A 118,099-nucleotide genomic window follows, 5' to 3' on the forward strand; every position below is an offset into this window, starting at 1 on the left:
TTCATCTCCTTTCCTCTTCTCTCCTCTCTTCTGTTTTCCTTGTCAATCTTCCACAGTGAGTGGTCCATGTTGACTTCCAGCCTTACCATTCGGAACAGGCCGCTCCACCAAGGGACCTGGAATACAGGACTTCACACAGAAGAATTTATTCACATAGACGCAGTCTCGCGGGACCCAAGCTTTAGCACCCTGGCGAGGATCGGGGGATGGCGCAAAATTACTGCCAGTAATTACCGCTCCTGGCAGCCTGGAAAATTTGATGGCCCATGAAGAGTGAGGCTGGCATGCTTAAATTTCTGGGGAAGACAGCAGAAGAAAGAATTAAAAGACACAGGAACGTGAACATGGTGGAATAAGTATATGAGGTCAAGGCCAACAGACTCACCAGAAGATTAGGCATCCATCGGATGGCTCAGAAGGATCCCATTCATCGAGGCTGTGGGGAACACAGTGGTGAGAAGGACAGCAATGTCACTGGGAATTCAGGGATGCCTTCCCTGCAGGACATAACGGACCTTAGGAGGCTCGCTGACAGCCAGGGGAGGGATAGGATCCTGATGCTTTAGTCAAGAGGCAATGGCGCTTAACCGCAGAAGCCAGGCATTTGCAACATCCAAGCCACCGTGGCAGCCTTCTGTGACTGACCAGAAGAGAGCCTTTCAGAAATCGGGAGTAGAACCGAGTTCACCTAGGAGGAAAGCAGATGGGTGGCTGACCAAGCACTGCTTCACAGGTATAATCTGAAGAGAATAAGATTTAGTAAGCAGGGGAGTAAGGAAGGTGGTCTCCCCAGTTAAAGGTCACAGTTCCTTGCCTGGTTTCCATTCCTGAATCAGTGTTCAGTTGCAAAACCCAGAGGCTGAGAGGTGGCCAGGTTCCCAGGGAGAAGGGCCTATGGCACTATGCGAGAATGAACTGTTATACTTCCTCCTCTCCTTCCCTGCAGAGATCTCGCAATATAACATTTGCTTGGGCGACAGAACACTGGGACACTTTGATGACTTTGGGGCACAAGGTCAGAGGTCAGCTAATACTCTGAGACCTGAAGCCGCTTCATGAACTCCCCCTCCAGCTGTTAGAGTGGGAGCAACTGGAACCCCAAGGTCCAGCCTCCACTGCATCCCCTTGGTCCATCAACTCACTGCCTGTCATCCTCCTAATCTGCAAACATGCAGGTGGGATTTGGGAGCTGGGCTGGCCCTCACGTGGCCCTCAAGGGTCCCTGGGACCCTTCCCTGCTGTGGTCGCTCTCATTTGCTCAAGAGGAGCCATCACAGCAGGAGAGGCGCCCGGAAGCATTTTAAACTGCGCCGGCCTCCTCCCCTCCAGACCAATAGGAAGGGGGACCTCCCAAACCCCGGAATTTATGTATTAAAAATTGTGTATTTGCCCTGCCTGGTGTGGCTCAGTGGGTTGAGCACTGGCCTGCGAACCCAAGGGTCACTGGTTTGATACCTAGTCATGGTAAGTGCCTGGGTTGCGGGCCAGGTGCCCAGTTAGGAGCGTGTGAGAGGCAACCACACACTGATGTCTTTCTCCCTCTCTTTCTTCCTCTCTAAAAATGAATAAATAATATCTTTTAAAAAACTAAGTAAATAAAATACTGCATATTTATTCTTACACGTTTAAACTTCAGTCGTCTTCAAAGTCCTCTCCATTTGATGCAATGCACCTGTCGAGACGTTTTCCCCACTGCTCAGCACAATCTTTGAACTCATCCATTTTGATGGCTTTCAGTGTTTCCGCCGCTTTTTGTCTCACCTCTTCCACATTGGCAAAATATTTCCCCTTGAGGACTTTTTTTTCACCTGGGGAAACAGCCAAAAAACTCACTTAGGGCAAGATTGAGTGAACAGGGAGGGTAGGGCATGGCAGTCATGCCGTTTTGGGTCAAAAACTGCTGACCCCTCTCAGCACGGTGTGGGCAGGTGTGCTCGTAAATCATCCATGAAATGGGCAAATGCATCGAGTCTTCCAGAAAAATTCGCTGAAGCCAAATGCAGCCTCTCACAACACCACCAGCTGGTACACTGATACAGATGGGTTCTTAGAATATTCACCTAGCAGGGGAAGCCTGTACTACAAGGAGCCTGTCCTCCAGAAGATAATTGTGGTGTGTTGTTTTTTTTTTTTGGATTGCCTTTCACCACAAAATATCATTACATCCCGGGTGAGGGGCTGTTAGCGCCACTCTGAACTATCAAAAAGATAGTGGTCCCTACGTTATGTCCCTTTAACTTGCCAGTGCTGACCCGGCAGCAGTTGGGTGGATGCGAGAACGATGGCAGCCTATTGCAAGGGAGTGGAACCCCTTTACACCAGCTGCCTCTGACAGAGTGGCTCAGCTCAAGTGGAGTTACGCCGTCTCAGGTTCATGACTGTTCGTGGGAAACTCGGTTCTTCTTTCTGATGCCGTAAAGAATGAAAAATCAGCAAGTGCTTTGGCATGCCAGCAGAATTTATTAGGGATACGTTCCCAGGGACAAGAATGGGCCTTGCTGAGGTGAATGAAAGGTGGGAGGCAAGGCAGGGCAAAGCAGCAGGTCCTTTATCCTGAGAACTTATATAGTTAGCGGGATGGAGTGAGGGAGTCATGTGTTCATTTGGGGGCAGGGGTTGGGAACGCTTTCCCACGGGAAAATGTGATCGCCTAAACGTAGGTATGTGTGGAGGTCTATCAACCCAGGTCCTTATCCTGTTCTAGACCACCTCTTGTCATCGGTTGTAGAAAAGATACGTGACTAGAGCCAGTTAATCAAAGTTAAGGCAGGTACCCAAAGTTATCTATGGGCTTTTTCTTGAAGCAACGTGGGCCCCCTTCCACCCCTCCTTCTTCTACATACGTAATTTCTGGCTCACAATTGCAGCCATCCATTTGGCCAATGCCTTCCTTTCTATCCCAGTCAGGGAAGAGGACCAGAAATAGTTCATATTCGCACAGCAAGGATACCAACCAGCACCTGCAAATTCGCCACAGTTTCGGGTTCCCTCTTCAGTCCTCTGTCCCCATACAGTCCAAAGACAACCATAGCCTCACTTCGATCCGTTCCAACAACCATGTCCTGCTGCTCAGGCCAGAGAAGAAGGTGGAGCACACACTAGCTAAGCTTGAAATGATGCAAGCGCTCCAGACAGTGGGAGGCAAATCCTGTAGTTTTTGTGACCAGCCGCTTCACTAAAGGGTATCAGCGGCCTGCTGGTGAGCAGCATCCTGGTACATGTCCTCCGAAAGTAAAAGACAAATCGCTGCATCTCGGATCCCTTGCCAGAAACAAGGAAGGGCAGAGCCTGTCAGGAATCTCTGGGTTCCTGAGGAAACACACTCTACACCCGAGAATCCTACTGCTGCCCACGGACCAGGTGACACAGGAGGTGGCCAGCTTTGGGTGGTGCACAGAGGGGGAAGGAGCTCTGCAGCAGGTCCAGCCTGCTATTCAAACAGTCCTTCCGCTCGGACTATACAGCCTGGCAGAGCCTAGCGGGTTGGAGGTGTCAGCGATGGGAGACGATGTAGTGTGACAATCACGGCAAGTCCCAGCGGGAGAATCACAACGCCATCCGCAGTTATGCCAAGTGTGGTGAAGAATTACACGCCTTTGGAAAAACAGTGCCTACCTTGAGGCTGGGCACTGGTACAGATCAGAATTCACCCTGGGTTCAGAACTGGCTATCCTGAGCTGGGTCCTAGCAGACACAGAAAGTCGTAAGCCAGGCAGCCCAGCATCAGAGCCAACATAAGAGGACACTGGTACATCTGGGGCTGACAGCTCCCAGGACTCACCAGCTGACTAGGTAGCCCAGATTCCCATGTCACTCATTACAGTTGCATTGGCACCCCTCCCCCGGCTTACATCCTAAGGCCACAAGAGGCATCCCACAGAAACAGCTAAGCAAGGGAAAGAAAACCAAGCTCAGGGTACTGGTGGGTCTTCTCACTGTGTGGATTCAAGGTAAAGATGGATGGTGACTTGTGTGCGGATTCTGGTGAGGTATTGGGGTGTCAACTGGTGACGGAATGAACAGGATAGGAGCAGCAACGTTAGTCTGACAAGGCGCTTAGACCACTTAGAAATGAGGATTTGGGCTACACACCCAAGGAAGCGACTGAGAACGCTTGAGGTGGTAGCTGAGGGGGAGGGGAAATAGGATGCACAGTGGTGCACAGGAGGAATATCAGGAGGCCCAGTCGTGACCTGGCAACCAATTGCCTTGACAGGGGCTGTAGTGAGTTGCATGAACTTCCTTTTGCCCAGTTTCCTTTCAGGAAGAGCAGCCCGCCAGACCCCTGAAGACATTTTCTGAATACAAATGGAGAAAGAGACACTGGTGGCGCAACGTGTCACTTGTACCCGCAGTCAGCTAGCAAGTGTTGCTCAACTCAGGGAGTGTGTAGGTGATAGCTTCCAGCTTAAGCTCCTTCAGGATCCGCCCCAGTGTTTGGACTAAAGTCACGTACTTCTCCCTGACACCCCCCCCCCCCAAGAGGAAACAAGGCAGTGGCCCAAGGCTAGGCGCCTGTCCCAGCTGGCAGACTTCAGAGGTATGCGCAGCAGTCTGAGGGCCCCCACGGACCAATTAGTTTCTTCCCTTAACTTTTTCTGGTGTGATGGTGTGACACCACAGGAAACCTCTGTAACTCTTAACTCCATAGCTCTGTCTGCTTCCTGGAGAACCCAATCCGTAATGGCACAAATTTCAAAATTTCCCCCAATAGCTGCCTTTTCCCTTCTCACAATCCCTTAAATGGTTTTTCATGGCTTCAAATCGTAGGGGATTTTGTGTCTCTATTCCCAACCTCTCTAGTCAAACTGTACTTTACCTTCTCAAATGTCTTATATACCAATCACAGCATTTAACCTGCGAATAAGCAAAATTCAACCAAGTAAAATTGAAAGTCTAATTGGCTTTATTAAGCAACTCATAAATCTGGCAAGATCCCATCTAGCAAAGAAAAGGGCCTCCAAGGGGTATATAAAATGGCAGGTTTTTATAGGCAGAAGGGTGAATTATTAGCAAAAGAAATGACTATTTTTAGGCAAGGACATCATCTTTTGGGGGAGGAAGAAAAGGGTAGGGTTTTTATCACACAGATTGCCTCTTCTTCCTGGGGGGTGAGGGAGAGATGAAGAGGGCCCCCATAACAAACCTTGGCTGGGTATCTCAGTTGTTTAGAGCACTAACCCAAAGCACCAAGGTTGTGAGTTCGATCCTCGGTCAAGGCACATACAAAAATCAACCAATGAACGCATGAGAAGTGGAACAACAAAGCGATGTTTCTCTCTCTCAATAAGTAAGTAATCAATAAGTAATTTTAAAAAAACAGATTTTACCTTACAGATTTTTTAACCAAATTCTAGAGTGGTCAATTAAGATTATATTTCTGGGCCCTGGCCGGCATAGCTCAGTGGATTGAGCGCGGGCTGCAAACTAAAGGGTCACAGGTTCGATTCCTAGTCAGGGCACATGCCTGGGTTGTGGACTGGGTCCCCAGTGGGGGGGCCACATGAGAGGCAACCACACATTGATGTTTCTCTCCCACTCTTTCTCCCTCCCTTCCCCTCTCTAAAAATAAATAAATAAAAATCTTTAAAAAAAGATTATCTTTCTGGGAGAGGGTTAAAGTGCAGTTAAATCAGGTATTAAATCTAGATTTGGTTTCATAGGTTTTAGCACAAGTGATGCTATTTGGGATCTGATTCCCTTACAATTAAATGTTTTTTCATGTTTTCCAAAACACAAGCTCTTTGAGGGCAGGGACTATGTCTTAAACTTCTGCATGTTCAGAGTGACTGACTAATGTAAGGACTTATTTATTTATTTTTTCTTTTAAAAATTTATTTATCTTTAGAGGGGAAGGGAAGGAGAGAAGGAGAGAAGCATCAGTGTATGGTTGCCTCTTATGAGTCCCCTGCTGGGAACTGGCCTGGAACCCAGGCATGTGCCCTGACTGGGAATCGAACCGTGATCGGCTGGCTCACAGGCCCATGCTCAATCCACTGAGCTACTCCAGCCAGGAGGACTTATTTATTTTTATTATTTTTTATCCTCACCCAAGGATGTGTTTATTGATTTTAGACACAGGGGAAGAGACGGGAGAGGAAGGAAGCCTCTCACATACCCCTAACTGGGGACAGAATCACAGCCTAGGCATGTGCCTTGACTGGGAATCGAAACTTTGACCTTTTGCTTTACAGGATGACATTCCAACCCAGTGAGCCACCCTGGCTCCGGCAAGATGCTATGCTGAATTTAATGGATTTGATCATGAAAGCCCTTTCTTGGGAGCCTATCAGACCACAGCTAAGGCCAAGCGGATCAAAGGCAACTATAGAATAGCTGGAGGGAACATGTCAGACAATCTTGTGTGGGCCTCCAGTTTGGTTGGTTTTCATACCAAAGTATTCTATTCCCGGGAGACAAAGTTCATCCGCCCCGAATGACTGACCTGGGGAGAATTCACAATCAGCATTCTGCAGAATTTCTCATTTGACAACTGAGTTCTACCAATGGAAAAAAAAAAGTTTATTTCCTTGGATCACGTGATCCAATGACCCATTTATTTCACTTGGAGTGTTGGGGAGGAAACTTTCTCCTCTTCCAACCTGGGTCCAGCGCTTGCGGGCCTGCAAGTTAACTGACAAATAGGTGAACAGGAGAAAAGACAAGATTTATTTATACCTGGGTAAGGGTGGGGAGCCCCCAGTAATAAAAACTGGAATAGCCAGAAGAGTGTCTCTCTCAATTTAACGAAGCGGGGTTTTTAGGGCCCCAATGGGACACTATGGAAGGCGCTACTGGGCTTTTTGATGCCAATGATAACGGGCAGTGTGTCTCCTCCACCAGGCAACTGAAGCAGCGGTGAACTCCCTAGGAAGCCAGTCCAAGGCAGCCGTATTTTCAGGGGCTCTGCTTTAGATCTTCAGATCGAGAGAATTTCAGACAACAATTCTTTTGTATCTTTTGTACCGCAAATGTTTTCACTTAATCTGTATACCAACTCCGGGGGACCCGGTTGGGTTCCCACAGGAAAAGAGGTCTTGTGCAGAGATCTAAAGAGAAAAACCTACCAGGAATCTCGGGATCTGTCTAAACATGCTCCTTTGTGGCGACTTGCTTGATTCAGGGCTGCCTGGGGCACCGCGGTCAGCAATTGCAGGCATGCGGGCCAGCAAAGGTCAGGAAGAGGTTCTTTCAAAATCTCGAGAGAAGGCAAAAGAGAGGGAGAGGAATAACCGTTTTGTGTGTGTGTGTGTGTGTGTGTGTGTGTGTGTTTTAAGGGCGTGGTGGTGCGGGAGAAAGGGCACACGGGTCCCGGCTAGGCGGCCCACGGTCTGGCGGTGCCTGTAATTACGCCGGATTTGGGGAACCTCGGGGAGCATCCGGGATCCAGGCCGGTGGCTGTGCGTGCTTGCTCAAGTTACTTCCTCCAACATGGAGTGAAGTTAATGATATTCAACTTAAGGCGGCTCCCAAACTCGCGTCATTCGTCACCCCGGCCGCCTTATAAAAACTGCTCCAGTGCCCCGAGATCATTTTTAGTTTCTCTTCTTTCCGAAGAAACCTCGCTCTGCCCAGCTGGGGACCTCACTCCCGCGCAGCCTAGAACCCGCAGGGAGCCGTACGCAGGGCGGCGGCGGCCGTCGCGGTCGTCCGCCGATCCGCCCGCGGGGTTCGCCTTTTTTTTCCTTTCGGTTCCCGTCGCGCTAGACTTCAGACCTGACACTAGATCAGGTCGGTGGTATCTGCCCTCTCGACCCGCGGCCGAGCGAAAAACCGAAACTGCTGGGCTCCGCTGCCCGCGGCGGGGAGCGCGCGCTCGCGAACCCCGGGCGCGCCCAGCCGGAGCGCCGCCTGCGCCCGCGCCCGCCTCCGCCCCCGGGGCTCCCGTAAGTTTCGATTCTTCCCGGAGCCGAGACGCGCGTCGCGGCCAGACCAGCGCAGCGCCATGGCGGACCCGTCGGTGTGCTCCTTCATCTCCAAAATTCTGTGCGCCCACGGGGGCCGCATGGCCCTGGCCGCGCTGCTCGACGAGATTAAGCTCTCCGAGGCGCAGCTCTGCGAGGTGCTGGAGGCGGCCGGGCCCAACCACTTCTTGGTGTTAGAGACCGGCGACAGGGTCGGGGTCACCCGGTCGGTGGTGGCCACTACCTTAGCCCGCGTCTGCCGTCGCAAGTACTGCAAAGGCTGCGAAAACCTGCACCTCTGCAAACTCAATCTGCTGGGCCGGTGCCACTATTCGCAGTCGGAGCGGTAAGTGCGCTGCGAGGGAGGGGCGGCTTCGCGCGTCCGGGGCTGGGAAGACTATCGGGGCTGCGGTGCGCGAGGGGCGCACCCTCGGGGGGGAGGGGGCCCCTTGCACCCCACAGCCTCTTCCTCCAGCCCCTCACTTGTCTGCGGAGAGCCCTTCCTCCAGCGCCTCTAGACTTTCTCTCAAATACAGTTCATGTGATGCTGCCTCGTGGAAGACTACCCTTACCTCCCCGCCCTCTTAATAAGGTACTTTGGGGTCCGCCAGGGCCTGGAGAATTTGGAGGCAGGTTTGGGAACGAAGGAGAATGCCTTCACTCTCTGGGATCTTGAGTATTTACCTCTTGGCTACCTCCGTTCCTAGGCGCGTTCCCACACCCCCACCGTGCTGCGCACCTAGATCCGTCTCCATTTCCCTCATTGTCCCTTTTCTGATACCCGATGCTGGTCCGCACCATCCGTTCAGGGTTATTACCAATGATGTGTTTTTCTCCCAGCGTTCTTTCCTGGTGGCCTCCCCGCGGTGGCCCAAGTCCCCAACCGCCCGTTCTTGGGACCGCTTTGAAATAGTGTGGCTTACCTCTCAGGCAGCTATTTCTGGGTTTCCACTTGTTCTTTATTGCCTCCTCAATATAAGATGTGCCTCAAGGTTGGGGTTACACTTTTTAGCCTGTCTACCAAGTCTCTCCCTAAGAGTTCACATCTTGGGGTGAAGGGGTTACATCTACAGAGATGCCTGCCTTGTGTACTTCCGTTGCCCAGGCCTTTGGCTGAATCTGGGTTTTCGGTCTTCCGGTGTCTGAGGAGCATTTATACCTGATTGTAAGTCAAACTCATCATTTTGCCTCCGGGGCAGGGTCTCTGACATCCCCCACCAACCCCTTCGGCATCATTAAGGTGATAATACCTTAATCACCAAGCCCTTTTACTGAAGTCCCCCATCCTCTTCCTGCGTGGGTCCTGCTGCCTATCTCCCTTCTGAAGGAATGCCTTGTCGAGTTAGGGTACGATTGTCTCTGACTGTAGTCTTTCTCCCATCTTTTCTCTCCCTGAGGAGTTCTGCTCCATTATTTTTCTTAATATAGGACTTGTCACATTTTGCCCTCAAAAACTTTAAGTGGCATCCTAATGTCCAAAACGGTGGTCCTCAAACTTCTGATCGTGCACTCGTTGGCGGAAAATTTTAGATTTACTCACCCCCACTAATGTGTAATAAAACATGTAGAAGTTATGTTTTAAATAGGTAAGGTATTATTTTAAAAAACATTTGTTTAGGGCAAACCAAAAAAAATTAAAGTGCTTGAATATGTTTCGTTATTGAAAAATATTTCTTGAATATGTTGTGAGGCACCAATTTGGAAGTATGTCTGGCTTTTGGGAAGTTAGGGATACAGAGGGAGACAGCTAAGTCACAGCAGCGGATGACATCAGGAAGGAAGACCAGGGGGAAGAGAGAAAGAAAAGGAACATTCTAGCACTATACCGAGTAAGGGTTGGAACGCTTTGGTACCTCTTTTTCTTCTGTTCTGTTGTGAAATCGTTTTCACCAACTAGCTTTGGCTTTTAACCTAATTAAGTGTTAAATACACATATTGCTTTTATTTATTTACTTATTTTTACTGTGGCTATTTTAAAATTACATTAAAGTAGCAAAAAGAGAATGGTGGACCCCATATACACACCACTTTGCTTCAGCAGTTTTCAGAATATGGGTAGTTTTGTTTCATTTATTCCCGCCTCTCCATCTCTGTCCCCATCTCCAACGTTTCTTTGCTTCATAAATACTTTAGTATCTCTAAAGCATAAGGACTCTGTTTTATTAACGTAATCGTGGTACAGCGATCACATTTTTTTACAATTACTATTTCAGTTTCATTGAATTTCCAGTTACTTTGAAATTTCCTGATTTATAATCTGATTTGCCTTTTCAGGAAAAAAACCTATACAGACGTAATCCTTAATTGTTTCAATATATTACATATCCGATATATTTAGAAACTTTGTTTCAATTTCTTATACACAAACTTCTAGAAACTTTAGCTTTTTGTCTTATGAATTTTAGAAACATTAGTTTTTTGTTTTGTGAACTTTTTTGGGGGGGTCTCGTTTGTAACATCAAAACCATTTTAGGCTTATAATTTAGGTTGCTAACCTCCACTTTTCTGTATTTTAAGAGAATGTATGTAGTTTAGGGATAATTTGGTCAGTGAAAGTTTGTATGGATTTTTTTGGGAATCCATTTAAGTCTATACTTTTATTTTATAAGTGAAATGATAAATTTTTATTCTGTACATTTATTGGTTGCTATATTTTTTACAAACTTCTAAAATTTACTTTGCACCCCTTTTGAATTTCAGAATTACGAATTTTTAATCCACTAATGTACATTGCGTCCTCAAAATAATGAAGAATTTTTTTTTTGGCTCAAAGCCTGGAAAATAATGTGTTTTTTTCCCCCCAAGTACGTTTTAAAAATGTTCTCCCCTTCTTAAGAACTTGTAAAAGCTTATCTTCTAAAACGTGAAGTGTGGGAGTCTAAGAACTTTCTTTGTGGATTACAGGTTAATGGTGGGATCAGTTGACCAATTGGTACCCACCTGGAGATTACCATTCAGTTTGGTAAACTGTTCTATTTGAGGACCGTTTGCACTTTGCTGGATTTATAAAATTGCCTTTGTAGTGCTGTTATGCACAAATGGGATCTTTCAGATTCTGTAGTTCCCATCTTGTCTCTTTCATTGCTTTTAGCCACACCTTTTAGTCAACACCAGGGCTTGCTTTGTTGTTGGATAATTACTTGTTTTGATGCCTCAGTTTGGTTGTTCCTGACCCCTTGCTGAAATAGAGGCCCAGGAGTGGGGTTCTTACCTCACTTCGGATACACACAGTACCCATTCACTGAACCAGTCCCTGTGCACCACGCACTCTGACAAAGCGCTTAGGAGAAGGGATCCGAGTTAGTCTTGACCACGATCTTTGAGGTGCAGGGGTTGTAAGCCCCATCCTAACGTAAGGAAACGCAGGCGCAGAGCTGTTGTGAAATTTACTGAAGGCCACATGGCAGATAACTGGCAGAGCTGGTGTGGAACCTAGATCTTCGTAACTTCTTAATGAGCTACTTATGTGGTCAGATGGCTGTGTGAAGTGTCAGCTTGCATGAATGCAAGTTATGCTTTTTGCAAGCGTGATCTCTGCTTAGAGCAGGTTGTCTGTGTGTCTTCCACCAGCTTTGTGGTTTCTGCTAACATGGCTGTTTCCTCTGGTCTCTTTCCTGTTTGCTGTTTGCGTGCCTATGCCCTGTGGTTCACTGAAGCTTTGGGTGAGGGTAGGTAGATGGGGAGAGGATTACTTAGGACTGTTTCATAAATTGACCCCCCCAAGCCCTCCCCCTCCCCCGCCAAGTGCAAAGAACAATATAACAAGCACTGGAGTATATTTATTCTGAGTATATAATGCAACAAGTTATATTAATGTAATAAGCTCATAACTTACCTTCCAGAAATAAGCAGTGTTTACATTTTTCATTTCTGCTTCTTCTAAAATAAAGAGGATCGTGGTTCGATTCCCAGTCAGGGCACATACCTGGGTTGCAGGCCAATTCCCGGCAGGGGACACACGATACATTGTGTCTCCTCAGCAGAGGCAACCATACATTGATATTTCTCTCCCTCTCTCCTTCCCTTCCCCTCTAAAGATAAATAAATAAAATATTTAAATAAAATAAAATAAAATAAAGTGGAAAGCTGTAATGGGCCTAAAGTTATTATTTTTTTTCTCTTCCTTAGTCCTACTCCCCTTTCTTCCCAGAAGCAGCCTCAGTCATGATTTGGGTGTGTGTCCTGCCTTTCTGTAATTTCATAATTGCCTCACTTACATGTTCATTATGCCCATATACGAAATGCAGTATTGTTTTACGTGTTTTAGAATTTTCACTCAATGTTAGGTTTTGGACATCTAATTCATGTTGTCACCAGAGCCTAATTACTAACTTTTAACAGCTGTGTAGTATTTCATCATCTGATTTTTGCCACGATCCGTAGCTGTTCCTCTAATAAATAAGCATTTGGGATATTTCCAAGTTTTTGCTCCAACCGGCCATGCTGCCAAGAGCACACCCATTCCTTGGTGCTCCTGGCAAGAACGGCCCGGCGCCGTTAGCAAATGAAATCGCTGGGTCAAATGGTCGTGCAGCTTCAACTTTTCCAGATGAGAGCAAATTGCTGCTAAAGGCGGTCGTGCCAATTTCTCCTTTCATGTTCGAGAGTCCCAGGGTCCCCCATTTTATGGCCAACAAGCACTTGGTATTATCAGACTTTTTGGATTTATGCCAATCTGAAGGGTATAAAACAGTATCTTTTTTGTTTTTAAAGACTTTATTTATTTATTTTTAGAGAGAGGAGGAGGGAGGGAGGAGACAGGGAGAGAAACATCAGTGTCCCAGAGAAACATCCATTGTTTGCCTCTCGCATGCCCCCAGCTGGGGACCTGGCCTGCAACCCAGGAATGTGCTCTGACCAGGAATTGAACCGGTGACTTTTCCGGTCGGCACACAATCCACTGAGCCACACCAGCCAGGGCAATATCTTCTGTTTCAACTTTAGAAGAATTTTCTCATTAAAATTTTTATTAGTGAAATTTAAGTCTTATGAAGCTATATAAAACATACAGTAAATGGCTGTGTACCCACAAATCAGCTTCAGAAATAAAATATTACACAGTGAAACCCCCCATGATAGAGGTATTCAGTAGAGATAAACGCTGTTTTTTTTTTTCTTCAGTTTTATTGAGAGTGAGATTGACTACTAAACATGTATGTATTTATGGTATACAATGTGATATTTTGATACATACCTATGCATTGTGAAATTATTCCCTCAACCACGCTAATTAAACTATCCATCACCTCATCTATTTACACCTCCCCCCTTTTCAAAAAGATTTTATTTATTTTTAGAGAGAGGAGGAAGGGAGAAAGAGAGAGAAACATGGATGTGTGCTTGCCTCTTGCATGCATGTACCCAACTGGGTATCTGGCTTGCAACCAAGGCATGCGCCCTGACTGGGCATCGAACCAGCGACCCTTTGGTTCCTAGGCCAACGCTCAATCCACTGAGCCACACCAGCCAGGGCCCTCCCCCCTTTTTCATGGTGAGAACATTTAACATCCATTTTCTCATCCAGTTTCCAGTATACATCATTATTAACTGTAGTCACCATCATCCTGCACCTTAGATCTTCAAAACTCATCCACTTATAACTCATCCACTTATAACTCATCCCTCCTCCCACCAACATCCCTCCTCCCACCCCTGGCAATTCTCCTCTCTTCTTCTGTGAATTTGGCTTTTTGTTAGACTCTGTGTTTAAGGGAGATGATGTAGTATTTGTCTTTCTGTAACTGGCTTATTTCACTTAGCATAATGTCTTTAGGTTCATACCTGTGGTCACAGAGGGTGGCATTTTCTTCTTTTTGTGGTTGCATAATGTTCCATTGTACACGTATATACCACATTCTCTTTATCCTGTCTGCTGTTGACGGGCACTTCGGCAGTTTCCACGTGCTGGTTACTGTGGATACTGCAGCGGTGAGCCCGGGACTGCAGACACCTCTTGGAGGTAACGATTTCGTCCCATAGGTATATACCCAGGAGTGGGATTGCGGATCATAGGGTGTTTCATGTTTTAATTTTTTTTATCCTCACCTGAAGATGTGCTTACTGATTTTAGAGAAAGGGGAAGGCAGTGAGAGAGAGAAGGAGGGAACCATCGATGTGAGAGAGGCACGTTGATCAGTTGCCTCTTGTACTTGCCCTGGCCAGGGATTGTAACATAAGCGTGTGCCCTGACCTGGAATTGAGCCCGTGACCTGGGAATTCTCCAAGCTACTTGTGGAGCCTCTGTGGACTTCTTCGCCAGGTCTTAGTACACGTGGGAGGAATTTGGCTGGTGTGTCCATTGCCTCTGTACGGTGACGTGAGCAGCCCGTCACTGAGCCTGGGCTGGGAAGAGAAGTGGAGGGCGGGCTGGAGCTGGGGGCCTGTGTGGAACCTTCTTTGTGCTGCGGTGTCCCACCATAGAACTCTGAGGAGTCTGGGAATTCTAAATTCCAACCTGGCCTTCCAAGTCCTTACAAAAGTCTGTCTGTGAAAATAGGAGGAGAGACCTCTGAGTGGTGTGGCTCAGTTGGGTGGGCGTCGTCCAGCAAAGCCGAAGGTTGCCAGTTCTATCCCTGGCCAGGGCGTGTATGAGAGGCAACCAATGGATGTTTCTCTTTCCCGTTAATATTTCTCCCCTTCTCTTTCTCCCTCCCTTCCCCTCTCTCTGAAAATAAGTGAAATATTTTAATAAAAAAAAAGATCGGAAGAGAGAATTTATGTTACTGAGCCATTTCTTAACTTGATTAATTAAAGTATTTAGATGCTGGGTGCATGGATCTCTATTTTATCTTGCCCCAGCCCCACAGTTTTTGGGAGAGGCACTGCTGTGGTTCATTCTCATGTGTGGCTTTCCTTTGTATAAATACACATAGTTTACATATCAATTTTCACATGATTAAAATTTAGATCATTTTCAGGTGTTTTACTGTAACCATGGTGCGCCAAACATTTAAGTCATAATGCTTGTTTTTAAAGTTTGTCTTGCTTGGTGTCTAATTTTCAGTCATTGCTTATTCGCATTTGGCTTTTTTTTTTTTTTGCCATCTTGGTGCTCTGTTTGTCTTTGTCTATAGTAGCTTTTATTTGTCTTTATTTCTTACCTTTGTAAAGTGTGTACATTCAGTGGCACGAAGTACATTCACGGTATTGTGCAACCCTCACCATTGCCTCGTTGCAGAACGTTTCCCTCTCCCCCAAAAAGAAGGCCCTCCCCATCAGCAGTCCCCCCACATTCCCCCTCCCCAGCCCGTGGTAACCTCTGATTACCATCTCCCTGTGATTGGACTATTCTGGATGTTTCCTATAAATGGAATCATACAAGGTATATTGCATTGTGTCTGGCTCCTTTCACTTAGCGTAGAGTGTTCAGGGTTTGCCTTTTACTTCTGCATGTTACGCATCATTTACGTGGGTGTATTTACCCAGAAGGTGTGTGTCTCCCGGGGAGTTCCTTCTGTTACTAATTGTGCTCTGCCCGTGGGGTGGTGTTGTCAGGCCCATGGCCTTGGAGACAGGCTCTTTTCTGCGACATCAAAGCACAAGGAGGTGTGTACCCCTTAAGAACCATTTGGAACTTTTTTGGTTCTCTTTTTAGATTTGCTTCCGCTTTTATTTTGACTTGATCCAATTTCACTCACTTTCTGTAGCTTTCTGCAGACATTAATCCTCAGAAACCACGACATTAGAAGTGATCCTGGGAATCATGATAAAAATCTTCGTGACCAATAAGCATCTGATGACAAAATATTTCCTTCTTTTTGACATAATGTAGGGACGGCAAGATGAAATATTTAAAATGAGGGTAGATTTGTTTTCCTTCCATCAAAGCGTTCCAATTTGCTTACTGCTTCTGACCACATTTCTGTTCAGACAGGTACCTGTGACCTTCCCCTATGGGCTGCTTTGAAATGGCACGGCCCAGGGATGAGGCTGGAAAAGGAGTAAAAGAATCCAGAAGGATCCAGGATTTCGGGCCCAGGGAGAAATCAGTTTAACCAAGTTGAAGCAGGGGAGCGGAGCTCTGGGAGGAGAGAGACCCATTTTAGGATCTTTTAACCCTTACCCACGGAGGAGAGATTTCAGTACATTTTAGACCAACTGGGAGGTCTTCTAGGGAAGGGGTTTCCAAACATTTTGATTCCTTCCTTGTCAGTGGAGGAAATTTTTTTAAAAAGATTTTATTTTTGTTTATTTTTAGAGAGAGGGGAAGGGAGGGCAGAAGAGAGAGAAACAGTGACCGGTTGCCTCTTGTACACACCGCCACCAGGGATCAAACCCACAACCCAGGCATGTGCCCTGACCCGGAATCGAACTGGTGACCTTTCGGTGTATGGGATGGTGCCCAACCCACTGAGCTCTACTGGTCAGGACTAATAGAGGAAATTTTGATCACGTACTCTGATTATGTGAGCACTTATTTAATAATATATATAACTTTTAATTTGTATATTAAATATTTGATAATGTTTTTACCTTTAAAAATAACTTTAAAATCAACCCTACTGAGGTATGATTTATGCACAATAAATGTGCCCACGGGCACTTGAAGAGTCTTGACAAATGGTGGATACACTACGTAAGGACCACCGTCGAGACAAAGAAAATTTCTATCCATCCTACAGGTTCTCTTGGGCCCCTTCTAAATCAACCAGTTAATTCCCTCCACCGCTGTCAATCCAGGCAATGACTTTTTTAGTCGTTTAGATAGAAAATAAGTAGAAAGAGTTGCAACATTTCCTCCCACACGCTGGTGGAGCAGTCTTGGGTGGCCCCCAGCGCTGAAGCAGTACTTCCTGGAACGTGGCTACTTATCAGTGTCACCTGGGGGAAACTTAGGAAAATGCGGATTCCAAAGTCACAGGTCAGACCTTCTGGCGCGGCTGGAGTCGGGCGGGGCCGGAATCTGCGTTTTAACCGTCCACCTGAGGATTCCTTCTCAGGGGTTCAGGAACCACACTTTCAGAAACAGTAGGTGAGGAGCAGCAACGCTGGGCAGAGGGCAGAGGCAAGGTTTTCTGTGGCTTCGTGGCTTGGAGGAATAAGAGAGAAATGGATTCTTTAGTGCAGAGTGAACAGAGATGAAGAAAGAACTGTTTTCCCCAAGGTTAGGGTGGCCTATTCGTTACTTACATGTAATAGAATCACAAGATATATAGAAAACTGTGGACGTACCAGTCACCCCATCAAGAAATGCTTCTTGAGGGCCCTGGATCCCAGCCTGCTCATGAGCCCCGGCTCTAGAGGGTCTTCCTGCACCCAGGAGCAGACCCCCGTGGCCATGGAGGCTTGTTGGGGACGTGATTCTGCGTTTCGAAAAAAGGGGCTTCGAGCTGGAGGGGATGAAGGTGCTTCAGGCCTGGGAAGGCCCCTAATGTGGTCTGCACCTCAAGAGCCCTGGAGGACACTGTGACTCAGCTGCGACTGCCCCCGGCCACATTTGAGGAGACTTCGGTTTCCACATCAGCAGGAATGTACATCCCCTCCGGGGCCCAGAGGGAGGTCCAGGTGTGCTGGCAGAGCCGTGAGCTGTGTGGACTGGGCAGATTCGGGCCACCGCAGTGGCCTCTACCCAGCCTGAGCCTCAAGCTGCCCTTGTCTGCCCCAGCATCCACCTGGGACCAACTACCTCTGTCCACAAGAACTTGAGCCCACCCTGTGGCTGCCTACCTTTCCCAGACCACCTCCCTGCTCACCTTCCGCCCCAGCCCAGAGCAGCTGAGCCAACTATGTGCCTTTTGGTGTCCTAAGCCAGAGAGACATTGGACCAAATCTTCCATACAGAAATGCCAGGCCACTTTTGGGGTGTCCCCAGAAGTGGGTAATTTTACCTCCCCTAGTCCTACACCAAAGGGGAGACATTAAAATTTGTTGTGCTGTGCCAAAAAAGAGAGAGATTTCTTGAATACAAACAGTAAGCTATTATTCTAGAAGTGTTTGCCCCTTCCTTTCTGACTAAAGGAATCCTCAAACATCGTTATTTTAATGTTCTTAACTTCCAAGGGGATTTATGTTGGGAGGTTTGGCAGGGGCCGAAGGGCATGTGTGAGGAGGGAGCCCTGTCTGTGCTACTTGATCCAGTCATCAGGGTTTTGGCAGTGGCGTCCCTGTCCCCTGCTCTTCACTCTTCTCACTTCCTACATTTTTTTCTCCATCCCCATAGCTCCGAAACTTTTGCTGCTCCTGGGAGTCACTTGTAAAATCTTTAGAAAACGCTCGTGTCCCACTCCCCCTCCCTAGACATTCTGATTGGATGGGTAAGAGGTATGACATGGGCCTTGGGATTTCCCTTAAGTCCCTAGGTGGTTCCAGTGAGCCGCAAAGTTAGGGAACCAGTAGTTCAGGGGACTGGGGAACCAGTGAAGACTGAGGAGATTGGCCACCGTGACAAGATGGTTGTTGGGTGGCATCCCCGCCGCCACCTTTGGTACCACGTGAGAGTGTGTAGTTCCTGGAGAAGGCACCTACCTCTCCCATCCTCAGCGGACCTGCCCCCCTCCCTCACCCCTCCCCCTCCCCTCTGCTGCCCAGAGCCTTGCAGCCTCCCAGCTGCATTCCTGTCGCCAGGTGGCCTCCAGCTGGCAGCAGCTCCAGCAGGTCTGCACCCTGCACTCTCTGTGTTGTCACAGTCTGCTGTGTTCTCTGCACCTGGTGCGTCCCTGGTGCTACAGTTGTGGTTACGGCAGGCCCAGTCCTTCAGCTCCACCCTTTGTCCCCCGACCCCGTTGTTCTTTCCCTGCTCCTGGGCTCTCTACCAGCCCGCTCTGGTCTCTGGTCTTACTATGGGTTCCGCATTCACTGAACCAACCCTGCCTCTAGTAACGTGGCAATTTAGTCTTGAACATCCGAAGTACAAACGCGGAGGACAGGAACATCATGGCTTTACAACAAATACTTCATTAGGATTTTTCACTGATGACATTTGATTCTTTAGACCAGCGGTCTCTCCATGATCATTTTTCGCACATCCTGGTTCCTTTTTCACCTGACTTACGTCATGGTGAGCTATTTCCTGTTTTCTGTACAAATTAGCTGCCTCTTTGTTTTTATCAAACCACCGCCCCCCCCCCTCCCCAGCCCCAGCGTGGTCCTGGGAAGTAGAATGGGGAGAGTGAGAAGGGGAGGGGTATGTTGACACAAATTACTGTCAAAAAACAAGGCTTTCCCTTGGGTTATTGTCGTTTTCCTGTTTCCTGTCGGTCTGGTTGGGCATGATGTTGACTGCTGTGTCGACCGCCCGGTGAAGTGCAACAGCTCACAGGTGACGTCTGGTCCAGGCACCCAGCCTAGAGTCTAACCTGACAAGTGGGCCAACGATGCTCCGCCCCGACTGCACAGCAGTCACCTGGGTCCCGCAGGTGGAGCTCAGCCGGTCTCTGCGGGGGCGGCCCAGGCTGAGGTAGTTCCAAGTACCCCTGTGGGTAGAAGAAACGTTCAAACCTGTGGGAAGTTTTTGAATTTATTTGAGCCAAACTGAGGACGGTTGCCGGGAAGCAAAGTCTCCAGAGACTGAGAAAAATGCTCCAGAGAATGGAAGGTTTGCGACGAATTTCATACAGTACAATCAAAAGGGGAGGCGTGAGGGGTTACATGAAACCCACTGGTGATGGATGAGGGAGGGGAGTGAAAGAAAAGCGGGGAACTCTCTGGGATTGGACGAAAAGCCAAACGGACACATTTTTACAGAGGTGGGTGCAGTAGAATTAACACTGAACAGTCACCACGATAATAACGACAGAGGAGGATTTGCGTCTCAGCTCTGGTGTGGTCAGGTGGTACTTTGAGGGACCCGGAAAAAGGAAATTTACTTTGCTATTGCAAAGGTATGTTACCAGGCATTGTAGTGCAAAAAAAAAAAAAAAGAAAGCAAGACCGCAGACAGGCTCAGTTAAGGTCCAGATTGACCTTCATTAGGGAAAAAAAAAACACACCAGCCAAGGACATGACCACCCACCATGACTCATCTTTTGTTAGGAAGTTTTAACTTCAGTCTGTGAGGCTGCCACACAGGCCTCCGGGAGCGCATCAGTGTCAGCACACGGCCTGGTTTTGGTCCACGCTCCCCCGTTAATTACTAGATGTAGCCAGGGATGACAGCTGCCCCCAGCCTAGGCCCCATCCCAGGTGGGGGAGGATGTAATGCCCGAGTTAAAATAACATTTTGTTCTGTGACTGGAAGAGCCAAGGGAAAAGGTCACTCGTATGTAAGCTTCTGGCCTGACATTCCTGAGAGAGAGACAAGCCTGCCTCTTCCAAGGCCATCTCTGCCGTTTTGAAGAGCTATCTTTTATCCCAACTCCGGCTGTTTGGACTGGAGTTTGTCTGCTCCAAGCACAGGCAGCATTCTGCAATCACTTCTTTTTCCCTGGGCAGTTAGTTCCTAGCGGCTCGTAGGTGAGCTCTTGAGTTTTGCAGAAGGTGGGGAGTCCCGTGGCCACAAATCAACCTTCTGCGGTGCTGTTGTCCTTGGTTGGAGAAGGGAACCTTGAACTTAGTACTTACTTAATGGACCAGCAGCCTCAGCATCCCCCGGGAGCTGGTTAGAAATGCAAACTCCCAGCCCCTCTCCCCGCACTGACTGATCAGAGACTGGAAAGGGGCCCCAGTAACTGTGTTCTGACAAACCCTCTAGAGGATTCTGATGTGGATGAAAATTTGAGACGCACCTGCCAGGTCTGGGGTGGGGCCTGGGAATTTGCATTTCCCACAGCCTCCCAGGTGATGTCCGCCCAGGGACCTCACTTTGAGAGCCAGTGGCACAGAGAAGCCCAAGTAGCCCTGGGAGGTCACCGCATTTCTTGGCTCAAGCCTCCTTCCTAGCCAGTATTAGGAAGTGGAGCTGGAGCCAAAGCTGAGACAAAGCAATCAGAAGAAAGTGGAAAGGAAGCTTCTGCCACCTTAAACCCAAACACAGAGGCGTCGGTCCCTGACCGTGCCCCGTGCTGCTGAGCTTGTCTCCTCCACGCCGGTCACAAGAAAGAGTTTCCATCACGTACGGTGTCCCTGCGACACTGTTTACATGGTTTGCACGCATTCTCTCTCCTTGGACTCTGCTCTCAGTTTTCCCTTTAGTCCAGGGGAACAATGTTTAAATAATCCAGATGGCCTTTTTTTTTTCTTTCTGATTTGGAGAAGTTTCAGATGTCTGTTTTTGTTTTTCCAGATTCGGTTTTTGTTTGCATTTTTTGAGACCTGGGTTCAGTGGTCAGATCTTCCTCTTATTTGAGTCACCTTTGAATTCTCATTTTCTCCAGCCTCGGTTTCCCAAAGTAAAAAGTGAACCGTTACCCCACAGGATGAGTGCGACGACTAAATTAAATGGCAGGCACAAAGTTCCTATCCCTTAGTAAATACGTGGTAAATGTTAGTTTCCGTACTTCTGGTCTTCTCCCAAATAGGTGAGCACACACTCTGTGCCCCTCCCCCCGGCTGATCAATATGCTGAAATTGGGGCAGAGATAAAGCTGCTGAGAAGTTGGGAGAAGTCTAAGGAATGTGGGGAGACGGAGCGGGGCTGCCGGTCAGAAACCCCAGGGAGACACAGATGTTGCAGACTGAGGCAGGGTTTAAGGTGTGAGTGTGGCAGAATCTAGAGGAGCCAGCAGCTTGGAGAGGGGAAATGAGAAGTGAAACTGGGCCCTCAGCTGGGCACCATGTTCCTGGGGGGGTGGGGGTGGGGGACGGGGAGCCGCCTCCTTCTCGTTCAGGCAGTGGGACCCTCGTTAGGCTGCCTGGCTGCCTTTGGTTATTTGGAGGGAATGTTGACTTCAGTTAGGACAGGACAGACACCGGTGTGACTAGAGCAGAATCTCTCTGGGACCTGGAGAGAAGGGCTGGGTCCTCTTCTGTGACCCTGATTTGGCCACAGGCGAGGTGCCATGGCCTTGGGTCTGTGTTCAGGATGTCGGGATGGGAGCTAAAGGAAAAGCAAAGACTCTTAATTTCCTCTGATTAGCACGTGACTAGTTATCTCGGAGCTGGAGGGCAGATCCTGTCTAGCCAGTGGTGGGGCGTTTGGTCCAGGTCGTTTTCAGCCCCGGATCCAGGGGATCATTCATGACCGTGGCCAGTGACTGAGATGCCTTACGAGGTAATGAGGCTCACACACGCACCTGATGAGGCTGCTGTGGAGGGGCTGTCTGTTTGGGGCTGGAGGCTGGGCTCTCCCAGCTGTAGGTTCTCTTCAGGTCCCCACTCCCATGGGGCTTGGGAGAGCGATAAGGTGGAGTCTTAGCCCAGCTGCTGAGGGCCCTGGGGGGTGGGGGCTGCTGGGGGGAGCAGTTATCTGGAAGCGCAGAACCCGAAAGCCAGCAGAGACGGAGGTCAGCCTTATCAGGGGGTGCCAGGAACACGAAAAGCTGGGGCCACGGGAGAAAAGGGCTGGGATAGAGCTGTCGCCAGAGCCTGACCAGCTGCCCTTGACCCTGTGAGAAGGAAGATGTGTGGGAGGGCTGGTCGGGTTTCAAGGTGGCCTCACAGCTGGATCTGAAGGCAGTTCCGGGGGCGCGGCTTCAGAAATGCCTTCCACACAGCCAGCAGCATGTGAATAAATGACTTTCAAAAGGTTAATATTTAGATGTTAACATTTAAAAACAAATGATCAATTTCAATGAGATGTTTTCTCAAAGTCAGTTGCATTTCCGTTTACTAGAAACAATGGACTAAAATATAGTACTGGCAACACATAAAGGTTTGATCTTTAGGAAATGGAAGAACTATGAAAAGAAAGATTTTAATTCTCAGAGAACTTCCGCCAAGATGGAGGCATAGGTGGAAACACTGTGCCTTCTCCCACAACCAAGTTTGAATACAACAAAGGTTTGGAGAACAAAGACACAGACAACAGAAAATTTAATTATACGGAAGTCTGACAACCACTAACCGTTCAACCGGGACGGTAAGAAGGGCAGAGCCAGCAGTGGAGCTGGGTCGGCAGGAAAGATCCCCAGACCTAGGCTCGCAGGTGGCCCGGACCCAGTCAGGGTGCGGGGCAGACTGACCGCGGTCACATTCGTGCACAGTGAGACGGACCACGCAGGCCCCAGGGGGCGAACCCAGTGGTGGGGGGCTGACGGCGGTGGCACACTCACGTGCAGTGGGATGAAACGTGCGGGCACTGGCGACGGTGGCAGCTGCGGCACTTGTGGGGGCCGCGGCGGCAGGAGGCAGACAGGACGCCATTGCTCCTTGTTGACCCTGCCCCCACATACAGCATCACAACCCAGCAACTGAGTGGCCCCACCCTGGTGAACACCTAGGGCTCCGCTCCTCATACCTAACAGGCATGAACAGTCCAAAATATGGCTCAAGAACTCAAAGCCCCAGAGCCCATACCTTTAAGCGGAAAAAGAAATAGCGAACCTCTCAGATGCACAGTTCAAAATCAGTTCAAAATACTGGTGATCAGGATGCTCACAGAACTGTTTGATTTTAGCCACAAATTAGAGGAACATATGAAGGCTAAGCTAATGGAAATGAAGGGAGATGCACAGGAAACCAATAGTGATGGAAAGGAAACTGGGGCTCAAATCAATGGAGTGGACCAGAAGGAAGAACGAAACATCCAACCAGAAAAGAATAAAGAAACAAGATTTCAAAAAAATGAGGAGAGGCTTAGGAACCTCTAGGACATCTATAAACGTTCCAACATCCAGATTATAGGGGTACCAGAAGGGAAAAAGAAACAGCCACGAGTGGAACACTTACTTGAACAAACAATAAAGGAGAACTTCCCCAGTCTGGCAAAGGAAATAGACTTCCAGGAAATCCAGGAAGCTCAGAGTCCCAAAGAAGTTGGACCCAAGAAGGAACACACCACTAAAACAAAAGCAAACCAAGAGGACAGCTAGATCAGGAGTGGAACCATAGAAATGAAGAACACATGGAGGGTTAGCAACAGGGGAGTAGGAGGAGGAGAAGTGGGGAGAAGGTACAGAAAATAGCATAGAGGGTAGGTAGAAAATAGATAGGGGGGAGGGCAAGAATAGTAGGGAAAATATAGAATCTAAAGAAGTTGAGACACGTGGTTATAAACTAAGGGGGGGGAGAATGGTGGGGGAGGGAGTGTGAGGGTGGAGGGGAATGAAGGGGGGTGGAATAGAACAACTGTAATGGTATAATCAATAAAATATATTTAAAAAAAGATTTTAATTCTCAATAATGAAAATAGAACAGGATAAAGGGAGAGATTTACTTATTAAGTGCAAATTAAAAATACACATATTTTCTACTTACTGAAGAAGCAAAAAAAAAAAAATAAAACAACATTAATGTGCTTGTAGGGAGGTAATCACACTCTCATGTGGGTATCTTTTCTGGAGAAACACAGGCTGCCGAGAAAATAATTGTGTCCTTTGGGGAGTACTCCCAGGAAAAGAATAGGCAGAGAGAAAGGTGGTTTGTACAAAGGTTGTAGCCACACTGTTTCTGTAGTGAAAATCTGGCCATCACCTGACCACCTGACAATTTGATAGTGGCTGTGCAAAGTAGGAAATATGAATATTCCATCATATGAATAACTTAAAATCATAAACCTGAGGACTTAGGCGATACTTTAGATGGCGTATGTCTGTTAAAACATGGAATGTGGAGTGAGTGTGTTTGTGGACACTGAGAACTATCAACCTCTGTCTCATGAAGACATCAGTGCTCTCTGGACTTCTCAGTGATCTAAATCAGTGCCTCTTGGTCCTGGCTGGTATGGCTCAGTGAATGGAGTGCTGGCCTGTGAACCAAAGAGCCGCCTGTTCGATTCCCAGTCAGGGCACATGCCTGGGTTGCAGGCCAGGTGTCCCCGGTAGGGGGCGTGCGAGACACAACCATACATTGATGTTTCTCTCCCTCTCTCCTTTCTTTCCCCTCTCTCTAGAAATAAATAAATAAAATATTTTTAAAAATAAGTAAAATATTTTAAATCAGTGCCTCTTAGATTTTAATGTGATTACATCATTTGGGGGTTTTGTTAAAAGGTAGGTTTTGATTTAGCAGGAGTGGGGTAGGGTCGGAGTTTCTAAATTTATTTTCTTTTTTTAAGATTTTGTTTATTTATTTTGAGACTGAAGAGAAGGGAGGGAGATAGAGAGGGACGGAAACACTGACATGTGGCCCTCCCTATGCTAGGGACCTGGCCTGCAAGCCAGGCATGTGCCCTGACTGGGCATCGAACCAGTGATCTCTTGGTTCTCAGGCTGGGCGCTCAGTCCACTGAGCCACACCAGCCAGGGCAGGAGAGTCTAAATTTCTGACAAGCTCTCAGGTAATGATGGTACTGCTGATTCTCCCACCACCCTTTGGAGAGCCAAGATCTAACATTCTGTGTGGTAGCCACAAGGTATGGGGCTTTGCAAATTCAAATCAATTAAAGGAAAAGAGAAAATTCAGTTCCCAAGCCTTACTAGCTGTATTTCAAGTGCTCCGTAGCCATTTGGACTTCTGTGTTGGAAAGTTCTTTTGAGAGAGCAATTCCACCCTCATAGAAAGTTCTGCTGGGCATAGTGTTGACCTAAGTTATCAAAGCTTTAATGCAAAAGGGGTTTTATCTCTTTCTACAGAGCTGTTTGAAGTAGACAACCAAGAGCTTGTTCTGTTCCTTTGCAGTCACAAGTCACACAGGTGTACCTTGGTGTGTGAGACACAGATGAGATAAAGCAAGGAACAATTTCCGGCAATTAAAATCTTTGCTAAGTGGATTTCGGGTTTCTCACTGACTTGCTTGTCAGTCTGTAGCTGTGGTGTTGTCCTGATTATTCTTTGGCTATCAGTGGGCAGTGATTCTAATAAATTGGTTTGAGCTTTTTTGCTAATTTTCCCTCTTCTCACAGTATTAATGTGTACCAGAGGAGATACTGTTTAAAGAAGTATTGCACTAATGTAAAGTACAGATGTGAAAAAACACAGCCCTCCCTCCCCCATCTAGGTGTTTCATCAGTGTAGATTTTTAAATATTTTATTTATTTATTTTTAGAGAAGGGGGAAGGGAAGGAGAGAGAGTGGGAGAGAAATATCAATGTGTGGTTGCCTCTCATGTGTCCCCTACTGGGGACCTGGCCTGCAACCCAGGCATGTGCCCTGACTGGGACTCGAACCAGTGACCCTTTGCTTCACAGGCCTGTGCCCAATCCACTGAGCCACACCAGCCAGGGCGATATATTTTTAAAGTGTACCTTTTAAGCAGGATCAATGTGTATTGATCATCAAAGGGTGTGGTCTTGATCTTTGATGACTGAAAGGTTGCTGAATAATTTCTTTTTTCTTTTCCTTTCTCTCTTTTTCTTTCTTTCATTTCTTCCTTTCAGTTGGAAGTACTGACTATTCCCATTTTCTTTCAGGAATTTATGCAAATATTCTCACGATGTCCTCTCAGAAGAGAACTTTAAAGTTCTGGAGCAACATCAGATCTCTGGACTGAACCAAGAAGAATTAGCAGTGCTTCTCATCCAGAATGACCCTTTCTTTATGCCCGAGGTAAGTTAGGGCTCCCCGGTTTACGAAGTGGGGAGAATACACAGTCGGCAGTGTTGTGTCGCGGATATGCTGGAGGAGGGACAGGGAAAAACTCGAAGTTAGCACCAGGGCTCTGCACCAACAAGTGGGTGTTGTTGAGTGACCTAAAAGATTCCAGCAATTTCCTTCCCTTTTGAAGTTTTATAAGAATTTGAGTCTGGAGTACCTCCTCTCCTAGGCTGCTAGGGAGCTCTGTCTGAGCAAGTGTGGTCTGAAGATACAGTAGGACTAACTGATACTTTCCATCATGGTGGCCTCCTGGAAGAGGTGAGCTTTGAAGGAAGGCTTTGGAAAAATGACGGTGTATTGGTTGAGGTTACAGGCTAAGCTGTTGTAACAAGGGGACCCCAAAATGTAGTGATTCAAATAAAATATAATTTTATTTCACTGTCACTTGATGGTCTAAATCGGGAGTCATCAAATGTCAGCCCGTGAGCCAACTTGGCCTGCCATCTGTTTTTATAAATAAAGTTTTATTGAAATACAGTCACACTCCATTTACATACCGCGTATGGTTGCTTTCTTGGTACAAGTGTGAGTTAAGTGGATGCTACAGAGACTGAATGGTCTGTAAAGCCTGAAATATTTAGTGGCTATCTGGTCCATTACAGAAAACGTTGGCCAGCTTTTGCTCTTGCCTAGGTGTAGGCAGGCAGGTAGCCCAGTGATCAGTAAGCGGAAGTGAATGGAAGGGAGGCAATTTCCTTTTTAAAAGATTCAACCTGTACCTTGTATTCAGCATATCGGCTTCCATCTCTCCGGTCAGAGCTTATCACGTGGTCACACTTAGCTGGAAGGGAGGCTGGGAAATGTAGTTTCTGTTTGGGGCACCATGTGTCCACGAAACTTGGGAGCTGCTATTACTGGAAGAAAGATAGGGACAATGGCAGATCATTAACATTCTCATCCATAGGAAATATTAACTTGAAAATCAGAGAGTGCTGTTTGAAGAATGGTCTCTGACCTGAGAAAAATCTCTGAGTAGGGAACGCGGCCTCACGCAGAGAGGCACAAAAACATAAACGACCGAGGGGCGGAGCTAAGATAAAAAAGGTTGAAATCCAGATGTGCCATTGTATTTGACAGGATACCTATGAGGGACCTCTGGCGGGTTAAATACTTTTTGACTCTTAAGCCCTGTGTGCTTCCATGAGGATTTTAAAAACTTACGACATGAGGGGTGTTTTTGAGCTGACCACTGAGCTCAGGAGAGAGAGAGAGACATGCACTCTATAAAAACGTATTTGGGGAGGAAGAAGAGGGAAGGAAAATGCATCCCCTTTCCTCTCCCCACCCTGTGCATTCTTTCATCCAGGCATTGGGATTCGCCTCCGATCCCAGGAGCCCAAGATTTAGAGGTTTTGTTCTGGGATGTCTGTGGCCCTTGGCCTGTGTGCAGCCCCGTCCTCTATGGCCGCCAGCATGGGGGAGGTGCCTTACACACCAATTTCGTTCAAGGTCCCGTTGCCAAACAGGCATGCTTTCCCTTTCACGTGAAGGAACGAGGCGAGGAAGACGGGTTGTGACACTTGAGAAGAACGCGGACTTGTGGTCCACCCTTAGTCTGGTGTTAGACTCGGAGGTTTGGAAAGGCCCCTCGTCAAGGCTGACCTCTGCTTCAGTTCTCTGGAATCACCAAGGACTTTTTATTTCTCTGTGGTCCCTATAGGGAAGTTTCCCTTAAGTCCCTATAGAAGAAGGGGAATAGTCGCTCTTCCTTCTCTGGGGAAGAGGTCAGCAATTAAGAACCTACCAAAAGGTTCTGTTGAGGGGTCCCAGAAAGGCCCACGGACAAAAGACCCTCTCCAGGGGTGCTCTTGTCATCCTTCCATCCCAGAGAGTACACAAAGGAGGCAGTGCCATCTGACCCTCTCTTTCCCTTTTAAGAATGTAGAACTCCCAGCCCTGGCTGGTGTAGCTCAGTGGATTGCGCACGGGCCTGCGAACCACACTATCACAGTTCGATTCCCAGTCAGGGCACATTCCTGGGTTGCAGGCTAGTTCCCAGCAGGGGACTCACGAGAGGCAACCATACACTGATATTTCTCTCCTTCTCTCCTTCCCTTCCCCTCTAAAGATAAATAAATAAAATCTTTTAAAAAAAAAAGAAAAACTTTATTAAAAAAAAAAAGAATGTAGAACTCCTGATTAGTGGGTGGGGTGAGGAGGTTCATGCCTGAAGTTTGTTTTTAGCTAGTAACTGAATTGCCATTTACTACTGGTCAGGGTTAAGGTCACAGACTGGAGACTGCGGCCAGTCTAGAAGTCTGAGGAGCCGGTTCCATTAGTGTTCAGTTGACCGGAGCGTTGTTAGCGTGCGTCTCTTCAATAATGCTGGGAGAGTAGAGCAAAAAATTTTTTGAAGATTTTAAAAATTTATTTTAGAGAGAGGGAGAAAAAAGAGGAAGAGAAACATTGACGTGAAAGAGAGACATCGAACGGTTGCCTCTTATATGTGCTCTGACCGGGGACTGAACCCATAACCCAGGCTTGTGCCCTAGACCCAGAATCAACCAGCAACCCTTCCCTCCTCGGGACAATGCCCAACTAACTGCGCCACGTTGGTCAGGACAAGCAGGATATTTTTGTGGGGTTTTAGCAGAATGGGTCAGCTAGGTTCAGCTCATTTCACGAAAACTTGGTCAAGGGTGGTCCTTCCGTGTCTCAAAGTCCTGACTCAGCCGCTAATTACCTGTGTGATCTGGGGCAAGGCATTTAATTCATCTCTGTCTCAATCCATTTGTTGTTCATTTTGAATTTGTTCAACTGCACTTAGGAGTGTCAGCAGGTGGTGGGCACCCAGACCTTGGAGGTGGCAGTGGACATGACACACTCCCTGCCCTAAAAAACTCAAAGTCTTTTTTAGAATCTTTTTAGAATCTTTTAGATTTTTTAGAATCTTTTTAAAAAAGATTTTACCCATTCGTTTTTAGAGAGAGGGGAAGAGAAGGAGAGAGAGGAAGAGAACCATCAATGTGTGGTTGCATCTCGCTCGCCCCGCACTGGGGACCTGGTCCACGACCCAGGCATGTGCCCCAACTGGGAATCGAACCAGCGACCCTTTGGTTCACAGCCCGTGCCCAATCCACTGAGCTATATCAGCCAGGGCACTTTTTTAGAATCTCAAAGTATCAGACAAGCCTGACTTCCTGGCATATAAACTTGTGAAATTGAAATGTACTCATGAAAGGAAGTAATGTTTTCCTTTGTTCTGGCCTATGTAAGGCCAGGAGCATTTGAACTTAAACATCAATGTGGTGATAGGAATGTTAAAACTATCATTTGTGGAGTTGCTAATTGTTCTTTTTTTGCTAGAGCCTTTGGGATACTAGTCCTGTAGCTTTAGTGTGAATTACCTGGAGGGTTTGTTAAAACACAGGTTGTTGGGGCCCTGGCTGGTGTGGCTCAATGGATCGAGCGCTGGCCTGCAATCCAAAGGGTTGCCGGTTCGATTCCCAGTCAGGGCACAGGCCTGGGTTGCAGGCCAGGTCCCCAGTAGGGGACGTGTGAGAGGCAACCACACATTGATTGATGTTTCTCTCCTTCCCCTAAAAATAAATAAATAAAATCTTGCAGATGTTGGGCTCCACCTCTGGTGGTTCTGACTCCAGAACCATAGGATACGGGGTTTGTATTTCTTCTCCTAAGTTTCCGATGGAGCTGGTGTTGCTGGTCGAGAGACGTCTTTGAGAACTACAGACCTAGAATCAGAGCCTGGATCATAGGCCCTGTAGCAATATCAGTTCGAATCTGGTTTTAGAGGTTGTCTGTGTGGTGGACTCGTTGTGTCTGAGTCGCTGTCCTTGCCGCCTAGATAAGTTGACCTGGTTTGCACAGAGTCGGTTGAAGCAGCTTACAAATGTTTTGATCTTTAAGATTCCTCAGGTGATGATTCAGACATTTGCATTACATTTTATATTTTGCACAAGACATTCACGTTTTATTATTGAATCTACTTAACAGTGTGGTTTAAGTACACAGAGCAGATATTTTTCTCTTTTACAGCAAAGGAAACAGAGGCTGGGAGTAAGTAATTCAAGTGAGGTGGTTCTAGGTTTGCAGACTTTGATCTTTTATTTATTTATATTTTATTTTTTTAGTCCTTACCTGAGGATATGTTTATTGATTTTAGAGAGAGAGGAAGGGGGAGAGGGGCAAGAGAGAAGAAGGGAGAGAGGGAAAAACAGAGAAACATCGATCAGTTGCCTCCTGTATGCTCCCTGACCGGGACTGAACCCGTATCCTAGGTGTGTGCCCTGACTGGGAATCGAACCCACAGCCTTCTGGTATATGGGATGATGCTCCAACCAACTGAGCTATCCGGCCAGGACTAGGTTGCAGACTTTTACACTAAATGTCTTCCAGTCCCGCATTTCTTCTGCCCTCCTTTCAGTAACAGCTACATCCCAGTAGGTAAAGGGCTACATCTTCGTAGATATGTAGATATGTATATTTACATAGACATATAAGAATTATCTTTCTTGGCTGATCTTTTGAGAAATATTGCCACATTCTGCCTATCAGAGACTGGGGTCTGGGTTTTCAACAGTAGCAGGTCAGATCAGTCTATCCTTTAATTGCTGAATGAGTTGATACCCAAAGGTGGGCTTCCTCTTTGGGGGGTCCTGATAATGCAGGGCCCACTTTGAGTCCTGTTTGATCCCGTCTGTAGCTGGCCAACCTTACTTTGATTCTCCCGAAGCATCAAATTCGCGTTTCTTTTAGAGAGTCCTCAGGCCTCCTCTGCCCCCAGCGAACGGTCAGTTGAATATAATTCATGAAAGACTGTGGAATATGCACCCATTTTTTTTTCCTTCGGTATATCGCTGCTCATTTCTGAAATGTTTGTATAGTCGAACTTTCCTTAATGAATGTGCGGCAGATAGAGAAACGTGTTTTGTCTCTGGCTGTTCTCTTTTCTGTAGATATGCAAAAGTTACAAGGGAGAAGGTCGAGGACAGATCTGTGACAAGCAGCCACCGTGTGAAAGGCTGCACATCTGCGAACACTTCACCCGGGGGAACTGCAGTTACACCAACTGCCTCCGGTCTCATAACCTGATGGACAGGAAGGTGCTGGCGGTCATGAGGGAGCACGGACTGAGTGGGGACGTGGTGCAAAACATCCAGGACATCTGCAACCACAAGCACAGCCGGAAGAAACACGGACCGCGAGGTGAACACTGTTTATGTTGTAATGACTTCGGAGGGTCGGAAGTAAAGAGACATCGCGAGGGAGGAAGAGCTACCTGCAGTCACTCTGCCTCACCACAGAAAACTCGCCTCATTTTCCCCATCCGACCTCGTCCGTGTCTTTGACATAATTTTTACATAATTACAGGGTGGGCAAAAGTAGGCTTACAGTTGTTTGTTGGGGAAGATAATACAATAATTAATAAATAATAACACAAGAATAAACTGTTTTGCATTCTCACAACTGAGAATGCAAAACTTACTTTACCCACCACTGTATAATTGTAGTATGTATGGGGTTTTGCAATTTCCCTTCTATGTTAAGCACTATTCCCCCCACCCCAACCAGGTTTTAAAAAATGTTTAGCATTTTTCTAAAAGCTACTTGCTAAAGTTTTTTTAAAAAAATATTTTATTTATTTATCTTTAGAGGGGAAGGGAAGGGAAGGAGAGAGGGAGAGAAATATCAATGTATGGTTGCCTCTGCCGAGGACACACAATGTATCGTGTGTCCCCTGCCGGGAACTGGCCTACAACCCAGGCATGTGCCCTGACTGGGAATCGAACCGTGATCCTCTGGTTCGCAGGCCCGTGCTCAGTCCACTGAGCTACACCAGCCAGGGCTAAGTTTTTTTAATGAAAAAAATTTTTTTAGTTCACCTTCTGTCACAATTATTTTATCACTTTCTCTGTGTATGTCTGTATAGATACTCATACACATACACAGCATTTTTGTGTTGAAAGCATTTGAGGTGTGGAGTCCTCAGACGCCTGGATATATCAGGATGTGCCTCCGCAAAACGAGGCCATTCTCTTACATGAATCACAATACAGGAAATACACAATACACAGTTGTGTAGTCTCTACAGGACACTTAGCGTTAACATATGCAATTTAATGTATTGTCCTCAGCACTGTTTTTTAAAGATTTTATTTATTTATCTTTAGAGGGGAAGGGAAGGAGAGAGAGAGAGAAATATCAGTGCATGGCTGCCCCTCATGCATCTCCCGCTGGGAACTGGCCCCCAACCCAGGCATGTGCCCTGACTGGGAATCGAACCACGATCCCTTAGTTCGCAGGCCCGCACTCAATCCACTGAGCTACACCAGCCAGGGCAGCACTTTTCTTTAAAAATTTGTTTGTTTTTATTTTTCAACTGGTAAAGTAGAAGAGACAGTTGATGGTTTTAACCATCCTTAAGACAGTTCAGTGGCGTTAAGTACACTTGCACTATCGTGTGAGCATCATTATCGTCTATCTCCCAGACTTCTCCATCTTCCCCAACAAATTCAAATCCTCTCTCCCCCCCTCCCCCCTCCCCCCCTCCCCTGGCAACCACTTCACTTCCTGTCTCTATGAACGAGATTACTCTGGGAACCTCATAGAAGTGGAGTCATAGGGTATTTGTCTTTTTTTGTGACTGGCTTATTTCACTTCGCGTAATGTCTTCAAGGTTCATCCAATCCTGTGATCGCTTTTCAGAATTACCAACTTTTAAAAAATTTGATGGAACAGTTTTTGTATATATTAAATTAAATAATTATTTATTGATTTTTTTTGAGAGAGAGAGACAGACAGACAGACATTGATTTGTTGTCCCACTTACTTGTTCATTCATGGGTAGCTTCTTGTGTGTGCCCAGACCGAGGAGCAAACCCACAACCCTGGTGTGTGGGGATGACGGTGCCAGCGGACTGAGCTCCCTGGCCGGGAGTAACATTTTAAAAATTTGTGTAAAAATACACTTAACCTATAATTAAGTACATTCAGGTTGTTGTGCAACCACTCTCCAAACTCTTTTCATCTTGCAAAAGCACGACCCATTACACCATTACTTTCCACTTCCTCTTCCTTCGAGTTCCTGTTAACCACCATTCTGGTTTGCTTCTATGAATTCGACTGCTCTATTTCTTAAAACGTTTTATTTATTTATTTATTTATTTATTTATTTATTTTTAGGCAGAGGGGAGGGGAGGAAGAAAGAGAGAGAGAGGAACATCAATGTGGGGCTGCCTCTTGTGTGCCCCGCACTGGGGACCTGGCCTGCAACCCAGGCACGTGCCCTGACTGGGAATCAAACCTTTGGCTCGCAGGTTGGCACCCTACCCACTGAGCCACACCAGCCAGGGCTTGACTACTCTAGGTAACTCCCATGAGCGGAATTATTTGCTTTTTTGTGACTGTCTTATTTCACTTTGCACAATGTCCTCCAACTTCATTTGCTTCGTAGCCCGTTTGAGAATTCCCTTCCTTGTTAAGGCTGAATAATATGTGACTGTGTGTATGCACAGTATTTTGTTTATCCACTCATCCACCCAGGGATACTTGGGGTGCTTCCACCTTTAGGCTATTGTGAATAATGCCATTTTGAATATGGGTGTACAGATGTCTCTGTGAGACCCTGCTTTGAATTCTTTTGGGTATATGCTCAGTGGAATTGCTGGGTCCCATGGAAATTCTATGCTTAAATTTTTTAAGAACTTCCACACCGCCCTGGCTGGTGTGGCTCAGTGGATTGAGCCGCGGGCCTGCGAATCAGAGGATCGCAGTTCGATTCCCAGTCAGGGCACATGCCTGGGGTTGCAGGCCAGTTCCCAGCAGGAGATGCACGAGAGGCAACCGTACATTGATACTTCTCTCCGTCTCCCCTTCCCTTCCCCTCCAAAGATAAATAAATAAAACCTTAAAAAAAAAGAATTTCCATACCATTTTTCATAGTGGCTGTACTATTTTACATCACACCAGCAATGCTCCAGAATTCTAGTACCTCTACCTTCTCGCCATCCCTTGTAATTTTCAGTTTTATTTTATTTTTTTAAATAACAGCCACTGTAATGGGTGTAGAGTGAAAAGTACCATTTCTTAAGCCCTTTTATATTGTTTAATGGCATGAACACTTGCAGTTTTTAATCTTTATGAGCTGGATGTTGAAGAGATGTATTTTGTGAACCCCAGAGAAGACGTAATTCTAAGATTCTGTAGGAGGTCACGAACAATTAAACCTCTGAATATTTGAGAAATGCTTTATAGTTTTCATGGCGAGGGCGTTCACCTGCCATATGTCCTCATTGCCCCTCACGGCCATATCATGAAGAAAGGCGTCACTTAGTGGATGGGAAAGCTGAGTCTTGGAGATTCTAAGTGACTTTTATTACAAGCAGCCTTAAATCATTTTTAGAAGAGTGAGGGGTCATTCTGTGAATGGACAAACACGATGTTTTCAAGGCCTCACACGGCCAGGCAGCAGCAGAGCTGTCTGTTCTCATTCCCGATCGGACGTTTTCATTGCGCCACCCTCCCCCCCCCCCCACCACTCCGGGCTTTCTCAGCAGGGGACCATCTGGAGGAATGGGTTTGGGTGGAGTTTCCCAATAAGAATTTCATTCATTTATTTTTTTAAATAGTATTTTGTAATAGTATTTTGTTTCCAGTGTACAGCATAGTAGTTAGACAATCTCATACTTTACCAAGTGACCCCCCCCCCCCGGTATTTCCGGTACCCACCTGGCACCGCCCAGAGTTATTACAATATCATGGACTTATTCCTTCCCTGTGCTGGACTGTGCATCCTCATGACTGTTTGTACTATCAGTCTGCACTTCTCCATTCCTTTGCCCTTTTCTTTTTTTCCCTCTTTTAAAAATTTAATCTTTATTGTATTTTTCCTACGACCATTTAGTTCCCCGGTACCCCCTGCACCCAGCAATCACCACACTGTTGTCCATGTCCAAGCGTCCTTTTTCCGTTTTGCTCAATCCCTCCACCCCCTCACCACCCCCCGCAAACTAGCTGTCACCTTCACCCTTTTTTGCTCAGTTCCCTAACCCTTCCGGCTCTCTGGCAGTCATCAGTCTGTTCTCTGTGTCTGTGCCAATACAAATGTATTGTGTGTGAGAGAGATCTTTATTATCACTCTCGTTAATCTGCTTAATTAACTGTTTTGTTGACAGGAGGAGGATGTTTGCTTTCACTATGTTTTTGCTGCCCTCTGGGTTTGGAAGGGATAGGACCTCCCTCTCCCGCTTTCCCCACACACATGCTGACACAACTTGTACACCCCACACGGACACACTCAGCGCACACGGCACGCACAAACTCACGTGTGTCACACAGTCCCTCCTGACTGAGGTTTCTAGAGAGAGGCCAATTCTTTTTTGCCACTACTCACTTAAGTTTCGGCGTGTGGGTGGGAGTGAGGGCTAGTTGAAGAACTTAGGGAAATTTTCTAGCCGAAGTGAAATTTGACCTTGACACTGTCATTTCATTGTTTTGGTTTTAAGTTTTGGGAATTTGTAACTTGTTCGCTCCATCAGTCTCACAATAGGGGCAAAATGTAGATGGGTTTTGGGAAATCCTGTTTCATTTGCACTGGTCTGTTTCTCCATTCCCCACAGTGGTGGCAGGCAGCCCCCCCTAAGAGTTTGGGGGCTTCAGGGGTTCATCTGAGTCCCAGGAGAGAAGCTGACAAGAGCCAGCCAGGGCCAGCGGTTTCCTGCCACCGTAATGTAATGGCAGGATTCCTACCTTCTCAGGATTTTCACACATTGTGCTCACAGGACGAGTCATTTAATAGCAAGCCTGGAAAAGCCGAGGAGGGCCGGCGGTAAGAACTCAGTCCCCGTAACATCCGTTTTCATTGCTCTTGTCTCTCTCCAGCTCCTCCCGCCCACCGTCGGGACGCGGCTCGCAGGGGCAGAGGCCACGCGGCAGCGTACCGAGGTAGAAGCAAGAGCAGAGATCGATTCTTCCAGGGCGGCCATGAACTTCTCCCACCTGTCTCAGACCCGACGGAGAGGTGTGACACGCCCAGCCCAGATCGAATCAGCTGCGGGTCCCCCCTGGACAACGGGCCTGTCGAGGATCTCACCTTCAAGTTCGAGCATTTGGGAAGTCAAGATGGCCCTCAGCCTTCCTTGGCCTCTTCGAAGGCCGCCAGCCTTGGAGGAGCCGGGCAAGTGGGAGGAAGCCAGAGGTTTGCAGAGAATGGCAATCTAGAGGGCCTCTTATATGGCAACCACGGGGGTGCTCTGCCCGCTTCTGATTTCACATCAGCTCCCAACTGGAAGGGCCCCACGTACTGGCCGAACGACCCAGACACCAGTGGTGAAACTGGCACCGCCAGTAAGAGTGCGGGCATGCATTCCTCGGGCCCTGGGACTGTGGAGGGCCGAAGTGGGAAGCAAGATGTCCAGCATTTCCAGCTTTTTAATAATAGTTTTGATGGGATGGCCACGGATACCATTTCCACGGGTTCTCTGAGTTACAGAACCCTCAGAGAGAGGGAAAAATGGTTACATTGGAATCAGGAAAGTGGAGCCGTTCACCCTCATCTCAACACCCTCATGCCAGGTGATGACGGTAAACACAGAGAGAAGGTGTTTCGGGCTGGTGAGCCAGGCCACAGCACACCGAATGGCCCGAGCAAAGTTGCCTCTGAGACGGCTGGTGCCACTGGTTTTGGCTTACCATCGGCCGCCAGGGTGGATAAAGATGTGTTGCGCTCCACAAGTCAGAGTCTGAGAACCCAGCTCCTGTCCACCCTTGGGGAGACCACCAGCCCCACAAAAGTCAGCTCTGTGCCCAAGGTTCCGCCTTTGTCACCATCCTCAAGCAATGGGGCTACCGCCTGTGAGGCCTATGGCCAGAACTCTGCTAAAATCTCCATCACCTCTGCCAGTAAGCTGGCAAGGAAGACCACAGACTGTGTTCTGAGTAAGTCCCTGAGGTGCAGAGGGGGCCCCATGTCTTGTGTGTGCAGTGGAACAGCTGTGGCTGGTGGTACTGGTGAGGAGACTGACGTAGAAGATGTCAAGGGACCAACCAGCACGGGAGTATGGAGTAAAGTGCTCCCTTTTTTGAGAACGCGAGTAGTTTGACTGTGGTTTAAGAAATCAACATAACTCTCGCGTACCCTAATATTCACGTTTGCTTTTCCGGAGGGCTTGTCGTGAGCAACCCATCAGTCAGGGATTTTTCTTGACCATGGTCCGGTTTCAGATATTCTTTCCCTCTGTGAGATCAGGTACCTTGGGTCTTGGTTTAAACATTCAGATCAGCATACATATATCTTCTTTTGTCTTACAGATACCCTGTGTGACGTCAGACGTGACTTGGATGGTCACAGCTCAGAGGAAATTTGTCTTGACCATCTGAATAAGCGCTGTCAACTTAGTGAGTAACTTACGGTCTTTCTTGACACAGAAACTATTAACAGTAATAGGGCTAACATTTACTGAGCATTTGCTATAGGTCAGGCATGATGCTAAGAACCTTACGTGCAGCTTCAAACTTTACATCAACCGGAGAAGTGGGTTCTGTCATTAACCCATTTTACAGATGTGGAAACTGGAGGCATAGAGATATTAAGACCTTACATACACAAGTAGCCAGCCAGTTGGGATATCTGACCCTAAACTGTCCAGCCTGCCTGTATTCTTCAATGCATGATATTATACTTTGTTCTTTCACAATTAAGTTTTAGCTGAACTATTATACTTAATCAGGGACCCATCTTTCATGTACTACAAGCAAGCAAACCAATAACAAATTCCAAAAACAAAGGGATCCTAGCAGACACATTTCCAAGTTCATTTCCTGTCATTTTTTAGGCGTCTCCTGGGCCACATGTACTGAAGAGACTTGTGCTCCACACAACCAGTGATCTGTTTGTCATTCGACTTGAAGAGCCACTCCTGGTCACTGTCCCCTCCCACAGGGCTCCCTGTAGAAAGGATTCCTATGGAACGGCGCTTGGGACAAATTCCTGTCTTCTCACTTTTCTGTCACTGCCTCACCTTTGTACCTCTGTCCCAGGCTTGGACATTATGTCTGATTTCAATTGCCTGGTCGCTTCCTTAGTGGTTTTAGACTCATTTGCCTTGTGTCTGAAAAGGAGGATTCTGCCCCGTGTTTTCTTTCTCTCTTTTTTCTTTTTCTATTATTTTTTTAAAGATTTTATTTATTTATCTTTAGAGAGCAAGGGAAGGAGAGAAGGAGAGAAATATCAATGTATGGTTGCCTCTCATGAGTCCCCTGCCGGGAACTGGCCTGCAACCCAGGCATGTGCCCTGACTGGGAATCGAACCGCGATCGTGTGGTTCTCAGGCCCGTGCTCCATCCACTGAGCTACACCAGCCAGGGCCGTTTCCTATTGTTTTTGCTCTTATAGTTGTCCCAGTTTTTCCCCCTTTCCCCACCTCCCCCCAGCACCCACCACTCCCTCTGGCAGTCCCTGCTCCTTTGTTCATACCCATGGGTCATGCAAATAAGTTGGTTGGCTACTCCATTTCCTAGACGTGCTCTTAACATCCCCCTGTCTGTTCTGTACCAACCAGTTTGTACTTCTTAATCCCTCCACGTTCCGCCCAGTCCGCCAGACCACCCTCCCCACCAGCCACCGTCCCGATGTTCTCCGTAACTATGATTCTGTTTCTGTTCTGCTTGTTTGCTTCGTTTTTTAGATTCAGTTGTTGATAGGTATTTATGCCATTTGAATGTCCATAGTTTTGATCTTCCTTTTCTTGAATACGTCTCTTTAACATTTCATTTAATGGCGGTTTGGTGATGAATTCCTTTAGCTTTACGTTGTTTGCGAAGCACTTTATCTGTCCTTTGATCCTAAATGATAGATTTGCTGGGTAGGGTAATCTTGGTTGGAGGTCATTGCATTTTGTCACTTTGAATACTTGTTGCCAATCCCTTCTTGTCTGTAAGGTTTCTTTTGAGAAATCAGCTGACAGTCTGGTGGGAACTCTTTTGTAGGTAACTGTCTCCTTTTCTCTTGCTGCTTTTAAGAGTCTATCTTTATCTTTAACCTGTGGCATTTTAATTATGATGTGTCTTGGTGTGGTCCTCTTTACTTCCATCTTGTTTGGGATGCTTTGAGTTCCTGACTTTGTATGTCTATTTTATTTCTTTCACCAAATTTGGGAAGTTTTCTTTTATTTTTTTTTCAAATAGGTTTCTAATTCCTTGCTCTCTCTGTTCTTGTTCTGGCACTCCTATGAGGTGAATGTCGGAACGTTTGAAGTTGTCCCAGAGGCTCCTTCCTCTATCCTTGATTTTTTTGGATTCTTTTTTTCTTCTTGCTGTACTGATTGGGTGTCTTTCTTCCTTATGTTCCAAATCATTGATTTGATCCTTGGCTTCTTCCACTCTGTTGTTGATGTCCTATATAAATTGTTCTTTATTTCAATTAGTATACCCTTCACTTCTGCCTGGGTCTTTTTTATGCTGTTAAAGTACCCACTGAGTTCCTTGAGCATCCTTGGAAACAGTGTTATGAAATCTGCATCTGATAGATTGCTTATCTCCATTTTCTGTAGCTCTTTTTCTGGAGTTTGGGTCTGTTCTTTCACTTGGGCCATGTTTCTTTGTCTTCTCGTTTTGGCAGCCTCCCTGTGTTTGTTTCTGTGTAATAGGTAGAGCTGCTTTGACTCTGTGCCTTGGTAGCGTGGCCTAATGTAGTAGGTGTCCTGTGCTCTCCAAAGGCACAGCCTCCCCTGTCTCCCAGGCTGTGTACTCAAGGAGCTCTCTACGTGTAGGCCAAGTACACCCTCCTCTTGTAGATGTGTCTTGATGGCTGTCAGCAGGTCAGTGGGCTGGATTTACCCAGGCCAGTCAGCTGGCAGGACTGGCTATGACCCCTGACCAGCAGCCACCCCCCTCCGTGGCTTGTGGAGGTGGTTGGGTGGTGCTCCGAAGTGGTCTGTTATTGTCCCCTGGGGGCACAGGCTCTGGGGTTTCCTGAGTGGTGCAGGTCAAGGTCAGCCTTCACCCGTGGTCTATCTGGGCCCCTTGGCATAAGCTGTAAAGTGAGCTGCAGGTGGCTGCTGCTGGTGCTGGGCCTGGGGCCACCCAACAAGAGGTTCGGAGCTGGGCTCCGCTGTCCTCATTTGAGCAGATTCAGGAAGGTCTGAAGCCTGTGCCCAGCCCAGCCCTTCACATGGAAAAGCCACTGTTGCCTTGGTGGGTGGGAGAGTTGCTTGGGTGGGCCTGTAAGTTGGATGGGGCGCCTTTGTCTCTCTGTCCTCCGCCCCTCCATCCCTCCTACCTGTCTGGATGAATGTAGCTTCTTTAATCCCTTAGTTGTCGGACTTCCATACAGTTTGATTTTTCTGACAGTGCTGAGTGATGGTGGTTCTGTATTTTAGTTGTAATTTTGCTGTGGTTGTGCGAGGAGGCTAGCCCCTTTAGTGTACGCCTCCACCTTCCCCCAGGTTCTTTGTAGCTAGGAAATGTCTTGATACCAGGGAGCATGGTGGCTTTTGTTTGGGTTTTGTATTTTATGAGGGGATCCTGAAGGTGGCTCAGCAGCAGCAGGCCCTGCTCAGGCCCCCACTCCACAGGGAATCGGCCGTCACCTTCCAGTCCCGTCATCAGAGCAGTACCCTGTGTTCTTGAAGTCAGAAGCCTGTAGCTTAGAATTTTGTTTTTCTTTTTGATTGTGGTAAAATACATATAACATAGCTTTCCCCCACCTTACTCGTTGTTAAGTGTACAGTTCAGTAGTGTGAATTGTGTTCATATTGTTGTGTGACCACTCCCCGGAAGCCCTCATAGTGAAAAAACTGAAACTCTGTACCCACGAAACAAGAGCTCCCCATTTCCCTATTTCCTGTGCCTGGCCGCTGTCGTTCTAGCTTCTGTTTCTCTGAATGTGACTAGTCTGTGTCCCTCATGAGTGGGATCACACAGTATGTGTCTTTTTGCGACACTGAATGATCTCACCTAGCGTAATGTTCTCCAGGGTCATCCATGTTGTAGCATGGGTCACTGTTTCTCTTTAAGGCTGAATAATATTCTAGTGTCTATAAATATCACGTTGTGTTTATCCGTCCATTGATGGATGCTTGGGGTGCTGCCACCTTTTGGCCATTGTGAATAATGCTGCTGCGAACGCAGGTGTGTGAGTATCTGTTTGAGACCTGGTTTTTTATTCTTTTGGATGTGTGCCCTGAGGTGGGAATGCTGGGTCACATGGTAACTCTATGTTTAATTTTTTTTTGGGGGGGGGAGCTACCATGCCATTTTTATAGCAGCGACAATATTTTATAGTTTTACCAGCAGTGCACGAGGGTTCTGGTTTCTCCACGTCCTCCACAACCTACCTTCCTTCCTTCCTTCCTTCCTTCCTTCCTTCCTTCCTTCTTTCATAGCAGCCATTCTGGTGTGAAATACAATGAGCGAATGGTCACATACTTTGGAATCAGCAAATCGCAGCCATTGCCACTCTGTGGGTTTCCCTTTGGTGTCGACACCTGTCTCTTCTGGTTTTAAAATAGTCACACACCTTTTGGACGTTTCAGAATGTCCAAATGTAGCATGATGTTTAAACATAACACGATGAACATCGTGAAAAATGGAACTATTTTATGTCTTCCTGTATGACGGCCCTATGACCTTAGTTCATGGGTCCGCAAGCCCTGATTGAATGCCCGTCTGCTGCCTGCCCAGCCGGGTGCGGGTCATTCAAGGGAGATCCAAGCTACGCAGTGACGTAAACAGACCTTCAGTGAGTTTGTACCTACGGTAGGACATCAGAAACATCCCCACGTGCGAAAACTGTATAAAATAAGTAAACACGCAGATAAAAATGCACAAACTGAGCGCTGAGTGCTGGCTACGGGAAGGCGAAATACAAATCAGATCAGAGGAGAGAGAGACATGGGAGGGAATCTCCACAAATTGGAGGCCAGGGTTTCACGGAAGGACTTCGCGGTGGCCTGCACGGGGGAGCGTTTTGTCCGCATATGCCCACCCTGGAGGGGCAGGAAGGGTACTTATAGATTTAATATGCCATCAGATCTTTGTGTGAGTAAAGTGATTTGGGGGGGAATGGGGAGTTCCTGTTTCCTGATGAGTCTCTGTGGGTAATAAAGGCGCCTGGAACTGGGGAGATGGGGACACACGGGCGGCAGCTGACATGAGCGAAGGTGTCAGCAGAATGTGCCCTGCATGCAGGTCTGGCCGGGCCGGGGCAGGGGGAGGAACGCAGGCCTTGAAGGGGAAGTCAGCGATGAACTTGGTTGAAGTGGTTAGGACCCTCCCCCCCCACCCCACTCAGCCCACCCTCAGACTTCCTTTTTTGTCTTTGTAGTAGACTGCAACAAAGTACACTTCCACCTGCCCTACCGGTGGCAGATGTCAATGAAAAACACCTGGGTGGACCTCCAGCCCATGGAGAATATTGAGAAGGCCTATTGTGACACCAACTTCAGCGCTGTGTAAGTTGGTGGCGGGGCTGTGGCTTGTGAGAGTCCCATCATCGTCGAAGGAAAGCATAATGCTAGGCTTCTGGGAAGCCCTAGGGCTAGGCTTCAGAATCCCGTTCAAGTTGTTGAAGTTTGAGATAAAAACGACAAACGCCTAACTGAGTTCATGGGGGGGAAAAAAAAGGCCAATTGGAAGTCAGGCAGAGCCTGGATGATACTAGAGCTGTGGAGAATATTTGCTGACGCACGCAAAGTAAACAGATACGACGATTTGTTCAGTGAATATTTGTGTTTATCTGCACGACATAATGACAGATATACAGAGGTCGGTTTATAGTCCTGTCAGCTCAGGATACAACTAGTAAAGGCACAAAATGACTACCTCCAAAGAGCCCTGGGCTTGATGCCGTAGATTTAGAACATGCTTTGGACAGTTTCATACAGTTCTATATAGAATTTTGTTGGATACTTTAGGGTTTCCTAACTCCCTTTATGTTTGCAGTTTTCTCTCTCGTAGCCATCTAGAAGCTACCTGATATTTCTGTTTCTGCCAGGGCAAAAGTGGGGGATACCTCATAAGGACCGTAGTTGTCCAATGTTTCCTAGTTTAATAAGGAGAATTACATGGGTTTCATCACCTGCAAGCTCAGAGAATTTTGGGTGGAGATTCTTTTGCTGCATTTGGCCACTAGAGGGTGCCATCAGGTATTTTCTTGTAGTGATTTTTTTTTTCTCCCCCCAGGTAAATCTGAAGCAGACTTCTTAACCGGAGCACTATGTACTTGGGGGGAGATAATTATTTGATTTTTTTGGAGGGGGTGGTTTAGCAGCACTCCTGGCCTTTACTTACTAGATGTCAGTTGCGATAACCCAAATGTGTTTAGACATTGCCAACGTCCCCCAGGGGATAAGAATCGTTCCTGGTTGAGAACCACTGATTATGGGGCAGTAATTCTCAAACTTTTTGGTCTTAGGGCCCCTCTACAGTCTGAAAATGTATTGAGGATCCCAAGAAGCTTCTGTTTATGTGGATTATTGCTATCTATTTATCATAATACAAATTAAAACCGAGAAACATGAAATAATGACTCATTTAAAAAGAATACACTCATTCCATGTTAATATAAGTAACAGTTTGTATAACTGTATTTGTATAATTATAGAGTTATATGTATATAGGTATATCTGTAGATATGTATAACTAAATAATAGCTTTCTCAAAACAAAACAAAAAATTCATTGAGAATGACATTGTTTTATATTTTATATTTAATTTGTATTCATTTATATAAATATAATTAATAATACAAGCAAATATAAATGTATTTATATATGTACTTATGTTGCATTATAAATATATATTTCTATATCTTTTATATTTTACATTTAACTCACATTTATATTTTGGAAATCTATTGTACAGTCCCACACGATGTCACTGCTTGGGAACTCAACTGTGCACCTGTAAGAGTGTGCAAGTGGAAAAGGAAAATAATGTCTTAACATCATGAAAATAACTTTCACCTTGCTGGCTCCCCGAAGAGGTCTCTTTTGATAACTATTGAAATTATTACAATAGAAAAAAACTCACCTATGGTGAGTTTCTAACTCACTTTCTAACACTGAGCTCCATTTTTTGTGGGCAGTTTTATTTGGGATCGTTTTTGAGGAAAGAATACGTTTTGTGATACCGTTAAGTATGTGGCGTAGGCAAGTGACGTGACCTCTGTGTATTTCAGTGTTTTTCTTTTTTTATCTTTTCTGTGTCAGGCTGGCAGCTGTAGCAAGAAAGTCTGAAGATCTCTTGCAGCTCCAAAATTTTAATTCCGTGCTTTCGTTAGGGAACCCCGGACTGTAGAACGCAGGGGTCAGTGAGACATTTTGGTTAACTTTCCACTTTTCCCCCTCAGCGTTACTATCGGAACTTTACAGCTGAATTTCCAGAAGATGACTTGTAACCACAATCCCATCCGACGGATCTCCACGCCATCGTCTGTCAGGATGCCGAACAACGCCTTTGCCACGAAATGGGTTTGGTATTGGAGGAGTCGCTTCAACAGATGGGTTCAGTACGGGGAGCAGGTACGTTCCGGGCCTCCTGTGTCCTTACTGAGATGTCTGGTGTCTCCCTGGAGACGTTGCCCAGGGAGAGTGGGCCTGGTCGAAGAAGTGGCACTTTTTACCTTTTACATAGTCCTATTTACATTGTTCTCGCAAGCATGTACTCTGATTGCAGCCATAAACAAAAATGTATTATTATTATTTCTAATTTTTTAAAATTGATCAGAGAGAGAGAAACGTCGATTTGTGATTCCACTTAGTTATGCATTCATTGGTTGATTCCTGTATTTGCCCAGACTGGGGATCGAACCAGCAACCTTGGCGTATTTGGGTCGATGTTCTAACCAACTGTGAACGATCTGGCCAGGGCTATTCATTATTTTTAAGGAATCGCTTGAGATGTGAGTCAGCTGCTTGTCCCTCGTTTCTCACCGTCAAGGACTGGGGTAGAACCTGGAGACAGCTTTCTGTGTGTGTGTTTGTACATAAACGTACAGAGATTACTGCCTCCACCCAGAAAAGAGGCGAGAGTGAAGAATCAGAAAGCTGATACAAATGGTGACCTGGGACATTTTGTGACAGACGTGTTTATAAGCTAAGCAGAGCTGCTGTCCAGTGGCCCTTCCTCTTTTTGACTCATAGGAATGAAAAGAGAGAAAAAGGACGCACACTTAAAGCAGCCAGTGAAAGCAGAGTGATGAGAAAGAGATTAAAGTAAAAAGCAAGAGGTTACGATAAGACAATGCTGGGACTCGGGGGCGCCCGCATAAGGTTCGACGTGGTTAGAAGTGTGAGGGCCGCGGGTCCCGCTCTGGATCGTGCTCTGTCTGAGCTGCCCGCTGCCCAAGCGAACACAGAAACACAAGTACTGTTACACGATCCTCTGTGTCCCTTTGGGAAGAACCCACCAGTTCCTCCTCGGGAGAAGCGCCACTTCTTCTGTTGATGGGGCCTAAGAAAAACATCTGCTTTTTGGGGCCACGCAGAGAGGACCATGTGTACTGTGAGGTCCCCAACAAGAGTCCCTCTGTCACTCCTGTAGCACGGCGGTTTCCCAGCTGTCCTATCGAGCCGTCTTTCCCCGTGCCTCCGGGAGGACACTGGAGTAACGCAGGTGCCCGTGGAAGCAGGATGCGGGCTCAGAGCCTGGTGTCTGGTCCGCTTCCTCTTTGCTCTCCTCTGCTGCGGTGCCCTCTGGAGCATCTAGGTGTGAACGTTCCCGTGATGTTGGCCTCTGTAAAAGTTCTTTCTTTTTTAATTTAAATCCTCCCCTGAATAGAGAGAAAGACAGAGAGGGAGAGGAACATTAAGTGTGAGAGAGAAGAAACATTATCGTTTGCCTCCTCAGTGTGCCCCGACCAGGGACTGAACCGTTAACCTTTTGGTGCCAGCCGTTTCTTTTTCAAAGATTTTATTTATTTTTAGAGAGGGGAAGGGAGGGAGTAAGAGGGAGAGAAACATCAATGTGTGCTTGTCTTTCAAGCGCCCCCTATTAGGGACCCAGGCATGGGCATCAAACCAGCGACCCTTTCATTCGCAGACCAGTGCTCAGTCCACTGAGCCACACCAGCCAGGGCTCAAAGTGCAGTTTCTTAGAAGTGATTCTCTGAGGTGCCTAAAAAAACAGAGGTTATAAAGTCAAGTTATAATAAAAATAAAATAAAATAAAATAAAATGGTTAAAATAAAAATACTCTTTGGTTAAAATAAAAATTAACTGTAAGGTCTCGATGGTTCACTTGTCTGCTATAGGAAATGTTTTTGAAGATGTGGATATATTCATACTGCCCCATATTAATTATAACCATCATTATATAAATTAAGTTGGCTCTTCTGTTATTTTTTAAAAAAAGGAGAAACAGGCCCTGGATTTGGTGTTTTCCTGTCCAAGGAAAGTAAAAACGGTGGTTCCGGCACACTTGAACGCACACATCGTGGGCAGCCTGGTTTCTCTCACAGATCGGCGTGTTACAGTCCCCGTTTGCAGCCTTTTGATGGCCTGGTCCTATCGGGTGCACGGGTTAGAAAGTGTTATCTTCAGACAGGGCTGTGCAGGTTTTATTTCTTGCAACTGAATATTTAGTAGGAGTTGGGCAGCTGAGATTTCCGGCTTAGCCGCTCCCTCGTAGGAACTAGGAGCATTGAAACTTTTGCCAAGGAAGGGTAGGTGGTACATATGCTTTGACAGTGAACTCTCTGGAGGGTAGACTTAATGTTCTTTTATGTAAGTTCAGATGCTTAACCGGGGCTTGTACCAATGAGGGTGGTAGACAGAGAGAGGGCGGTGTGATGGGAGAAGTGAGGATTGCATAGACCGGCGTTTGGGCAGCGATGGTGTGAGACGGAATGACAGGAGGACAGAGCCTGGTCGCCATGGGCTTTGCACCAGGCAGGGGGTGTGGACCCAGACCCTCTGAGGTATTTACCAGCAGGTAGCTAAGCTCAGTAGCTGTGAAAGCTGGCGTCTGGGGAGGTGGAGCAGGCGACCGTGGCGGAGAGAATTGCTCAGGGCAAGGGGAAACTGTAGCTCTAGAAAGCCAAGATCAAGGCAAGGATGTGGGCACAGGACAAGAGTCAAGACCTGGGCGCTGAAGCAGATGTGCATTTAGGTCTTCTGGGAGAATAAATCAATCATTGACGGCTCATTCATTCACTCACTCATTCATTCATTCAGAACTGGAGTACAGTGTGAAGGCCGGGCCAGAGGACGATCAAGTGAGCTGTGCTAGGCTGTCCAGATGCTCAGCCCTGACTTTCAATGTCTTTGTTCTGTCCAGTGTGACAACCACCAGTCACTAGCGGGCATTTTATTTTAAACTTAAATGAATTAAATGTAAATAAAATGAACGATTCAGTCCCATGTCACACTATTGACACTTTACGTGCTCTATTGCCAAGCTGTAGTTAGTGGCCACCACAGAGGACCATGCAGAGAACATTTCCACCATCGTAGAAAGTTCTAGCGAATAACACTGATCCGGGTTTTAGAGCCTGAATAGTCAGAGTCAGGCCCACAGACCAGCAACATCAGCATCACCTCGAAGCTGTTCAAAACGCAGAATTTAAAATCTTCCCCCTACTTCCCCTGAATCGTGATCTGCGCCGTATTAAGATCCCTGGGTGATTTAGATGTACCCAGAAGGCTGAAAGGCTCTGGCCTAAAGCTTTGTAGATGCCGCCCAGCCAGGAACAGGCAGTTGAGGGGTGGAAGACGTAAGCTGTGAGATGGGCATTTAGGGCAGAGTTGAGTCGTCCAACCAGGGTGCGTAGAGCTGACCGAGCTGCCCCTCCGAACCTGTGCTGGCAGGTGTTTGCCCACTTGGGCGGCTCCTTGGGGTCTGAGGAAGGCCTATGGTTTACCAGTGCCATCGTCCTGCTGGATAACGTCCCAGTGGCTTTTGTAATCAGTGTCTTCAGGGTGTGATGCTGTCATTTCGTTCTGCTGAGGTTAGCCTCCTTGCCACGTCCGTCCATTTGTCCGGGTTACACCAGCTGAAACATGTTCAGGTTTATTACCACTTTGCCCTCTGAACCCAGCTTTTCTGCCCCCACCATATTCCTCTCCAGGCTAAAGAGACCCAGTTCAGGCCCCTCTCCGTCCAGGGCATTTTCCTTGGGGGGCTTTCATTGCAGCGCCCCTCCCCTAACATCCTGCAAGCATTTCTTTAGGGAAGGGGATGAGGGGTGGTGTAGCCAAAAGCTGTAGACACTGAAACATCATCGAAGGGACCAGAAGCCCCTCCCCACCACAGGCTGCCAGCAGGATTTTGCTGTCCTTAGCGCCTCCATTCTAGATAATGGTGGGGAACAAGTGTCTCCTCACCATTAAATAGAGGAAGTTGCCCTGGCTGGTGTGGCTCAGTGGATAGAGTGCTGGCCTGAAAACCAAAAGGTCACAGGTTTGAATCCTAGTCAGGGCACATGCCTGGGTTGCAGGCCGGGTGCCCAGTTGGGGGTGAGTTGGCGTGCGAGAGGCAACCAACCGATGGATGTTTTTCCCACGCGTTGATGTTTCCCTCTCTTTCTCCCTCCCCCTCTCTCTAAAAATAAATAAAACAGTTTTGAAAAATAGAGGGGGTACCTGCTATAGGGGCTTCCATCCAGTCTGCCCCTGGGCTGCCCCCCCTGCTGTAGATGGGGGTGGCGGGACCATGGCCTACCCTTCCCCCATGCTGGAATCAACATACTTCCTTTCCCCTACCCATTCTGATGGATGTTCAGGCTCTTCATAAGTGTCTTGAGACCAGAGACTATGCCTTTATAGGTCATTTACACTGGGTCAGCCGTATACCGGCTGGAACCTCATCTGCCTTTGCTACAGCTCTCACTGCTTCCTCGTCGTGGGAGGGGCGTGAGAGGGGAACATCGAGTTCCCCTCTATCTATCAAGAGCCACCACGGTCTCCTTCATGCCAGAGTGTTGGATTCTGGTAGCCAGTGCAGACTCGATGTCCACCCCCTGGGCCTTGAGTTGCTCAGTAGTACGATTGGGTCACGCTTTGTGGAAGGTGTAAAAAGATCATTGCAAAGAACTGTATTTGTCAGGCATCCACCACGCGTGTGGTTTCTACAGGGTAGGCTGTTCTCTCCTAGTCCCACGATGGAGACAACTACAAAGGGAAACCTTCACAATCTGGTTTGGGAGGCAAGACGCATTCTTCTGTAAATCCCTTGGCTGAAAGAAAATTACGTGAGGTGCAGTGGTAGAGCCCTGGCTGGTGTGGCTCAGCGCACTGAGGGGCAGCCTGCAAACCATAGGGTTGCCGGTTCGATTCCCAGTCCAGAACACATTCTTGGGTTGCAGGCCAGGTCCCCAGTAGGAGGTGCACAAGAGGCAACCACACATTGATGTTTCTCTTTCTCTCTTTCTCCCTCTCTAAAAATAAAATATTTTTTAAAAAGATAAAATGGCAGAGATTTCTTAAAAGCCTACCACGAAGCCTTTACTTTTTTTTTTTTTAATTAGGGAAGCAGTCAGCAAATTTCGAGCATCGACTCTTCATACCTGGAATCTTTATTCCTGTGTTCTCCGAGGAGCATTGTGCCATTCCAGGCAGGCTCACAGAACTACGAGCTGAGTTTCCAAGGTAAGACTTTGCATGGGGCAGGGGTGCCGGTCACCGGTGTCCGGCCCGAGGTGGCCTGGCAGGGTGGGACATGCGTGCTTATCCCCGAATCAGGGTTCTTGTGAGCGAAACCAGCAGTGTGGGGCGTGGGAGCTGGTGGCTGTCAGAAGCCTGTGCTCTAGGGCCGTGGCTCTGACCCTCAGTAATCATGTCATGCTGGGAGCAGCACCTGGCCTCCCTTTCCTGGTCTGTAAAATGGGGGCATTGGGTTGAGTGGTCTCTGCCTCACCATTCTAAGGTCCAGTTTCTGAGTGTGCTGCTTCCCAGGCTGAGGCAGAATTTTCCGGTGCTAATGAGGACAGTGGAGACCCCGGGTCCGTGGGTCCCTTCAGGGTATGAGAACCTTTCTGATCCTTCCAGGTGTGGTCATTGAGCTCAGTGGTGTGTTTTATCCACCATGGTTTCTAAACACACTGCCTTCTGCTGTGCTGGTCTGAGCCCCCATGCAAAGGTCGTCTGGTCTTTCAGACCTCTGCTGGTCTGTCGTGTTGTGAGAGAAATCCGGGGAGCAGCTTCCTTCCCTGGCAATGCACTTTCTGTCCCATAGGTGGCACCCTTGGGTCACTCCCTGCAGATGGTCACATGCCTGATTTTTCAGAACCGGGCCCCATAGGTGCTTGGAAAGAAGAGGTAAAGGGGACTTGCTCAAGTCCTTGAAATAATCCCTCCTGCAGTGGGGCCCTGAACCAATTACGATAGTGTAGTATACTGAGGTTTCTGGAAAGCAACCTGGAAGTACATATCAAAAGATATTAAAAATATGCTTGTTTTTTTCATCCTCTCAGGAGCATTCCTTTCTTACCTTTTTTTTTTTTTTTTTTTTTTTTTGCTATGAAGCAGATTTATAAATTTCTGGGTCGCCCTTGCTATGCTTATCTTTTCTGTATCATTCCGATGTCAGTCTATGTGCTGCCGGAGTGAGCACTCAGAAATCTTTCTAAGGAAATAGTTCCGCAGAAGAAAAAGAAAAAGCTACAGGCACACAGACCTTCATGGAAGCCTTATCTGAGGTCCTAATCAAAGTCCTAAGTTAGAGGAACAGCCTGTGACCCGGGACAGTCATTCCTAAGCAAATTGCGTTGTTAAATTTCAGTGGAGTATTGGGTAGTTGTTAAAATTCTGGTGATAAAAACTATGATATTGTAAAATGGAAAAGGCAGACCCCAAACTTCTGTTTCTGCACATTTCTATTTGTGTGTTTTAGTATCTAACGTGGAAAAGATTTTAAAAGATATTTAATGTGCATGAGAAGCACAGCAGCTTATGCATGTGGACCAAAACTAGAAGTCAATAGAGAGAAACAAAAATCTCTTCTCTTGGATGGTGAAATAAAAAATGGCTTCAATTAAACATTCTTATTTATTTATTATTATTTTTTAGAGAGAGGGGAAGGAGAGCAAGAGAAACATTGATGTGGGAGAGAGACATCAATTGGTTGCCTCTTGCACGCCCCCAACCAGGGACCTGGCCTGCAAGCCGGGCGTGTGCCCTGACCGGGAATCAAACCGGTGACCTTTTTTGGTTCACAGGCTGGTGCTCAATCCATTGAGCCACACCAGCCGGGGCTCAACATTCTTTTTCCTTTGCTGGCTGTCTATCATTTTGACGATGTAGAAAGGTGGCAGAGAGATGAAAACCAATGTTCGAGTTCCTCAGTCGGGAGCACTTTAGCCAGTAATTTTGTTCTCTTGCTTCAGAGAGAGCAGTTCAGAGCAGTTTGCAGGTTTACTCTTTTTTTTCTTCCTTATATTCTCTAATTCATTAAACTAGCATAGGAGTGTCCGCTGTGTGCCAGGCACTGCCCTAGACGCGGCCAGGCAGTTCCAGAAAGTGCTCACTGCTATGGAGAGAAGAAGCCATGTAGTGAAGCAGCAAGAGAATGAAGGAGCCTTGGGGGAGAGCACCTACTCCTGGGGGAGCAGGAAATTCTGGAAGGGAGGGCCCCCCTTCAGGAGAGGGGAGACCAGTCCTTAAGCTGTAAATTGCAGACAACCCTAAGGTTTCAGAGAACAGCAATAGGGTCTGCAAGAGATGAGAGCAGATGTAGAAACTTGGAAAATCAGGAGAAGGTTGTGCTGTGATCAGCTTTGCTCTTGATGTTGTCGTGTATGCTTGTTTTCATTTTACACCACTTACACTGAGCCGTGACTGCTGCAATGAAATGCGTGCGTGCGTTTGAAGCGTGCCGTTGGGTGAATGTTGCAACTGCCACAGATGCATGCAGCTTCCGTCCTAATCATGATAGAGACCTGTCCCAACAGTCCGTTTCCTCCTGCTCTTTTGCTATGAGTCTTCCCTCGCCACCAACTGATTTGCTTGCTGTCACAATAGATTTGTTTGATCTGTTCTAGAATGTGGTACAAATAGAATCTTATAGTGTGTACTCTGCATACAGCTGGCTTCTTTGACTCAGTATGTTTTTTTAGATTCAGCTGTGTTGCTGCATGGATAGCAGCGCCTCCCTTTTCATTGTTGAGTAGTATTCCATCGTTAGGATAGAGCATGGTTGGTTTACCCATTCGCCTCTTGACGTGTGTTTTGGGTTGCCCCTAGGAACTGCGGGTCTTCGTGTGGATATAGGTTGTCAGTTCTCTTGGGTAATACCCGGGAGTAGGATTGCAGGGTCACACAGGCTGTGTGTGTTCACAGGACACTGCCAGGCTATTTTCCAAAGTGGTCACTAGCAATGTACAATGACTTCCCTTTTCAAGCAATTGCTCTGGCCATAGCTTGGACCTAGGCGTTCAGCATGCATGAATCAAAAGTGGCATTTCACACTGGATGTAGAAAGAAATCTTCAAAATGTGTAATTATGTCATATAATGATATGTCCTATCCTCATTAATGCCTGGTTTAGGGCAGCTTCTATGGATGATGTCTTGTTAGCCTAGCTCTCTTCTTTCCCATCTGACTTTGACTTAAAGATTCAATTCACTGCTCAATGCTCATTTACCTCTTTGTGTCCTGGGTCTTATAAAAGGGAGCCGTGAGGAATCCAAGTTCTTGTCATGAGGAATTTCTATCCAGAAGGCTTTTCTCTGTTCATACCTTTGCAGGTCAGACATGGGTAATTGCTGTGTTACTAGTCTCTGAAAAGTAACGGTAAAATCGTCTTCTAGGGCTAATCCTTTATTCTTGTTTGTTTTCTCTTTTCTGTCTAAAGGGATGATTCAGACAAACATAGCCTCCAAGACCCAAAAGGATGTCCTCCGAAGACCGATCTTCGTGACCCCCTGGGCTGTGCAACAGAGGAGAGCTGGGCCAGAGTAAGTGTGTTCTGAGGGACTGCATGCTGACAAGCCCGAGAGGGCTGTGCGCCCACCTCGCCCAGACACTCCTGAATCCGGAGCCCTCGCTCTCGAGATGTTCCCGCTCGCGCTGCACTGCGCTTTCCTTCTGCCTTGCCTGGGAGTAGCATGCTTGTAGCGTGCTTGTTAAGCAGCGTGGTGTGATGGAAAGAATACTCGAGCAGAAAATCTGTCTGTTCCTCTGACTCACGGGGGACGTCAGGCAGGTCTCAGCTACTCTGGGGCTCATCAGCTTTTGTAGCTGCGAGTGGTGAATTAATGGGGTGTGTCCAGGCCATAATCAGATGCGCTGGGCTTTGTTTTGCTGTGGTTTCTTGTGTGTATCCTTGGTTTTGTTGAGGGAATTTATAGAGGGTTGGGAGGCTGAGAAGGAAATGGAAGGAAAAAGGGGTTGAGGTGGCCACCTGAGCAAGGGGATTTGGGGAAAGATAAAGTGGACCCGGGGGGATTTTTAGAGGGAATTGTGCTGCGGGGAATTCATTGTAACTCTCCTTTGTGTGCTCGTGAAACTCAGTAAAATCTATGTTATTCATGAACATTTTTGGAGTTGGATTTTTTTTTCTGGGTGATGTGTGATGATATAAAACAGGTTTTAAGGCAGGTGCCAAATCAAGGCGTTTTAATTAGGTCCTTTGGGTTGTAGGAATTAAAGGTATTTCACGAAAGAGGGGGTTACTAAAGGGATAAACATGGCGTAATGAGGAAGACAGTTCACAAGAATCCAAGGATGGGAAGAACGGAGCTGTGTCAGGGCCTCAGGAGTGGGAGTCGGTTCCGATTCTGCTCTAGAACCTGAGGGGTGGGGCGGGGCCTGCTGGTCCTTGCCTCCAGCAGGTGTTCCAGCCGGAACAGAACCTGTAACCCAGGCATGTGCCCTGAGTGGGAATCGAACCGGCAACCCTTTGGTACTCAGGCCAGCACTCAATCCACTGAGCCACACCAGCCACGGCTGACTTTTTAATAAGTCTCATACTCCCCTTCGGTCTTGACCAGGGAGACCACACACTGCTCTTTATCTGGATAGCAGAAACTGCCTAGACCGAGTTCCTTCTTCACGTTAAGCTGGGTGGTCCTTTCTGTGTCCATGCGTTTCCGAGGGAAGGAATTGGTCTGTGACATGTCCAGATACTTCATGGAGTCAGCCCATTGTCTGTCTCCGTGGTTTGCACGCCACATTTGCCTCATGCGTTTCCATTTGCTCTTCCCCTTCTCTGGGAACACCCACCCCATCGGTCACGCGCATCCAGCATCTTTCGTGGCCCAGCTCGAATGCCACTTCTCCCATGCAAACCTTGCTTGGCGCTGTCCTCCAGCGCTCTCCTTCCTCCTCCAGTACCACTTAGTAGGTCTCTTATAGCACTTATCCTGTCTGCCTTATAGGGCAGTTACTTGCATAACCGTCTTCCCCAGCAGAACTCACCCTTCCGCTTCCTTCCTCTCCACAATCTTCAGCTCCTCAAGGCCCTTGAACTGCTGTGCACACCGAATGGTAGATAGCGATGCTACGTGGACAGCTCAGTGAGCGAATGAAAATGAGCTGCACAAACCCTGTTAGTGGGGGGTCACGCAGAGAACCAGGTTTAATCCTGCCGCCACCAGCCTGGAGGGGACACATTTCCTGTAGGATGAGATCGGGCTGTGCCTGTCATCCCCTAAGAGTCCAAAGAGGAGGGACCTGTCTGTCGCACGCTTTGTTGTCAATGGCGCTTCAACACGATTCGATTCCTCTTTGCACTGTGCAGACTCAGTATGGAAATCTTGCCTTTAAAGCATAGTTACGTTGGGGTTCATCTCTCACTCCGAAGGAATCTTCATTTTACAAAAGGGGGTCAGTAAAGAGTTCTTTCCCCCCTGAAAGCATTTGTTCATTTAATGATTTTATTACGGAAAATTTCAAAGTGAAAGCAGAGAGAAATTGTATAATAAATCCCTGCGTGTTACTGAGGGTCTGTCTGGAAGAGCCCGACCTCAGTGAGGGGAAGCATTTGACCATTCTTGTTTTGTCTGTCTCCACCCTCGTCTTGAAGTTTTTTTCTTTTGCTGAAATATTTTCGTGTTTAATTTCACGCGTCATATCGTTTCACTGCAAATACTTCAGGTGTGTCTAACAGTTTTAAAAAATAATATAATACCATTTAACCCCCCCCTAACAAAATGAAGAATGATGCCTTAATATCTAATATTCAGCTCATGTTCTGTTTTTCCCCATTGTCTCAAAAATGACTTTTAATAGTTGATTTATTCTAGTTTGTATCACAATAGGGCGTGAACATTTCATTTGCTAGATTTGTCTCTGAAGCGTCTTTTAATTTATTACAGTTTCCCCTCCTCCACTTTTTTTTTTTAAGGAACAAGGTGATTTGTCCTGTAGAATCTCACAAATTCAAAATATAGTGAATTGTATCCTCCTGGGGTTATTTGAATGTAATTTCTGTGAATTGGTGGTTAGATTGAAAGGACTGATGGGATTTGGGTTCCCTTTTTCATCAAAAATGATATACCGGGCCTGGCACAAATAATACCCCCTTTTTTATCACGTAAACATCTTGTGTTACAAAATCAGAAGCATGCAATTCTGTAATAGAACGACATCACACTCAAGCACACCACGTGGCATTTTAGGTGAAACTTGCAAATTGCTGTTCATCTCGTGCGAGACATTCACATACCCGACCAGCCACACTCGCCCAGGCGTTACTTCTGCCAGACCCTGTATATGGTGTTTTCGACTTCCTGTCACGTGTTACGGCGAGAGATCTTTGAAGACGGGGGTGTGGGTTCAAGTCCTTCCAGTCCGATCCCTCTATTATCACAGTCTCCCTGTGGACTAATATGTAATGGTTTTAATGGCTATTGATGGCCATTGTTTAGATCCACTATTTCACAAGAGGTAACACAAGGATGTTTTTCTGGTTCTGTCCGCTCTGCAATTAATCGCTGTGGTTTGTCTATAAAGAAGAGTTATGGTTACCTTGAAATAAAATCGTAAGCAGGAGGAATTTTTTCCCCCGTACCTTTAATATAATTAAATGTTTATCATTTGACAAAAAAGGCAAAGGGCACACTTACTTACTGCTAACATGTTAGGACTTTTGAGCAGAAATATAAAAAGGAATCAATGCTTTTCCATTTTAAATGAATGAGAAAATAACATTTAATTAATTCACCAAAGTGTGAATAATTTCTGCATTTTCAAAAAGCGTGGTTTGCCTGGCCGAGTGGCTCAGTTGGTTGGAGCATCATCCCGTGCACTGAAAGTTGGCAGGTTCGATTCCTGGTCAGGGCACATACCCAGGTTGCGGGTTCAATCCCTGGTCGGGACGTATATGAGAGGCACCTGATAGATGTTTCTCTCCCTCCATCCCTCCCACTCTCCTTTCCTCTCTCCTTAAAATCAATCAACAGATCCTTGGCTGAGGTTTAAAAACATAAATAAAAATAAATAATTAAAAAGCACGATTACTGGTATATTTACAGGAGAAATATGCAGGGAGCCCTGGCTGGCGTTGCTCAGTAGGTTGGGTGCCAGCCTGCAAACCAAAATATCGCAGGTTCAATCCACATGCCTAGGTTGTGGGCTAGATCCCCAGTTGGGGGCATTCAGGAGGCAACCAATCAATGTATCTCTTGCACATCAGTATTTCTGCCCATCTCTTTCTTCCTCCACGCCCTTTTAAATAAACAAACAAATAAATAAAAGAAATATGCAGGGCTATAGTCCAAAGAAGAACACAACGAAAAAATTATCTGGAAAAGCTTTGCTTAGAAGCAGAAAGTTAAGGACAGGAAGTACTTGGGCATCTGGGATGGGGCCAAGTGTATTCTAACTCTCTCTCATTTGTAGCCATCAGCCGGCGCAGACCCAGCCAGAGACGTTACCCTCGGCATTTCTTTATCAGTGGAAGTCATCCTTCACCTCATCGAATGTATACGAGGTACTTGGTTTTTACCTTTTGGCGGGTGAATTGTTGGAAGATGGGGAAAAGCACTTTGTTCCAAACAGGTATTTGTTTGCATGAAAGAACAAGTTGCTTTGTTTGTAAAACTCTAGGATCAAGATGCAAAGGCAGGTGGCTACATGGTGTCACTAAATCGTGTCACTCTCCCCACCACACGGGTTCTCTAAATCTTCATGAAAACTCCGGGAGATAGATGCTTGCAGCTTTCTTTATGGGCTAGAAGACCGGAACTGAGAGAGTAAAACTGACTTGTCCATTCATTGGTGCTAACAAGTTAATTTCAAGGGGAGTCACACACACTGTGTTTCACCAGGTCACCTAGCCTGGTGGGGACAAGACTTTCTGATGGTTCAGCCTGCACGTGATGCTTCAGCTTGGGGTCCAGGCTGCTTTGCTTGGACTGCAGGGGCACCTTCGATGTTTCTGCCCTACGCTGGCTTTAGGCAAGGGACTTGCTGGTCACTGGACTAAACCGGACAACTTGGGCCATAATGCTTTGTTAGCCGTGGCAGCCTGAACAGACGGGCCTGGTGTCACCTCGGTTGTTCCTGGAGTCAGCCACCAAAGCCGGCGTACCTGCTGTCGGCAGTGGCATGTCTTAAATGTGTCCTGTTCCACATTTATATATCGACAATTTTTTTTTAGTTGATAGAGATCAGTAGCCGTGACACGGAATATGCCAGAATAAGTGAGCATTTTAAAGCGACGATGAAAACGGTCAAGATTGAAAAGATCAGGAAGATCGTGAACACCGAGCTCCTGACTGCTTTTAAAAGGTAGGCGGCCCTGTTTCTGCACACGGTTTAAAAGGGCTGGTTAAGGTCTCTCCTTTCAGATTCATATTCACTGGTTTCTTTTGGCGGCCAGCAGTTTCTTCCGTGTCTGGTTTTCAGTGTAAACGCGAACTCAAGTGTTTAGTGCAGGCGTTCAGTGTAAAACTAAAGTTCTTTCAGCTGTAGTCTCACAATTCAGTGATTTCCCGTGCCTTGTCATGTAAAAGTTTTCATCAGCATACATATATTTTTGTAGCTCTTGTCTTAAAGTAAGTAGCTTCATTCTGAATGCCGGTGAAATGAATGTTTAGGACAGCGAGACTGTAGTTATCATTAACGTTGTGAACCAGAGCTGGAGAGAAATGTTCTTGGTGCTAAGTGTCACATTTCCTCTCTTAGGAGAAAAGAGAAGATGAAGAATAGCAACGAAAAAATCCTATTTTGTGCCACGAGCCGCGCCCACATAGATTCTATCTGTGCGAATAATTTTAACCGGACCATGCACGAGACTCCTGACACCAGATACGGAAAAGGTTTGTACTGGGATAGCGGAACCTGGCTGGTGCAACAGGCCTTAACTCCAGCGCTGCATCTGCTTCTCTTGTGAGGGATCTGTGATTATTTCGTATTAACCGGAATGTCCAGGCGTTCGCCACGATGGGAGAAAATAAGGTCACCTCAGCCCTGAGTGCCCAAATTAGAGTGGTGAATTGACTTGGGACTTGGTTGCTGCCCCCTTAGTCCTGCTCCTGCCTTCCGTTTTTGGTGGCAAAAACTTCCCTTTTCCATGAAATACCTTAATTCTCTGAGACTCTTTGATCTCACACACGCTTGGCAAGTTTACGCCACGTGTTGGCTACCTCGTCTACCATCATTACTCAGTACCTCTTCCTGGCCTGTGTCTGTCTCATAGAAGCCATTCGAAGTGGCTTTCTGCTGTCACGTGTGAGTTCTAGTCAGAGGTGGAGAACAGGCTTCTCCATCTCGGTCCCAGCTGGGTCCCCCCGGGACTGAAGCCACACAGGTCTGCCCACTTGCCAAGTCTTTTCAGCTCTTTCTGTTTGCTCCTCAACTTCATGCAACTCTTAGAAACAAACCCACAAAAACCAAAGCATCAGTCACCTTAAGGGAGTAATAGTTTATCAAGTCTCAAAGTGGGCCCAGCTCATACAACTGAGATAAAATTCATGCCCCCATCCCTCCAAAAAAAAAATTAAAAAGGCAAGAAGCCAATCAGTCAGTTAACAGAATTTTTAAAAAACATTTTATCTATTTATCTTTAGAGGGGAAGGGAAGGAGAGAAGTATCAATGTACGGTTGCCTCTCGTGAGTCCCGTGCTGGGAACTGGCCTGCAGCCCAGGCATGTGCCCTGACTGGGAGTCGAACCCCGATCCTGTGGTTCGCAGGCCCGCGCTCAATCCACTGAGCTACACCAGCCAGGGCAGTTAACAGAATTTTTTGAGAACCTGCTATGTGCTAGATACGGGGGGCACACGATGGTGAATAAGTTAGACTTCCCCCTCTCCCGGTTATTTCACATAATGAGTTAAATGACTTCCCAGGCAGCTGCGGTGAGGAAAAGAATAGGTCCTGTGGACCCATGACACAGCCTGAGAGGTGTTCCCAGGGAAAGGTGTGTGGGGCGCTCATGAGCCTCAAGTCGGCGCGCGGAGCAGAGTACGGCCACACGGTGTTTAGATTTGCTCCAAAGGGCGTCAGAAGCTAATGAAAGGTTCTAACCCTGGGGAATGGCCTGGTAAGAGTGCCATAAGTTTATTAAGTTGAAATGCATCACTGAGACTTACCTAGAAATGTCTGCAGGAAGTGGGTAACCATCTTGAATGAGATACAACACGGGTGAAGTTTAAACCCATCAGCTTCTCAAAGTCTGTCAGAGCTCAGATATTTATCTTAGGAAATGGAAAGGCAGTCTGTAACTGCCTTTGATAGTTGACATGGGTGCTTAGTCTGTTTTTCCTCTTGTATAAACAGAAGAGTGGTAAGATCGGTATTTAATGGTCTGTTTTTAAAGATTTATTTATTTTTTTATTTTTAGAGAGGGGGGAAAGGAGAGGGAGAGAAACATCAATGTGTGGTTGCCTCTCACACGCCCCCTACTGGGAACCTGGCCCACAACCCAGGCATGTGTCCTGGCTGGGAATCGAACCAGCAACCCTTTGGTTTGCAGGCTGGCACTCAACCCACTGAACCGCATTAGCCAGGGCTGTATTTAATGGTTTGACGGCATTACTTATTTGCTACTGTTTTTCTTTTAATTTGGTTAAAAGGGGAGAGTTGTTGACAGCCCAGAAAACACCCTGTGTAACAAGAATGTGGTCTGCAGTTCTCACGGAGAGGCAGGGTGTTTCTCCAGGAACTTGGCCTTTTTCCCATGCCTCCCTCTCCTGCGTAGGTCAGGGAGTGAGCCTTCTACTTGGCTTGTCTCCTATTACACAGAATTGGGAGGTGTTTCTGTTTTGTTTGTATTTCTTTTTAATGTGAGCTCTCTGTTCTCATCACCCACGATGCTATTAGTCCTGGCTACATAGTCTGGTGTGAACCACTGGGTCCAATATCTTAAGAAGGTCAGGCAGTTAATCCCCAAAGAAGCCAAGTGGTCGATCACGAATATATTGCTACTCTCGGTATGTGTGTGTGTGGGGGAAACAGAGCCTCCTGGTGCGTGTGTGAAACCGCTCCAATGGGGCTACTAGCTGCATTAACGTCGTACGTGACTGTATTGAAGGGGTATTGAGCAAAAAGACATTTCTGAAAAACATAGAAGGGCTCTGGGCCACGCCTTCGTGATTGGAGGTGGAAAGCAGGTTTCTGCTGGGAGATGGAGGGTGACGATGGAACACACTCCTAGTGAGAGCGTTAATAAGAGCCAGAAAGTTCGGCCACGACTGCCGATCAGTCTGGACCTCAGCATTTGGGTAAAAGCCACTCAACTGCATTGCCAGAGGAGGTGTTAACGGCTAAGATTTGGATAGAAAGTAGAAGCAAGGTGAAATTAGGAAGAGAGGTACTTTTGAGGGATAGCTCAGCAAAGGAGGGCTCGAGAGGCCTTCCTGACCCAAGAGGCGAGACGGGCGTAGAAGGCCAGGGCGCCTATTTAACCTGAGGGGCGCTGCACATACCAGAGCTAGAAAACCTCCTGAGATTATGCAGCCCAGGTCCGTCAGGATGCTAAACGGTTCGGAAGCAAGAGAAATAAAATGAATCATTCTTGAAGATGATGTGAGTGTCTCTGTAGAAAACGCAAAAGAGTCTACCGAGAATTGGGATATTGGTGTTCTCTATAGGAAATGAGACCCACACTTCCCTCTGCCGTTGGACCCGTCTGTGGTCTTTGACTCCTAGCCCAGGCCCAGAACGTGGGGCCCCAGGCTCCCGGAGAGCTGAGGCGGAGCCAGCCTGACCGGTTTTGACTCTTAACTTAGGGATCTTTTCCCCAGTTTTAGTCAGAGTTTTGTCTAGGTAACAAAGCCCATTATCATCATTATTTTATTATCAATTGACTTTAGAGAAGGGAAGTGGGGAGAGAGAGGGAAAGAGAGAGAAACATCGGTTTTCCCCATTTGGTTACACTTTCATTGGTTGATGCTGTGCGTGCCCTGACTCGAGATCAAACCGGCAACCTTGGCACATTGGGACGACGCTCTAACCCACTGAGCGACCCGGCCAGGGCCCAAGCTTTTTATTTTTTCCATGCGTGTCTAGATCCTATTTTGGTTATCAGAAGCTGACCATAATTCTTTTTCCTTACGCATTCCTTCCAAAGATTCTAATCCTCTCTGAGGCAAAGAATGTGTCTGGATAAATAAGAGATGGTTATGTATTTTTAAAAATTGTAAAAAAGAAAAAAAAAACAATGTCTTTGACAGTACTATCCCATTACATTAATGATCCTGAGTGGGTGAAAATATGGATAAAGTAGATTTTAGAAAATCAGCACATGGCAAAGTCTTAAGGTGTGACTTTCAGGACAAAAGCTAGAACGAGGCAAAAATTAAAAGATGGAAGCAGAGTGTTTCTGAAGAGGAGACGGGGCTGAGGCCTGGGCAGCTGTATGTAGAGAACACGGCACCTGTATGGTTTGGTGGGAGTGACCACAGACGAGGCTGGCGACATGGGTGGGGGCCCCGGGAAAGCTTGCATGGCTCCTTAAAGGGACGGCTTTTGCCTGTGGGCAGCCACAGACAACAATGGCTCTGAGGTTTGGTCTTAGGGTTGGATCAGTAGAGCAAATGCAGGGTCCAGATTATAGAAGCACGATGTGAGAACAAATTTTTTTAAAGATTTTATTTATTTGTTTAGAGAGAGGGGAAGGAAAGGAGAAAGAGAGGGAGGGAAACATCAGTGTGTGGTTTCCTCTTGTGTGTCCCCTACTGGGGACCTGGCTGCAACCCAGGCATGTGCCCTGACTGGGAATTGAACTGGTGACCCTTTGGTTTGCAGCCCACGCTCAATCCACTGAGCTTTGCCACCCAGGGCTGATGCTTCATTTAAAAAATCAGTCATTTAGGTAATAGCTATCTTTTTTAATGGAGAGTAATAAAATGCCTTTCAAAGATCCAGAATACCTGTATAGAGAATCCTTTTTCATTGAAAAAGCCTTCACAAGGCTTTCATTCAGCTACCACAGAGAGAGAAAAATAATCAAAGATTATCAAATCAGCACTCAGATTTTCTTACAAAAGAGAAAAATATTGACTGAAATATGAAAGTAGCTCAGTGCCATTGAAACATATACAACTACCTCTGAATGTTGAAAATAGATTTTATGGCTTTATCACGCAATTAAAGTGCACACTGAAGAAAAATGTGGATGGAATTCCTGTCTATTCATTTAATTCCATTTTCTTGAAGCTATCAATTTTTGCCTGTCATTCATACTTTTTATTTTATACCTTTTATATGCATAATTGGAACCCCCTGATCTGCAAATGTTAGCTTTCTGGAATGCAACTCAGAACCTGGGAGTGAACAGTTCTGCTACTGTGGCCTGAGTTGTCATAAAATTCCAAACTGCGGATCCTGTGTGTTTATCTTGGGGAGCGCCTTGGAACCCACTTAGTCTCACTTCAGAAACGGGGGGGGGCGGAGGGGTTTCAGCCCAGCAAGTGAGGCGTGTGGGGGAAAAGATGCCGGAAGCAAGCGGCAAGAAGAAAGCCACACAGCTTTTGAGGGGGGAGTGGGGAGAAGTGTTCTGCGAGACACAAACATAACATTTTTTTTCTCACTCTGCGGCCATTCACATGGGAATAAAAGGCTCTGTCCCCCTGAGTGACCACGTGGGGCGGCCCGTGTGGTCACACCATTTGTCCGAATTACAGCTACTTCTGACCTGTCAGTAAAAGGAGGGATCCACTGAGTTCATCCTGCTTTCGAAATCACAGAAGTGTACATGCTAGAGACAGATGTCTTTCCAAGCAGCTTAAATTGATTGCAAGTCCTGGAAATTGACATAAGAGGAATGGTTCTTTGCAGACACTTAAGGAATGAGGCACGACTGTACGATGATGTAGAGAGATGGGTAGTGTCGTCCAGAATAGGCGGTAGGAGCCCAGCACAGTGAGGAGCCACTGGAACAACGCACAGCCACACCCCCGATGGCTCGTGCAGGCTGCAGGGGACCAGTACAGAATGCGGGCGCAACTGCCCATCTGTTAAAGTGGAGGGGCTGCAGCCAGCTGGGTTGGGGGGTCGTTGGCGATGACAGGTGGGCAGAGTCGGGGGCCCAGCAGAAATGTGGTAGGATAATGGTTTTTCCTGTGCGTATCTGGTCATTTTCCACTCATCTACTGGCCCACTGTATAAGGCTGTGAAAGGTCCTGATGGACTTGCTGTCTCCCCACCAGAGGCTTGTTTTGGTCTCACATCAATAAGAAAAAGACATAGAATTCAATGGGCATGGGGAGTGAAAAAGCAGTTTGGAGAGAAAAGCATATGAAATAATGCCAGTAAGCACATGAAAAGATGCTCGATGTCACTAGTATTCAGGGAAACGTTAAAATCAGATTTTTTCCTTTGTCCAGGATATTGACAAAAATTAAAAGGATAGCTAATATCCCATGTTGGCAAGGAGGTGGGGAGACAGGACTCTCTTTATTGTTGATGGGAAAGTTTTCAGACGATTTTTGGAGGACGACTTGCAATGCCTGTCAAAATCGAATGTGCTCACGTCCTTTGACTCCGCCGTGATAGGTTTGCAGTCTGTTCTACAGAACTTTATACAGCTTCTCAAAGGTGTATTTACTAGGATGTTTCAGAAGCGTTGGTTTAGAAGTATTTTGGTAATGGCAAAAAAGTGAAATCAACCCATGTTTTTCACCAGTATAGGAGTAGTTACATTAGATATCCCTACAGTGCAATCTTATACAGCTGTGAAAAAGAATGAGGTGGGGTTAGATGTGCTAGCTGATACGGCAAGATTTCCAGGACTAAAGGGGAAGCAAAAACAGTTGTAGAACAGTTCCTTCTGTTTGCTATTTATGAACAAATAAGAATAACACCGAGCCCTGGCTGGAGTAGCTCAATGGATTGAGCGCGGGCCTGCGAACCATACAATCGCGGTTCGATTCCCAGTCAGGGCACATGTCTGGGTTGCAGTCCAGTTCCCAGTGGGGGACACGTGAGAGGCAACCATACATTGATGTTTCTCTCCTTCCCTTCCCCTCTAAAGATAAATAAATAAAATATTTTTAAAAAAAGAATAAAACTATTTGAGTGTATACGTACTAAATGCCTAAGAATGGGTTGTGGCGGAATGCCCACCAAGCTGTTCACTGTGCCGGTGAAGGAGAGCAGGACTGGAAATGGCAGTTCAGTGTAGTTGGACTTGAATTTTTTATGCTAAATATTATTGAACATCCCTTCCCCAGAATGTCAAGTGGCTGACCTAGTTAGGATAAACAAGTATTTCAGGAAAATTCAAATAGCTGAACTATTAAACATAATAATAAATAAACAAAATAAATAAATAAACAAATAATAATAATAATAAACAAAAACAAAATAAATGAAAAAAGTATTAAACATTTGTTATTGGATATTTGACAAATTTATTTTAATTCTTACTTTTTGCATAGAAAATCAGAATTTTCCACATAGACTCATTTCCTTGAATGAGGGCAGAAAAGCATCCGGCAAGGCTAAAAATAAAAATAGGAAAATTTAAAATGTCAGGAAATCAACATTGATCTGCTGAGTATGGGAACCCCCATGATTACCAGAGGTTTGAGGTTTGAGGGTGATGGGCCAATTGTCTTTGCAAAGCTCGGCCAGGGTCACTTGATGGCTGTACTGTACCTCTTCCTTTCCCATTTTTCATGACCTTCCCATCCGGAGCACATGACCTTTGTCCCTTACGATAAAATGGCCTGTGCTGGAATGTCTTTGGTCCGTCTGTTGGAATTCGGCTCCCCCTGTATGAACCGCATGAACCGGAGCACGGTGACATCACCACTTGGTCCTTGTCCCCCGTGGCTCTCATGGCCACAGGGAGCCCTGCACAGTAGCCACTGTCTCTGGGAGTCCGCTGGGGTTTGTGCACTGTGCCCAAGTTGACTTGTACAACAAACATTTTGTAAGGACAGAGGAAAGGTGGTGAGTATCAGGAAGGTGGTGTTGACATCTGCTGAGTCCAGGGATTCCACCCTTTTCCTCTCACGGCACAGAAACCGATCACTGAAATTCTGCAGCACACCAAAAAGTATCTATTTTCGCCGATCTGACAGAGATAGGTATAATTTTGATTTATTCACCCCGGGATGACTTTTTCTTGTTTTTATTGTTGTTCAAGTACAGTTTTCTGCCTTTCTCCCCAGCACCCACCACCACCCCAACCCGCCTTGCCTACCTCCCCAGTTTCCACGCCCCCCCTTGTTATTGGCCATGTGTCCTTTATAATTGTTCCTGCAAATGCTTCACCCTCTTCCCCCATCACCCCCTCCCTTCTCCCCTCCATCACTGTCAGGCCTGTTCTCAATGTCACGGACGGCTCTTTGCTCGTTCTTGCGGCACATCGGTTGAAAATCACTGGCTTGGTTAATGCTCATCATTTTGTGATGTATCAATGATCTTATAAACTACGTACTTTCTTTTATACTGATTCTTAACCTTTTTTTCTTACTATTTCTAGGACATTACTTTATGAGAGATGCCATCTCTGCCCATAAGAGTTGCCATTATGACCCCCAAAACACCGTGATGTTTGCTGCCCGGGTCCTGGTCGGAAATCCCATCGAAGGGAATCCGGGCTACATGACCCCCCCTTCACTGTGGGACAGCTGTGTGGATTCAAGGGCGAACCCGTCCGTCTTTGTCATCTTTCAGAAAGATCAGATTTACCCGGAATACGTGATTGAATATACCGAAGCAGATAAAGATAAAGCCTGCGTGATTAGTTAGAAATGATGAAGACACCGTCTTAAAGGATACCATAACCATTCCGTTCACTTACAGAAGCAGAGGGCCACAGAAAAAGAGTGAAACTTTTTTTTTTTTTTACATTTCCTTGCCTCGTTATCAAATGCCTTGGATCGGTGATTCCCAGACTTTGCCGCACATTTTAAATCATCTGGAAACTTCAAAAAACCCCAGTGTCCACAACGCACCCATTCCAACTAAATCTCTGTTTCGGCGGGTGACAGACAGGCAGCACTATGGGGTCACAGAGGTTGGGACCTGCTGCCTTAGGAGGTGACTGGCAAAGACTGATTTCTGCAACTTCTGTGACTGAAGCAACCTCTCTCTCCCAGCCCCACTTACAGTTTACTGGATGGCTTGGTTTTGTTTGGGTTGAATGGACAAAGAATTAACTTGGGAACTTTGAGAGAAATCTAAACATGCCTGTTGGAATAAGGACATAACACAGTGATTCCATCCGTGGATGGAAGATTGAAAAGTTGGGTCGGGGAATGCTTAGGAATGTGTGGGCCTGGGGGCAGTAAAGGTAATTTAAATGCCGTTACAGACACAGCTACAGTGCTGTACCTTTGTAGTGAAACTGATCTGAGGCATACATTTCGTTATCTCTACGTTTATTTCGGGGGCCTCCATTCAGGTCGGCTCTGGAATTCAGTGAAAAGAGTTGCCAAGCGTGGCTCAGAGAGAAGCACCAGCTCGAATTGATGGCCCATTTGGGGTCTCGATATACTTATAGCCAAGTAGACATTTATATTCTAGGCAGTATGATCCCAAGTCAGGCTTCTTTCCGGTCAGCTTTCATGAAGTGTGTGTCTTTTCCGAGGACTGGGTCGTAGTCATGACCGATAAACCCGAGTACCCCTGGAGTCGTTTGCCATGGCGGGTGGGGCTGGGAGCAGGGCCCTCCTGTGGAAAGCTGGGCCCCCTAAGGAGGCGAGATTTGTTCCTGGTGAGCGCAGAACCGGAACAAAGAGAACAGTCGCTCCAAGGGGGCCTTGTCCCTGCAAGGGGCTGCTTTTTCTAAGTGGAACGTATTGTACGGAAGTGTAGGGCAGTCGGTTTTCGGGTCGGCTGTGGTGTGGCCACCAAGATCCTTACTATCAATCAGGTTTTTCCTTTCCATTTTCCTTTTCAAACATTTCCACCCCCGTGTCCAAAATAGCCTGTTTTAGTTCCCTCCAGCAGACATGTTAACGAAAATCAATGCGCATTCCAGATTTTATATTCGTCAGATTTTTGATTCGTGCAAAGCACGCCACAAACTCCTTGACTTAAAGGGCTGCACCAGTAACAAATGTATGGAGATTTTTTTAGCGTAGGGTTATTTTCTGGGAGGCTTGCCACAAGTAGTTACTCTCAGTCACTTTTTATTTTTTTTTTCATGGTAGCTTTTGTTTTGGAGTTTTCATTTCCTGATCTTGACCCTCATGTTGCAGACAAGCAGTCTATCCAACGGTATCTCACTGCCCTCTACACATCCCAAGTGGGATATTTCACAGGCATCTCAAGTCAGCGTGTCCAAGACAGAATTCCCGTTCTGCCTCCCTCAAATGAATCAGTTCCTCTCCGTATTCTGTATGTAAGTCCGTAGTATTGCCATCCACACCTCTGCTCAAGCAGAAATCCATCCGGAAGTCATCCTGACCCCTCCCTCTGCCTTCCCCAAGGCTCCCAAGCTGTTCCCAAGTTATTTTCCCTCTTAAATATCGCTTGCCCCCTTTCTGAGTTCTTTACTTTGCCAGAATGGCCGTATTTTTTTAAATTTTTACTTAATAATTTTTCAAAACACAAATCTGATGATGCCTTTAGAGCAAAGTTCCGGATCATTATCATGGTCTCATGTGATCGCTCCCCCACCCCCATCATTTATCTTCTCGCACACAAGCTGTTCGGGCTTCCTGTCAGGCTTTTGCTACTCTTTCCAGGCAGCTCAGAGGTTCTCAGCGAGCTCCTGCTTTTTTTTCTTTTGTGACAAATACTTTGTAACATCTACTTCATCCTCAAAATGCAGTTCAGTGGCAGCATACTCTGCCTCCACACAATTTTAGAAACGAGTTTAAAATTGAGTAATAGGAACAAAAAAAGGAGAAATAAAAAGTACGCAATTCGGGCATGACTATACCAGAGCCCTAATCAAGTAGTCAGATGTTTACACCTTACAACGAATAATTTGAACTCGAAGGGAGGAGATCAGAAGCTGATTTGTACGAAGAAGTAAGTGTGGGAAACTACAATAGCAGGTATACAAGTGGACCTTAGACTAGAAAGCAGTGGTACAATAACTTTTTTGCTTATGGTAATACGTATTTCTATAAGAACACCTTCATTGAAAGAAAGATACCATGCAAGACAATCTACAGGTTGTCGAAATGGAGAAAACGAGGACATATTTCTCGCAGACGTGCCGTAGGTGATTACACGAGTGTCTAGCGAGACATTCAGAATCCGTATAGGGTGTAGAAGAATTCCTTACCGTGAGGAAGTGTCCAACGTATTGCAGACTGTTCAGCGTACTTGGCCCTCACACACTAAGTGGCAGTAAAGGCCTTCCCACTCCCAGGTGGGGTGACAGCCACACACCCTGTCCGATCTAGTCACCTTTTCCACAGCATTTTGTGATATCCCTTTCACTGTCCTGAAATGATTCATAGATAACGCAGTCTATTTACGTGCACACATTTCTTTAAAAATCAACTGGTTGCCTAACTCTTAGAAGGGAGAAATAGGAGGAAAGCAATCTGTGATTAAAAAAATAAACTGAATTTCAAGTGGAAATGCTCAGGCATGACTGCTATGCAACATCATGAGGCAGAACTAGAAATACCTGTTTCTACTTGGAGTGAATAGAGTTGGATTTAAGAGTCGATCAGAGGCTATACCTCCTGTACAGAAGTGTAGGCAAGTGAAAGAAGTATAGGTAACGCTAGAATGAAGACCAGTAATGGGGTTAAGTCATAACAGACCATACACCTTATCTGGAAGGGCAGGGAAGGGAAAGAGCGAAATGACCTTCCTTTAAAAACCAGTGATAATAGGACAAGACAAATTACAGGTTGTCTGAGAGGAGAACATTGTATTCTCTCCGGCAAGCTGTAGGTCCTCCATATGTGTCCAGCAGGACAATAGAAAGTCGTATAGGTACAGAATAATTCTTCGTCGTGTGGGGCTAGCCCACACACTGCAAGGCGTCTGCTATCCCTGGCTGCGTCCACTGAGTGTCAGTAACAGTCCCCAGTTACTATGACGCCAGCAACCTATGAATTTCCAAACTGGCACTGCTGAGAACCACTGACTCAGTTCATTTCCAGCATCTTCGGATCAGCTCATTTACCTCCATCAGGAGTCCTGGAGGTGAGATCAGATGTCTGCCTCTCAAATGCCCAGTTTTTAAAATACGGTGTGCCCTGCCTTGTTTGTTTTTAGCATCTCTCCGCCTGGAAGCTGTCTGCTTTCTGCTTTAGAATGTAAGCTCCTAGAGGGCCGAGTCCAACTGTCTTATTCACTGTGCCATACCTCATAACGGGCTGTGTGCTTCATACGCCGAGAACATGAATTTTGTTGAATAAAGTAAGCTCCAACAATTTACATTTCAGTAGTGGCGTTGTATTTCTTGTTCTTCAAGCTCATTTTGAGGCTAATTTAAAACGTACGTATTCATTTTGCTCTACTGCCTTTGCTTGGTTTCTAGGTATCTCCGAAAGACCAACTGCAGATACCAATTTATTCACTGAGGGGTAGAGGATGTTTTTTCCCTTCCACCTTTATTATCCCAGGACTCAATGACCACAGCACCCAGCACCAGGGAAAGGCAGGGTGTAGTGGTGGAGAAGCCCCCGAGCCAAGTGGCACATCTTTTGTTTAGGGGCTTCGAGTCAGAGAGGCGGCAAGCTGCTCTGAGACACCTTTCTTGTGGTCAGGGGTGGGGCCGGGCTGAGGCAGGAAAGGTAAACATGTAAATGTAAATGGTCATCAGAATTGTCCTAATAGGCACTCCTTTAAAAGCCCTTCTCCTTGTTTAATCTCAGGATGGGTGGAGGGAGAGAGGAGCGAAATCCTTGTGCAGCAGTGTGGTTTGATTAAAGTGAGGGCAAAATCGCCACTTGCATCTCAGTGAAGTAAAATAATGGACAGCCAAGCAGTTGCTGCCAGAGTGCCCACATTCATAGCAGGCACTCAAGTGTCCAGACATGTTTAATGTTGCTATTCCCCAAGGTTTTATCCCCTCCTCAGCTTTTCACTCTTCATTTTCGCTGAGTGATCTTAACAACTCTCACAGTGTGCATTTATTTTTATTTTTTATAATTTTTAAAAAGATTGTATTTCTTTATCTTTATAGGGGAAGGGAAGGAGAGAGGGAGAGAAACATCAATGTATGGTTGCCTCTCATGTGTCCCCCACTGGGAACTGGCCTGCAGCCCAGGCATGTGCCCGGACTGGGAATCGAACTGCAATCCCCTGGTTCGTAGGCCCGTGCTCAATCCACTGAGCCACACCAGCCAGGGCTCACAGTGTGCATTTAAAAAACCAAAATTGGTGAATTTTTGTGTAGCAACTTTAATATTGAAGATGGAAGAAGATGCACAACATTTTCAGTGTATTATCTTTATTATTTCAAGAAAGGTAAAAATGCAACCGAAATGCAAAAGAAAGATGTGTGCAGTGCAGGGAGAAGGTGCTGTGACTGACTGAACGTGTCAAAAGTGGTTTGTGAAGTTTCTGGGTAGTATTGACATTTTGGCCAAATGATTCCTTGCTGAGGGGCTGGCTGTCTTATGCATTTGAAGATGTTTAGCAGCACCCCTGGCCTCTACCCACTAGAAGCCAATAGTGGGAGATAGCTGACACTCTCAAAATACCCAAATCAAGAAAGTTATTGATGAAAATGAAAAATGTGTCTAATTTTACAGAAAAATGTAATGAATTTTTGGTCAACCCAATACAACTCACTGCCTACTGAGCATCTCATCTTGAATGGTCCATTGCAATCCCTATACAATAAAAACTAAGATTATAACCCCTGCCCCTGAATCCTGTCTTCTCCTCTGTTATTCTTTGTCTTGTCTTGCTTTCCTACAAATACATTCTCACTGCTTCCAGGGATCTTTGTAAAACACCTATCTATCCTACAGTATAGCCAGGCACTGATTTAAGTTCAGGGATACAGCAATGAACAAGATCAACGAGATTCCTGCTTTCACGCACTTGAACTCCAGAAATGCATAAATAAACAAGAAAAGTTATCAGTAAGTTCCATATAGAGACTGGGGAGCTACTTTAGCTTGGGAGGCCAGAAAAGGCCTTGCTGAAGAGAGGACTTGAACTTCTAAGCTGAGAGTTGAATGGCCAACAGGAGATCTCTAGATCACGGGGAAAAGTGTTCTAGGCAGGGGATCATGTCATTTTGCAACTGAAATTCCTGAGTGGCTTCCCAGGTCTTCAGTATCTAAGTCCAGACCTCTTCGCACGGCAGAGAAGGTTTCCTGGCATCTGGCCAGTTACCTTCCTCTAGACATTACAGGACATGAACTGATTGGGTCCTCAGAACACCAACTAGGCTGGTCGCATTCCTGAGTTATGTCTCATTCATCTTTGAACTAGGTCACTGCATTAGCTCAGTAAATGTTCAGTAAATGAGCAGGGTGTGGGGCCGAAAGGACAGCTGCTTAATCAATGTACAGGTCTAGACCTGTGCTGTCCACAGAAATAGCAAGTGAGCCACATGGGTTATTAATGACATATTTTGAATTTTCTTCATTCTAAATCTTTTGAATTCCAGTGCATGCGTTCCACACAGCACATCTCAATTGAGACTGGTCACATTTCAAATGCTCAGCAGCCACGTGTGGCTGGCTAGTGTCCGCCTCCTTCGAGAGCTTTCTCGTACTAACTACCTGAGGCCACTCCGCTCCTTCTACCACATGACCAAAAAAAAAAAAAAATCAGAGATGTTCTAAATCAAGATTGCAGCAGGGGGAGAGTGAGACAGAACAGCCTGTTAGTAGCTGAAGGCCAGCTCTGACACAAGACCGCTCACATTCCTGCGTATCTGTTGGAATTTAGGATTAATTGCCAGGTGGCAGTCGGATTATCCCAGAGACAGCAACCAGGCGCCATCCAACCCTAGGAACCTTGGCTTTGCATTTGCACATGAACTCGCCAATCTGCTGCCCACAGCTAATTCACGGGAGGGGGCCCTCCTTCCTCTTCTTCTTTATTATGATTATTTTTTACAAAAATTCATTCTTAATGGTACAACAGGCTCCAGAACAGTACTTCCTTCTAGCTATAGGTGGCAGGAATGTTAGGGACCCAGATGCTAAAACAGGGATGGAATTTAGGGTCAACACTGCCCCAGGCACCAGGGACAGCTCACCTTTTGCCAGATTTCTTAAATCTACCTGTGGCCAGAGGGCCCTGCCCACCCCGGACCTGCGAGTTTAGCTCCTCGAGTTGCTTCCCTTTTTGCTTCTGCTTGAAAGTCTTATCTCGTCCATCTCCTTGGCCTGCTTCTTGGGCTGTTTCAGGGGCTTCTCTCCCCACCTCCCCTAGTAGACTTGGCGCGGCGCCTACTGCCCCTCCCCTGGACCTGACATTTCTCTGCGCAGACCGCTTCACCTTCTTCCATCCCAGTGTCTGTAGCTGCTGTAAATCCTTTCAGACCTGTTGTTCACCACCCCCCACCCCAGCGCCCCAACCCACTTGCTCTATAGAAATGCTTGCAAAACGCCAGAACAATGGACATGCTGTCTTTCTTACCTAACACGCTTCTGGTGGTTTGGACTCAATGCCCCAAGACTGATCTTACTTTTTTTTTTTTTTTTTTTGCTACCAAGGGCCTAACAAACCCTTTCTTTTACAAAGACTTCAGCCGTTGTAGTTAAAATTCTTTGTTTAAGTCACACCACCTATGTCATCTTTGCATTCCTTACCAGTGTCTCGAATTCTCTCATTTGTTTTCGTGTTATGACTCCCCCACCACCACACAAGTCTCTCAGACACAGATTCACCTTGACCCGCGCCTGGCACAGAGCGGACGCTCAGTAAGTACTGTCCCTGCCTGGTCCGCATCCAGAGGGCCCCACTGGGCCCACGGCCGCAGCTACCCGCCCCCCGCCCCCCGCCCTCCGCCCTCCGCCCTCCGCCCTTCCCCAGACTTTCTCGGGATCTTTTGGAATCCCGGACGTGACTGGGAGGAGTCTGCCCGCCTTGGATTTCCGTGCTGGGCCGCGCAGGGAGCCGCGGCCGAGAGCATGGCGGAGCCCACCGTCTGCTCCTTCCTCACCAAGGTGCTGTGCGCCAACGGCGGCCGCATGTTCCTGCAGGACCTGCGCGCCCACGTGGAGCTCTCGGAGGCCAGGCTCCGGGACGTGCTGCGCCAGGCCGGGCCCGACCGCTTCCTGCTGCAGGAGGTGGAGGTGAAGGACGGCCCCTGGGATGCCGAGGCTGAAGTGGCCGCCTGCGCCGTAGGCATGGGAGGCGGTGGTGGTCCCTCGGCCTGCAGGGTGGGGGCGGTGTCCTCAGCGCGCCTGTGCGCCCGCTACCAGCGCGGCGAGTGCCAGGGCTGCGATCAGCTGCACTTCTGCCGCCGTCACATGCTGGGCAAGTGCCCGAATCGCGACTGCTGGTGAGGCTCGCGTGGAGGGGCGGAGTGGGGACCCGGCGGCCTTCGGACCCGGGCGGCGGCGCGGTCCCCACGCGCAGGCAGCTGGAATTGGGGCACCAAAGAGTTGAAAAAGGGGGTGGTGTGCCCCAGGGCCGGCGACCTCCTCAGAAAGGGCGGCTGAGAAGTCTCCGGAAGGGGCCCCTCCGGGGGCCTCCAGGGGAGGCCCGCCCTGCGCTCCCAGCTCTGGTGCGGAATGAAGAGGGAGGCCAGCTCAGCTTGGATTTCTTAGACATGCCTGCTCGCGGACCCTGCACAACACGGCTGGGGAACATCAGGACTGGGGCTCGGAGTCCGTTTACTGCAGTGGTCTTTTGCAGGGTATTTGCGGATCCCATCAGATCCTTAGGACTTTTTATGCAGAGGTTGCCTCTTCTCACGTAAACACAAAGGTTTTTTATTTTATTTTATTTTAACTGTTGTTCAAGTACAGTTTTCTGCCTTTTTCTCCCATCCCAGCCCACCCCTAAACACAAACTTTTGCAGAAGCCAGTCTGAGCTCTCTAGGTTTAGAAACCAGAGGGGAACCAGAGGGGATGGATAATTTGGAAGAGGCCGTCTGGGGCTGCCTTGGTTTACTCAAGCCCCCCAAAGCAGGGATGGGGGTGTTTTGGCAGTCTACAGGGGTGGGTGGCCCTTTGGGGTGGAGAAGGCAAGTGCAATCTATAAAACAGGTGGGCACTCTGCATCAAGGCTAGTGATGGGGGGGGGGAGGCACGCGGGGGGGGGGGGGCTTGCCTTTAAAGCATCCTCATTTAAATGAAACAAACCAAACAAAACTCCAAAGCCCCAGCCCCGCCAGTTGGTTGGAGCGTCAGTTGGCTGAAGCGTCATCCCGTAAACCAAAAGGTCGAGGGTTCCATCTTGGTCAGGGCACATGCCTGGGTTGCAGGTTTGGTCCCCTGTTAGGGCACCTACGAGAGGCAACCTGGGCCTCTGATCCAGAGCTTTGTGTTCTAGGTCCACCTGTACCCTTTCCCATGATATCCACACACCTGTCAACATCCAAGTCCTGAAAAACCACGGGCTTTTTGGCCTCAATGAAGCCCAGCTTCGGGTTCTGCTTTTGCAGAACGACCCCTGCCTTTTACCGGAGGTGAGTCCCCACGAGTCACCCTCACTTGGTCTGTGGTCTGCAGGCAGGGGTGGGGGGAGTGGGGAGAGCCTGACAGCCTGAGGTGTATGGGGGTGGGATGGGGTTATGGTACAGGGCTGACCTTTCAGGAGTCTCTATGGTTTTACTGGACTTCAGTAATAGGGAATGACGGGGTCCTGTGGTATAGACAAAATAATAATGGCTACTTTTTTTTCAGTGTATGCTAAACGCGAAGCGGTTTATATACTTTGGCTCATTAATAACCTGCCCCCATTTTACAGGTGTGGAAACTGAGTTTCAGCTAGATCCTATAACTTACCTAAGGTCACACAGTAAATGGCAGATTTGAATTTAAGTCTGTCTGTGAAGGCTGTGCTTTGTGAATGGCCTGTTTATGCTTTTGCCTTTTTTTTTTTTATGGAGGTCCGTGTATTTCCCTGTTAATTGATAAGATGTCTTTAATGATAAAAAACTACTTTCTGGTCATATTTGTTGTAAGTATTTCCCACCATTTACTTCTTTGGGGGCCTTAGATATCTATTTTAATTGCTTTCAGACAACATGATTTCATTTCAAATGCTTAAAAAGTACCCACCATCACTGCTATAATGATGAAATTAGTGTATTTGTGTATGTTTAGCTAGACACAAATAATTTTTAAAAAATAAAATAGCCCTGGCCGGTGTGGCTTTCTTGGTTGGAGCATCGCCCCCTTACCTAAGGGTTGCGTGTTCAATCCCTGGTCCGGGCGTGTATGGGAGGCAGCCAAATGATTCTTCTTTCTCCCTTCCTGTCTATCGAAGGAACAATGAAAAAGTGTCCTCGGGTGGGGATAAAAAGTAAATAAATAAAAATAAAATAATTGGAATCCCACAGGAAAATTTTACAAGAGACCACCAATTTAAGGTAGAGTTTTCTAAACATCAATGTTTTTTCCTCCGCCCCCTCCCCATCTCTCTCTAAAAATCAATAAACATCTCCTCTGGTGAGGATTTTTTTAAAAAATTGGTCTCGCCTTGAGTGAAGGCGGCCAGCTTTTAAGACCTGCGCAGAATTCCCTCATTGTTAACAGGTTTTGAGAAAGGTGGGCAGGTCAGCTTAATGTCAGAGTCAGAGATGGGCAGCTGAGTGTTCGCACAGCTGGGGGAGACTGAGAGGGCGTACGGTAACCCCACCCTTCCGCCTTTCACCCCATGATGTTAACAGCCATTGGCTTAAAAGCCTTTCACTCAGCGATGTTAACAGCCATTGGCTTAAAAGCCTTTCACTCAGTGATGTTAACTTAACAGCCTTTGGCTTAAAAGGCCACAGTGAAAACCACTGTCTTCGGTGTTGCTTCATTTCTGTCCCAGGTCTGTTTGTGCTACAACAAAGGCGAAGCCCTGCACGGTTACTGCAACCTCAAGGACAAGTGCAACAAGTTTCATGTGTGCAAGTCCTTTGTCAGGGGAGAGTGCAAGCTGCAGAAGTGCAAACGATCCCATCAGCTCATTCACGCGGCGTCCCTGAAGCTACTGCAGGACCAAGGGCTAAATATCCCCAGTGTCGTTAATTTCCAGATCATCTCTACCTACAGGCACGAGAAGCTGCACAAGATGCTCGAAAATAAAGGTGGGACTGTCAGCGGTGGACGGAGCTCCATCCCTGATGTCATTTTGACCTAAAAGCGCTTCATGGGTTAATTAAGTGCCCTGTCCTAGGGGGAGCTTGGGACAGTCAGCGTTTATGAGACAGAACTGTGATTGTAACCAAGGAGGGAAGGGCTGCAGTTTATTTTCAGGGCTGCCAGCTAATAACACCTGCCCAAATGTTTGAACAGTGCGGCTCCTTGGTAAGTTGGGGGTCGGGAAGTAGATAGACTAGTCTTAACCGCTTCACCAGGGAAAAAGAGGAGGGAGGTGGGCCAGTGACTGGGGAGGTAAGGATGATGTAGGACAGCTTTCTTTATTAAATTGAATTAAAGTTTCTTTTTTTTTCCTGTTTTTTTTTTTTTTTTAAGAGAGAGAAACATCAATATGTGGCTGCCTCTTGAGCGCCCCCTACTGGGGACCTGGCCTGTAACCCAGGCATGTGTCCTGACTGGGAATTGAACCAGTGACCCTTTGGTTTGCAGGCCGGCGCTCAATCTACTGAGCCACACCAGCCAGGGCTAAATTTTCTTTTTTTAATTGTTAGGAAATTTTAACCACATTACAGAAAAATTCGAGTAACAGAGTAGAAATAAAAATTGTACATGGCTCCACTTACTCTAGTGCACAGTAATTGTCACCATCGACTTGTGAGCCCTTCAGTTTTGTTACTGTACAAAGACTGGCCCAGTTGCGGTTAGAGTAGGTACTGATGTAGCGTCTTAAATTGTCAGTTTATATAACATCATGACCATCTTCCCATATTGCTGCTCAGTCTGTCACTGTTTAGGTCTACGCAGTATGATTCTGTGTTCTTTCATTATAATGCATTCAGGTAACTTACTCTATTAGATTTGCCTGTAGCTGAAAATCAGTTTTACTGGGTGGTCGGCTCAGGAGAACTGTTGATGGGAAAACCGTGTCATCAAAGCATAGTCTCCAAGCTTTTACCAAGGAGCTTTCTTACGTGGAGGTGGCAGTGGCCGACTTCATGGGCAGGTGGCGTGAAGGTAGGGAGGCCCCTGCCGCAAATACCAGTGTTGGGGGCTATCTAGGGCACCCTGAATGGCAGCAGGGGCCTTCTCCTCTGTCTTAGGTGTGGGATCTGTCATGATCTTCATCTGGTCTTGTTTAGTGGGTCTCTCCTACCATGAAATAGCTTCTTTCTGCTTGCCTTCTGTGTGTGCATATGTGTGTTTAACATACTTTAAATCCGAAGACCTAAACTCTCCAAATCCAGAGTTTTGTCTGAGATCCGATTCGCTGGGCTGATGTTCCCACTATACCATGAAACTTAGAAATAATAAAAGGAGTGTCTTTCTTCTTTCTAGATAATTCAGCTGCTTCTGCTGAGCATGCCCAGGGCCCTGAGAAACAAGGAGGACTCATTGCTGCGGCTGCAGAAGCCCGTCCCCCGGTTTCTGCCCCTGCCCCGTCGGCCAAGAAGCCAGGTAAACCGTGAGGGACGTCAGTGAAGTTAGAAGAAGCTTCTCCGATGGGAAGGTCTGAAAACAGAGCTTCTGTTGGACTCTGATTTGTAACTGTTCATTCAGTGAATGGTCTCTTTAAAATACCTACCTCACGGGGTGTTGTAGAAATCAAAGCACATGGAAAAGGAGACCTTGTCTAATTGGAGGACAAGGTTGGGAACGGGGCTGGACTCGGAACAGGCAAAGTGAGGGTAAATCCTGAGCGTGGGTGGGGCTAGTGCCGGCGGAGCCCTGGAGGTGGAGCTTCTGCCTGCAGTTCCTGAGAGCTCTTCCCCGGGCTGGCGAAAAGGTCCTGCACATGCAGCTGCTTGCCGACCTGCTCGGTGGCCCAGCGACGTGTTTTCTGTATGCCCATGTGTGCATACAGAACATATGCCCTGCAGTTTCAGGACGTCAACTTCATGTCCCTCCTTTTCCACTGAGTGTGCCGTAAGCATCCTCCCGTCTGTGTCCATGTTTATCATGCACAGTCATTTTTATGCACAGAAACACGAATATATCACAGTTGACTTGTTTTCCTTATTCTGGGCTATTTTGATTCCGATACATTTTGAATATAACTCTTAAAATCCACACAATATTGAACTTTTAGAGTTAGTCTTTTGCTTAGCTTATAGTTGCAAAATGATAGTGCCTTTTGCATTTCTTTAAATGGAGGTGCAGGTGAATAGTTTTCTGTGTGTGCTTTCGGTAGGTCTTTATTTTGTACGTTTTGTATATGCCCTTGAACTACTGGGGCATGTAACTACCTCCCCCATGCTGCTGTGGGATGGCCTTTAATTAGGCGCCTTAATTTTTATAAAAGGATGTCAACCGTGTTGTGCTCATATTAACATCCATCTCTTGTGGCTGCACCCTCAGGCAGCACAGAGAGTATGTGACTTCTGGGTGCTGACCACCAGTTTCTACCTCACTCTGTCGACTCTGTTTTTATTAAACTTTGACCAAAGCCCACTTGCTGTGGTTTGAAGGATGTGTCGTGCATCCATTCCTCAAAATTGTATCCATTCTTCTATGGATCGGGGTGGACCATCAGAGATCTATATACCTCGCCCATTGCATGTTGACTTTCCCCTCCCTCCCCTCACTGTTCCCCCACCCAGGTGTCTTCATTGAGTGATACTTAGATGTTTGCTTCTTTGCTTTTATCCCCTGCCTGGGAATTGAACCAGCAACCTTTTGGTTCACAGGCTGGCACTCAAAGTCCACTGAGCCATACCAGCCAACTTTGTTTTTATCGAAAGGCACCACAGGAAAGCAGCTTTATGAAATCCTCCCCTGAGTTTGCTGTACCAATATCCTAAATGTCAATGTGTAAAGTATTTTTAGAAATACCAAACTGTCTTGCAATAACATTTGAGAAAAAAGGCCAAGGTAGTGAGTTTTTTATAAAGCTAAGTTTATTTAATTGAGAAAACTGTTTGTCGTGCAGTTCTCTCTTTTGTATTGGGGTTGGTGTCTAAAAAGTGTCTTTTGTGAAGGGAGGGATTGCCGTGTTCTCTCCTATTGGACAGTAAGAGTCACGTGACTTACGTTAATCTTTTCACTTTGGTTGTCAACAGCGGTGTTTCTGAAAGCTCTGATGTCCGCATATCTCGTTTCTTTTTTCCCTAGTTCTGATTTCTCCTGGTGCTATTTTTTTCTAAAAAACATTTTTTTGCATTTTATTATCATTATTAATTACAATGTATCCTTTTATTATATGTATTTTTGTTGTAAGCCATCTTCACTTCTTAATGGAAGCAAAATAGTATGTAAGCGCCTGTTCTTTGTATTAAGAGATTTGGTAGGCTTTTATACTATTGTTTTTTTAATATATCTTATAATTATGCTTTTATGTATGAAGTTAGCGACCCTATGTAATCCTGGTTGCAATATTTTATCCAGTTCTATAATATTCCACTCAGTCTTAGTTCTTTGGTATTCATACTGTCTTATTTTCATCTGATGATAAGCTGTAGAGCGTTACTGTGTGAGACTTGGAGAGAAGTTTCCTTTGGCAATTCACTGGGGGCTTTCAGAGGAAGCCACACATCTCTAGCCTCCACGGATTCAGCATTTCCTAAACTGAATGGCCCCCTTGTCTCCAGACTTGTTTCTCCTTTTGTTTTCTATGTTGGAGTGTCAGCACCTAAGGACTTAAGCCAGAAACCTGCAAATGGTCCTATACTTTCTTTCTCTTTGTTCCCAGTGTCAAATGGTTACATAGTGTTGGAGACTTTTCCCCCTCAAAGAGCTCTCAAATTTTTATTCTTCTCTGTCCGTTTTTCCCCTCCTCCCTTCCCTACACGCTGCCTTGTCTCAAACCCTCGTCACCTCTTACAGAACTGAGCAATTTTCAGGCCACGTCTCGGAAGTTCTTTGTGGGAGTTGCTAGGTGACTCCCCTTCAATGACAGTAGCCCCATTTTAATTTTTATTTTAATTTAATCCTTTTATCTTCACCCGAGGACATGCTTATTGATTTTAGAGAGAGAAAAAAGGAGGGAGATAGGGAGGTAGAGAAACATCCATCAGTTGTCTCTTGTACGTGTCCCGACCAGGGACCAAACCCACAACCCAGGTATGTGCCGTACCCGGGAATCAAACCCATGACCTTTTGGTTTGTGGGAAGATGCCTAACGAACACACTAGGCAGGGTGCCTTTTTAATTTTTAATTGATAGAGGATTCCGTTGATGACCTTACCACCCTTCTCTCCCTCTGTCTTCCCTTCTGCCGCCTGCTCGATCTTTTGAAACTCAGACCCAGTCATACCAGTTTTTCCCGCCGTAAAGTTTATCAGTCCCTATCACATAGGGCAGGAGTTACACACTCGCATGGCCCCAGGGACCCGAAGGGTGAGTGACCGGAAGCAGTGAGCTGGATGTAAGAGGACTGGGGACATGCTGTGGTGAATCTGCAAGGGGCACCTGCCTCTTGTTTTCATGTGGGGATGTGTCCCGGTTTGTCATATTGCCCAAGTTGACAATAGGAGCCAGAATCCACATTTTTAGAATACATTTTCTGATTTTAAATAATGAGTTTTTAAAATGCCGACCAATGTAATGGGTATGGAACTACTTGCGATCTTTTGGACCGAGCCCTTTGATCTTGTGCTCCGTGTCTGTGAGCGATGCTCCCCTCAGGGCACTCTCTCCCCCCTCCTGCCCCCAAACCTGGTAAAATTAGATGCTTTAAAATGCCCAGTTCGCCTCTCCTGACCCCAAGAGAGTTCTCCGATCTCTAGTGTAGCACTTACTTCCTTACATGGCAGTGCCTTCTGTTTTTTATTCCCTAGCTTTGAGCAAAAACATTATTTATTCTTCTTGGTAATTCTAACACTTGATAGTTAGATATTTTTTGGCCTCATGATGAGCTGAACTCTGCATCTGAATCCATCCAAGAATGTCATATTGCTCTGCATTGTTTTTTCCTTCCCACATATATATTTTTAATATTCAAAAAAACTTTCCCCCCGAAGAAATGTGTTATATAAAGTAAACATTCTTTTGATGCTTCAATTTGAATTGTCTAGGTCTAAAATGAACACTTTAAGAAAATATTTGCCTTTTAGTGAATTGCCTTTGTTCTAACAGTGTTTAGAAGGCCTATTTCTTCTCAATTCATAGCTGCAAAAATATTTGTCTTTTCTTACATATCTCTATTTTGTGTTAAATAAAATTGTGAGAGGATTTTTAAATTTCTAATTAGATAGGAAGTTAGTTGGTTTTAAATGAATGTTATCTACTTAAAGGGAATCACATCTATCGTTTGTTAGACGCTATTAGTAGAAATTGCTATCTTTTGTTCTCATCACAAGTTTTATCATTTAAATCACTCAATAGGATTATATTAATAGTTTTCACTATATTAAAACATCCTTAAATTCTTAGTAAGCTCTTCTTGATTATGGCTTTATATTCTTTTAATGTATTTTCTCTCTAATTGGTAACTTTTATTTTAAGTGTATACGTTTATACTTTTATAAATAAAATACATTTACATTTTCTATGTGTATATAGTAATTTCTTTTTATTTGCATCATGATCTACTCAAAGTAGATTTTTTCCTGAGTGCTGTTTTGAGTTTTTGTCCACTGATATGTGATGCCATTATTTTTTTCTGGCTTTATTGAGACATAGTTGCCATTATCACTGCAGGAGTGTAAGGTATGCAAGGTGGTGTGATGCATGCACGCGTGCAGAATAGTCACCACTGCAAGGTTGGTCAGCACACCCGGCACCTCACGCTCATCACCGTGTTAAAGTGATGTATTGCTGAATTGGTGAATCAGGCTCTCTAGTATCATTTAGGAATACTTTTCCAAAACATTTTTTGGAAAATATAATAATATAGCATTATAAAAATTTGGGGGAAGACAGGAATATATTAAGAAGTAAGTAATAATTACCCGTAATACTAGTGTGTAGCAGCAATCACTGTTAATACTTTAGGATGTCCTTTTTAGTCCTTGTTTTAATGTACATATTCTTTTTTTTAAAGATTGTATTTATTTTTAGAGAGAGGGGGAGGGAAAGAGAAAGAGAGGGAGAGAAACATCAGTGTGTGGTTGCCTCTCACGTGCCCCCTACTAGTGACCTGGCCTGCAACCCAGGCATGTGCCCTGACTGGGAATTGAACCTTGAACCTCGACCCTTTGGTTCGCAGGCTGGCACTCAATCCACTGAGCCACACCAGCCAGGGCTCATGCACATATTCTTTAATATTGAGGATTATACCGTGTATATAACTTCATATGCTGTTTTGGATAGATACTATTTTTTAAGCATTTTCCTACATCATTGAAAGCATTCATAATTATATTTGATGGTTGAATTATATTTCCTCTGTGTCATTTATTTCATTACAGTCCTATTGGTAGATATTTGTTTTTTACTGCATTGGGCACATAAATCTTTGCTTACATGTCTGACTATTAGAATAGATTTCTAGATATGAATACTCTCCAAGGATATTAATATTTTGAAACTTATTTTTGTTCCACTTTTTCTCTATATATTTTGTTTTTATTTTTTATTGATTTTAGAGAAGAAGGGGAAAAGAGAGAGAGCACGAGGGGGAAACACTGATTTGTTGTTCCACTTGTTTACATATTCATTGGTTGATTCCTGTATGTACCCCGACTAGGGATCAAACCCACAATCTTGGTGCATTGGAACAACACTCTAACACTGAACTACTTGGCCAGGGCCTGAAATATTAATATTTCGATAATCAAAAAGTACTTCAAAATTGCCTACCAGAGTAGCCACACCACTCGTACTCTCGGCCGCGCGGGGATTGCTTGTCTTCAACAGCGTGTGTTACAGGTACGTTCTAATGGAAGAGGCAGGGCACCTGTTGTTTGCTGAGGCGTTCTGGGCAGATATTTAGAAAGATACATTGGTACCAAGTGCTATGTAACTACACACTAAAGGCTGTATTTTCATCGATTTATTATGTAAGAACATGGTTATGGTATGTGCAATTTCTGATGTTTTATCTTTACTGAGATTTCCTTTGTGCTTGACGTTTACCTCTGTTTTGTTATTTGTTTTTGTGAACTGATCATGCATTTATCTTACAAGGGTAAAATTTTATTTCCATGGGGGCTCCGAGGTGCTCACTCTCAGATGTTAATGTCCCAGGTAAATTTTTGTTTTATTTGGAAAGTGAAACCGCCTCCCTCTGATACACACAGCAGGCTCTCGGCTCAGGGAAGTGTCTGCCTGCTAACCTGAGTGGACTGTGTCTGCTCTCGAGTTCTGGAGGGGCTGCTCTGGCTGAGGAACACTTGGAGAGGCCTCAGACAAAGCTTCTTTTGGCTCCTACTCTTCCCTAGCCTTACCCAACCACACCAGAAAGGCGATCCAGAAAGCATTTTCCTCGTTTGGTCTCTTGGCTCCGTGTGTTCATGCTGCCCACTCTTGCTTCCATCCAGGTGATGGGGCCCCTGACACCTGACTCTCGCGTTCTGAAAACCCTGTCTAGCTGGGCTTCTCTTCGTCCCTGCATCTCTAGCTGTAAGCCCCTGTATCCACTTGAGCCCCATTCCTCACACCTAGCTTATCAGGTGAGATAGGAAGGGACCCTCCAAGTGGCTGCATTCCTGGGCTCCCCATCACTCACCTCGCTGGCTGAGATAGTTCCTTAGGAGCCCCAGGCGCAGAGACCAGAGACGGCTGCTGGCTCCGTGGGCAAATCGCGCTGTGTTAGTTATCCGCATGACGGAGATTGGCGTAGAGTCCCCACCACATGACCACCCTGGTGTTATATACCCACTGTCCTCATTCTCCCTCCAGGACAATCTGTAGAGAAGCCAGTGCATGCCCAGACTGCTCCCAGTCGAAGGCACAGCAACCCTCGGGGCTCACACAGGACATCAAGATACATCATCACGATGGGTTAGGTCACGCGGCAGCAGCGAATGACCATCCAATCTCGTGACACAGTGAGAAAGGTTTATTTTCCACTGGCGTTCCTTAACAGTCAGGTTCAATTCTGTTCCATGTCCTTCCCACTTTGGGACCTAGTTTGACACAGTACACTCATCTGCACCTCAGCTGCTGTCCTGGCAAGAAGAAACCCCAACCTGGCTCTTAAAGGGTCTACTCTCGTTGCATTGGTCAAAGCAAATCATGTGGACACCCTGCGTGCACCATATAATTCTATACGAAGGGGTTTGACAGGTCACATGGCCAAGCCTAATGTCATCGGGCAAGGCCAATAATATGCCCTGAAGAGGGAGCAGTGAATAGTGTTAACTAGAAAATAGTCACCCACCGGATGCAGCTTGGACAGGGGGCCTTCCCTGGCTGTTGTGAAAGTTGGTGGGGGTGTGCATTTCCCTTTAAGAGTGCTGTAGAATTCCTGATGTTGCCGTACTTTTCCTGCTTCCACAGAGATGTGCTAAGCCCTGCTGATAATGGAGTTCGATCCAAGTTACTGACTGCAGTGCGCTGGTTCTGTCTTACAGCTGGAGGGACCCAGATTTGGGAAAGGCCCGGATGAGGGGCAGAGTGGCTAAACCCTTCAGGCTGAGGTGTGGTTCAGGCCAGGTGACCAACGGTCCCTGTGTGCCCGAGACTGAGGTATTTCCTGGAACAGTGTCAGGTGTCTCGGGACTACTGCCTTAGGTGCTCTCCATGTTGCCTCTTTTCTCCAACAATGTTTTCTTCTGCAGCTGGGCTGAGGAGGTAGGTGGATGCTTTGTAGCGTTTGTAATCCCGGGTTGAATCAGCAAAGCCTGGGAAGTTGTGCGTGTGCGTGCCTGTGCCTTTACTGGGGAAGGGAAAGCTCACCCCATGGGAGTGGATATTGCTTATGATTCATCCAATGAGGCAATAGAGGCTGCTTGTAAATTGCCACAGGCAATCCCAGCTGAAACAGACAGACCTCCTGGAAAACCACGACGTGGGTGATGGTGGCTGCCACCCCATGTCTCTGGGCCTCATTCTGCTTCTAAGGGAACAGAGCAGGGACAGCTGGCAGGTGGCAGGCCAAGATCTTGAGACACCACTCATTTGGAACCACTGAGTGTCAGAGGTTTACCAGTAAAAGGACTTCATCAGGGACCCGTGCATGGTCCCCTCCCTGAGTCCCTCCCATGATCACCAGCCTGGCAATAAACATTCTCATCCACCCTCTGCCCTGAACCTCCAAGGGCATCAGGCACTGCCACTCGGCTTACAGAGGAAGGTTTCCACTTTCATGAACTTGCAGCCACCTCGTCCCCGACTATTCGTGTTCTGGCCCACGTGGCCCTGCCCATCCACCCGTCTACGGCAGGAAGCAAAGGACTGGCTGAATGTCAGAGGTGTGCTTTCTGCTGCTACAAGTGCTCTAGATAAGTCAGTTGGTCTGTTCATCTCTCGCTGCTCGTTCCACTTGGGGGTTGGTGAATAGGCGAATGACAAAACCTTGCACTTCTCCCACCGAGGATGTACTCGCCACTGCCTTCCTGTCTCCTGCATGAGGACTGCTCTTTCAGCCCTAAAAGCTGCGTTAACTTAGGTCGGCCCTTACAAGGGAGTGGATTCCAACTTCTATGACTTATACTCCAGCCTCCCGCAGGTGTGGCTGGGAGGAGGCGAACCGAAGACATCGGTGAACTTGTAGGCACTATTCCCCTTTCTATCTTTAAAAAGAGGTTTATAGTTGTCTTACAAAATCTGTACTACCTCTTTTTTAAAAAAGATTTTTATTTTTAGACAGAAGGGAAGGGAGGGAGAAAGAGAGGGACAGAAACATCAATGTGTGGTTGCCTCTCGCACGCCCCCCTTGGGGAACGTGGGAACTTGGGGAACTTGGCCTGCAACCCAGGCATGTGCCCTGACTGGGGATCAAACCGGCGACCCTTTGGTTTGCAGGCTGGTGCTCAATTCAGAGCCACACCAGCCAGGGCAAATCTGTACCTTCGATGGATGAAAGGCTTGTGTCGGCTACCCAAACTTCAGCAAGTGAGAAGACAAAACTGAGCTTTGTCTTAAAGGCTTCTGGGTTTGGGGCTCACTTATATGTAAGAGCTTATCTCTCCACCCCCCATAACTAGACATCAAAACTAACCGTATAGTTGGAGATGAGGACCATCAAAGTGGGTGTCCCCATGTTCAGACATTTCCATATTTTCACCTGATCTTGGCGGATTGGTGTGTATTGAACACATTACATTTTCTTCTGTCCTGTGGTCTCCCCGTCAAGCTGCTGTTGATCTGCAAACAGATACGTAAGTGCATTAAAGGTGTTCGTTGTTGGTAGAACCATGTCCTGAATGATTTTCCCTGTAATTTGAATAGTTAGCATGTCAATGGTCTCTTTTGGGAGTTTGGAATATCTGAATATATATCATAGAAAACATGTGTATAACATGTTTTCTATGACATATATAAACACACACACACACATATATATATATATATATATAGTATTGTAGAGAGAGAGTTGAGCATCTCTCTCCCTACCTCTTTATTATCTCTGGACTATCTCTGATTCTCATTGCTAGTGGGTGAAAAACTATCTGTTCACAACTTTGCTCACTGGTCAACGCCTTCATTTTTTGGCTCTGTGTTTTTTATTTAATGTCACATATTTATTTACTTATTTATTTTTAGCCAGCACAAAGAATAAGAACGTTTATTAGAAGGATACAGCAGTACACTCATAAATGAAGGCTTCTTCTCCTTTAAGTTGGATCTCATTTATTTATTAGTACTTATATTTTAATTTATTAAAATCGAATTTACTGGGGTGACATTGCTTAATAAAATTATATAGGTTTTAGGTGTATAGTTCCATAATACATCATCTGTATATTACAGCAATTTTCAGCCGGTATGCCGCAAGAATTTTTAAAACAGTCAGTGCCTAACTGTTTACTCAGAAGCACTGAGCTCTTTTCCCTTATATTGTCAAATAAAAAATGACAGCAGGCCCTGGCCGGTGTAGCTTAGTGGATTGAGTGCGGGCCTGCGAACCAGACAATCACGGTTCGATTCCCAGTCAGGGCACATGCCTGGGTTGCAGGCCAGTTCCCAGCAGGGGACACACCAGAGGCAACCATACATTGATGTTTTTCTCCCTCTCTCCTTCCCTTGCCCTCTAAAGATAAATAAATAAAATCTTAAAAAATATATATATTAAAAAATGACAACAGCCAGCATAACTATAGCTGTCCAATGTGAATGAACCAAAATTACACCTATTTTTTGTCAGATGGGCAAAAATATATATTTTGAGTGTGCTGCAGAATTTTAGTCACTAGTGTATGTGTGCCCCGAGATGGAGAGGGTGGTATTGTATTGTGTGTTCGCCACCTCAACTCAAGTCTCTTTCCCATTTTTGGCTCTATGTTGACCAGATGTCTGCACACCCGATTTTAAGTTCAGGTGAGAAGAAAGCAACTAGCCAGAAGAAGTTCAACTGCCTGTCCACTAAATCCACCTTCCTTTCTCCTAAGGCTGATGCCGTACACCCCTGTGAGTCTAGATCCTAGCCTTCTTTCCTGACTTCTGGCTTTTGATGACTTGTATTTGAACTAGTGGGTACTGGTTAATTTCTGTCAATGGCTTTTCCCGTCAGTCTTGACTCTGCCCGTGGGTCATGCAGCTGTGCTGCAGATCCTGCACCCAAGGCAAGCCATATTTGTTTTAAAATGTAGACTTCGGCCCTGGCTGGGGTAGCTTAGTGGATTGAGCACTAGCCTGTGAACCAGAGGGTCGCTGGGTCGATTCCCAGTTAGGGCACATGCCTGGGTTGTGGGCCAGATCCCCAAGATGGGGCACATGAGAGGCAACCATACATTGATGTGTGTGTCCCTCTCTTTCTCCTTCCTTTCCCCTCTGTAAAGTAAATAAATAAAATCTTAAAAAAATAAAATGTAGATTTTTGCCTTTATTCAGGTATGTTGAGGCCAACAAATCAAGAGAAAAGAGCGTATGCGACTCACAGGTTCCAAGAGGAGGGGACAGGACATGCAACACGGAGCCACAGATAGGACGCCAAGGTCGGGCACAAGCAGAGGCAGAGCAAAGGGGGGAGAGGGAGAAAGAGTCGGGGGGTCTGGGGATGTGAGCTTCGGACCTGTGAGCTTGCAGAGGAGAGAGAGTGGGGGCGGGAGGGGGAGGAGGTTGTGTTCCATCCTCAGGGTCCTAGGAATCCCCTGACTCTGCGAGAGCCAAGCCCTCCTTCATCTGCAAGGCTCTAGATGATGAAATCTCAGGTACAGAAACTAAAAAACATGTATAGGACAGTGTTTAAGACACATTCAGTCCTTCACGGGCAGGACTTGGCATTAGTTACCCACCCAAATCCAGTACTAGGTGATACCCTGGTGGTCACTGGGCACTGGATTTGTTGCTTGGTCATCGATAACAATAATAATGATAATAATAATAATAATAATAATAATGATAATAATAATAACAACACTTATCGGGCCAGCACTGCATATGGCACCTATAATGGTAGATTGGTTGTAAAAATGGCCCTCTAATCTACTCCTCCCTATATCCAAGTCCTTTGCCCTGTGACTTTGTAGCTCCTCCCACCAAGAGGGAGTTTCGGTCCCCATCCCCTGAGTCTGGGCAGGCCATGTGACTCGTTTTGATAAACAGAAAGCAGAGGAAGGGACATTTCCATGTTTAGGATCCCAGAGGCCTTGGACACTTCCATTCATTCATGCTCTTGGAACCCCTTGGGAAGGGGCCCAGGCTGGCCTGCGGTAGGATGAAATGACATGCAGGAGAGTCCAGGTGTCCCCGCTGGGGCCATGCTAGACCAGCCTCTTGCCTGCTATCCCCTGACCCTGCCTTTGACTGTCAATGCATGAGTGAGTCCATTGGAGATGAGAACTGCCCAGTTGACCTGTAGATGTGTGAGCACTGATAAATGGCTCTGTTGTAGCCCCCCTGAGGGATGTTTGTTTCTCTAAATGGGGAGATATACTTTATTTATAGAGAAGGGAGAGGAAGGGAGAAAGAGAGGGAAAAATATCAATGTGTGATAGATAGGTTGATCCGTTGCCTCTCACACATCCCTAAATGGGGAGCTGGCTCACAACCCAGGCATGTGTCATGACTGGGAATTGAACTGGCGACCTTTTGGTTCGCAGGCTGGCACTCAATCCACTGAGCTGTACTTTATATATATATGCTTTTTGTTATACAATTTGTCTATTAAAAGTGATAAGGAGCCCTGGCTGGTGTAGCTCAGTGGATTGAGCATGGGCCTGCGAACTACACGATCGTGGTTCGATTCCCAGTTAGGGCACATGCCTGGGTTGCAGGCCAGTTCCCAGCAGAGGACTCACGAGAGGCAACCATACATTGATATTTCTCTCCTGCTCTCCTTCCCTTCCTCTCTAAAGATAAATAAATAAAATCTTTAATAACCGCAGTGCAAAACCAATGAAGGACTGCTCCTCCTCCTCAGGTGATTTTGGAATTATTAAATTAACTTTCAGGTTATTTCTGAAGTTATCTGAAAAGAAAGACTAGCCAGGCACCCACTGACCTCCAGGGTCTTCACTGCTTGTCTCCTAACTCTGCTGAGCCTGTCCCAGACCCGCCCCACTTCACGTCCTCCCGCCCCTTTGTCTACAGCTAATGTGAATCCTGTCGGACTGGCTACATCTCTCTCCCCACTACGTGACGTCCAAAAACTCTTGTACAATTCCAGCTCTATGGACATGCCTGTGGTTTCTATTGGTCTTGTTGTAGGTGGTCTAGACTCCATGCCTGAAGACCCATCTTTTTGCTTTCAAAGGGCAAATAAACCCTTTCTGTTTAAAAGACTTCATCCTGGCTGGGTAACTCAGTTTGTTAGAGCATCAGGCCAATATGCAAAGGTTATAGGTTCAATCCCCGGTCAGGGCATGTACACAAATCAACCAGTGCATGCGTAAGTAAATGGAACAACAAACGATGTCTCTCTCTCTCTCTCTTCCTTCCTCTCAGTCTCTCTAAATCAATAAAAAATTCCAATCTAGCACTTAAATAAATAAATAAATAAAAAGACTTCAGCTGTAGAAGTTAAAATTGTTGTTTAACAAAAATAGGTAGAACTACATTTTTAGAAAAACTTTTTTTTAGAGTAGGAATTTCTGAGCAAGTACCAGACTAGCAGCTTCATCAGGGTTGTAATAGAAGGGCATTTGCAAGCCCTGGCTGGTGTAGCTCAGTGGACTGAGCGCAGGCCTGCGAACCAGACGATCTTGGTTCGACTCCCAGTCAGGGCACATGCTTGGGTTGCAGGCCAGTTCCCGGCAGGGGCCAGTTCCTAGCAGGGGATGCACGAGAAAGCAACCATACATTGATGTTTCTCTTCCTCTCTCCTTCCCTTCCCCTCTAAAAAGATAAATAAATAAATAATTTTTAAAAAAAAGAAGGGCATTTGCTAGAACTGGAAGCAAAAAATAAGAAACGTCTGAAATTCAAAAGCAATATCCGGGTGGACAGAGTCCGGAAGGCCAGCCCTCCTGTCCTGCTGGAGGGAGGCCAGAGCAGAAGACAAGCTGGCAATGTTATACAAGGTCCAAAAAACACACATGCTCTTTGATCTAATAATTCCAGTTTCAGAAATTTATTATGTGATAATACAAGACAGATAACAGAGGACCATTTATAAAGGCCTGGGCAGGCTTGAGGGACGCCAAAGAACCGCAGAGGGCTTGGACCAGCAGTGATGGGGACACCATGTCACCCTAAGCATGAAGGAACACGTAAGTACAGGGAGCTATGCTGGGAATCCAGGGAGAGTAGCCGTAGGAGAGAACATCCTACCAGAGCTTCTGGGTCTGATGTTCAAGGTCACTGCCGAGTAGTAGTGCTTTGAGGAGGGAGTGTGGGGTATACCTAGTCTTGTGCCCTTCCTTTCCCATGGTCAGAGTGCTTGCTGCTGCCTCCCCCACTGGCCGGACGGGTGGAAGCCCTAAGATTCATTCCTGCGAAGGTCAGTTCCCTGGAGCAAAGAGCACGGTGGATAAAGGTACGGCATGGACCAGGGGCTCATGCACACACACAGCACAGTGTGTGAGGTAGCGTTGCTTATACAGTGAAACACCGGGAACCACCGAGGTGTCCCACGCTAGAGAATTTGCTGACCAACTTAGGGTAGGTTAGTATCTTGGAATACAACGCCACCATTACAAGTGAAAGTGAAAAGATGTTTATGCTATACTGTTGAATGGAACAAAAATTTTATGTACATTCAGATCCCAATTTCTACGAATATTGTGTGTATATGCTTTTAAAGTATCTGGAAGAACATATGGCCTAATGCAGTGATTTTCAAACAATGAGCCCCGCCAATAGCCTTGTGGTGTGAATCAGTCAAAATTATACCTATTTTTTGGTCAGATTGGCAAAAAGTATATGTTTGGTGTGCTGCAGAATTTAATAATTACCTCATGTGTGCCATAAGATAAAAAGGTTGAAAATTGCTGAAATGTTAAAAGTGCTTCATTTGGTGTGGCGAGATTACAGGTAATTTTAATATTCATAACATTACTTCTCTTTATATTTTGCTTTTCTGTAGGAGGTATAATAAAAAATTAAAGTTCTTTTTAGGGGAATGAGAGATATGGTGTGATCTCAAATTAATTCCTTGAGTTAAATAAGTGCTAATTTTAACACTAAGAAGAAAAATGCCTTTAAGAATTCTATGAGAAGCAAATTTCACTTTTGAGTATAATTCCAAAATTCTTAAATAAAATTCTTTCAAAGAATTGAGCAGCAATAATGATCACTGTGTAGAACTAGATGTAGGTTTCACTGCAGACTTACTTGGTTCAATTATTTTCACATAATTTTATGAGGTAGGTATTCACGTTTCCATTCTTAGGTGAGGAAACCCAGGCCCAAAACACCATGCCCCAAATCTCGTGGTTGTTAAATGGTAAAACAATATTCAAGGAGAAGTCTGTCTTCCTCTAAACCCAGGGTTCTCAACCACAGCATGACTTAGTAGAACTTACCTCAAACGCAAGACAAGCAGATGACAAAGAGAATTCCGAATAGATTACATGGTGTCAGCAAAATCAGTAGTGAACCTTTGAAGCTTATAGACACAGCAAAGGCATTGCTTAATACTTAAAAGGTGCTCGTACGAAGCATCAACTTGGTGTCTTTAAAAACAAAAGGCAACATCACATTATAAATTCACCAACTGGTTACTATCATAATTATTTAGGATACTTTTAGAGATTATTGTCAGCACTTTAAGATGGCAAAAAGTGGTTGGAAAGAAAAAGACCCGAACATTACTATAGTAAGCTGATGGAAATTCAGTTATTTGTTCAGTACTGACTGAGAACCTACTATGTGCCAGGTACTGTACCAGGCACTGACCACTTAGTGGCAAAGGATGAATATGGAGCTTGCTGTGAGCTAGGCTCTTTTCTACGTGCTTTATGTATACCGACTCATTTAATCTTTTTTTAAAAAGATTTTATTTATTTATTTTCAGAGAGGGGAAGGGAGGAGGAAAGAGAGAGAGAGAAACATCAATGTGTGGTTGCCTCTTGCACATCCCCCCACCGGGGACCTGGCCTGCAACCCAGGCACGTGCCCTGACTGGGAATCGAACCTGCAACCCTTCAGTTTGCAGGCCGGTGCTCACTCCACTGAGCCACGCCAGCCAGGGCTCATTTAATGTTGATAAAACTCTGTGAGGCAGTTACGAGGACTGTCGTTGCCTTTTATAGATGAGGACCCTGAGGCTCTGAGGGGCTAATGTGTCATGGCCTCAGAGTGGTGGAGCTGTGACAAAAACAGAGAGAGTCTTGGTCCAAGACTCTGAGCAGTTAACCATTGCATACGTTTACCTCTTTAAACAAGAAGGAATGGTCTCTGTCCCCGTGGCAAACAGACATGCGACCAAACCCCAAACCAAATACACAGTAAGTGCTAAGGAAGAGGGGCCTGACGGGGGAGTCTGACTTAGATGGGGACTGGGCAGTCAGGGGAGGCTGGGGTGAGGGGGAGCCCCTCCGAGGAAGGGTGGGCCAAGCAAGGGGCAGTAGGAGGGCCACCGAGGAGGCAGCGCCGGGCACGTGGTCGCAGTGGCTGAACCTCCCTGCAGGGGGCTCGCTGAGCAAGGGATTTTACCTGAAGGATGTTGGGGAGCGTTTGGAGTTTTGTTTTCATGTAGTGTTCTGCTATAGATGTTTTACTGCAGATATCTCCTTAAAGAAAAATAACGTAACAGTGAATCTTACTAGCATGTAGGACTTCAGCAGATGTCTGTGTGATGGTGGCCGAGTTTGATTCTGGCCTGAGTCTCAGGCAAACAATCTCTCAACACCTCCGCCTGGAATTTCAGACTGATTATCTGAAGGTTACAGGGACACAGTGACGAGGGTGGTGAGGAAACTCGGGTACAAAAGTTGTTTCTGCCATAGACATCACTGCCTGTCATGGACCATGCCCAGGACTTATGCCTGGATCTGAATAGTGTGGTATAAATGGGCAGTTTCTCTACTTAGTTTTAACACACAGCAGCCATGACATTTTTTTCCGTGGTCTAGGACTGTACTGTTCAGTAGGGCAGCCACTAACCACAGGCGGGTATTTAACTTTAAATTACTTAAAATGACCCCCCCCCCCAAAAAAAATACTCAGCTCATCAGTCACACTAGCCACACTTGGAGTGCTGGTAACCACGAGTGGCTCATGGCTACTTCACTGGACAAAACATGTTTATGAACCGTCCCCTCACCACAGTAAGTTCTGGGCTGCGCTGGCCTAGAAATGTCTTAATTTGTCCTTGAAATGGTGGATGCGCTCCGTGCAGAGCTGTTTGTGGGCAGCTCATTTTATCACCCTGCTTCCCACAGCTCTCACCCACAGCCTCCAACGTTTCGATTTTGTAAGCATCGTCTGTTGTTTGGAGATTGGCATTTCCTAAAGGGCAGAGGCTGCGTGCTTTCTCTATTTCTGTACTTCGGTCTCTATTTCTCTATTTCGGTCACTAAATGGAACAAACAGCTCGGTGGTGCCAGTCGCGACGGCTGCGCGGCAGAACGCTGCGCAAGGCCCGATCAGCATCAGGTCTGCGGAGACCTCGCCCGTTTCTCAGCCATCTGCAGCCGTGTTTGATTGTATACAGCAGAGGGCTCTGCTGTTTCCTGACATAACTATGAAGGCTAAGGAGTTACTCTGTCAGTGAAAGGGTGGGTAGTAGATGCTACCTCCCTTCTGGCTCTGCTGTCGCCTATATATGGACAAACTCCTGCTCCCCTACTTAATTAGTTAGGTTAATTATGGCTTGGGGACCAGGGAGGGGGTGAAGTGAGGGAAGAGACTGGCTTAGAGCTTCGCTCTTGTACTTCCATTCATTCATTCGACAGGCATACATGGAGCCCTGTACCCTGCCGCACCCTGCGCTAGGCACCGGGGAACAAACCAATGGGCAAAAGAAGGTTTCTGTTCTCAAAGAACTTACAGACGCCCGGAGGTTTATTCCACGTGGTCAGTGCAGGGACAGACGTACCACAGGGGTTTACGGGGGCACAAAGGGAGGGCAACGCACTCAGCTCGGGGAGATCAAGGAAGGGCTTCCTGGAGAAGCAGTGCCCTGCCCACAATGACGGGAGCCACGAGAGCAGTGAGCTGTCCCAGGAGGGTGTCTGTCTAGGAATGGGAGTGACGTGGAGTTTTCTGGAGAAGCAAGGAGAGGAGGACGGCTGTGTAGTTCATGTGGGTTTGGCTGTATTGATTCCTGTATCGGACCCAAACTCCTGGCGGGGAGTTAGCCTGCCATCATCCCCGTCCTGAGTCGGAGCCAGACACGCCGCGTTGCGGAACGCTGTCATGTGTGAGTTGGAGTGAGTTGAATGCCAAAGAACGAGGGAGATTCTAAAAACAGCTTTCGCCAACTGCTACCGTGATTCTCCCAAGGATTTTTGGCATGCCTTGGGAGAGCCGCCCGTGGCTGTGGGGCTCTAGCTAGAAACGCCCATGGACAGTGTGGGCAGAAGACCGAGCCCGCTGATTTGTGGCAGCTTGTCGGTCAGGGGTGGGAGTTTGGGGGGGCGGGGGAAGGAGTGAGGAAAAGTACAAAAGACAGAAAGGCGAGGCCTGGAACCCACCTCAGGAACATTTTTACTTGCTGGTCTTCTTACACTAAACCGTGCAGGAGGGACAGACATGTCCAGTCTGTTCCACTCAAGACAAGGACCCTGGCTTCGTTTATTTATTTTTAAAGATGTTATTTATTTTTTAGAGAGAGGGGAAGGGAGGGAGGAGACGGAGAGAAACATCCACGTGCGAGAGAAACATCCGTCACCTCTCACACACACCCAGCTGGGGACCTGGCCTGCGGCCCAGGCATGAGCCCCTACCAGAATGGAACTGGGCCCCCTTTTTGGTTTGCAGGCTGGCACTCAACTCACGGAGCCACCCCCGTCGGGGCAGGATCCTGGTTTTAAATATCACCTCTGTGGGCACGAGCACTTTGAGGATCTCCCCCTTCACTGGCTTCCCCTTCGAGAAGCAAGATGTCTTCCCTAGGACTGATTAAGCTGAGGTAGTATTTACGCCTCGGCAGGTCTACACTCTTTTGCTTGCTATACTCTGACCATAACCTGCCCACTTGGTCTTTCATCCCCCAGTTCTTCGTAAATAGCGCTTCCTCCAGATAGGCAAGGGGTCTGTCCTGTGCCACACTCTGCTCCTTTTCACCTTCTTGCTTTTCCAGTTCCTAACTTGCCCCCCGCCTTTCATTGCCCTGCACTACCCTCTCTCCTGAACTTCCTCCCCTTAACTAAACCCAGCGAAGGCCCCACGTGGTCGGTGAAACCTTCCTACCCACAGGAGCTCCCCCGACTTGTTCCTTTTTTTGGATTTTCATATTTATAGTCCAAATCCTGCTGATGAACACCATGCTGAGGGAGAAATCACTTCAGAGGCCCCCCAAGGCCTCCATCTCAGCTCAGCATCGTCTGCCCTTTCTCTCTTCTTTCGGAGGAAGACACTGCCTTCTAAACATTGGTTTCATTGAAAAGACAAATAGGACAGCAACATTAAAGGACAGGATTGTTCTTTTAATCATCTTGATACAACTTTTAAGTATCGCACAGTTCCTTTCCCGTCATACATATTGTGTTCCAGCTGCTCATAACGCATTTTCTGCTCGGTTTTTATTCCCCATTTAACATGATAAGCCAAACGTGTCCGGTGTTTTTGTCAGTTTTTGTAACAGAAGCCTAACATTCTGTCTTGTGGCTGTACTGTCGTTTTGTCAAGCCCCTCCCCCTCCCCGTACTGTACTTTGGGTTGCTGGCTCCGCCTTTTCCGAGAATTACGTGTTACTCTCCATCCCATGTCCTCGTAGCTCTGAGCATTTATTCCAACAATTATCCCTCCCCTTGCATTTGATTCTTTCATTGTCTTCAGACACCTTCTCTTCAGTCTGCAGGGATTTTCACTGTTGCCTTTCCTAAAATGTATCTCAATCCCGCCCTCTGCCATTCTCTGAAGCCTCCATTGCTTCCCAGCCAGCGCACATCCATCCGTTGCCCCTCACACACTCCCAGCTGGGGACCTGGCTGGCAACCCAGGCCTGTGCCCTGACTGGGGAATTGACCCAGCGACCTTTCAGTTTGCAGGACGATGCCCGACTAACCGACCCACACAGTCAGGGCAGAAAGTCTTTTTTTAATGATTACACATCAAGTCCAAAGAGATTTCTTCAGTCCTCACTCTTTCTGACATCGACCATTCCCTTCAGAAACTTCCCTCCCGGGCCTTTGGTGACCTCACATTTACTGGGTCTCTTCTCCTTCTCTGCCTGTTTCATTGACTCCTCTTCAGCATTTCTAAGATGAAGGTCTTTCTTCAGGACCTGTTCTTAGCCTTCTTTTCCTTCTCTCCTCTTTCCCCAGGCACACTTACTCTCACGGCCTAAGCTTATAACTCTGTGCAAATGATTTCCACGCCTGTACCTTTAGCCCTGCCTGCCTCAGCACCACTCACTGCTCGTGTTCACTTTGTTCCCTGGTGCTGACCCCGCTCCTCCTCACAGCCAACACGTTCAGTATCCGGTGCTTCCTTCTCCCTAATCCAGCCTCTCTGATGGACTCAGCTTCATCTAGGCTTGTGTATGTGACCTCACAACCTCTGAGTTGCCTTTATTCTTTTCCCTCCGCATATTTCACCCGTTGATTTAACATCTGCAATGTATTTCGTCCATTTTCTAATTTCCATTCAAACCCAAAGTTTCTATTTAAAAAAAAAAAAAAGACAAAGTGTGTATGTATTTGTGTTAAAGTTTTAAATTATATCATTGGGATTACTCAGATGTAATAATATTATAATCAGATGTGTTTATAGGGCACAAAGTGAACATTCCTCTTCATAAAAGTGAACATTTCTCTTAATGTATTTATTCTCCAAACTCTCTGCACAGACTATTTTGTTTGCTAGTGGATAAACAGACTGTGGTATGTCCATTCAGTGGAATACTAGTTAGCAATAGAAAGGGACACGTTACCGATACATGCCACAGCTTGGCTGAATCTCAAAGACATTAAGCTAAGTAAAATAAACCAGACACAAAGGGATACATACTGTATGATTCCACTTATATGAAATTCTAGGAAAGACAAAGCTATAGAAACAGAAGCAGTCAAAAGGGAATTTTTTAGGGCCAAAAAAAAGTTCTGTGTCTTGAACATGGTGGTTGTTACAGGACCTCACACATTTACCAAAACTCATTGAGCTGTACACTTTTAGAAAGGTAAATTTTTTTCTGATTGAATTCCTGACTGAATCTACCTACTTGAATTAAGCCTGACTTAAAAACAAAAAAAGGTGGGGGAGAAAGAAGGGAAGAAAGAAAGAGAGAGAAAGAAAAAGAGGAAAGAAAGAAAAAAAGAAAAAAAAATTTTTAAGTGGAATTTTCCACATCAGATGGTGAGCCAATTTTAAATTTCAATAGAAAAGGCTAAATTGTCCCCCAGAATGGCTATACCAATGCACACCTCCACCAGTAGAATCAGAGAATGCCTACTTCTCCACACTCTGGCACAAATGGATCTTATCAATTTTTTAAAAGTCCTGCCTGTTCAATGATGAAAAATGTCACAATGTCTCAATGCCTGTCACTTCAGGCACACAGCATTAAGATCTTGTCCTAATCAGTGTCTCCACTTGCAGTCCTTTTCCTCTCCAGATCACCGTATACATTGTTAATGGAGCAATCCTTCTTGTGCACAGTTCTAATAATATCTCAGAAAGTTGTTAATGGTACCCCGCTGCCTTCGGAATGAAGTCCAGACCTTCAGCGACACACCTGAGCCTTCGTTCTACCCCAGCGTAACCTCATCGCTCGTGCCCACCACGGCCGTACCATTTCTGGCGGAACCATCGGCTCAGACTTCTGGCTTGCTGGTTCTTACCCCGTTTCTAGCTTTACTGAGCTGGAATTGACACAGAGCATTGCGCAAGCTTAAGGTGTCCCGTGTTATGATTGGATGACACATGCGTGTGTGTTGGGAAATGTTTACCATAACAAGGCTCCTTGACACCTCCTTCCCCCGTCTTGATGTCATGGCGAGAACATGAAAGCTCTACTCTCTTAGCAACTCTCAAGTATGCAAAGCAGTATCATTAACGGCAGCCGCCATTGCTGTATGTTAGATCCTCGGAACTCATTCATCCTATAACAGGAAGTTTGCGCCCTTTTACCAACATCTCCCTGTGCCCCCCCACTCCTTGGTCGCTGATGACCACCGCTCTGCTCTCTGTTACCATGAGCTGGATGTTTTTAGATTCCGCAGGCAAACGAGAGCTTATAGAATTTATTTTTCTCTGTCTGATTTATTTCAAGTCGCATAATGCCTGTAAGGTCCACCCATGTTGTCAGAATTGAGGCGATCTCCTTCTTTTTCATAGCTGAGTAATATTCCATTATATCTACACATCATATCTACACATCACAATGTCTTTATCTACTCACCCATCAGTGGGCACTTAGGCTGTGTCCATATCTTGGCTACTGGGAATAACACCGAGGTGAGTATCAGGAATGCACGTATCACTTCATAATAGTTATTTCCTTTGGATGTATGCCCAGAAATGGGGGTTCACATGGTAGTTCCAGTCTTAATATTTTGTAGATCCTCCATACTCTTTTCCATGGCTCTTGCTCCCGAGTGCACATCAGAATCATGGGAAGCTTTAAGAAAATTTCTAAAAATGTGTATTGATTTTAGAGATACAGGAAGGGAGAGAGAGAAAACATTGATGCGAGAAACATCAATCATTTGCCTCTCATACCTCCCTGACTGGGGATTGATCTCGTGACTTAGGTCTGTGCCCCGACCGGGAATCACACCCCCAGCCTTTTGGTATGTAGAATGACGCTCTCACCAACTGAGACACAGGGGCCAGGGGGGAGCTTTTTAAAGACACGACTGCCAAGCCTTCTCTGCAGAGATTTGGATTTAGTTGGTCTGATGTACGACCAGGGTGTTTTTTTGTTGTTTTGTTTTTTGGTCCAGATGATTTTATTATGCAGCCAGAGCTGCGGACCATTGTTCCCACGGATCCCTAGCACACTAGCTAGATAAGTCCCATGCGTTCCTCCCTCCATGGCCCTGTTCACACCATCCCCTCCACCTGGCACACCCGTCCTGTCTGCGTCCTAAGCTGGCAGATCCTCCTCGTCCTTTAAGAATTCCATACGGCGGAACTCCGCTGCAGCTCCACCACAAAGCTCCCCGTGTCCCCCATCAAATATGACTTCTGCCTGCTTCGCCATGTTCCGTACTTCCTCCTGTCACTTACGACAGTCTATTTTGCATCACCGTTATTTTTTGAGTTTATTTTTTCTGTGAGATTGTCAGCTCTTTGAGAAAACCGTAGCGAGTTCGTTTGCCCATCGCTCCGCAGGACACTTCCCCAGTAGCCACTCAGTGGATTCTTTGTAAACGGTTACTCCATTCTCGCTTCTTCTCTACTTTGCACTGGTTCCTGCCTCTGCCTAGAACCCGCTGCCCCAGATATCCCCATGGCTCACTGCCACTTGTTCGAGTGACATTTATAGGCACTCATCGATTTATTGCCCGTCTCTTCTCACTGGAATGCACATCCCATGAGGAGAAGCCTTTGTTTTGTTTGCTGTTGTGTCCACAGAGCCCAAGGCAGTGCCCGGTGTATAGTAAGTGCCCCGGAAAAATTTCTTGAGTTTAATGTATGAACTTCCTGGATATTCATCCTATTGTGTGTAATCCTGGTAACAACCCCCAGCAGACAAGGCAGGCGTGATCAAGCCCACCATCAGGTAATTCTTGGACTCTGAGTTCTGAGCAGGAATATGGCAGCTCAGTTGCCACAGGAGTACAGAGCTGGTTTCTCCTTTTCTCATGCCTCGTTCTTCGCTTCACTCCTTAGGCTTCACGGGCTGATCTCACTCTACCCGCATGTGTGAGGTCCACCACTTCCCTGCACACGGCTACTCCTTGGCCACCCCTTGGGACCAGACACCTGCCATTGGCCCACCTTTTGGGAGGCAGTGAGCCTGGGGTGGGGTGGGCAGGGGGTTCTGGGCCTCTGGTGGGGTATCCCCTGGGTCTCTCAGACTTCTTCCAAGGCGGGGAGGGTGCAGTTGGAGGAGGCCCGAATGGGGCCCTTGCAAGCTGGAACCGGTTTTGGGTCAGTCTGCAGGGGATGGACCCTGTTTCTCCTCCCCAAACCAGACTGTAAGCCTTTTGAGGACCTAAGCTACTTCTCCCTTCTCCCAGCCGCTATGTGGTTTACGGAAGATGGGGGCTGAGCCTGAGGTGAATAAACCAATCTCTTCGGCTTGTTTCTTTATCTATAAAATGAGAAGTGGGTGCAAAAACCTCTAAAATGGCTTCTTTTACACCCCCTCCCACCCCCGCCAAGGAACAGGTCACGGTAGGGACTCAGAAGTGTTCCCTAGTGTGAATGCCCTAAGGCCTTGGCTTCATGTCAGGCGAGTGTGTGTGGGCATCCACGTGGGGGCATGTATGTGCACACGCACATGCACACACACCCTACCTACCTCCTACCACTCATTCTGTCTTGGACTTCCGAGTCACCAAATGCACCGGCTGAACTGCTGGAGCCTCGGGGAGGCATTTTCCTAAACACCGAAGGGGACGCTCTGGATCCTAACAGAAGGAGTATCGGTTTTACGCCTTTGAAGTTAGGAAACCCTGGGGCCCTAGGGATCTCGCTTTCCTGGGAAAGTTGGTGACCTTCAGTCATTTCTATTATCTCAAAATTGTGACTTTTATTCCCAAAGGATGTGAAGCCCTTCTCAATGTCTGCCTCAACATTTCGTCTCCTTGCATTGCCGGAGAATCCAGAGGGAACCTCCCTCCCCTGACCCCCTGGGTTCTGGGGTGGGTGGGTGCTCACTGGAGACTGGGGCCACACCTGAAAGGTTAAACCTCTTCCCCGGGGGGTGGGGGGTGGGGTGGGGGGGGTGGGGGTGGATGCTCTGGTTGAAATCAGCAAATGCATAATGAGGGTTTACCCCGCCACCCTGCGCTTTGGAAACCCCTAAGCAGGAGGACACCAACCTCAAACCTCATGTTAACTTGGTTGGAGAGGCCCAGCCTAATTTCATGAAAGATAAAATAACAGGACTAGACAATTCAAGAATCACCCCAAGGTGGTCAAATGAAGTTTTCCCACAATGAGTTCAGAGAATGAAGAAAAGTGTGAAGAAGAGGTCCCAAATCTGGGGCCATTGTATCCCGGGAGCAGACAGGCCAGGACAGCCGTTGCCTCTACATAGTTACTCACCTGGGGTTCACGGGCCAGAGGGCAAGGTCTGCAAAGCTTCCCGTTCATGCGGGGGGAGGGGTGAGAGGGGGAGCAGAACTGTTTATAATGACGTGGAGGCATAAGAGAGTACAAATTAGACACATCAACAAAAGCTGTCTTTAACCTTCATTCTCAATTATCTTCCTGGAAACGAACGGGTAGGTGCTCATAGAAGGAAGCCTGAGAAGGGCCCGTTACTGACCGGAGGGGTTGAACTGCAAGGATGGGCCCCGTCGGGCAAAGGGCCTGAAGCACGACCTCGGCCGTCCTATCTGTCATTGTGGACCATTCGCATTTGTTACCGTCCGCCATCGTTTCCCGGGCTAGCGCGGCCGAGTCTGCACCTCAGACCTTTCGTGCCCCGTCTAGCGCGCTGCAGCAGATGCAAAGGTTCAGAATCGCCGATGCCACACTGGAAGACCTCTAAACCGCAGAGCGGCTTCGGGGTTAGATGCCTGGCACGCAGCAGGTCCTGGACAAACATTAACTCCCTTCTTCGCTTTCCTCCACTCCCCGCCCCCCAGCCCCCCGCNCCCCCCCCCCCCCCCCCCCCCCCGCCAACTCTAACCCCCAAACGCTAATCCTCTGACATTCTCTCCACCTCCCCAGAGCGCTGCTTTCTCTAAAAGGGCCTGGACAAACGCGGTTCTCTCCAGCACCACTTCAGTTCGGTTCGACAGGCGCCTTCTGAAGGCCTACTACGTGGCGAGGAGTGTGTGGGCCTCCCTGATCCCGCGCGTCCCGTCCCAGGGACCCGTACGGCAGGCAGAGCCTGTGGACTGGAGAGAGGGTGGGCCGGGCTGCACGGGCGCTTTTCTCACCCCCTCTACTGCCAGTCAGGCTCCTGGGAAGCGAGCCGACCTTTCCTCGGCTTTGTCCTCGCTGCAGCCCCGAAGACTGTCCTACAAACGCGGGCGTCCCGCTCACACCTGCTGCCCCGCACACACTCCGGCCGAGCGAAGCCGGGCGCCGGAGGAGGAGCGAGAGGCCAGGTTTCCGGCTCTGACCCCGCTGGCCCGCCTCCTTCCCTCTCTCCGGGCGCCCCCCGGGACGGAACGCGCGGGGCCACCGGGCGGCGGGACCCGGCGTGGGGTGCGGGGCCGCGCAGCGCCGGCTCCCGGCCGGGCCCGGGCCTCCCGCGTCCGCCCGCGCCCCCTCTCGGGAGGCGGGTCCTGGGGGAGGACCCGGCCCGGCCCCGCGCCGCGCAGCCCCGGCGCACCCGAGCCCCGCGTCCGCCGTCCGGCCACCGCGCAGGCAGGCACCCGGCCGGCCGGGAGGTGGTGCTCGCCCGCCCGCGCCCGGGCCCGCGCGTTGCCGGGCAGCAGCTCCCAGGCTCCGAAGGGGGCGGAGCGGCGAGGCGGGCGTGCGGCTGGCGGCCCCTGTCCGCGCGGTTCCGGCCCCCGGCCCGCCCCCGCCTCGCCGGCCTCCCTCCGCGCCGGTGCGCGGCGCCCCGTCCCAGCTGCCGCCGCCGCCGCCGCGGCTGCCTCTCCGGGTCTGAGAGCGCCGAGCCGCGAGGCCGGGCCGGGACTGCCGGGGGCGCGGCGCCGACGCCGAGGCGCGGCCATGGACGGGAAGACCCGCGCCGGGGTCGCGCTGGTCCCGGGGCCGAGCGGCCGCGGGCCTTCCGCCCGCCGCCGCCGCCCGGGGCTGCTGCTCCCCGGCCTCTGGCTGCTGCTGCTGGCCCGGCCGGCCTCGTGCGCCCCAGGTAAGCACCGCGGAGACCCTCGGGCCGACCCTGCCTTCCTTTATTGCTGCTATTTTCAAAATCCGGCTTTCCCCGCCCAGACTCTTTTATTCTCCACCGCTCCCTCGCCCTGCCTTCTTGAGATGCTTTTCCATTCTTCTTGGGCCCAGCAAAGAAAGGTACGGAGAAGATAAAAGCAGAGTGCTAGCGGATTGTGGCCAGTCTTGCTAATCATCTGCAAAGCTATCCTGTTATCCTCGGAGCCCGAGGCGGGTCTGCTGGCTTCGTCTCCGAATGTGCCTTTATTTTCCCTGCAAAATGCAGGCAGTGGAATTGTATTTGTGCATGGCTGTATCACTGGTATATAAAATATTTGGGAATAACACTTTATGTCAGGCGGAGGGGGGGACATTCGGGGCTTGTGTGTGTGTGTGCTTTCAAGCGGTGTTGCATTACTCTGAGTATCCCTGCGTCCCCCAGATGCAGGAAGGCTGGCCGTGTCCCCCAGTACACCAGGACACAAAGAACATTCAAAGAATCTCTCTTGGAAAGCGCCCTGGCCATGGATGGGTCTTTCCAGGGAACTAGCTATTATTGCTTTTACTTCTGCAAAGGCATTAGTACAATAGAGTGTGCAAATATTGTGATTCTCAAGTGTCAAGGCATGAAAGGAGTCGGGGTTGTTTTTATAATGGATGCAGTTTACCGACGGGTCGTCAGCCTGGAATTAAGAGCATGATTTATGAAGAAGCACTGTAGGCGGGTTTTGTTGTTCAGGAAATGATTTAATTCATATTGCTCCTCTGAAATGTTTATTTGTCCACCCTGAGCCTATACACACACACAGGATGGTCTGGAAACCATCTCTGAGCTGACGGGCTGTAAGCCAGTGGTGGCCTCCGGCGCGCGCACCCTTGACCACTTTGGGGGCCGAAAAGGAAAGGTGGAGCGAGCAGCTGTGGGTGGACACAGAGCAAAGACAGAAAGCCACGGACGCTACTCTGAATCCTCCCTTCTCATGGGAGCAGGGCCAGAGGACTGCCAAGTGGCTTTGGAAGGAAGCGGACACATTGGAAGGTGTCCCTGGGCCCTTGCTGTTGGAATTACAACAAGCGCTGCGGGGGGGGGGGGCTGGTCCCCAGGAGGGAAGCCCAGGGGGAGACTCCGGGGAGAGCAGAATGGAACCAGTCCTTTTACTGAAGAGGAAGCTGACTTGCTCAAGGTCACAAGCTAGTTTGTGCAGAGTCATCACTTTCCAGCTCACCCCGCTGCCCTGACCTGTAGGCTCACCCCCCCCCCCCCCCCCCCCCCCCGGGCCTTCCGCAGAGCTTTCCCCCAGCCAGTGGAGCCCTAAGAAGCCACTCGGAGCTGCGCCTGCAAGACGGGCCTCTTCCCCGGAGTCTATCGAGGCTGCAAGCGACTTTGCCTCCATGTAGCACCTCAGGGCCCAGTTCTCTCTGCGTGTGGCAACCCTGTGTGTCCAGAGAGGAGAGGAGACCCTGGGTTTTCTGTGAGAAGAGATGATTGTGAAGACTGCCCTTGGCTTTAGTCAACAAAGAAAGCCCACCTGATACTGATGGGGTCATCGGCGGCGGGACAGGCAAACCAATCCTTTCCATTTACTGAGGGCTGCCTGTGTGCCGAGTGCTACATTCTAGATACAAGACCCAGTCTCCTTGTGGGGTGGGCATCACTGTCCCCATTTTACAGATGAGGAAACTAAGGCTGCAGGAGTTTAGGTTAGTTTGACTCCAAACTCTGTGCACTTAATCTCTATACAGCTTCCCCATGCCAATGTGGCCATCTTGGATATGTTGGAGAGATGGCGGATATAAGTGGTTGTTTTGATAATTCCGATATCAATAGTGGAGCAGTTTGTTCTGTCCCTCCATAACTTTCTCTTCTTTAGAAGTCTGTTGCCATTTCCCCTCCACCCACAATACAAATACAGCCAGACCCCTGTTTTATTGCACGCGGGTTCATTGCACTTCACAGGTGTTGCGTTGTTTTAAAATCGAAGGCAATACCCTCCACCCACAAAAAGATCACGACTCGCTTTATTAGGGCGTCCTGGAAGTGACCCAAGCTGCAACGTCTCCGAGGTGTCCCTGTGTCCAACCCGGAGACATGAAATGAGTTATACGTCCACTTGAGAGCCGACATTGCAGAAGCAGAGTCTTCATCCTCTCACTAATTTGTGTATTGGGCGCCTCCGGTTCACGCAGCTGCTTCTAGGTTGGGTGCTGAGTAGGAGGCAGCTGTCCTCAAGGATCCAATTTGGAAGCACAAAGCTGTGCGCAAGCCACCGCTGACCCTCATGTGGACCGTTCGCGGGCGAGAAAGGCAGTGAGTTGAAAGTGTTCCAGGGCAGATCTGTCAAAGGTGGTCCCCGATCCACAAGGCTGTGAGGACTGACGCCCGTGCAGGGTGGCTTCCTAATGCATGGTGAGTGGCGGTTGACCCTGGGAAGAGGTTGCATTTCAGCTGTTTGGCCCCGGTCTTCGGTCTGTGCCACCAGGACCCTCTGGCTCCCAGCTCCGAGTGTTGTATTTTCACCGTCAGAGTGGGGGTGGCGGAGGCTTTGCTTTACTCGGACCTGGTGGTCTCTCTAAAGCGTAAGCGGCATCAGTCAGAACAGGGGACGTCTTAAACCCGTTTTGGATTTCTGAAGGTAGGCTCCAGTCCCTTCTGTGGTGGTCTGAAAACTCCCTGCTCCTTCAGGGGGTTTCTCTTTCCTCCTGAACTTTTGTTCAATGGAGTCCGCTTTCAGGCTTTGTTTAAAAGTTCTGTGTTTTATCGGTTTCTTGTCTCTTTCCACTTCATTCAGCATTTTGAATGTGCCCATTTTTGTTTGTTTCAACATTTGTAAGTTTGGTCTCGACTGTCCGCTGTTGTGGAAACAATTGGGGAGACTTGGGATTCGCTTTTGAATGTTGTGCTTTTAGGAGACCCTACCCCCACGACGTAAAAGGAAAGGATTGTGCCCATTTTTTCATGGTGTTTCTTCAGGGATAAGTGTTTCTCAGCATAATAGTTCTAATGCAACTGGGAACTTTGCAAATAACTAGAAAAGTAGAGAAAACAGGAAGTCCTCCCATGACCCACAGAAGACACTGCAAGTAGTTTTGTCTTTCCTTTGTTAACGGTGAAAAAATTAAAATTGAATTACTTGCACAATTGTATTTACTGTTTTCCACTCAATATTTAACTTCATCATTTCCCTGTTAATTGTTTGAAAACACAATTTTTCATCCTAATAATTAGTTAACAATTCCTTTATTATTTCCAGTTTTTTTGGCTGTTATAAACAATGCTATAATAATAGCTATGTAGGTGAGGCTTTGTCTAAATTTCTTTGTGTGTGGGCTTTTTTTTTTTTAAGGATATATTTCTAGAAGGGAAATTAGAATGTAACTTAAATCTGAGGCCCACCAGGCTGCATCTTTGCATGATTTGGACAGTGTGATGGGTGCCTAATAGTGGTTGTTTATTGAACCAACTTTTTATATAAAACTGTAATGCTGAAATAAACCTTAGCAGTTGATGTGGTAGCATGATTCATATCAACATCACTAGCATTGAATATTATTAATAGTTTTAAAATCCATGTTAAATAAAGTTCTAATACATTTCTTTCCTTTGGAGTTGAGTATTTTTTGTTGTTTGTATTGTAGTCAATGAACTTTCTCTGTGTTTTTGCTCATGTATCTGTTGTGGTATGTATATTTAAATCTTTCTATTTGTTTATTTACTTTTCAATTTTTTATTTACTTTTAGACAGAGGGGAAGGGAGGGAGAAAGAGAGGGAGAGAAACATCAATGTGTGGTTGCCTCCTGCATACCCTGCACCGGGGACCTGGCTGGCAACCCAGGCACGTGCCCTGACTGGGAATTGAACCAGCGACCCTTTAGTTCACAGGCTGGTGCTCAGTCCCCTGAGCTATACCAGGTAGGGCTAAGTCTTTCTATTTATATCATGGGTAGCAAACATCGTTTTTCTCCTGTGTGTGACATTTTCCCCTTCCAATAGTGTTGTGAAAATTTTTACATAATTTTGAAATTCAGAAGTTTTTGATTATTGTGATTAGCAAAATCAGCTGTTTTGTTTTGTATTTTTTTCATTTCAAAATCAGCTGTTTTGCATTTATACTTACGGCAGGCTAAATTTTTATCTTGCTTGATGTGCTATTTTATTCTTAGCCATTTTGAGGTGAATATTTGTTATACTTTTTAAGTGGTTTAGTATCCTGTAAACAAAGATTAAGATAAATGTTTAAAAGTGTGAGCCCTCAACCTCCGGCATTATCACCTTGGGAGTGGTGGGAAGGATGTTGCCTGTTAAGACTGTAGATTTCTGGGGCTCACCCTTGACCCACGTTAGAATTTTTGGTGGGGGTACCTGGGAAATCTTCATTTTTAACAACTTCACAGCTGATTTGAAGGCACTTTAAACTTCAGGACCACTGATCCAGATACTATAAATCCAGTAACTGAAACTGTAATAGCATTTGGGGGGCAGGGTATGCCACTTAATATCTTGCAATTCTCTTTCCGTTGTTAGAACAGTTGCTTCGAAGCCACAACATTGAAACAGTTATGTTCCCCGCCTGTCTCGTTTGTTCGCTTGGCTTTCCTTGGGTTGGGAGTCAAAAGGCCTGCCTCCAAGGACTTCATTCGAAATTCTCACTCCTGTTCCCTGGGGAACAGCTGTCGCAGCCTTTGTCAGGAAATGCCTCCCTTAATCCCGAAAACAGAGCCCAGCCAGGGCGTTGCTAAAAGTCGCCAGGGGCTGGGGAAGCCACAGGTTTTCTCTCAGTGCCCCGGGTGCTTGAGGCTGCTAATTACTGTAATTATACTCACGCTAGCTTCATTTTCCCAGATAGGAAGATGCCGTTCTAACCGATCTAATTTGTTGCCAAGTTGTGACCACCCACCTTTCAGCTGCAGCTCCCAGCGACAGGGTTCCTCTTTCACATGCCTTGCAGCAGGATCGGTGGGAAAGCGCGTTGGACCGTGAGCTGGCAGACCTGTGTGGGCCCTTTGCTGCTGCTGGCTGGCTTGGTGACTGTGGACAAGTTACCTGGTCTTGGGTTTCTTCATCACTGCAAGAAGGGGTCTCTGGGATGGCCACTGAGTTCTCGGCCAGCTCTTGCCTCTCATGCCCACATGTAGGCTGTCTTGGAGTGTGCTTGTCACAGATAGCGACTGTCCTGTGTTGACTGAATGTTTGTGAGTGTTGCTGTCTCACTGTCCTGTGGACTGTGTAGCCCAGGGGCCCACAGAAGGCGGTTCACGCTCACCGCTACATTCAGTTCTTTTTCAGTAAACCCTCCTCAACTCTTCCCTCCTGCGTTCACACCCCCAGGATACCTGCTCGGCCCTCTCTTCATCTTTCTCTTTGTTTCTCCCTCTCCCCCATCCTGCTCGGTAATGCTTTAGGTCCCTAGTGCTATCGCCTACAGCTTCAGGCATTGCTCCTCCTCCTCCTTAGGGGAAATCTCACCTTTGCTACTGGAAGTGTGGTCCACAGACCTGTAGCCTCATTGCCATCTGGGAGCTTGCTGGATGTGCGGCGTCCCAGGCCCCACCCCAGACCTTCTGGGTCTGCACCTCACAAGGCCCTGGGGTGATTTCCCTTGCACACTTGAACTTTGAGAAGCACTGAGCTGAAAAGTAATGCCTCCCCTTTGCAACCTTCTGGGACGGATCTCGGGAGCCCGAGTCAGCCCAGATAACTCTGGAGCCCATCCAGATCTTCAGAGACCTTGAGATACGCCCACCTTTGGGACAGACCGGATCTGTGCAAATGGTGTGCAAGAGCCCCATTTCACTTAATCAGGCAACTTCAGAACAGAAGGGTTTTCTGGACCCGCCCTGATTCATAACTCACTCATTCATTATGGACATGGGGCTGGTTGTTAAAATACCCACATGCTTCTGTGCAGCTGGTAAATAACTGTTATACTGAGCATGCCCATCCTCCTAAATTCCTTGGGCCTTCATTTCATGCCATCTCTTGGGGTTCTTCTCCTGGGATCCCCCTGCCCCCAGCCTTCCCAAGATCCAGCAGCTGAAGGGTTAATGCTCAGCGAGCAGGAGCCCTGGAGGCTGCTTTAGAACAGAAGCCCTTGCGGTTGGTCGGTGCACATGCCCACCTGCCGTGTACCGTGTGGGGTATCACCAGTACCTGCATCCATGCATCTGTTCATCTCAGATGCAGCCCTTTGAAAAAAGTGTGTTAAATGGGTGCGTTTGATGGTAGCGACAGTCTTGGACCTGGGAGACCCGACTGAGCAAGTGCCTGTACTTGGAAGAGAAGGCCAAGGACAAAGGTCCAGGAAAATAACCTTCAGGACTGGGGAAGAGAAGAAAGAGCCCACAGGGGAAACAGAGGGACCGTCCGACAAAGTGGTGTCGTGAAACCCAGGGGAGGGGACAGTTTTTATGTGGGTGGTCGTTGCATCCTGTCTTCGGTGGCTGCCCAGAGCTATTTCTCAAAGGCTGGTGTGAGGGCTACTTGAGCAGAATCACCTGGAGTTCTCGGTCACGGTCACAGTCGAGCTAGACCTACTGCATCAGGGACTGCTGGAGGTTTTATGGTCGTGATTGGTAAACTATGCTAGTGACCCTTGTACCTGGTGAGGTTTCGGTTACCACTGAAAGGTGGAATAGGGTTGATGGAGATTTTAGAAACGTGTTATGGACTTGACCACGTTTATAGACTTCCAAGAAGAATCAGTAAAGATAGAGTGGTTGGAAAATTTTTTACACAAGATTTTACGTATTTATTTCTACAGAGGGGAAGGGGGGGAGAAACAGAGGGAGAGATATCACTGTGTGCTTGCCTCTTGAGCGCCCCCTACTGGGGAACCTGGTCCGCAACCCTGGCACGTGCCTCTCTACTGGGAATTGAACCAGTGACCCTTTGATTTGCAGGCCAGCACTCAGTGCGCTGAGCCGCACCAGCCAGGGTGAGTGGTTGAAAATTTAAGAGCAGAAATAATAGAAGGATAGGTCACCCGACGTGAGGATGTTCATGTGGGCAGACAGGTGGACTATCGGCAGGGTTGGGGAGACATGGTGTCAGGAGAAGGAACTGGAGGGGACTGGTGGAAGGTTGGGAGTGAAGTCTAAGGCGATGGGAGAAGTTTCTAGTATTGCCTGAGCATCCGCGTTGTGATTTTTGTCCTGCAGCATCTGACATTGTGAGCGTGGCCAGGAAAGCAGGCGATTGGCTGAGTCAGGGTTGGGTCTTCTAGGGCAGGTGTGGTGAAGAGTCTAGGGGAACTGAGGGCAAGACATGGTCTGGATGCTGCGGTCTGGAATCGAGGCTGGATGAGGAAGGGCCAGAAGCCGTGGGTGAGCAGTGAGATGGGGTGAGGGCTGGAGGATGGGTGCTGGCATTTAAGGCTTCAGAATGGATCAACTCTGGGGTTGGTCCAGGTGAATGACCCAGGGCAGCGTGTAGCCTTGGCAGTCTATTGCTGTGGTGGAAGATTTGGGGTGAATAGCCTATAGACGTTGGGTTTGCCGAGAAGAGATAGAAAGGTCCGTGCGTGGGATGCCAAATCCTCAGTGACTGAAGGGACATGACCCAAAGACTGCTCACTGCAGGGGGGCTCAGTCTCTCTTTTTTCTGTCCACTTTTCGCTCTCATTCCCATGGCCCCCATCCTCACGGAGGCCTCCACCATCATTCTTGCCAGCTCTGACGCAGCCCCTGTTTCTGGGCTTCCTCTAGCCACTTCCTCCTCCGCCTTCAGCTGGAGGCTCCTGGTGGACACACGTCTGCTCCCATCACCTCCTTCTTGCTTAGACGTCTGTGCTGGNTCAGTGATTGAAGGGACATGACCCAAAGACTGCTCACTGCAGGGGGGCTCAGTCTCTCTTTTTTCTGTCCACTTTTCGCTCTCATGCCCATGGCCCCCATCCTCACGGAGGCCTCCACCATCATTCTTGCCAGCTCTGACGCAGCCCCTGTTTCTGGGCTTCCTCTAGCCACTTCCTCCTCCGCCTTCAGCTGGAGGCTCCTGGTGGACACACGTCTGCTCCCATCACCTCCTTCTTGCTTAGACGTCTGTGCTGGCCGCCCAGGGTTTCCACGATGCTCCAAGCCTGAGTCCGCAGCCTGTGCCCGCAGCTGCTAGGTTGATGGAATGGGCAGGGAGTGCAGATCTGGGTATAGGGGCTAATGAGAAAATTGCCCACAGTGGGTGCAGACAATTCAGAATGTTGGGGTACCGAAAGGGACCAGTAAGAGAGGGGAAGTGACGTGATTGGACGATGGAATATCATCCTCCTTTGATCCAGGGACTGGCGTCGTTTCTCAACTCCCGGGTGTGCTTCACGGTGACAGACCAGCAGCTGTCAGAGGGCCACCTGCTGCTGTGTGTTTGTCCCAGCAGTGAACTAAAACAGTAAGTGAGGGGATGGAAAAAGGAGGTGTGGTAAGCTAGGGCCACCTGTGCAGGTGAGGAAGCAGAGAGGCATAAAGCAATATGGCGTGGGGCTGGAGCAGACAGCCGTTGCTGGAGAGGGAGGCATCGAGGGCGGAGTGAAGTCTCAGGGATTCGGAGGTTATGGGGCCAGGGCAAGAGTCTGGGGTTCCTTTGGGAGAGCAGCAAGACAGAAGGAGACTCAGCCTCACTCTGGAGATGGGGGCTGTGAGGGTTGGGTGACTCCGTGGAGAGTGGTAGATGACACTGTCTTGTGAAAGGAGGACAACTCAGAGGGGGACTTGGGAGTCTGAGAAAAATGCAGCTGGTTTTCAAGGAAATGAAGTGGCGCCTGAATGAATGGCTGGGCCGTGGCAAGGCCCCGCTGAAGTTGGGAGGCCTGACTGCTGCTCTCCCCTCATCTCCTCGGCAGCCCTGGGTGGCCTGAGCCTTGGCGGGAAGTGCGCGGGAGGCAGTGGTCCTGGGTTTCTGCTGGGAAGGGCTTGTCCAGGCAGGAGGTCAGGGGCTCTTCCTCCTGGTGTTTGGCAGGCAGTTCGCAGCCCTGTGGAGTCACTTGGAAACTCTCCTTGCTTCTCTCTTTGTTCCCTTGTGTCCTGTGTGGGCCTGTGGAAGGAAGCCCCCAAAGCTACTGTTTTGGGTGCTAGGATTCAGTGTGGAGCCAGACAGCCTGCAGGGCCGCTCGAAAGCCCTGGGTAAATACTGCTGGGAAGCTTTCAAAGGGGGACGCCTCAGACATCCAAAACAAGCCGTCTTCTGAAGCCAGCGTCTAGGGGAACTTGGGCGGAGCCCAGGGGACAGGTGGGAACTGGTGGGAAGTCGCTAGGACCGGCAGCTCAGCGCCAGCCGGGAGCCTGTTACAAAGGCACACTGTGAGGTTCTGCCCCAGAACCTTCCTTTTAAGAGCATCTCCTGTGATTTGTATGCACACTGAGGTTTGAGGACCTCTGGCAGGCCTAGGCAGTCTCTCAACTGAGGTTCGGTGCATTTCAAAGATTTTTGGTTGTTCCCTAATTAGTGGGGAGAAACATTCAGCCCGGGTTTCCGGGGTGAGTGGGAAGGCGGAGGTGGAGCCGCAGCGGCGGGTTCAGAGCTGAGCTGGTGCCTGGCTGGGTGTGCAGGCTGAGCGTCTCCGGAAGACCTTGTCCAGTCCTCGGTTTCCCCACCCCGATCTCGGCAGGGGTCAGGGTGGGCCATTGCCAAGGATTTCAGAAGCATCTGGAGATAGCTGAAGCAAACAGGTGTCAAAACTGCGGTGGAGGTAGAGGTGTCAAAACTGCGGAAGCAGCCCACGCGCCCCAGCAGCCGATGCGCGGATGAACGGAATGCGGTGTGTGCACGCAACGAACTTTTGATTCCTTCTGGGGAAAGAGGGCAATTCTGACACAGTACTGCAACACTGATGGACCTTGGTTATGGTAAATGAAATAAACCGGTCACAAAAGGACGCATACTGCGTGGTTCCACTGACAGGCGGTGCCCGGAGTCTCAGAATCACGGAGAAAGTAGATTGGTTGCCAGGGGCTGAGGCAGAGGGGACAGGAGGCTGGGGTGGGTGTTAGTGGGTTCGGGGTTTCAGCTTTGCAAGACGAGAAGAGTTGATTGCACAACACTGTGAACAGACTTAATGCTTCTTAGCTGTACACTTAGAAATGGTTAATATGGTATGTTTATGTCATTAAAAAAAACAACAACACACAATTACTAAGAAATAACCAAAGTGAGGCTAAGTAGGAACTAAGCCAGCCACTGGGCAGGAGTGAACATTGGTTCAGAGCTGGGCGCAGGGCAGGGGCCCAGGACAGAGGTGTGGGAACAGGCCAGCTGAAGCAGGTAACAGGCTGGGAGGGCAGGGCGGTGGGCGCAGGCCAGATCTGGATGGGGGTGGTGGTGGAGGGTCACAGGGAGCAGGTCAGGGGCTCGTGGTGAGGACAGAGTCGTTTGGCTTGTGGCGCCAGCAAGGATCTCCGGGACTCTCTGTCTCAAGACTGCGTCCCTGTCACCTCACCTCGCCCGTTGCTACCCTGCATGGATATGTGCTTTTGCCTGGATGGTCACTTGATGGAGGACTGGACGGGGGGAGGGGATGCTCGGAAGGGGTTGGAATTTTCAACCGGGGCCTGAATAGAGTCTCAGGAATTAAGAAAATCAGATTCTTCTTCCTAGCCCTTTCAGTTCTGCTGTTAAACATTTTTACGTATTTTCAGGATCACAATAGTTTTATTGTTTTTTTCCTGAATATAAAAGTGATATATGCTCGTTGTAATACTTTGTACTTACTGTTCCCTCAGCCTAGAACATTCTCAGATGGCTGCATGGTTTCCTTTCCTTCGGGGCTCTGCCTAAATCTCACAGAATCAGAGGCCTTCCCTACCCATGGTTTTGTTTGTTTTGTTTCTTTTTTTTTTTAGAAAAAAAAAATCTCCTCCGTAACTCTTAGCTCCTGAACCTGCTTTCTTTTTCTCCATGGTGTCTACTATCATCTTATATGTGTCTTTGTTCTCTCTCTCTGTCCCCTGGGGCAGAATTTATGTTTTGTTCTGTGTTTTTTTCCTCTGCCCAGCAGATCTTTCCTTTTTCTTTCTTTTTCTTGTATTTTAAAGAGAGGGGAAGGGAGGGAGAAAGAAAGGGAGAGAAACATTGATGTGAGAGAGAAACACCAAGTGATTGCCTTCTTTAAGCGCCTCGACCAGGGACAGAATGTGGAGCCTGCAACCCAGGTGTGTGCCTTGACCGGGAATCGAACTGGTGACCTTTCCGTTTGGGGGACGATGCCCAACCCACTGAGGCACACCAGCTGGGGCCCAGTAGGTCTTTCTTGAGTGCCTGCTCTGTGCTGGGCCCCTGGGGTGTGTCAGGGAACAGAATTAATTACGTGGTGTGTTTTTAGGTGTCAGGTTCCGTGAAGCAAGGGAGCAGACAAAGGCTTGGGGGTGAGGACCTGCAGTTTTAATCACCGTGACTGGGGAGGCCTCATGGACAAGGTGACTGTATCCGTTCGCTGGGGCTGCCATAACGGAGTGCCACTAACCCAATGGCTTGAGGAAGAGAAGTTTATTGTCGCGTAGTCCTGGGGGCTGGGAGTTCCAGATCAAGGCCAAGTGTTCCTGCTCCCTCTGAAGGTGTCAGGGAAGGCTGTCTTCCAGGCTAGTCTCTGATCGTCCTGGGCTTGTGGTCCCGTAACTGCTCTCTTCCCTGTGTGCGGCATTTTCCCGGTGTGCGTGTCTGTCTGCACATGTCCCCTCTTTCTAAGGAAAGTCCCTTTGGAGCAGGGGCCACCCTGTGCCGCCAGGACCTCATCTAAACTACTTCTCTCCATAGCCATCCTGTTTCTAGACAGGGCCACACTCTGAGGTCCTGGGAGTTAGGACTTCAACTGAGGGGTTTTGGGGAGGGCATGGTTTAACCCACATTAGTGACATTTAATCTAAAATTGGGAGGTAAGCACAGGTAAGCACACGCACACCTACGCAAAGGGACGGTTGCTGCCATACACGTGTGCCTACTTGCACTCCATTGTGGAGGCTTTACATTGCTGGGAACTTAGGTCCCCTCCATGGTTGTATTCGATGCTGTGGATGTTCCAGACTTCGTGTTTTTTTTATTTTTAAAGATTTTATTTATTTATCTTTAGAGGGGAAGGAGAGGGAGAGAAACATCAATGTATGGTTGCCTTTCGTGCGTCCCCTGCTGAGAGTTGGCCTGCAGGGAACCGGCCTGCAACCCAGGCATGTGCCCTGACTGGGAATCGAACCGCCATCCTCTGGTTCGCAGGCCCGCGCTCAATCCACTGAGCTACACCAGCCAGGGCCAGACTTTGTTTAACCCGTTCCCTGCTGATGGAGAACTGCATAGACTGCGTTCAGTTTTTGCCGTGGCACATCTGTCTTTACGCACCTTTCTAATTATTTCCTCAGGATACCTTCCAAGAAATAGGATTGCTGGACTAGGCAGCGCTCATGCATTCAGTTTTGATGTGTGCTGCCAAATTGCTCTCTAGAAAGTGTGAAGCACTTGCCATTCTCTCCAGCCGTGAATCGGTGCCATTTGCTTCTGCCTTCCATAATACAGGCTGTTACCAACCATTATTCTCTTGGCCAAACGCATAGGTAAAAAAAAAAAAAAAAATTGCCCCCTTTAAAGTTGCATCGCTTTGCTTGCTAATCGTCATTGGGGGTCCCCTTTCCATCCCTTTCTCTGGTTCTCTCCAGAAATCTCAGGGCTGACCTGGGAACGATTATCTGGTGGTTGCAGAGTGCTTGTTACGTGCCAGACCTCGTGCTGGGTGCAGTGCGTCTTGTTTGACCTACACAGCGACTCTGCTAGGTCGGCACTGTTGTTACCCCCATTGCACAGAAGAGGAAGGAGGGATTAGGGAGGTTCGCCAACTCGCCCAAGGTCACACAGCTAGTAGGAGCCCTCGTAATCCTGGGGGTCGGGTGGGAGCCCCCCTCAGCCAGGGTTTCCTTTGCTCTGGGTCCATGTTTAAGAATGACTCTATGAGCCCTGGCTGGTGTGGCCCAGCAGACTGAGCGCTGGCCAGTGACCCAAAAGGTCTCAAGTTCAATTCCTAGTCTAGGGCACATGCCTGGGTTGCAGGCCAGGTCTCCAGTAGGGGGTGGGCAGAAGGCAACCACACATTGATGTTTCTGTCCCTCTCTTCCTCCCTCCCTTCCCCTCTCTAAGAAATAAATAAATAAAATCTTAAAAAAAAAAAAAAGATTCTCTGAGCTCCACCATGGAGCGCCCACTCACAGGCCTTGCTTGCTAGCTAGAGTGAGCCCTGTGGACAGAGAGCTGCAGTTGATCTGTCCGTGGCCCCTGCCCCTCCCCCCNCCCCCCCCCCCCCCGCCAACCTGTGTCAGAAGTCCTCACGGGAAGGCACATGCTAGGCCCAGCACATAGCAGGTGCTCACCAAGTAGTGGTTAAAAGAAATGAAAACAGCAGGCTTTTGAAAGCTAAAGTATTGTGTGGCGGTGCCATTTTGTTTTATTTTAGCCAATGAAAACTAACACTTTAAAAATAAAAAATTTCAGGAAGTTAAAATTCGTCTTTGGGACCCTTGTTCCATGTCCTCCAGCACAGAGGAGAGTATTTTTCTTTTTTTTTTTAATATATTTTATTGATTATACCATTACAGTTGTTCTATTCCCCCCCTTCAATCCCTTCCACCCTCCCCCTCCCTCCCCCACCATTCTCCCCCCCTTAGTTTATAACCACGTGTCTCAAGTTCTTTGGATTCTATATTTCCCCCACTATTCTCGCCCTCCCCCCTATCTATTTTCTACCTACCATCTATGCTATTTTCTGTGCCTTCTCCCCCCTTCTCCCCCTCCCACCCCCCTGTT

The 118,099-nt window shown here is 47.4% G+C and overlaps 3 protein-coding genes and 1 long non-coding RNA gene across 4 annotated transcripts in view; 3 read left to right on the forward strand and 1 right to left on the reverse strand.

The window, feature by feature from the left end:
• Window positions 1-6,646: 6,646 nt before the first annotated feature.
• LOC118989096 (uncharacterized) lies at window positions 6,647-7,400 on the reverse strand. The gene is made up of 2 exons (XR_005066949.1): window positions 7,307-7,400; window positions 6,647-7,198 (listed from the first exon to the last, which is right to left on the reverse strand). It is a non-coding gene; the product is annotated as an uncharacterized LOC118989096 (long non-coding RNA).
• Window positions 7,401-7,921: 521 nt separating this feature from the next.
• Window positions 7,922-70,052, forward strand: ZC3HAV1 (zinc finger CCCH-type containing, antiviral 1). Its single transcript, XM_037049103.1, has 13 exons — window positions 7,922-8,250; window positions 26,228-26,363; window positions 31,328-31,577; window positions 36,252-37,307; window positions 37,680-37,766; window positions 42,694-42,820; window positions 44,719-44,890; window positions 49,834-49,954; window positions 53,157-53,259; window positions 57,146-57,236; window positions 57,906-58,036; window positions 58,433-58,566; window positions 66,181-70,052. Exons 1-13 carry the CDS (start codon window positions 7,946-7,948, stop codon window positions 66,447-66,449), a joined length of 2,982 nt encoding a protein of 993 aa, XP_036904998.1. The 5' UTR covers window positions 7,922-7,945; the 3' UTR covers window positions 66,450-70,052.
• Window positions 70,053-73,649: 3,597 nt separating this feature from the next.
• Window positions 73,650-78,883, forward strand: ZC3HAV1L (ZC3HAV1 like). The gene is made up of 4 exons (XM_037049104.1): window positions 73,650-74,091; window positions 75,088-75,223; window positions 76,576-76,834; window positions 78,183-78,883. Exons 1-4 carry the CDS (start codon window positions 73,718-73,720, stop codon window positions 78,311-78,313), a joined length of 900 nt encoding a protein of 299 aa, XP_036904999.1. The 5' UTR covers window positions 73,650-73,717; the 3' UTR covers window positions 78,314-78,883.
• Window positions 78,884-103,018: 24,135 nt separating this feature from the next.
• KIAA1549 (KIAA1549 ortholog) overlaps window positions 103,019-118,099 on the forward strand; it is a 122,956-nt gene continuing 107,875 nt past the window's right edge. The window contains exons 1-2 of the mRNA XM_037049290.1: window positions 103,019-103,060; window positions 103,224-104,319. Of these exons, the coding sequence (XP_036905185.1) occupies window positions 103,019-103,060; window positions 103,224-104,319 (1,138 nt within the window). The remainder of the gene's footprint in view (window positions 103,061-103,223; window positions 104,320-118,099) is intronic.

Source organism: Sturnira hondurensis, unplaced genomic scaffold (genome assembly GCF_014824575.4).
Source record: "Sturnira hondurensis isolate 20B ecotype Veracruz unplaced genomic scaffold, ASM1482457v3 Scaffold0006437, whole genome shotgun sequence".
NCBI lineage: Eukaryota > Metazoa > Chordata > Mammalia > Chiroptera > Phyllostomidae > Sturnira > Sturnira hondurensis.

Coding starts and splice junctions, on each gene's coding strand:
- ZC3HAV1 (XM_037049103.1), top strand. CDS start 7,946: ATGGCGGACCCGTCGGTGTGCTCCTTCATCTCCAAAATTCTGTGCGCC. Junction 31,578..36,251: donor GAAGAAACACGGACCGCGAG/GTGAACACTGTT, acceptor GTCTCTCTCCAG/CTCCTCCCGCCCACCGTCGG. Junction 42,821..44,718: donor GACACCAACTTCAGCGCTGT/GTAAGTTGGTGG, acceptor TTTCCCCCTCAG/CGTTACTATCGGAACTTTAC.
- ZC3HAV1L (XM_037049104.1), top strand. CDS start 73,718: ATGGCGGAGCCCACCGTCTGCTCCTTCCTCACCAAGGTGCTGTGCGCC. Junction 74,092..75,087: donor TGCCCGAATCGCGACTGCTG/GTGAGGCTCGCG, acceptor TTTGTGTTCTAG/GTCCACCTGTACCCTTTCCC. Junction 76,835..78,182: donor CAAGATGCTCGAAAATAAAG/GTGGGACTGTCA, acceptor TCTTCTTTCTAG/ATAATTCAGCTGCTTCTGCT.